The sequence below is a fragment of the Nelumbo lutea genome, chromosome 8 (assembly GCF_056320005.1).
Source record: "Nelumbo lutea isolate HS-2025 chromosome 8, American lotus-T2T, whole genome shotgun sequence".
Taxonomy (NCBI): Eukaryota; Viridiplantae; Streptophyta; class Magnoliopsida; order Proteales; family Nelumbonaceae; genus Nelumbo; species Nelumbo lutea.
This window is the reverse complement of record NC_142691.1, coordinates 57,066,436-57,210,614: the sequence shown is the minus strand read 5'-3', so window position 1 is coordinate 57,210,614 and position 144,179 is coordinate 57,066,436. Positions and strand designations below refer to the sequence as shown.

General features: G+C 36.3%; 3 protein-coding genes and 1 pseudogene across 11 annotated transcripts; 3 read left to right on the top strand and 1 right to left on the bottom strand.

Annotated features, from left to right (window-relative positions):
- Positions 1 to 521: 521 nt before the first annotated feature.
- LOC148844342 (aspartate--tRNA ligase 1, cytoplasmic-like) lies at positions 522 to 20,486 on the top strand. Its single transcript, XM_088956953.1, is given in 11 exon segments — positions 522 to 1,203; positions 1,279 to 1,389; positions 1,673 to 1,786; positions 3,230 to 3,379; positions 3,382 to 3,528; positions 3,750 to 3,860; positions 3,978 to 4,031; positions 6,299 to 6,378; positions 6,486 to 6,601; positions 6,795 to 6,909; positions 20,094 to 20,486. Coding segments are annotated over 11 exon segments (1,659 nt in total). The 5' UTR covers positions 522 to 669; the 3' UTR covers positions 20,221 to 20,486.
- An 11,701-nt stretch (positions 20,487 to 32,187) lies between these two features.
- LOC148844341 (beta-amyrin synthase-like) lies at positions 32,188 to 43,572 on the top strand. Its single transcript, XM_088956515.1, has 18 exons — positions 32,188 to 32,754; positions 36,790 to 36,975; positions 38,000 to 38,089; positions 38,164 to 38,361; positions 38,687 to 38,771; positions 39,228 to 39,394; positions 39,485 to 39,673; positions 39,808 to 39,921; positions 40,391 to 40,513; positions 40,596 to 40,718; positions 40,811 to 40,909; positions 41,214 to 41,270; positions 41,990 to 42,036; positions 42,132 to 42,275; positions 42,413 to 42,590; positions 42,715 to 42,795; positions 42,970 to 43,053; positions 43,156 to 43,572. Exons 1-18 carry the CDS (start codon positions 32,557 to 32,559, stop codon positions 43,282 to 43,284), a joined length of 2,292 nt encoding a protein of 763 aa, XP_088812641.1. The 5' UTR covers positions 32,188 to 32,556; the 3' UTR covers positions 43,285 to 43,572.
- A 22,555-nt stretch (positions 43,573 to 66,127) lies between these two features.
- Positions 66,128 to 67,754, bottom strand: LOC148844340 (beta-amyrin 28-monooxygenase-like; annotated as a pseudogene). Its single transcript, XR_016103710.1, has 3 exons — positions 66,770 to 67,754; positions 66,489 to 66,675; positions 66,128 to 66,321 (listed from the first exon to the last, which is right to left on the bottom strand). The product of XR_016103710.1 is annotated as a beta-amyrin 28-monooxygenase-like (transcript).
- Positions 67,755 to 87,681: 19,927 nt separating this feature from the next.
- On the top strand, positions 87,682 to 142,712 carry LOC148844339 (beta-amyrin synthase-like). Of its 8 annotated transcripts, none has more exons than XM_088959721.1 (19): positions 87,682 to 88,045; positions 88,255 to 88,501; positions 89,136 to 89,321; positions 89,461 to 89,550; positions 89,666 to 89,863; positions 94,030 to 94,114; positions 95,488 to 95,654; positions 95,760 to 95,948; positions 96,073 to 96,186; positions 125,512 to 125,637; positions 125,728 to 125,850; positions 125,945 to 126,043; positions 126,729 to 126,785; positions 136,199 to 136,245; positions 136,350 to 136,493; positions 136,630 to 136,807; positions 141,722 to 141,802; positions 141,974 to 142,057; positions 142,260 to 142,712. In XM_088959721.1, exons 2-19 carry the CDS (start codon positions 88,304 to 88,306, stop codon positions 142,386 to 142,388), a joined length of 2,295 nt encoding a protein of 764 aa, XP_088815847.1. In that variant the 5' UTR covers positions 87,682 to 88,045; positions 88,255 to 88,303; the 3' UTR covers positions 142,389 to 142,712. The 8 variants fall into 8 exon arrangements, with proteins under 8 accessions (XP_088815847.1, XP_088815846.1, XP_088815849.1 ...); XM_088959720.1 differs by having other exon boundaries at positions 87,756 to 88,058; XM_088959723.1 differs by having other exon boundaries at positions 87,791 to 88,058; positions 125,530 to 125,637.
- Positions 142,713 to 144,179: the final 1,467 nt, after the last annotated feature.

Genomic DNA, 144,179 nt, shown 5'->3' with positions numbered 1-144,179 from the left:
AATAAAATATATTTTTTATTTTTATTTACCATCACATGTTTCCATATATCATGATTTGAATTTTGCAATATACATCCGATTACAATAATAAAAAACAAAAAATATATAAAATAAAATATAAAATATATATTTATAAAAAGTGTTAAATTCATTATCATAACTTACACGTGACATGAAAATCTCGACGGAAGCAAGTAAGAAGTACAAAGTGGGTAGGGATATGCGAACAGTTTGTGTGTAGCAGCAGATCCGGAGTGAATAGAACTTGACACGTATTGCGGCATCCCTTCCACGTGGAAGGTGGGTTCGGCCTGAAGTTCAAGCGACCGCGAAAATCAATACCCCCACACTCCTTCCGGAGCGGATTGAACCTGGAAGGCTGGAACAAAACAACTGCAAGCAAGAAGAATCGAATAACAGCAGTTTTATCCTTCCACCTTAATTTCTTCGTGAGTTTTTTGTCTTCTCTTGGTTTCTTCTATTTCTTCATTTGTTATCGTGTCATCATCAGTTTCATTGATTCTTACATTCTTTTGGTTCTTCGAGCACATTTCCATCTCTTCTTTTGTGGAATGTCGAGGTAGTGTACTAGTTTATCTGGGATCTTTTATTCTCGTATTGTTAATTCTTAGTTCACTTTAAAGTTTGCTAGGGCCTCGGCAAGTTTCTATGGCGTCAGAGCCTGAAAACCCTGCCATAGCCATTGCTCCCGCTAACGGTGGCGCGGCTGAAGGAGAGGGAGAGGGGAAGACTCTGAGTAAAAAGGCGGCTAAGAAGGAAGCCATGAAATTGGAAAAATTGAAGCGCCAACAAGAACAGGCGGCGGCGGCGGCTGCAGCTGCAAACTCGACAGAGGTTGATCCTCTCTCTGGTAATTACGGTGAGGTTCCGCTTGAAGAACTACAGTCGAAGGCAGTGAGTGGCCGGAAATGGACTGAAATTGGATCGCTGAATGAGGAATTGAAGGATAAGGAAGTTTTAATTCGTGGGCGGGTGCAAACAATTCGTGCAGTTGGTAAAAATATTGCCTTCTTAGTTTTGAGAGAGAAAGGATGTACCGTTCAGTGTGTCGCAACGGTGGCTCCGGAGCTTGTTAGCAGGCAAATGGTGAAATTTGCGACAGGCTTGAGCAGAGAGTCTCATGTGGATATTGAAGGGATTGTCTTTGTTCCAAGCGTGCCCATTAAAGGAACGTCGCAGCAGGTAGCTTTTCTTCTTGAGGTAGAGGATATAGTTTGGAATTGGATTTCGTAAGGGAACTGACATTCTGTCTTGCAGGTGGAAATTCAAGTGAGAAAACTATTCTGCATTAGCAAAGCAGTTCCTAATTTACCGATTAACATTGAGGATGCTGTACGAAGTGAGAGTGAAATCGAGAAAGCTTTGCAGGCAATTCCTGTTCTGTGTCCGCTTCATTCAGGCAACTAAATTAGTATCTCGACAATTTATGCATGATACAGCGGTTCACTTGTATGGAAGTCAAAATTTTAGTATTTGCATCTTGACAACTAAATTAGCATCTTTTCTTTTTCATCTTTAGGCCTTTAGCCATTAAAAAAAGAATAGAAAAGGAATTTATGTCATTAGTAGTAAGAGGTGCACTCAAAGTATTTTTGTAACTTTTTTGGTTTATTTAATTTCTTTTTATTAATTGCATGTTTTGATGTTTCAGGCTGGAGAACAGCTTGTTCGTGTTAATCAGGACACACGCTTAAACTACAGAGTCCTCGACATGCGCACACCTGCTAACCAAGGAATTTTCCGTATTCAATGCCAAGTTGAAAATGTAAGTGTATATATATATTTTTATCATTGGCAAGTAGGCCCTGTTGCCCCACTCTCCCCTCTCCCCTCTCCCCAACCAAAATTAAGGTCCTTGATGCATATGTTTTTATCAGTAATTATGCAAGCAGATGTTCACTCATCCAAAATAGTAGCTATAGTTATAAGATATTTTGTTTTGCGAATTTACATTTTTATTAATGTTTTTGCATCTAAAAATTTATTATTGTATAATTTTACTAGATTTGTATGCCTAAATGCATTTTTTCCTTTTTATTTGTTGTCTCATAGAATAGGCTATTAGGCTGTTATGTGGTTTGCCTATATTTACAGTTCTTATTTTTGATGGATGTACTATAGTCATAGCTCTGAACCATTAATTCATGTATGGCTTGTAACTTTTGGACCTTCACAATGTCTGATATTTGTGAGAAAATACGGCCCTTATCATTTATCTTAGTTTTCCTACTTTAGACTGTGTCTTGGTTAGTTAGTGTGCTCTAATTGTATAAAACTGAATTTTAATGTATTGTTTAATACATATATTTCTAAAGTCAATAAAAGTTCAATATCTCAGTGATGTTTCCATGGTTCTCATATTTTAAAATGCTTTCATAAACCATCTTTCTAGACATATTGGATATCTTGATCTTTAATGAATTTTGTTCTTGATACAAAAAAATAACTGGTGGATGTTTAAACCGAGATAGACATCTAAAACTGTTAGTTCATACTAGATCTCCTAGCACAGTCGCACTATATAGATTGCTTTGAAATAGATTAGTTAATTTGATTCCATTTGTTAGTCTGCATATGTTTTTTGACCCTTTCTACCCCTTGAGATAGGTTTTGTTTTAGGTGACAGGGAATTTAAATTGATACTTGATGACACCACTGATGGTTCCACAAGAAATTATTTGTTTATCATACCTTAATCATGTTAGTTCTACTAGTTGAGTGGCACATACATATGCATGTGCAAGAGTAGAGAGAGAGAGAGTGGAGAGAGGAAAATAAATGGACTAAAACTTTGGGATGGTCATCTGGACATGAGGCCAAGGCAAGTATTGACATTATATATAAAAAAGATGTTTTATTTGTGTGCTTGGGTGTGGTCCTGTAAGGGTCCCTTTTCAGTGTCGCTTATTTTGAGTCTGATTTATCATCTAGAAGGATGCATATTTGAGTTGTGTCAAAGCTGTTTGCTTGTTGTCTCATGCTTCTTGTGTTTCTTCACCTTCTTGATCTATTTCCTTTTATGGGGTCCTGGTTGTACTGTGATGTCTCTTTTCATCATTAAAGGAAAGTTTTGACTGCTTCCAAAAAGCTTTTCATCATTAGCAGTTTCCAATCTCCTGTGCCTGTAACTTCAACCTATTTTCTTATTTTTCTACAGTATTAGGTTATACTAAAAGTCTTGTCTTGAATCTTATTGTATGTTGTGCAGATATTCAGACAATTCTTGTTATCTGAAGGTTTTGTTGGAATCCATACTCCAAAATTGATAGCAGGATCAAGTGAAGGCGGGTCAGCTGTTTTCAAGCTGGATTACAAAGGGCAGCCTGCATGCCTAGCACAGTCACCTCAGCTTCACAAGTTCACAAGCAAATGGCAATTTGTGGTGATTTTGGGCGTGTTTTTGAGATTAGCCCTGTTTTCCGGGCAGAGGACTCATATACACATAGACATCTGTGTGAGCTTACAGGTCTTGATGTTGAAATGGAGATTAAAGAGCACTATTTTGAGGTAAGTTGTCATGTATTTGGACTTGAGGTACTCAGTATATTGATGCATAGAAATTGGTTTGCAACTTGTTTTCAACTTTTTGTCATGGCTGAATAAGGTGCATTGCTTGTGCAACTAGGTGGTAGGTTATCGATCATTTGAACTAGTTGGAACACCAAAACAAGGAAAATAGTGTTTGAATTTGAAAACAATATTACTGAAGAAATGAGCTTGTTATGCAGGTATTGGACATTGTGGACCACTTATTTGTTACTATGTTTGACAATCTGAATGAGAACTGTCAGAAGGAACTTGAAGCTATCAGAAAGCAATACCCATTTGAACCTCTAAAGGTTGTATCTAGATTCTGCGATCCAAGATATCAATAAAATTATGAATAAAACACTTCATTTTTTCTTGGTTTTTGCATTTTTTGTATTCTTATGGTGACATTTTATGTTGCATAACAGTACTTACGGAAGACTTTGCGTCTGACTTTCCAAGAAGGGGTTCAAATGCTTAAGGTGCAATTTGCTTCCTTCATATTGCTAGCAAACGAATGAATGAATAATTTAGATATAGGTGTTGTATCATGACATGTATGGGAGAAGTTTTATATAATCATGATAAGCTGGTGTAATTTGAAAATGTAACTTAGTTATCAATCTATGTTTGCATCTTTACTCTCTCAAATTGATACTTTCGAGTTTGGACTGCTCATAAAATTGATCCTTTGGACTGATTACTGGCAAGAGGATTGATTCCCTTGGGAAAATTACCATAACTTTTGAGAATGGTAGGCCATATTGAGATGGTTAGTGTTTATGATTAAAAATATGTGATGTAAAAAAAACAATATAAATAAATATAAAGCTTGAGGGGGGGGGCAGATTTGACAGCTGGCCCGCTCCACATAAATTCAAATTTAAGTTGTTGTGGTTATGGGGGGGGGGGGGGGAGGAGTTAAGCAACCACCCCACGTATGAAGAGTGGGGAGGTTGCTCTAACCCTTCTACCCCATAACTGTCTCCCTCTATATAAGGGGGAGAGCAAAAGAAAATTGAGCGGCAGATTGAGAGAAGGGAGAAGAGAAAGAGATAAGAAAGAAAGAGAAAAAAAGAGAAGGGAGAGGAAGAGAAGAAATAGAGGAGGGAATTTGAAGTTCGGCTGATTGAGGTGTAAGGATAGGCTTACACAGGTATAAATCTTATCCTTTCCTTCTATCTCTTTAAAATTTTATCTATTTCAATCCTTATCTTCTCTCTCTCTCTCCCTCTCTCTCTCTAGAGTTCTGTTAGAACTCAAAAGCTTATTTCAAATTATACTTATATGTATATCTAGCGGATCCCATCCACCTCAAAGACAACTAACAAATAATAATAATATTGGGGAGCCTCTAATATGTCGGTGGATTCTATCCACCTCAAAGAATTTCATTTGGCTAACCTAGTGCTATCAATACACCTAAAATGGGACAGGTGTGCTGACTTGTAACAACACTTTGCCACCTGTTGCAACACTATTATCTACCTAAAAATGGGATAGGTGTGGTGGTTTAGCACTTTGCCACTTGTTGCAGACCTGAAAAGGGGGGCACATGTATTACTGGGGCAGCTTATATTGCCACTTGTAAATGGTAGGCTTCTAGGTCCCACTGTCAGTGGATCTTATCCACTTAAAAAGGGGACACCACATGTGTTAATGCTGTAGACCCGAGAAGGAGGATGAATGTACTGGTTTGTTATTTGTTGCAGCCAATATTGCCATTTGTAAATGACAAACCCCGAGGACCCACTGTTTTAGTTTGTTGCCAAGCCTTACAAAGGGACCCATTGTCATATGATGTGGATCTTATCGACTTTAAGAAGATAAATTACATTACCCCGTGAATTAGTTAAGATTCAATCGATGGATCCTATCCATCTCAATTATAAAAAATATATATCTAAACAGATAAATAAAATATAATCTGAATTCCCACTATCAAATCAAACTAGTGGGTCCCACTTGTCAGCGGGGTCCACTATCAAAATATTTAAGTTCAAAACATTAAAGTGGGCCATGCCCACTATCAAATCAAACTAGTGGGATTCACCTGTCAGCAAGGCCTAGAGTCAAAATATTTAAGTTTAAAATCTTAAAGTGGGTCATGCTCATTAACAAATCAACCTAGTGGGTCCCACTATCAAAATATTTAAGTTTAAAATCATAAAGTGGGCCACACCCACTAACAAATCAACCTAGTGGGCCCACCTGTCAGCGGGGCCCACTGTCAAAATACTTTATGCCCATACCACCGAATCAGTATAGTGGGTCCCACTTTTTATCGATTAACGGGATTCGTTGTTAAGATGTATAAGTTTGAATACATAAGTACCCAATGGTGTATGGGTCCCATGACCTATCTACCAAATGTGGGGCCCACTCATGGGTATAACCCGCTAAGAGTCCAAGCTGATGGGACTGCTTATACCTGTTATTGGGTTTAACCCTTGCAAAGTAGCTCTTTCACATAAAATCAAAATAAAAGGGTATTCCCTTTAAGGAATATAATTAAGGGGTTTTAGTAGACATAGTGCATACTTATACACCCTGAATAGGGAAACCCTAATTCTACTAAAGTTCTGTTTTTTTTTTTTTTTTGAAGTATGATAAAAGCAGTTAGGGAAGTCCATCATTCAGGTCTTCCGGATCAAATTGTGCATTTGAAATGTCACTTTACTGTAGTAAACTTAGAAGGCATGATCTTCTTGTCCAATGTGTACTGATGTTGTAATTATGGTTTGTACAGGAAGCTGGAATTGAAGTTGATCCCTTGGGGGATCTAAACACAGAGGCTGAAAGAAAATTGGGCCAATTGGTTCTAGAAAAGTAAATGATTCCTTAAATTTTTCTAGCATTATATATTATTTAATTGTTAATATTTGAAATTGTCATGACCCATGGATAACTCGATGTGGTTTTACTTCTGAATGTAGGTATGACACTGAGTTCTATATACTCCACCGTTATCCTCTGGCTGTCAGACCATTCTACACAATGCCATGTTTTGATGATCCTGCATATAGTAATTCATTTGATGTCTTTATTCGAGGTATTGTGAATATCACTGTAATATTTTATGAACAATTAATGGGATAACTTTGTGTTGTATGTGTTATTTCCCTAGAATTGTTGCTTGCTTGATATCCCATGTGATGTAGTTCTTCTAATTTTATTTCAAAGTTGTGCATCCTTATTTCTTTTCTTTTCACTTTTGGGTATCATGCGCTTTCCTTTATTTGAAGGTGAGGAAATTATATCGGGAGCTCAGCGCATCCATATACCAGAATTTTTGGCTACTCGTGCAGAGGCATGTGGCATTGATGTCAAGACAATATCTACATACATTGATTCATTCCGGTATGCTTCTCATACTATGCGTTTTTTTTTTGTCTTCCTTTTCTTGATTTTCCTTGAATGCCACCCCATTTTCTTGCCAAGTTTTTTTATGGATGGAGAGGATGAACCATGGTAGTTGACTAGTTGTGAGATCAATTTAAGATTAAGAATCTTGCTTCTTGCAATATTGTCTAGGCATCAACTAGTTGTTGACTAGTTGGTGGAGGGCCATATCAACTGCATCACTAACTAGTCCGCCGATGCCATGATGAAAGGTCCTGTGTACATAAAGAAGGACCTCAAAAGAAGGCCATCCTCAAAAAGGTATAACCAGAAATAATATCTCTAAAATCAGTATGTATAGACATCCAACTTTTCAGAAATAATATCTCTAATACCATGACGTGATCACCTAGGAGTACTTAGATACACGGAAATAATTTTTTTTTTTTAGTTTCTTTTTCAAAATTTGGTTTTTGGGGAGTTAATAAAGGGTGTTTCAGGACCCAAAAGATACGATACGATACGATATGCCTGATACGGGGCGTCGTATCGATTTTTTAACCTTGCCTAGGACAACTAAGCATTATTTTTAGAAAAGGTAAAGTATGATTGTATTAATGTAAGGTCTTCTGTACATAAAGAAGGACCTCAAAAGAAAGCCATCCTCAAAAAGGTATAATCAGAAATAATATCTCTAAAATCAGTATGTATAGACATCCAACTTTTCAAAACCTCTATAGCCAAGTTAACCTCGGCTTCAGTAGAAGATTTTTTTTATCAAAAGTCCTATTGTTCCTCTCTGACCACACAGCCCACAAAACTGCCATAGGGATGGAAGTCCAGCATAACTTTACTTCCTTAGACAGCCCCTGAATATGCCATTCCTCTAACAGAGCTCTAACTGAGGCTGGCATGCACCAACTTATATTCAGGGATTTGAAGAAGTGAGACCAAACTGTAGAACTAAACTAGCAATGAAGGAAGAGATGCCTGGAGGATTGTACTTGCACATTGCGAAAACAGCACCTCCAATCTGACAAAATAAGACCTTTTTTCAGCAGCATTTCTTTTGACAAGCACCTCTCCTGAGCTGCCACCCCATACATAAAGCTTGACTTTTGGAGAAGCCAAGTTCCCCCAAATGGCCTGACTAGGAAAAGAGACTTCAGACGTCCCCACTACAAAATTGTAGAAGGATTTGACTGAAAATTCTTCTGATTTTGACCATTTCCAAACTCCTGAGTCTTGCATCTGAACATTTAGTTGTTGGTTTTGTAACAGATTAAGAAACTCTGCCACCTGCTGAATTTCCCAGTCATTAAGATTTCTCCTAAAGGGAGGAACCCAGCAAAGCCTGCCTTCCTGGAACAGCAAAGAATCAGCCACTAAAGCCTCCTTATCTACAACCACATTATACAGGGCCGGGAACAACTTTGAGCATTGTCACCAGCCCACTGGTCTAACCAGAACCTGGTTTTTCTTCCATCTCCCACTTTAAATTTGATAAACCTGCTGAACTGCCTATAAGCCTTACAAATTCCTTTCCACACTCCACAACTGTAAGTACCGGGGGGAATAACAGCATCCCATCCATTGTTTCTTGAGCCATATTTCTCCTCAATCACTGATAGGCCCTCGACTACCCATTTGGGCCCATCACAGGAGACCCAGGCCCACAACATGCAGCAGCCAGGCCAAGCACGAGAGAAGCACTTGATCTCCCATGTTTAACCGCCACTGAGGTTTGTTTACGTGAGGAGGCCACGCCCCTCCAGTTAGTTAGCCGTCTCAGTCAAGCCATGTGCAGGAGAGGCTGAAGAGAGAGTATAAGTATTGTATTACCTCACCGATTCTGGGCATGAAAAATGAAACCCTACTGATCTCCTCCATCTCTCCTCTCTTCTTCCTTTGTCCTCTTCCTCTCCTCTACTCTACTCTGTTTTCAGGAGGGTGAGCTCCCTCGAGCCAGCTCGGGTTTTTCAGAATATCAACGTGATCTTATCAATCACCTTCCTCCAAAGTTTGTTCGGTTCAGTTGAGAGACACCACAGCTAGCTTCCCAATAGGGAAAGGTTGAAAAGCTTTAGGTTTCTTATTCCCAACTCACCCTGTGACTGAGGCTTGCAGATTTGCTTCCAGCTTACCAAATGGTACTTATGGGAGTCTTTCCAGCCTTTCCAAAGAAACTTTATCATCTTTTTTCCCATTTCCTTCATACCTCTGAAGGAATGGGAAAGAGGCTCATAAAGTAAGTTGGGAGGCTAGCTAAGACACTTTTGATGAGTGTGACCTTGCCACCTTTAGAGAGACATCTTGCCTTCCACGAAGCCAATTTTTGGTCCATTCTTTCTAGGAATGGCTTCCAAATTGCTTTAGAGATGCATTTGGCGCCAAGGGGCTGACCCAAATAAATTGAAGGCAGTTTACCCATTTTGCAGCTCAGTAGATCGGCCAATCTATGAATGTGAGGCACCTCTCCCACAGGTAATAGTTAACTTCTTGCTAAATTAACCTTTAGCCCTGAAATTATTTCAAACCGAAAAGCAAATATTTCAGATTAAGGATTTGGTCTTCTAAAGCACTGTAGAAAAGGAGAGTGTCATCTGCATATTGTAGGATGAGGATTTTTTTTTTTCTGTTAGGACCTCAAAACCCTCTAAGAGATTCAGATCTGAGGCCCTGCCCACAAACTTGCTGAGACCTTCCATCACCAATAGAAAGAGAAAAGGTGATAGAGGGTCTCCTTGTCTCAACCTTCTTAAGCTGTTGAAATTTCCTTTTGTTGACCCATTTAGCAAGATTGAGAACCTTGGAGTGGAAATGCAGACTTTTATCCAATTTCTCCATTTTGATCCAAAATGCATTCTTTCCATCATATAGTCTAAAAAGGCCCAATTTACATGATCATAGGTTTTTTTTCGATAAATCATGACCATAGGCTTTTTCTAAGTCTAATTTGCAAACCAGCCCTGATTTTCCACCTTTTCCTTGAGTCATTTAACTCATTGGCTATAAGAACTCCATCATGGATTTGTTTGTTATGGACAAAAGCACCTTGGTAGATAGAAATCAAAGAATCCATCACTCCCTTTAGCCTAGTTGCTAGGATTTTGGGTAAGATTTTGTACTCACTACCAATCAAACCCTTCAGCTCTTCAGCTCCAATTTTGGCTAACATTTTGGTAGATAGAAATCTTTCAACACTTCAGCTCTGATTTTCTTTGGTATTAGAGATAAGAAAGTCACATTTAGACTTCTCTCTAGAGCAGCTGACTCATGAAACTCTTCTATCACCTTTAGCAGATCTGATTTAATTATCTCCCAAAACTTCTTAAAGAACAGGATAGAAAACCCCTCTGGCCCCGGGGCCTTTTCCCCTTCTAAGCTGCCAATGGCCTCGTTTACCTCCTCTTCAGAGAAGGGTTTTTTTTAACTCCAAAGCCTGCTGATCTGAGAGCAAACCAAACTGTAGACCATTCAGCTTTGGTCTCTTCCTACAAGGGTCATGAAGAGATTTTTAAAGTAGCTTTCAAAGGCTTTAGCAATATCCTTCTCTTGAATCACAGTCCTATCTCCCAACTCCATATGATTTATGGAGTTGACTCTTCTTCTAGCATTGGCTAACTTGTGAAAGAAAGCTGTATTACTATCACCATCTTTCAGCCATATTACACTTGCCCTTTGCCTCCATTTGATTTCATTTTGATAGGTTAAGGAGTCAGTCTTTTTTCGCCCCTGCCCTTTTCCTCCTATTAGCTTCGTCGAGTGGACCTGCTTCCTCCTGAGCATCTAGATCTGCAATTAAATCTAGACACTCATTCCTTTTTTCCTCATCTATCTTTGACCTTTCCTTCTTCCAGAGCTTTAATTTAGACTTCAGCCATTGAAATTTCTTGAAGAAACCATGGCTGGCTGTGCCTTCAAAGGAGGCTTCAGCCCACCACTGCTGAATGTTTGATTCCAATTCCTCTGAGTCCAGCCAACAATGTTCAAGTCTGAAAGGAGAAGGGTTTTTCCTTAACCTGTGCCTAACAGAATTGGAATATGATCAGAAACAGCCCTTGGAAGAGCTTCCTGCTTTGAGTTGGGGAAAGCAGCTTCCCATTCCGGACAACTAAGCATTGACTAAGCTGTTAGTCAACCTAGTCAACCACAAGTATTTTAAAGCTTTATTTCTGTGTGTTTATCTATATATGTTTTTTGCTTTGAACGTTTGTAATTTGACATGGCTGGATAATGGCATATAAATAGAAATAAGATATAAAGTGAAAAAGAAGACGGGATTTGATTTTCTGATTTGTCACTGAAAAAGGTACCTCATCAAATAACCAATCATTGCACTCTTTCTTTGAAAAACAAAGATTGTCAATTTTAAGTTATTAGTCTATCCACTATTTTTTTTTTTTTTTTTATGTTGCAATATGAAGATTGTAAATTAAATGTTCTATATCATTCTTTTATATCATATTTGCAGTCAATTCTTACTCATATATGATATTTACATCTTTTTTTGATAGGAAATGGTAACTTTTATTAAGCTTAATAAATGGTACACAGCTTCCAGCCCTAGAGTTAGGGAACCTGAACCCCAGCAAGTTCAGAAATGCAACACTCAGCCCAGAATAAGTCTTCCCGGTTGATAGCTTGTTTGGCTAGTCACTAAAGTCGGCCAATCCATTTGTTGTCCTCCTCACCCACTTAATAAAGACACCAATCTCTCTTGTAAGGCTTCTCACCTCTCTTAAGGTCTGTCTTTGAATCCATATCCCCATGCTGCTTGTTTGCAACCACCTGATCACCAACTTCGAGTCACCCACAACTTCCACATTTGAAGGCCCAACTGTTTTGCCAATTTCTGCCCCTGAAGAAGTGCTAAAATTTCATCCCTTAGAGAGTCACACCCCCTACAGGCCCAGAGAATAATGCCACTACCTTTCTTTATCTCTTATCTCTCCACCAGTCTACCAGTGCCTTAGGGACCTGGATTGCCATGAGAACTTCCATCAAAATTCAGATTGATGTTATGATTTATCGGTGGGGTTTGGGAAGAACCTGCAACTGCCTTCCAATTTCTTGTAATATCATCAAAAGAATAGTTCTTGAACATGTCCAAAGCTTTTTCACCAATTGCAACCTTAGAAGTGATACTCTTTATTAGCTCTTCCTTTAATTTTGCCTTTTCTTGAAATATTTGGTTCTTTCTCTCTTCCTGAAGTGTCCAAACTACTGCTGCTCTTGTAGCTCTCCACATTGTTTTTCCTCTTTTCTTTGGCTGCCTCATGAAATTTGTATCAATAGACTTGCAACCCAAGAATGGGGTTCCACCTACAACCAAAGAGAGAAGAAAGCCACTTCCAAATGCAAGAAGTAAATGATCAGGAGATTAATAAGTGGGAAGCAGTTTTGTGTCACCATAGTCAAAATAGAGGAAGCGGATATTAGGAGAGAGACACCAATTTGGCCTCCTTTTCTGTAGCAAGTCACAAGTGTTCATCTTATTTGAGAGCCACTTCCCAACACAGGCCCTAACTCTTGGAGGTACTTGGCTACACAAAACCATTTTAGTTGGAAAAAACACTACCTCAGTTGAAGAATGGAGAAGGGCTTCAAAGGAGGCACATGGACAACCTAGACGGAGAGACAGACCACACTTGACTATGACTATCAGACAAGGAATCCAAAAAAACATTACTTAAGACAGGAAACGACCCATCAAGAGCCCCAATTTCAGATTCTCTTAATCCCATTCTCAACCCCAAATCCCAAGCATCACCCACCCGATGGACAAAAGGAAATTGGTTTTAGATTATGTAACAAGAGGGAATAGATAGAAGGAAATCTATCCTTAGAGGGGAATTTCCCCAAGCCAGATGTCCTCCCAAAATAGAACATTACTACCAAAGCAAGTGTCGTACCTTACAAAAGGAAGGAAAAACAGAAGAACACAATGAATAGCTTTTTAACAGGAGGAATGAGTTGCTCTCAGATCAAGGCTAGCATCCCAATCGTTCACAGTTTGTCCATGAATGCTTACTATCACTTTATGCCATAAACTATCTTTTCCTCATTTCCTCCACATTTATTTGGCTCTAAGTATCTGATTAATGATTTGCCTACGAGAAATAGAAGCCCCTTGATTTTGATAGATTATGGAGAAAAAGACCTGTTTCAGTCTATAGGATAAGAACTTAGCTATGATTTTGTAGACTCTCAATTAGACTAATGGGCCTGAAACCCTGAAGTCTAGAAGTAGTAGAGGACTTTGGAATTGAAGATACGAAGGTAGCATTTGCTTTTACATGTATGATGCCCCTCTCATGAAATTCCTTGGAAACACCTATTAGGTCACATCTAACAATTTCCCAACATTTTTGGAAGAAACCAACTGTAAATCCATTTGGACCTAGGTCTTTTGAAGTATTACCTTCCAACCCATGAATGCTTGTCCCACAACCTGTCTCTCTTAAAAGGGAATCTCCACAACCACTTGCCTTGTAATGCAGTATTTCTAGAGGCAATATTTCCTAGCCCCAGGCCCCCTTTTTCCTTAGGTTTGCTAACCTGTTCCCATTTTACTAAGTGGTCATTTTCCTCTCCTGGTTTCCAAAGAAGTCCCTCGTATATTTCTCTAGTTGCCCTGCTATCCTAGTTGGAAAGCAGAAGTATATGGAAGATTTGCCAATGTGGCTCTAATTAATGTGATTCTCCCACCCAAAGAGATATAACTCCATTTCCAAAGGGCTAGTTTCCTAGCAAACCTCTCCACTACTAGCTTCCACAACCCAATAGACCTAGGGTTCTCTCCCAAAGGCAAACCCAAGTAACCTGTTAGTCTCTAACCTTACACCCCATTGTTTCAGTCTCCAACCTTAGAAGCTCACCATTTCTAGATTAATACCTTCATAGAAAAAGATTGTATCATCAACAAATTGGATATGGGAAATCACCACTTGATTTCTAGCAATTGTCCACTCCTAAGTAAGCCTTGAAGATCTGCTTTCATCACCATTATACTAAGGACCTTTGCCCCTAAGGTGAAGGGGAAAGGTGATAGGGGGTCTCCTTGCCTAATTCCTCGCTTGGCCGGGAAGAAATCCATTGCCACACCATTGATAAGAATTGAGTAATGAACAAAGCTAAGACACCCTTTAACATGCAATCTTCACTTTTCCTTGAAACCAAGCCTCTCCAGTATTTCTATAAGGACTTGCCAATCCACCAGGTCATAGGCTTTCTCCAATCTACTTTACACACCAAACACCTCTCTCTTCTCCTCTTTTCTACAACATATTCATTAGCCACTAGAATTTGGTCCACAACTTGCTTCCCTTCCACAAAAGCACCTTGAAAGGGTGAGATCACCAAAGGTAAGACTTGTTTAAGAATCTTTGAAATGATTTTATAAAGATTCCCAATTGAAGTTATTGGTTTGAAATCTTTTGGGGTTTTAGCCTCTCTTTTTTGGCACCAATGCAATAAAAGTAGCATTTACCCCTGGAGATTTCCTCTTTAAGAAAGAATTCATCGAAGACATCCAGGAGGTTTAATTTCAAAAAATCCCAACACTCTTGGTGGAAAGCCAAAGAGAAGCCATCTGGTCCAAGGGCTTTGAATCTCTCCATTGTGAAAATAGCTTCCTTTATGTCCATGGAAAAAAATTCTTTCTAATACCAGGGATTATTCCTCTTAGATTCTGTCCCAATCTACAATTGGCAATCCTGATCTCCACTCGGTTGAATTTGAAAAGAAAGCTTTGAAATGATTCACAAAAAAAATCCTTGTAATCTCCTAACCATATCTTATCTCTTGGTCCTCTACCTCAACCATGTGAACTATGTTTTTCCTTATTCTACCATTTTCAAGTGAGTGGAAAAACTTGGTATTGCCATATGGCCATCCCCTTCCATAAGCCATTTACACCTATATTTTTTTGTTTCTATCAATTTTTTTTTTTCATTTCTTAATATGTCTTCCAATTCTTGTGCCTTCATCTTTCTTTTCTTTCTTCTAACAAAATTCTGGGAGCCTCTCTCCTATCCAACTCCTCAGTCCTTGAGATCAATTTCTCCTTGGTTACTTCAACCTGTCTCAATTTCTCTTTATTCCAAACTTTTATTTTTTCCCTTTAGTTTTTTTTTTTTTAAAGCTTTATTGCAAAGGGCACTACCTTCTTACTCCCTAGAGATCTAAGTTCTCCCCACCACACCTTTAACCTTTCCTTGAGAGAAGAATCTCCAAGCCACATATTCTCGAATCTAAAAGGTGAAGGACCTCCATTAGAGACTTCTTTTTCAATGCAAATGGGACAATGATCTGAGGTGACTTTTAGGCAAAGTTCTTGAGATTAGGGTCCGCATTTCTTCTCATTCATGAGAGAAAAGGAATCTATCCAGTTTAGAGCAAATTAGGGGCTTTGGAAATTTAATTGGTAAAGTCCGCTTGTAACAAGGGAAGCTCTTTCAATTCGAGGGAGTCAACTAGTCCGTTAAATTTCCTCATTCTGGTATTGGTTCCTTGATTAAGATTATTGTTTTCCTCGTGAATTTGATAACATTGAAATCACACCCCATACACCATGGACCCTCCCATAGACCCCTAACTACAATTCTCCTCACAGAATAAGGCCCTATCTCTATACTAATTAGGTCCATAAACATTTGTTAAAGCCCATTCTCTACCATTTGAAGCTCTTTTAATTTTTAAGGAAACTGAATATTAACTAAAAAGAAAGAAGAATACCTTAAAGAGAAGTCAGATAATCAGTGAGAGTCACTGAAGATCTTAGAACAAGCAAGCTAAGCCCAAAACTTGAGTTCAGATGACTGGCATTCCAAAAAGAAACTGTAAGTAGCAGCTGCCCAAGGAAGACCAAAACTCCTTCAGATCTTCACCAAAGCAAGAGATGTTTATAGGGAAGAGAGATCAGGTCTAAGTGACACCAGATCTGAAGTCTCCCAAGAGAGATCCAATGAAATCTCTCTTTCTGGTTGTGCAACTCTGTCTGAACAGCAGGTAGGGTTGATCAAAACAGCCCTACACTCTTCCACCGATTGAAGAATGTAGTGAATCTCAGTAGCAGGATGAGATTATTGCATACAGAGAGTATCAAGCAAGCAAGAGATTGATCAAAGAGCAACCTGCTTTGATACCATGTTAGTTCTAGTCGAAGAAGAGAAGAAACAAGAGAGACACAAATTGGTGGGGTGTGTTCTGTGTGTCACATGCCCAGAAAGATGCATATTAATGTGTAAATGGACAATTCTGTCCGTACAAGAATGATAAAGTACAACAGTGTACAAAGGTATTGTATAAAAGAAACAAAAGAAAGGTAAAATTATAATATAAATCCTCATCATCTCTACACAAACACCCTAAGCCTCCATCTCCTTTGGTTGTTTTCCAAAATCTCTTTTGACTACATCTGAGTCCACCTAGAGACAGGTAGCGGGAAAGTCATTACCTCCTCTTGGAATCAAAGAAGTCTTGCTAAGTGAGTCTTCAAATAGGAGTTTCGTACCTAGCATCTTATCATTCCACAAGTTACAAACTTCTGTGTCCGTTGTGTCAACACTTCCTATTACTAGAGGTTTGTTACTCCCCACAGTGCTCTTCTTGTCTCAGATCCTCCCAGTAGCTATCTTTTTCAGAGTCATCACTCTCCTCCCTATAAAACTTTGGGTTGGGTTTGTTCGGGGTCATAGCATTGTTGGATGCCACCAGTTTCCAAATCCAAATGCAATTTGAGGCCTTAGTTACTTTGAACGATTTCCCCAAGGCTTTGGGAGCTTTCTTGGGGGTAGGCATTGCTTCTGCAACGAGGGGCTTTGGGGTTGATTGAGAAGATAATAGACCGAAAGTAGCACCCCTTTTGAATTTCTTGATCTTCGATTGCAACAGAAAGACAGCCCAGATTTTACAACTTCTAAGGCTATCTGACCCTTATCTTTCAAGGGAAGGGACTGTCCAGTTTCCCTCCCAAAATTTGAATCCGACTGTTCAAACTTCTTCCTCAAGCCTTCAACCCCTTTGACTGTACCTGCACCCCCTCCCATAGCTGAGCTTCTACAGACAAAAAACCAGATCATATATATTTGTCCGGTGAACTCCTTTGACTGTACCTGCACTCAGGGTATTGCATTGAGATTTACCCCAATCAGTCTAAAGGAAGCTGCTCCGAAATTAGACATGTCCAGATCCTCCATGGTTCCACTGCAGAGTGCTGCCACCTTTTCAAAGATTTCTGGATTCCACATATGAAAGGGGAGCCCAAACACCTTTACCCAAGAGGGTTCCTTCCTGTTCCACCTTGTTTGCACTCAGGTTCCACTGTCCAATCATCACCAATCTTTCTGATGTCTGGATTGGTAATGCATGAATTTCCTCCTCAACATCTCCCATTTCTAGCAGAGCCTTCTCTTTTTGGGATGGACACAAGTTGAAAGGGCCTTTAGGGCTTAACCTAGTTTTGATCGTCTCAGCAATACCAATCCAGAAACTGTCATTCTTCCTGGCCTGCCTCCTCATTTCCTCCTTCCTCAGCTGTCTTTTGCAATCCTGCAACTTATGGTTTGTCTTAATATCTTTTTCTCTGCAAAGTAACTCCTGCAAGGCTTCCACGAACCTACTCCATCCCTTACTTTGTTTCCCAGGGGAATATAGACCAACTGCTTTCTTCCCTCTCTAAACCATTCTGTTAACATGATAAACAAGCCCTTAGAGTTATATCTCGCCTCAACTATGAATATCTTGCCATTTTTCTTCAGGCTGTTCTTCCAGTACTTAGTTTTGCTTGACACCAACACCACACTATAGTTCTTTTCTCCTCTCTAATCTTCAGATTAACAGAATTCCATGCTCTCACCTCTTTGAACTTAATCTTTTTGCTTCAATCACGACTTCCTTCCTCCAACTTCCTACTGGTTCAAATTCTTCCATTGCTTTCTCTGGTGCCATCACTCCTTAACCCGGTTTGGTCAGTAGGAGATATCCTTGTCCCTGCAAAGATTCCATGTCATTTAACTTTAAATTTTCTCTGGTCTCATTGTTGGTTTGGCAGAGGATAGTAGCTACACAGTGAAACAAAGGCCACTGTAGAACAGTGGCTATGTGTAGGGGATGGAAGCAACTTGGTCACTAACAGTCCTTATTTTTGTTATCTGAAGGTCTATGAACTTCAAGGTTTCCTTGATGACCTTGGCAAAAACTTCCACGTAAATTGTTTATTCTTAATTTCTCATGAATAGGTCTTCCTTAGGTTGAATGGAGGCCTACAATTTTCGCCAGTCACCTCAATGGCTTTTGACTGTTAGCATGATTGTTGCTGGCATCCATTTAGATACTGCAACGAGCTGATCTCCATCACAATAATCATCCACATGTATTTTTTCTCTTGGCATGAAGAACAAAACCATCCATCTTTTATTATCAGTTGTATATATATCTCCATGCTTAATCCTTTCTAAGAACAAAACCACTGTATATGTATTTAAACCCAATGCATGAAATAAAAAGATGTAAACCTGTTGTTGGGCCTTCAAGTGGTGTAGTGAGTTAAAAGGTGTGCCTAGGCACAACACTTTCAAAAGGTGAAGGCCTGGTGCGCCTTGTGTTTCAGCCCAGGCGTGTGCCTTTTTTTTATTATTTTTTTGCACATTTTATTCTTTGTTGAACCTAACAGCTGGGCCCCGAGAATCCCTATTTGCTAATGTTCATTCATTCATCTTGATAAAATATCTTCTTAAAAGGCAATTAAAATTATAAAATCATTTATTTTGTGTAGGGATTAAGAATTTAAGACCCTAAGATGGACTTGTTTGGGCTTGTTACAAACACGCCTCATAGAATTTGGAATGCAAGATGTTTTACATCACATTAGTTATTTGAAGTAATACAATTGAGGAAATAGATTCTAGGTTTTACATGCTTGAAAATGTTTTTTATGTTTGATTTTATTTTTAAATTTTCATTTGTTTACATTTTATATTTATGTATTTTAATTTTAGATAATAGTTTTTTAAAGCATTTATTTTAAAACTTAAGTTTATATTTTTATTAATATTAAGTTTATTATTTTTATTTTTTCCATTTTTAGCATTTTTTAAATTTTGGTATTTTTTGAAAATTTTATACATTTTTTTTTTTTTGTATTTTTGCACCTTTCTTCAAAAGGACACTAACCTTGCCTTCGGCACAAATTGCCCCACTTTTAAATCACCGAGGTGGTGTATTGAATATTTGGATTTATTCTTTAACAGTCTCAAGGCTTACAATGGGCATATCAGGCGAATCGATACTCCTTTTGGTGTTTTTTTTATTTTTTATTTTTTTTCGCCAACTGGTTCAGGTGAACCGGTTTAGGTCTTCGTCACACCATGAACCGGTCAGACCACCGATACACACTGTAGGGGTGTATCGGTGGGTGCCAGAATGATACGTATCGGCTGATACGGGCCATACGTGTCAATACTTTGAACCTCGGTCTCACTTTTGTGCAATTGGACATTAACTTTTACTGATGAGTTGGTTTAGATAGGGCTATAATCAGATCAGATCTGCCTACTCCGCATCCAATCTGATTCGAAATCCAGAATGCAGGACTTGGATGGGATTTGGTTTTACTTCACTTCCATCTTATTGTTTTTAAAACCTAATTATTTTTGTTTTTACTTGTATATATGTGTGTGCGTTTATACATACATAATTATTTTACATATATAAAATAATAAATTTTTATCGGACTAGGATTTTAATCGGATCAAATGGGGTTAAATCCGCATCTGATCCAATTATTAATTGGATGCAAATTTCAACATCCAAATCTGGAACCTGGGATAATCAGATTTGGACTTCAATCAGGTATTGAACTTTCAGAGTCCATTGACAGCCGTAGGGTTGGACTTGGCAGAGAGTCTAATTCTAGGTACGAAAGGGTCAGTACATCGTGTGTTGCAACTGCCACTAGGCCCATTACAAAGACCTTGTTTCTTCATTGGAAACAAGAAGTCTTGGTGTCTAGTTTATCTTTTGTACGAACGTAGTAAGTGAATGCTTTAACAATGAAGAGTGAAGTCTGTCCTTGGTCTAAACCCTGGTCATATCTTTTCAGTTGCATAATGTTGAGAAGTCTCATGGTGTGAAAACAAGCTAAACAGCCTTATTTTATTAGAATGGTGTGAATGTGACTAATGCGTGGTCTGCTACAGGTATGGAGCGCCGCCACATGGTGGATTTGGAGTTGGGTTGGAACGTGTGGTAATGCTCTTCTGTGCCCTCAATAATATCCGCAAAACGTCACTTTTCCCTCGTGACCCACTGAGAATTGCTCCTTGAGATTTTATCACTGTTTGGTTTAGACTGTATGTCCTGAAAGTTCTTAATAAGAAAAAGGTTTAGACTGTAGATTTTCTCATCTTGTAAAGACCTTTTGATGGTGCTAGGGTTGATATTGTATCATTGTCATCAAACGCCACCTCCCTGGTTGAAGAAAACATTTACTTGCCAGGTATGCACGGTTCAAAATAATTTGTATTTCACAGAATCAGCAAGGCAATTTTTGACTGCATTACTTGAGGTTAAAAGTACCGATATGTTTCAAACGGGGCGATACTCTTCCATTTTAGTTTCTTTAAGTTTCAAAGATTGAGATCGGACAAACATCCCCCACCCTCCAAAGTTTGCACTACTACATCCAGCCAGAGGTCTTACTGGCTTAAGCCATTGGTACCCAGAATTAATGCGTTAGAATTTAAATAGGGGTTAGCGATACGGATTTGATGTGGGATTAGATACTGACACTATGCAAACAATGACACTAACCAGGGGTGGTCATGGGTCCAACAAAAAAATGGTCAATGATTTTAAATATATTATATGAATAAAACTATTAAAAGACATCTAGATTTTATTTTTGGCAAATGCTAGTTTATGGAAATCTTATGATAATGAGAATGAACTGTGACCACAAAACCCCTCTCGTAAACATGAGTTCTCCCTTACGAGATACCAGGTCCCATGAAGTTGGAGGCTAAGGTTTTTCACATGTTACATGCAATGATCAAAATTTCGTTATGCATTGGTCTGTATCGGTTGATACATATCATATTGGAGCCTTTTTGATTTGCCCTTGAATTGGCCCTTTTGAACTAATTTTGAAAAAAAAAAAACATAAAAAGCAATACCGATATAGGCCGATACACTCGGGCATATCGGCCTGTATTGATATTTTGAAAATGATGAAAAATTATTTTTTTCAGAAGGTTAGCAGGTGAAAATTCTAGTTTGTGTGAATACACAAACCCCTTGTATTGGCATACATGGCACATGCCACTTTTTGACACTTGGTTCCACTTTTTGACCTAATCTCCCTAAGCGGCTGAGATTTTTTCTAAACCATCGCACAGGGAATTTAAACAAGTGAATGATTAATCATAACCAGGTATAGAACTTATTAAGTTGGGTGTGGTCACTTAGGTTGATTCTTGATTGGTTGTGTTAGTATCAATTTGTTTGATCATTGAAACTTTGACCCAAAATGAAACTAAACTTCAATTTTTTTAATCCTAATTGAGTAGGACTGATAAGGTTAAGAAAACAGAATTAACTTAAAGCATAGTTAATGATTCCACTTAATATATAATGTAAATGTGAATATATAAAAGTATGCAAAAAGTGTAAACATGTACCGTAATTGATGCATCTGTATTTAGTTTGTGACTGTAATTGTATATGCACAAGGAGGTAAATAAATTAACAAAAGGTTAAGAAACTACCACGTGCAGGTAACTCTAATAAGAGCAATCTCTTCACAATAACTTGTATGAACCATGTGAATGTTTAACTTGTATCTGGGAAGAAAATGAAAAACAAGACAATTGTGTGATATGTTTCCTTTAAATTAAAGAAAGCAAAAATAGTAAACAAAAGAAAAAGAAATTTCAATGTATTTTTATGGATCAAACAAAATGTTGAATGGAATTAAAAAGAAACTTCAATGTATTTTTATTGAAAAATTTGTGTTCAATATGCAGAAACCGGATGACCCACTGTCACATGGCGCCAAAAACATGAAAGAGATGAATCCAAAATTTTCAATAGTTAAAGGTTAATATTAACATTGCAAAAAGGGGATGGTTGCTAATGAGTTTCATCATCAGAGTTATAAGTGCCCTCTATAGACTGACATATCTGCTCTGTCTATAGGATTTATTTCTAACCCATGTTTGTATGGGCTTAATCTAATAGGTAATATATCTAAAGGGGAAAAGAAAAGAAATTTAGGAATGGGCAACATTAGATAACATTACCAGGACTCAATTAAATTAAGAAAATCTTAAGATATGGCACAGTTTTGAGCTTAAGTTTAATTCAAACTTCAATTTTTGTGGTCATTTTAGTTCATACTAATTTTTATGGTATTTTAGTTCATACTAATTTTAATTCAAAATATCATGATATTTTATTTCAGCTCCACGGTTCTCTACTTTTTGTGCTTTACTTCTGGCCCCAAAAAATTGGCCAATCTGGACTAATAGCACAAAGAAGTAGCGTATGAATAAATTTCATTAAAAAAAAATTAAAACAATACATTAACTAAACAATCTAGAGTGCAGAGAACTGAAATTCAAACATACTTTAATTCAAAATTCAGTTTTCATGATATTTTAGTTCATACTAATTTTCATGATATTTTTATCGAACAGTATTAAATTGTCATATGATGAGTGCAATTTCAGTTGTTGAGTGATGGAAGGGAGGGCTAGATGTTCAGGTTCTACATTCTGCGGTGATAAATCAGAAATATTTATTGGAAAAAACAAACCAGAAACATAACAAGGTGGGAATATTAGAGGTGATAAAATCATTAACTGGTAAAAAGTGATAAAATCACTAAACACTCTAGTTGTTATAAGTTATTTTGTGTCATTTTTGGTTTCAATTTGTTCATAGATCTATCATCTATTAGTTGAACTGATGTTGTCTTGCTGCTGGGCTGGCTAGGAAGTGATAGCTTAGTGAAATCACAATTCCGAAGCATCACGAGGGAGATAAAGGCTGTAAAGGGATTTGCATTGCAGTTTTAATTGGATAGCAAGAATAGACAATGCAATGACAGATGCATTGGCTAAGCAAAGGGATAAATAAACAATACCTGTTCTGGGTGCAAGTTGGGTATATATAACGTATATCAGCCTTATGTTAGGAAAAGCTGATATATTTACAAAAGCCAGGGAAAGAGTGATTTTTGAATTCAGTCTTTTTATGGAATTGGGTCATAGGGACTGGATTTTGAGTATTGGGTATTGGGTCTGCCCTTCTTTCTCTCCACAGCTTCATCTATTTCTCCAAGTATTGGATTTAATTTCTTGGTTATTTCAAGGTGTGTTGATAATGGTGTAAGCAATCTTTGATTATTTGTTTTTGTAAGGTCTAGAAAGAGTGGTAATCAGCTTGTTTGTGAAAATAAACTGAGATGTTCGTCTTGGTAGTTTATTACTGAAATAATTAGTTTTTAAATTTGTTATTATTAATTTCATGTAAAAAAATGCATAAAAGTTACAAAAATTTGAAATAGATTTGCATATAAAATGCATATGGTGTATACATCAATAATGAGGAAGCATTTACATATTCTCTCTTTTAGAGAATTTTTTTGTTCAAATTTCTTTTTGGGAGAATTTGTTTACATTTAAAAACATTATAATATAATTTTCATTTAAACTAATTATTTAATTAAGATAAAAATTAGGAACATCATATTGAAGAAATGAGGGTGTTCGCCCAAAATCTATAGGTATTTTAACAGGGGATAGGATTGGAAATAAGAAATCAGGGAGGGATAGAATTGAAACTATAAAATCAGGGTATTTGGACGATGGACGATTCGTCCATTTCTCTATTTTATAATGAGTAAGATATGTAAGGATGGGAATTGCGATGGGTTTGGGGATACACACGCGCACACAAGGGTTGTATTTTGAAGCTTTTATTATATCTCCTCTCAATTTATTTTGAGTCATTCACTAAGACAGCCCCTCTACTTTGCAACCACTTCACTCATTGCCGGTTCCCTTAGATAAAAAGTGTAAATTGACATTTTAATCCTAGTGTCTATTTGACCAAAGTAATTATAAGAAAAGGAATAACTGAAATGTTGATTTGAAATAATAAAAAATAAAAAATATAAAAATGAGATACACAATAATAGGAAAATAACAGATAATAATAAATTAAAACAGAACATAAAGGAAGATAACAAAAAATAAAAAATAAAATATTTTTCCTATCATTGTCTAATTTACTTTTATTTTTCTTTTTGTTATCAACCTTTATTTTTTGTTTTATTTTCACAATACGAAGGGAGAATTTTGTTTCTAAAAGGGCCATATGACTTTTTACGGGTATCTTCAAAATAAAAAACCATTCACAAATAGATATACAAATGAATTCCTAACAACAAAAGGTGCATTAAGTAAAGTAAAGCAGTTACAAAGTAGAGGAGTAAGAGGAGGGGATGTAGTCTTTGTATCTACGTGAAACCATAAGGCCGGATGTCTTAGTAAATGATCCTTTTATTTTCTTATAATTCTCTCCAATTCTCAAGTCCTACCAAACCCAATTTGAGTTGAGATCTTCTGCCAATAAAACACGTTTCAACCCTTTACTAACCTTATCTAAAACTGCACATCTCACCTCGAGACTGGAACCCACCATAAGAGTGAGACATGCAATGTATGAGATGTCCGGTGTGAGATCATGTTGGTAGAGGGTTAGGGTGATCTGAGCTTACCCGACTCTGTCCTTTTCAATTTTTATAGGGTGAATTGAAGTGGCCCCACCCTGTCCATTCGATTTAAGTGGCAGAGCTGGTTCTGGTTAGTTTTAGTTGGAACCTTTCATAGGGGTCTAGAGAGAGAGAGAGAGAGAGGCCAAGATAAATGAAAGAAAAAGTATTGAGGCCAGGACAAATCTCTTTCTGTTTCCTCTCATATAGAAAAGCATCTTGAAATCGTGCCCTTGCTTTATTGCTTTGGTCACATTTAGGGCTGCTATCTTTCTCTTTCAGTGCTACATGATATGGAATATATTGAGGCAATATCCCACCTCCCTGTAAGTTTTGTATACGCACGTCATCCTCCTATCTCTTTCCATCCCTTTCTCTACCAAAACTCAGTTAATCGGGTCATTATCTAAAGCAGCCAACAGAAATGACCCATGATTCTTTCCAATTAGCAAGATATGGATTGGTTTCATATACCCATTTGTATTCATTTGGCAAATTTCTTCTCAAAGCCCCAGTTAGCTATGTTTCTAAGACAAGACCTTCTTGAGACTTGAGAGGACATTTATGAATTAAAATATTAGACTTAAAATGTCTTCACTCGGGGTTTTCACATGGTTCAAAGTATCCATACACCCTCTGCGTATTGGCAGAGACCTTCTTGATATGCCTATTCCTTTTATTTGTTTTTCAAATTTTAATTTAAGTATAATTATATATTATTTATTATAAAAAGGATTTTATGAAAACACTTATAAATAGGTGTGTCAAGGCCCAAAGATAGGATACAATATACCCATATTGAATGTATTGTATCCATACTTTAAACCATAGGTTCATGGTGAAATTTTATTTGCTGTGTATTTTGATCACTTTCTTAATTTTCTCTCCCCAAATTTAAGCCCAATTAACATTTTTGAATTCTCTTTCCAGGAATTCTAATGCTAACCTGTTCTACTTCACTATCGCTCTTATAACAAGTATCCATGCACGAAAGTTGGTGTAATTATCAAAACATCTCCACATGCATCCCATAAAAAGATAGAAATACCCTTGACATTAGATACGTGTAGAGGCATAGCTAAGAGTACTCACATCTCTAATTTCTTCCAACAAGGGACAAGAGAGGGCAGTGGCCATTTTAATTCTGTAGAGGCACTAATTGGTTATAGTGGGCTGCGTTTGGAAACAATGCAAATAAGCGTGAATGCAAATATATATAGTGACAAGTTTACTTTCTTACCAAAATTGGGTTAGTTTTACACTGACAAGTTTACTTTCTTACCAAACAAATTTTTAGCTGTAATGGATACAAGCATGAATTTAAATAAAGCATATGTTTTTTTTTTTTTATCAAAAGGCCACTTGAATGCAGATTTACTTATTTTTTATTAATGTACTTTTACATCTTATTATCAATATAAATATGCATTGGTTTGTCATTTATCAATGCATAAATGTAATGTTACCAAACACAAGTAAAAGTGAATTAAACCAGAGTACAAGATTTACACTCCATTTGCATTGTTTCCAAATACAGCCTTTAAGTATTAGTCCATAGTCCATGAGAAGAGGTAGATAAGGAAAAACAAGTGTTATTACCCTGATATAAAATTAAAATTTTGTTGCTAGTTTCCAACTTTTGCGATTCAATTCTTACAAAATTGTTTTTGCACGTGCTCACAACCACTTGCAGTTGTGTATTGAAAATACAAATCTCATCATGAATAAAAACATACAAATGCCGAGATATTTCTAATTAATGCATGGCTGCAAAAGGCCATGAACACAGTGTAAGGAGGGTTTGGTTTTGTAAGTACTGAATCCATATTCCACGCCACCTTTTACCTCAATAAATCTCTCTTTTACCTAGAAGAATCTTTAGTTCAGCTGAGTTGAAAACGTCTTTTTCTGTGTTTGCAGACAAGAAAACCCAATGTTTAAGAATTGATGATTGTTGGCATTTGACATGGCGGGCGTCTTTTTACCAACTTTTCTTCACGTTTTCTAAACACCAACTCTTGAGCAAATCCTGAAGTTATCTCATTGTTTGATCATCACTTTCATCATTCATCTCTCCCGTGAAACCCCATCCAAAAGAAAAAAGAAAATACAAAAAAAAGTTTGTCTGTATTTATATTGTTTTGACAGAGATGGAAGAAGTGAGCCAATTTTGGTTAGATGGAATAGGATTCTCATTCTGTTTGTGTGTGTGGGTGACCAAAATTGGATTCTGACCGTCCAATCAAACGTTTTGGCTATTTCTAATCCAAATTCCAGACCCCTAGTCATGTGAAACAAACAGACTCTAAGATCATATCAATAGATTTCGCTTAGAACCAGTCTCTCTAGCTAAACTCTAAATAATTACTAGTTAGGGGCTGCCAAGGGGACCCAATTTAATTAGATATAGGCATATCCAAATTTGACTTGTTAACATTCAAATTCGAATTGATCATATCAATAGATTCGAATCGAATTCAGATTACAATCAGATATTAAATATATAGTATAAATAAATTAGATTAAAAATGATCAAAATATTATGGAAAAATCTATATGATACTGGAAAGACAGTAATGGATGAGCTTTGGACAATTAAAGTAACCTTGTGAATTTTGATGGGTATCACTTGATTGGTCACCTCTTTTGTGATATTGATTGATTGGTTGTAAGTTTTTCCAATATCATGTCTTTCCAGTATAATAATCAAACCCTAATATTATATATTATTAATAAAATAAGCTAAAATTAAATGACTTTAATATTATATTTTATGAACAAAATGAATTGAAAATTACTTGTATAAAATTTAAACCTACAGACAATTTAGTGAAAATATAACATTGAGACCAACTTCAATGATAAATGCATTTTTAAATATACATGAACATATGTGTTTAGATGGAATCAAGATAGATCCATATTTCGTCCAATTATAAATAGATAAAATGTAGATCATCCTTAATAAGATCAATTCAAATTCAAATGATTTGACGTTCAGACTTTAGGAAGTTAGACGAAACTATGTGGTTTGCAGCATGTAAGGATGTTTGAAACTTTGATAGATTGATTAGTATTTTATATAATCTCTTGTGTTTATACTTAATATATATATTTATTTATTTATAGGTTGATGATAGGAGAAGAAAGAGTCAAGAAATTGATATAATATGGATTGGAAATCTTGAATGTATTAACAAAAAATTAAATTTCATTGGACAAATTTATTTTCGTCTACACTCTACCTTTTTTATTATCCTTATCGATTTGACATTAAGAAAGAACGTTCACACCATCAAAACAAAGCTTTATTATTTATGGTTTAGGTTCTCTTTTGGGAGCAAAAAGATTTGTAGAGGCCACTAAAAGAAATATCAATCAAGTCACGCAAAATATAGAAAAATCAAGGGATCCTTCAGATTTTCCACCAAACATTGTTTTTACTCCACCAAGATGATTCCAATTAAGACTAGACCTGACCCCTCTTACCACTTTTTGTTTTTGTTTTCCCTCTTCTGATAGGACCCACTTACCTGATCTATATTGTCCATCAGTTATAATTTAATCAAAGGAGAGGCACAAAAGAGGAAAAGAATGAATTTGGGAAAGAAGAATAATGAATATGTCCCACAATTGGATTAGAAAACGATTCTCAATTGGTAATCACAGTCATCATCATCATAGCTTTTATCTTAACTATATGGGGTTTTGCTACATGAATCCTGTTTTATTATATTGTCCCCTTATGTTTAATGTCATATCTTTTGTTAATATTATCCTGTTTTTCCATTCCTTTTAATGCCATATCTATTGTTAAATTATTAGTACTTAAATGAATAAAATGAAGTGATTATAAAATCAGATTGAAAAAGAATATTGAAAACCCTGACAGATTAATAGTTAATTATTGACCAAAGACTACAAAACAAAGAGGAAGAAACAAGAGATATAAGACAACTAGAGAAGAGAAGACTTCTTTAGGAGTGCAACTTTTTTTCTTGCTTCAGAGTTAAGTTTGGGATTTTGTCAAAATTTCAATCAACGCAATCGGAAGCCCAAACCTGAAACGGTGTAAACTATTGATTCAGGCCGACCCAACTTGCACCCCTAACTTTCTTGATTAGTCTATTCTGCTCAACATTACAAGTTCAACTTCGATCGCTATTAGTATTTACGTGAAGCCCCTAGAAGAGAGAAAGCTAATCTCAAAAACACCCTTAGATCATAAAAACGGTATGACCCAACCTGAATTAATGCAATTAGACTATCCCTCAAGTTGGAGCTGGAATGTTATCAACGCCCAACTTACTAAGCATAAATATATGGAATTAGATGCCGTCATGATTGCCAAAAAGAACCCCATAAAGCCTTTGCAAGCAACCAGCGCAGGGACAATAGATGCCGTCATGGTTTTTAAAACCATGCCTTACAATACATACCCATATCGACACTTCACAAAACCTCAAACTTCTTTTCAATCCCTGGTCCAACTAACTTGGAATTGCCTTTCCAAAAGTGAGAAAACTTTCCTTCTTTTTCCGAGGAGATTTCTATAAATAGGGGATCTTTGAGGAAGTTCACATCTCCACCCCATAATGTTTCGCCTCACAGCACATCCCCACCGTGTATTGAGAACATCTCCCCATGATGTCGGAGATGTGGTCTCTCTTCGAGGACCCCAGTAGACATCCAGTATCGAGACTCTGTGTAAGCTCCACCTCTCCAAAACTTACCTCCAACTTCTTGCTCCCTTATTCACAGTCTCCTCGAGTCCACCGTTGCCTCCATCTACTATCCTTAGACACCACAAGTGCTCCTCACCTTGGACCTACACTAAGCAAATATCATAAGTACATACAAATCCGTATGTTCAATTTAGTAGTTTAACACATCAAGAGCCTTTAGTGATCGCTAAATTGCTTTATGATAGAAACACAAATATTATTAGTGCATTATTGGTGTACTTCAATTTGTGGATCGAAAATTTCTTGTCTCTCAATTTTTGCCAAAGTAGTAGGACCATATGCAAACATTGCTAAATAGGATTAATTTTACTTATCATGTCTTGATATTATATTATGAGTAGGGCTTACTGTAACTTTGAGCTCATCATTGAACTTATTAAATTAGTCTGGATTTAGTATTTTTTCTTTAGTCCATATAGGAGAGCCTAGCTTTTGCAGGCTTGAATCCATCCCTTGTCAAAAGGAGAGATGCTAAGCAACCAACTAAACTACTAGCTAGATCACTCACACAAATAAGTTTTTTCGGGTAAATCTCTTAAGCATCCCTTGGGTTTCTTTTTTCTTTTTGAAAAGGTCTTAAACCTCCCTTGAACATTGATCTGCCCTTAATCCTCCCGACTTTTGAGGATTAAGGGACTTATAAATCTCTTTCATTACTTTAATTAAGTGGACACTTACATTAAATGCTTGTTATGCCCAAACTAATTATTCCAATTAAATTAGTAGATTTTTCCTAATCCATTACTTTCAATATTTCATTTTTTTTACCACATAAACAAACATGTTTTTGGGTAAAGAAAGGTTTCAGGGATTTTTTGGGTAAATTGCAAAGACCCCCTATGGGGTAGTGACAAATACCCCCTTGAACATTCATTTGTGATAAAAACCCCTAAACTTTCACTTTGTTACAAATACCCCTTGAACTTCCATTTGTGATAAAAACCCCTTGAACTTTCACTTTGTGACAAATACCCGGTCCCTCCCTTAAAGTTCTGTCAATTAACTTCAACAAAGATTCTCAAACTACCCTTTTTCTTATTTATTTAAACATTTTTATGATTCGATTAATTTTCTAAATATAACATTAAAGTCTTCTCGGTTGCTCAAATAGATCTTTGTAAATTTCTGGCTAGATTCAATATTCAAATGAAATGGTAAAGATTTCTTTCTGATATGATTTTGTTTGATTTTTCTTGATTTACTGGAATGATTCTTGTTATTTTAGTTGGTTTCATATGGAGAAAATGGGGGTATTTTTGGTTTGGTCATCCAGGGTTTAAGGGAAAAGGCTGAGGACAAGAAATTAAGGAAAGTTCAGGTAGACGTTTGGTAATTTAATGCATTTTGTCATCTCACTTAGGGGGGTATTTGTTGCAAGGTGAAATTTAGGAGGTCTTTGTCACAAATGAAAGTTCGGGGTTGGGGCTATTTGTCACTGATCCATAGTAAAGGATGTTTTAAGGGATTTTTTTTTTTTTGGATAAAGGTTTAAGGGTATTTCAGTTATCAAATATTTGATGATTTTATGTAAGGAAAAAATTGGCATTATAATAAATTTGAATCCATGATATCAACGGTTGCTGTTAGAGATCTAATGGTGAAGTAGTGGAAGGGGTCTATAAATTCCTTTACCCCAAAGGTCAAAAGTCAGGGAGATATAAGGGCAGGTCAAAGTTGAAGGGAGGTTTAAGGACTTTTCAGAAAATTAAACACTAACCACTTAAGAAAAACAGAAAATTATGAAGGGGAGGGGAGGTTTAAAGAATTTCCTTTTTCTTTTTTCAATTCTTAGGATTAATAATGTCCTCTAACAAACCACATGAAAATTAATGTCCTTTTTCACCACTAAAGTGTTGTATGTGGACCGTGGACGTGACTGGTAGCGCCTCCTCTAACAAACCACTATACTTCAATAAGTGCAAACTTGAATAAATTTGTTTTTGTATCGCAAGGAAAACGTGAAACAATTTGGTAAATGGTTTTCAAAACTGTACCGGGCCGGATGGTTGGACCGGAAAAAATCACGAATTGTTTTGTTTATCCCAAAACCATTGAGTTGGTGAACAAATCGCTGACTAAGTGATTAAACAGTTGGACCGGATCATTGTCCGGTTCGGTTTTAAAAACCTTGAGTTGGTATTTTCTTATGAATACAATATTGGATGTCTATTTTCATTACGATAAAAGTTCGAATCTGAGGGACTTTTATGAGTTTTAAATGTGGCATCTGGGATGTGCACCAGCAGCCACTGACTGTAGTGTTTTAATTATGTTGCTTGATCAAATAATGCTTCAGGTGCAACTACCACCACTGGAATCCCCACATATCCTCAAATTAATTAATCTGATAAATTTGCATTTTTTCCCTATATAAGTGGGTGAGTTCTCTTAGTTCCATGGAGTTAACATGCACACACATTCATACCTCTCAAAGTTGCAGCAGCTGGTTTGGCCGGAGATCTAGCTAAGCCCATCCTCAATACTGATCATGAGCTTTTTTACTTGTCTAGTCTAGCTAGTAGTTCTAATTCTAAAGCTCCCTGAACCGGAGTTTGTCCAAACTTTCAACAAATCGTTTGCCATAATCTCATTCTCTCTATAAAATCTAAATCGGTGTGTACATTTGCTTGTATTATTTTTCTCATCAACCCTTTTCCTTCATTATGATCTCTCTCTCTCTAATGATTCAAGTATTTCACTAGTGTTTCGCTGCTGGGTATCTTCAAGTTCAATATATCTATTAATAATGAGTTGGTTCTGAGAATTCACGTTTATTACACTCCATTATTTGCGCCATTATCACGAATTGTTGGGTCATTCCATATCAGTTGTAACCATTCTCTAACGTGTATCACTAGAACTCTGTCTTGTATACAACAACCTGATTACCATGTAAATATATATATGGGAATAGCAATACAATCAACATGTTAGCTTTGAATTCTCCATCGTCAGTTATCGTGTGTTTAAACCTGCAAATGCAATATAATAAAAAATTTTAATGAAGAAACTGCAGGAATTGATTCAGAGAACGAAGGGGTTGTGTGCTGCGATACTACTGGAATCTGTAAGTAAGTAGAACACAAACAGAAACTGATCGAGTGCAATATTGGTTCAATAGAAGAAGGGAATTAAAGGAGTATGTGGAGGCTTAAGATCGGGCAGGGCGGTGATCCTTATCTGTACAGCACCAACAACTTTGTGGGACGACAGATTTGGGAGTTTGATCCTGACTACGGCACACCTGAACAGCGTGCTCAGGTCGAAACTGCTCGCCAGGAATTCAGGAACAACCGCCGCTCTGTCAAGCCCAGCGGTGATGTTCTTCTGCGCTTCCAGGTACATTTAACTCAGAATTCTCTCTCTCTCTCTCTCTCTCTCTCTCTCTCCTCTCTCCTCTCTCCTCTCTCCTCTCTCCAATATTTGTACCTACTCACCGCAGTTTTGTCCATTACAGGGAAAGGGATAATTTTGGCTGTCTAGATTGTAGATTCCACATCCTGGGCTGCCTCAGGACACGTTATTAGTTCACATAAAGTTGTAGGGGAGGAGAGACTTTGGCTGTTTGGACAGAAACAGCCTGAGAGCTTATTAATTCAATCCCTTACCTTTGTGTTTCTGCTTAAAGTAATATTGAGCATAACTATATTGCTCTTTTACTCTCCAGATCCATTATGGTAACATCTTATGTACAGAAAGCTCCCAAACAGTCCAGGCTTTTATAAAACAGCCAAAGTTCATTTTCTCATGTGTCCTTGTGACAGTATGATTGCAGGATGTATTCCTATTTGAACTAATGTGTGATTCAAGGAGAGCTTTTTGGACAGCCCAGACTCATGAACGTGGAGAGCCAAAGTTTTCTTGTTCATTTGGCTCTTAATGTTTTTGCGTGACTATGTAATCACTGTCCGTTTGGGAGGGCTTTCAGGTAATGGCTTCTACCTTTATGAGGTTGGCCCTACTCAGACAGCCCATAAGTTATATTTGGTGAAAATCTCAGAAAGCCATAAATAGTTGCCTTTTAATTAGTGAGAAATAGGTCTTTCCACTGAAACTTCTTTTCCATTTTCAGGTAATGGCTTCTAGCTTTATGAGGTTGGCCCTACTCAGACAGCCCATAAGTTATGTTTGGTGAATACCTCAGAAAATCATAAGTAGTTGCCTTCTAGTGAGAAATACTTTAATTCTTTCTTCTGAAACTTCTTTTAGTGGCTTCTCCCAAAGCAGCTCAATCAAAGCTGCGCTCCCAGATGAAAAATTAACAAATTCCCAATCCAACCCAATATAAGTGCAACCAACATGTTAATAGCAACTCATGTGTGTATATTTCTGATTGGGATTTGTAATCTGTTGTTATGAATTCTGGTTAATCAGTAGAAGATCTAATTGGTTGTTCACAACAGCCTTGGCTTAGCGGATCTAGAAAATGCGGCCGATACTTGATCTAATGACCTAGTGTGGATTATTTATAATAATCCATATTTACTCTGGCCGATATCTGATCTGTGTAGATCATAAAAATAAAACAAGTCAAAATTAAGACTTCATAGATCTTCATTGTTTCTCATAAAATCTATATTTATTCTCTAATTATAAAACCATTTAAAAATTCTCTCTCTCTCTCTCTCTCTCTCTCATACACATGTTTGTACATCTCCTCTCCCCATTAAATCTCTCTTTTCCTCTTAAATATCTCTCAATCCCTTTTGACTTCCTCTAATGAAGTAGGGGTGTAAATTAAATGGGTTAGGTTAGGCTAACTGCCAACATAACTATAGTTTCCACTCAAATTAATGTCAAAAAACCCAAATTTGCTTGCCGATGAAACAATCTTGTTCATATATAAAAGTCTAAAGAAACCATTGCAGATTTCCATGGATTATCAGGTTTTTCTCTATGTTTTTGTTAATTTAATTTAATGTAGATTTGTTTCATAGATAGTTTTGATTCAATAAAAACTTGCAGTAAAAAAGCACTTTAAGGTGATCAGCATTTAATTATCTTTGTCAATTCAATTTTAAACCATTTTTTTATTTGATTATTGATCTCATGCTAAGTACATTTTCTGATTGGGGTAAATCCAAGTTTCCGCTACAACTAGCTAGAGAAATTATCAACTGAGCAACCTTAGTTGGTTATCATGCTAAGTAGTTGATTTATATACTTCTCATAATATATTAGATATATATAAGGGAATTAGTTTGAATGTTAATAACTAAAATAGAAAAAAAGTTATTTTTTCTACTATTTTATATGTAAAAAACATATATTTAAACAGCACCCCATGTATTGCACAGGATCACCACTAGCATAATTAGGCACGTGCATAAAAATGTATTGCACATTTTTAATTGAAAAGTAATTAATTTTTTCAAAAGCTGAATTGCCAAACTTAGTTCAGAATTGGATATTGGTGAATCCAATCTAAATCCAAACCATTTACAGCCTTACTTTTGACATAGTAAAGGTGAAAGCCAATTTTATGAGGCTTGACCGCTAAGGAGCCCTTGAATCACAAGACATGAAAGATGTAAATCTCTACCCCAGCCTTTTTTTATGTTTTTTTAATCTTAAGCTTTACTCCTGATAGAGGGGGCAACCACCTAAAATTTTATAAAAAAGAATTCATTCACACATAAATTACAGCATCATTTTTAATTGTACCAAAATCCAAATAAAAAAATTGTAAAACTTATAAATTTAGAGGTTGGTTTATAAATCTTTCACAAATATATTAGGACCCATTTGGTTCGTGGGAATAGGGGTCTGGAATCAAAATTGGAATGAGTTATTCTGATTCTAACTGTTTGGTTGGGTGGAATTAGAATCCCATTCCCATTCCTTCTGGAATGGGATTCCCCTATTTGAGGGAATGTCCATTTCCTGCCCCTCCCTTGGGAATAAAATCCCATTCCTTCTGATTTTAGGGCCCGTTTGGTTCATACTCAGAATTGGAATCGGAATTGGAATCGAAATCGAAATTCTCTGGAAACAGAATTGGAGTGGTCCATTCCCATAGTCTGTTTGGTTCAGACAGGAATGAGATTTCATTCCCAAGAAAGGGGCAGGGAATGGCCATTCCCTCAAATGAGGGAATGCCATTCCAGTAGGAATGGGAATGGGATTCCGATTCCGCCCAACCAAACAGTTGGAATCGGAATAAGACCCCTATTCCTATGAAACAAACGGGTCTTAATTTCCATTCCCATTCCTGTCTGAACCAAACAGATTATGGAAATGAACCATTCTGATTTCGATTCCGAAAAATTTCAATTCCAATTCTAATTCGGATTCCAACTGCAAACCAAATGGACCCTTAGTTATTATGATTCTAAACTCTAATAATTATGTTATTTTTTTTTTCTCTCTCGTCAGAATACCATTATTGTTACAACTTTGCTATTCATCAAAATATCTCCTAAGTGAAATTATCAAATATTCCATAATGGACCCGTGAGTGGTGCATGATTTATGTTTCAACACCAAGCAAACAATTGTCCCTAAAAAACATAAAAAAAATATCGATGTTCGTGATACCTGCTTTGAAAAAGTTGCCTTTTTTCTATATGATGGAGACACAAGCACACAACTGTGTAGAGATCAACTGTTTTTTTTTTCCATATATGGCAAAGTAGTTGGGGCTGTTACTTCCTTTAATCTATTAACCTACACAGATATCAAATATGAAAAATAGAGTTGTAAATTTCCAGCTATAATCGTTATGAGACGTTAAGATTCCTGAGCATTGTTGTTTTCATTTTTGGACATAATTTGGTTTCTCAATTATTTTTATTTGATGGACAAACAACTGTGTACACATTTGTGGGACATCCAAAGCTGACGATATAACACGTCAGTCTTAAAGTTGGGCCAATTGTGGGTGGACCGTGGTTGGTTTAAGATTGATGCCACACATGCAACCCCACCTGACCCAAACTTGATGAATCTTTATTAGCAAAAAAATAAAATAAATAATAATAATAATGTATCTTGTACAGGGGAATAGAGAAGATTATTTTTTGATATTGCCAAATAGGGAAGGTTAAAGAGGATGAAGGGTATTCTTTGTAAATATTAGTAGTTTGGGTTAGGAATAGAAATGAGATTTTAACATATTGGGTTGGGCTATGTTTATTTCAACCTGGGCCAACTGGGCCACATATGCATCCCTAGCCTTAAGAGACACAGGGGCAAAATAGATCACAATTTATAGATGGGATCCAGCACTTCAACTTGGATCCTTGGCTTGATCCGAAGGTTGACAAAATTATTGATCATTTTGATATATCAGCAGGTTGATTTCACTATCTTCTTTAGAGTGTGATTCACTAATCAAAGATGTCTTTCTTTTCCTTGATGATCACTAAAATACAGCTCTTGAAGGAGAATAGCTTTGTTCAAACAATACCACCAGTGAAGATAGGAGACAATGAGGAGATAACCTATGAAGCTGCTACTGCTGCACTTAAGAGGGCTGTCCAATTCCACGCTGCCATCCAGGCGAGCGACGGCCATTGGCCAGCTGAAAATGCCGGTCCACTGTTCTTTCTTCCTCCATTGGTAAGTTGGGCTGATCATTACTTGAATAAGATTGAGTAGCTACCCCCTCTGATCAGGCCTATCTGTATGGTTGCAAACATATTTGATCAAATTGTACATAAAGTAGCTCCAAATTAGAATCTCTTATATATAGATTTGAATGAATTCAAATTACAATTGGATATTGAATATATATATATATATATATATATATATATATATATATATATATATAATACACATATAAATTGAATCAAAAGTCAGATCACCCTTAACTGAAACCGGAACTGGAATTTGAATTCAAATAAATAGATACCATTATTACAGCCCTACCTGCCTGGATTAATCTAATCTCCACTTGAAGCAGCCAGAGAATTCCCAATTGAACAACCATCGGTTGATTATTAATTTAATTTTGAATTGATCAAAGGTAAGTGGTTTAGTATTTTCAACTCTTTCTTGACCTGGTTGGTTGGTTGGATGGACCAGTCAGCCAATCACTAACTAGGAATTATGTCTAATGGAGGAGAAAAGTTAATATGCTCTTATGGGCTCAAATGGGTTTTTCAAATAAATTAGAAAAAATGCTCGATCTAATCCTCTTCAACCTCCGAACAATAATAACCTCCATTACTACTCACATCACCACTGAAACTAGTTTTCTTCTATATATTGAACGCTAATTAATAGAAACAGACAAAAGCTTGCCAGCACAAGTGCTGAGTTAAAGGGCAAATTTGGGTCTTCCTCAAAAACAATTTCACCCGGATCTTGACCAATTGCTAATGGAAATTAAGGGAGATTTTTGTCCTGATGATATTTCATGTACAAATGGATGTTAGCATAGTGCCATTGCCAATGGATGGGAGGTCTTTGTCTGATGACATTACTCAATATGGGAGCTAGGTCTTATACCATCTAAATCCAATTTGAAAAGAGGGGACTAGGGGAGGTTTCAGAATTTACAAGAAGCCTCAAGGGGGGCTTTTTAAAACATAGGCTAAAGAATGTTATGATGTTAATTAATGCATGCATGCATGTGCAGGTTATATGTCTATACATCACTGGACATCTTAACACCGTCTTTCAAGCTGAGCATCGCAAAGAGATTCTTCGTTATATATATAATCACCAGGCATGTGCTGCTTCAAATTAAACCCAAAGAGGATCTTTTCTATAGTCTAATGATAACTAGTACATATGTTGTAGAATGAAGATGGAGGTTGGGGGCTACACATAGAGGGCCACAGTATCATGTTCTGTACAGCACTTAACTACATTTCTATGAGGATTCTAGGAGAAGGGTCTGAAGGTGGGCTAGATGGGGCCGTTCCAAGAGCACGCAAATGGATCATTGACCATGGTGGTGCTGCAATGATACCATCTTGGGGAAAGACTTGGCTTTCGGTAGGACTGCTTACATTAATTAAATTTGCTTTAATTACTTAGCTTTTATCAAGCTGATACATCTAGTAATTTTACTATGACTGCTGAAAACTAGTAGTTTTAATTAAATTTGCTTTAAGTACCTTAATTAGGCTCAGTTTGGAAGGAATACAAATATAAATATGTAGTGTAAAAAACCTTATATTTTACATTATTTTGTATGCATTTGTACTCTTTCCAAACTCAGCCTTAATTATTAATTAGAAGGCTTAGTTATATCCCATTAAGTGGTTTCAGATAGATAATTATGTGATCAATGCTCATAGTGTGTGTTGCTTTGATGAAGATACTTGGAGTATATGAATGGGAAGGCAGCAACCCAATGCCTCCAGAATTCTGGATTCTCCCATCCTTTCTCCCCATGCATCCAGGTTTGCATTAATACTTTTGATTAATCAGATCAGAATATATGAATTCAATATATTTTTAACTATATATACAAGAACCAATGACGCTGGTCTAGTATTTACACTTGCACATCCCAAGTCATAGTACAAATTAAGGAATATCTAATTTGTTCTCTACATGGGGAAATACTGTAGATTTAATTCCTTGGTTCAGAAACATTTTTCAAGCACTTCAGGCTGTAAAATGTTGCACTCTGAGTGTTGTCTTTCGTATAAGTAAGATTAACAGCCTGAATAATGTAAATATTATATGCTTTGAGAGGGTGCAACACTAGTAGCTAAAAGGTGCAATATTTACAGCCCAATGATGCAGTATGGATCATAATACCCATGAAACATTCTCTATATCATAAAATTGCTCTTTCTTTTATACACTCTCCTGGCCCTTCTAACATCTTCCTTAATTGTTATGCAATGCAGCTAAGATGTGGTGCTACTGTCGCATGGTTTACATGCCTATGTCATATTTATATGGCAAGAGGTTCGTAGGTCCAATTACACTTCTCGTTCTGCAACTTAGGGAGGAGCTTCACACTCAACCTTACCATGAAATAAAATGGAGCAGAACCCGCCACATATGTGCAAAGGTTGATTTTACTTGATTAATCTTCAACATGTTAATTAATTATGTTACATTAGGAAAGCTTATGCTAATTACTTATAATGTGGTATTACAGGAGGACCTCTACTACCCTCATCCTTTCATCCAAGACTTGCTGTGGGATAGTCTTTATTTTCTTACCGAACCACTGTTGACAAGATGGCCCTTTAACAAGTTGAGAGAAATGGCGCTGAAAACAACCATGAAGCATATCCACTATGAAGATGACAACAGTCGATACATTACAATTGGATGTGTGGAGAAAGTAATACAAATATAATAGTAAAATAATTCAATCTTATATCTGAATTCTTTTCAGTTTGTACATTTTGGTATATTTTTATTACCTCTACAGACTAAGGCTAGCTATTATATACTATTTCCTTGACTTGGTCACAGGTGTTATGCATGCTTGCTTGTTGGGTGGAAGATCCAAATGGGGATGCATTCAAGCACCACCTTGCCAGGATTCAAGATTACATTTGGGTTGCTGAAGACGGAATGAAGATGCAGGTTTGTGATGAACATCAAATGGGGATGCATTCTTTTCATTTTTGTGTGGTGTTGGAAAGAGAAAACAATAATGGAGATAAAACAGAAAAGCTTGAAGTTTACAAGCACAAGTGTCCTAGAATTCCTCTTGTTGAATCTCATCCTAATGGCAAATCTTAGTGCTAGACTACTAGTAGCATTAATTTCACAGAACCTAAGGTTTTCAGTTCAAACATGGTCGAGCTCCATGCTCTTGATCATAGAAGTTGAATTAGCTATAGTCTTCCAATTAGAAAAATATAATCTACACAATTTAACTAAAAGTAACTGAACTGTTCTGTTATCTAACCATAAGAAATTATTATCTGGAATGGTTTCACTAACTTATAGAGAATAGTTGGAACTTCTAAGTTTTCCTATAACATAGAATATTGTTTAAACGTGAGAAACACCAAGTACTAATGAGTTATCTAAGAGAACTCAATTGCAGAGTTTTGGTAGTCAGCAATGGGACACTGGTTTTGCAGTTCAAGCAATAATGGCGAGTAATCTTCCACTCAATGAAATTGGCTCTTGCCTTAAGAAGGGGCATGATTTCATTAAAAAGTCACAGGTTTAACTCCATAGTTTCCAAAATCATTTCATAATTAGAATACTCTACTCCACTTTTATTTATTGTATGCCACTCTTAAAAGGTTCAAGACAACCCATCTGGTGATTTTGGAAGAATGTATCGTCACATTTCAAAAGGATCGTGGACATTTTCAGATCAAGATCATGGGTGGCAAGTATCAGACTGTACTGCAGAATGCCTGAAGGTAACTAGTTCAGATTAAACATTATTCTCAAACAATAAAATATATTTTTTAATCATTTTAGGTTTGTCATAACTATCCTCTCTTTTTTGTAGGCCTGTCTCATGTTTTCACTTTTGCCACAAGAATTTGTTGGTGAAAAAATGGAACCAAATAAACTTTTTGACTCTGTTAACCTCCTTCTTTCTCTACAGGTAAACATCAATTAATTGATTATATAGTTAACATTAAACAGTATTTTTTTATCACTGCATGAACCTATGTTGTACCTCTTGTGTACATTTATTATTATAAAGTAGAATAGGGGGTGTGTACGAAATATGAAAGTAAGTCTTGTTATTACCTGGTTTCTTTAAGGTGTCTCTGTACAAGAGAAATCTTGAAGTTCCTAAGATTTTGAAAACTTAAAATATGAGAGCACTGTTTCTTTCATTATTATTGAAAAGCAATATAGAATTGATATTAATAATTTTTTTTTTTAATTATGTTGGTTTGCAGAGCAAAAATGGTGGTTTAACAGCTTGGGAGCCAGCTAGGGCAGAAAATTGGTTGGAGGTAGCAACTTCATGTAAACGTTAAATTGGGTTATCCATGCTGAGATGGTGTCTGAAACTTAAATGAATTATAAATCTTTCTTTAAAGATGTGGACCCAAGAATCAAGTTCCATCATGAAGGGGTTTATTAATTAGTTCCTCCCCTGAATTTACACACATTTGTTACAGATTGACCTAGTTTAACTTTTTGACTTATTTTGCCAGCAATCAAGAAAGAGCTAAAACAGAAAATTGCAATGATAAAGCTAGCTTCTATAACTAAATTAGGTTTCTCTGTACTTTCTTAATTGGAATACAACATAGAATATAGAGTACTACAAATACCAAAAATACCTCTATATATATGGCCAATGTTTTAGCCAAAAGCATATGATTTGGTTACCCTTTGAAAGAAGAGAAAAATCTAATCAAATAGGGTGTATACTTAGGAATAAATATAGCCAAAATTCTTATAAGTAGAGCTGGAGATCTACTATCACAATTGCTTTTATATATTACCATCTCATGGTTGTTTGTTTCTTTTCACATGGCACTGTTTTGGTAATTAGATCACATCACACTGACACATTTAGATTTTTCTGAGACTCAGATTAGCAATGCTCTAGAAAATACAAACAAATGAAAAACTCCACCTTTGTACTTGTCACTTAATTTTTGGAATGAAAACTTCCCTTGATAAGTACTTGATGAAATTCTTTTTCATTTTCTTTTCTTTTCAGCTGCTCAACCCAACAGAGTTTTTCGCAGACATTGTTATTGAGCATGAGTATGGTTTCTTAGCACTATTTTATCCTCCACTTTTAGTGCCTTTTTCTCTGCACATATTTCCCATAATATATACTAAAAGGAATGTTGTTACAGATATGTTGAATGCACTGCATCAGCAATACAAGCTCTAGCACTGTTCATGAAGTTATATCCAAGCCATAGGGAGAAAGAAATAGAAAATTTCATCTCAAAAGCAGTGCATTTTCTTGAACAGATACAAATGCCTGATGGCTCATGGTATATATGCTTCTCTTTCTAATCATGAAAGAAACAAAAAAATAATACCAATTATAATATAATATTTCCAATACTAAGTTAAAAAAAAAAAAAGATATAATAGTCAACCAATTACATGATAAGAAGATATGGAACAGGTATGGAAATTGGGGAGTTTGTTTTACCTATGGCACATGGTTTGCAATGGGAGGGCTTGTAGCAGCTGGAAAGGCCTATTTTAACTGTAAAGCAGTTCAGAAAGCTGTTCGTTTTCTGCTATCAACACAACAAGAATCTGGTGGCTGGGGAGAGAGTTACCTCTCATGCCCAAATAAGGTTTTATCTCTAGAGAGCTCTGCCTCAAGTTTTAGTGTTTACATTTGAAATTAATAGTTGCACGAGTCAAGTAGTGCATTTAAAATGTTTAAAATTAACATTTAGGTTATTATTTGTGAAACAGAAATACATCCCTCTAGAAGGTGGTAGATCAAACTTAGTGCACACGGCATGGGCAATGATGGGTCTTATCCATTCTGGACAGGTTAGTTTGAAGCTTGAACTATAAAATACTTTGCTTTGAACCATTATGGTTAATTAATTAGGTAAAAAGAAATGGTCTTTTCAAATAGTTAAATACAATAGTTTACCCTTGGAAAATTATTTTCTTAGAACTGAAAATCAGAAATGCTAATATTTACTTTTCTCCTGTGACCAGGCAGAGAGAGATGCAACACCCTTACATCGTGCAGCAAAGCTATTGATTAATTCACAAATGGAAGATGGTGACTTTCCTCAACAGGTAACAAAGTCTTGAGAAACAACCAGCAAAGCTATTGATTATTCCATTAACTTCCTTATTTCCAATGTTTTTCTAATTTGAGCAGTATTTATAATGAATTAGGAAATCACTGGAGTCTTCATGAAGAACTGTATGCTACACTATGCAGCGTATAGAAACATATTTCCATTGTGGGCGCTTGGAGAATACAGGAGGCAGGTTATGAGGCCTTCAAGAAACTTACAATATTAAGCCCTAAATTTTAAAGTTCCCCTTTCTAAGAGAAATGAATGATAAGTTCTTTTATCTGATAATCACTTCTGCATGTATTTTCCATTTTGATGGTAATTAAGATGCTGTAATTACCAAGAAAGAAAGAAAGAAAGTGGTTGTAAATATAGGTATATTTTGTAATTTTCTTATTACATTGTACCAAGAACAAGCTTTATTGATGTAACTTGGAAGCAGGGGGTTGTACAAATAGCAAGGATAAAGCTTTATCTTCATATATTAATTAATAAAATGTTTTCATTCTTCTTATATTGTCTGTAACATTGATTCCTTAAATCCATGTGCACTTTTTCATCTTTATTCATGCAGATGTTTCTATTATCCAAATCAATCCATCTATTAATACTATTCAATTATGGGGTTTGTACATATAAATCTCTGTTGATCCAGAAAATCATGCTTGGACTAAGATCGAAATGGACTATAGTTCTACCTAAGAAAATTAAAGGTGGCTCATGTTGGGGTTATGGTTGAGTTGGTTGCAGGCGCCACGTGGCAGCTTTCATGGCCGCCTTATCCCTTCAGCCATGTTGGCATCATGCAAGACGAATAAGCATGACCAAGGAGAGTCCTGCATGGACATGGGAGACAATTCCGTTGGGGATGTGGATTTATCCCAAAGACCACAGTGGGTAACTTCATCTCGACAACCCTAGAAGCCTCATTCGAGTTAGACACGGATCTTCGATTATAAGTAGGTAACCTCCACTCAAGGTAAGGGATTTTTTGACTCTTCATACTACTACTTTGTTTCTTCTGCTCAGACCAACATTATTCTCAACTGCTCAGCTAGACCACCTACCTTTCACACCACTGACTTGAGCATTGGAGACATTAGGGTGCTGGATTGACCGGATCCAGCGATGCAACAAAAGGTCGACCAGATCCTTGCAATGATGGAGACACTGGGACAATCGGCATAGGCCCCTCATACCATTTCCCCTGCCGCGCAGGCACTTACTACGACCGATCCTTGCTCGAAGGACCCCAAAAAGCATCACCCAAATAGGCATAGGGTTCAGTCTGATCGAGAAAGACAACAGCCAGCATAGGCCCTCCGGACCATTTCCCCTACCATGTAGACACTTACTACGGTTGATCCTCGCTCCAAGGACCCCAAAAAGTGTCACCCAAATAGGCATAGGGTTTAGTCTGATCAAGGAAGACAACAGCCATCAAGAAGACCAGACTCTCCAATCTGGTCTCGCGCACGCGACGACCATAGAAAATCGCACTGTTCTACCCAGGTTTTAGTGAAAGAACGGCTTGGTCAATGTTTACCACAGTAGCTGATCTCGATCGCCGAATCTAGTTCAATCAAAGGCCGACCTATGGTACCGAAGGGAGAAAGGTCCATAGGCGTAGCCCTAACCAACAGAGATGCCAAAATCAAAGAGCTAAAAGAACGCCTGGTCATTCTTTGACCAAAGTTTTTGACAGAAAAAAAGCAATTTGTATTATATTGATCAACCTAAAATGTTTAATTTAGATGAAAAAAAAAATATTTCTTACAAGATTGCTTTGACCAAAGTTTTTAAAACAAAAATGGACATGAAACCGTTCTGGGACCGGTTTCCAGGTCGAATGGTCTAACTATCCAGTTCAAAACCATGGTTTTGACCCACCCATAAAATTTTAGGCAATTAAAAACAGTTAAACAGAAATGGTACCAAATACGATCATAGTCATTCTCTTGGTTTACTTGGAAAATGAACTTTCAGCATTGTCAGTGACTAATGATTGAAGACTTGTTGTTTTTCCATCCATTTGTGAAAATGATTGATAAAATTCACCAATAATGCCCTAAAGAACACTTAATAGTGTAAAACCAAAACTCACAAGAGAGAAACTGAAAAGTCTCTTCCTAGTGCAATACTTTCTCCCCAATATGTTTAAGATAACCCAACTTTGACACCGTTAGATTGTTCTCTATCTCTTTGTGAATGTCGGGCTTGGTCATACCTACAAGGTCAAATGAGTCCATACATTATGTTATAGTTAAATAATAAATATTTTAAATTATAAATAAATACAAAATTATAAAAAAATTTAGACACTTCTTTCATATATTTTATGTTAATCATATTAAAGAAAAATAAATGCCATAAACAGAAGCAGCAATAAAGAAGACAAGCAAATTAGTTAGATAGGAAAATTTGAGGACCATTGAAGATAGGAATGGAATATGAGCCAGTATTGGTGAGCCAATTAATTGGGAGTTTTATTTCCCTTAAAATACTGCACCTGTTTCTTATTAGAATGAATGTAAAGTTACGATTTCTGACATTTACGTATTGAATGTGATCAAACAATGAGCAAAACAGCCACAAAGTAGAGACTGAGTACCAACATGAAACTGAATAATTACAGAGAATATGACACCTAGACACAGAACAAACTGGTGTACAAGACTTGAGAGGCCTCTGCAATCGGCACTAATAGACCGTCAACTTATTGCTCCAACAGAGAATCAACCGTATTAAACCTGGCTCCTGTAATAAATCCAAACTCAAAGACATGCCACCACTGCGTTCTGTGCAAAGATAACTTGCCAAGGGAAAACCCCAATCCTTGGAAAATCAAAAAATCCAACATCAATTCTAAATCTCTAACGGGAAAATCTAAGTTGCAGAAAAAATATGATATGTGAAGAGTTTTGACCAATCAAAATATATCTATGAATTTTGATAAATAACACCTAATTGGCTACCACGCTTATGATTTGATTGGTCAAAAGTTTCTCAGATATCATATTTTTTCCATATCATAGACGAATCCATTTGTAACAGAGGTAAAAGAAGGTAAAAGACCCATCTAATTGACTGGTTACCACATTCATGATGGGCTATCGGTTTTTTAGGTACCATGCATACTTGCCAAGGGAAAACCCCAATCCTTGGAAAATCAAAAAATCCAACATCAATTCTAAATCTCTAATGGGAAAATCTAAGTTGCAGAAAAAATATGATATGTGAAGAGTTTTGACCAATCAAAATATATCTATGAATTTTGATAAATAACACCTAATTGGCTACCACGCTTATGATTTGATTGGTCAAAAGTTTCTCAGATATCATATTTTTTCCATATCATAGACGAATCCATTTGTAACAGGGGTAAAAGAAGGTAAAAGACCCATCTAATTGACTGGTTACCACATTCATGATGGGCTATCGGTTTTTTAGGTACCATGCATACTTTTAGGGTCCGACTATGATGCCGGGAAAGACATGATAGTGAAAAAAAGTTTATAACCAATCAATTGGCATTATAAAAGTAAAAATCAATCATGTGGATTTTCACAAACTAAGTGGTGATTCAATTGGCATGTTAACTGGATAGTCCCAACAGAAATGTCGAATCCCACTATTACCATCTACTTTAAAAAGTTAGTGTGTTAAATATGAAAAACATGTGGGTTTTCACCAAGATTCATGGAGGGAAACAACCAAAACCAATCCTTTATTAACTAATTAAATTAAGGTCGATATATAATTCAGTCAGGCTCAATCGAATCTATTCAACCCATTGTACAGATTTTTTTTTTTTTCTTTTAATAGCTGTCTCTAAATCTTCTGTGGATCAGAAATGTTGACCATTCACATTTTATTTCTTTATATCGTTGCTAAATCAATCAAGACTGAACAATAATGATCATTTCAATTGGACTTTACAGGCCCATATCAGAGTAGTTGTAAGCTATCACTATAATATTGGCTTATTATTTTGACTTAAGAAGCCCAACTCTGTCTAGCTACGTTTGATCCGACATGGGCTATGCTACTTCATTTTGTATCATCTTGTTCTATTTAGTTGGTGGGCATCAAATAATTGTATGAGACATTTTCCCATGCTTCAATTAATTTACATTAATTTAAAATTTTCTTACCAAATAAATCCATGCAGATCTACAAACAACACCAAGTAAAAAAAAAAAAAGTAATAATATATACAAGCAGGTATATCATATAGGCATATCTCGTCACAGTGTTGATAATTAGTCTTAGAAATTGCTTTAAGATAAGGTTATCTTATCTCTCATTCATCTTTACCATTATGCTCCCTTTATCCTTGATGTTGTTGCTTATTCAATCAATCATTGATTTTAATTCTTTTATTTGAAAAAATATGGTAGCGAATAATGCGTTGGTTAGTGTGTTGAGTGGGGTGAGGGTGGACTAATGTATGTATCCGGGTCCAAAAGGCTTTCAGACTAAAAACAAACAAAATCTTGAATAAGTTGCTTGTGAATTGTGATGGCTCGCCAAATGAAAGAGTTTGCTGGTTGGGACCGGCAAAGAAGGTCTCTAAATACAGAGCTGAGGGCAATAACATACTTTTTGGTGTTTTAGAAGTTATCCTAGGGGTGTAAATTCTGATGGTCAAGTTAGCTGAGAGCTATGAGGGGTTAGACTAAGTAAGAGAGAAAACTTAGAGCTTAAGTTTATGTATTTATCTCATTTTGTGAGCCCCTTTTATAGCTGGAGTTGCTTTAGAAGGAGGGCAATTGGGAGTAGGTGGGGGTGGTTGGCAGTGGTTGATGATGGATGACCATGATGCATCCTACTGACACCACATGTCAAGATCTGCGGGTCGGCCAAATATCCCTACATCACTTGCCCCCCACTCGAGGCCGTAGCGGCCGAGATTGGTAGGTGGGTTGCATTGAGGCCTCAGCTTCGGCTGAAGAGAGTATGATTAAGGCCTTGGCTATAGAGCTCTTCTCAGTGGTTGTGTGGCGATTGCTCCCCCATCCACCCTTCATGTCAGTAAAGGATCATTCCAGGCTGAGAGTGTGTGACCGTAGTCTGTACGGGCATACCATGTGCATTACCCGTGCCCCCTATGGGTGCTAATGTCATTCGTTGTAGGTCCGTACATAGGATGAGTGTCGGGGTCAACTGATTGGAGCCATGCACGAAACAGAATGGGGGGTCCGGATCGACATGTCCTTGAGCTGGAATCAACAAGCGAACCAGCCCCGCCTCTTGGCATCATTTCGTCTCCCTAGGTCAATGCCATGTGGAGCCTATCAATTTTGGTTGTTAGGTCTGTCAACCCGTGATCATTGGATCAATTGAATCTAGGCCATACATTTTCCTTTAAATAGGGGGGTTGGTTGAGTGAGACTTCACCATTTGCTCAAAACCTTTAGTCTTGGATCTACCAGCTCCACATGGCCGAAGCCCGATACCACTAGAAATTTTCTTACGCTTCTTGAAGTGGTAGACATGGAAGAGGCCAGGACCCATGGTTGAGGGTTAGGACAAGGCTGAGCACTGAGGCATGACGTTGGGGCATTATCCCCACTTTGACCTAGATAGCATTCTTGGAAAGGAGCAAGTTAGGGCTTTAGCCGAGAAGTGCTACATTCTGAGAGACTATAGGATTAGAGTACCCTACGTTGGTGCCAGTCGTGACTTGCTTCCAAAGGGGAGGTATGCATCCGTAAGCATTACATCCACTTTGGGTTGCGTTTTCCCCTACACCCCCTAATCCCCAAGATTTTGAACCACTACAACCTCACCCTTAGCCAACTCGCTCTCAATGTCGTTAGGATGATAGTGGCCATTTTGGTGATGGCCCATCATCGATGTGTGGTTGTGACTTTGAACATATTTCAGAGTTTGTTCGCGTCAAAGAAGAATCCTAACGGAGAAGGCTTGTAGTATTTCCAAGGCCGACAAGGAAAGGTGGTGGGCAACCCGTCGTCCATCCATAATTGGAAGAAGAAATTCTTCTTTGTTGATTACCCCCATGGTTGGTCCTGAAAGAATGGTAGGATCCATCTAATGGACGCCATAAAGGTTGCGGAATGGGTGGGCGAATTTCAAAAATTTCTTACCTTCTCCCAACTGGGAATCATATTCCCTAAGTTTAGAATACAATATTCAAGGATCCTACTTGAGCTATAATCAAACCAGATCTGTACCAAAAGATAAATGGGAGGAATATACCTGATCCAGAGAAGCAGTATCTCTCAAAGTTGGTGTTCACGCCCAAAGAATGCTCCAAGATCCGTTCCTGCTGAAGATGACACAGCTGTGGCAGAACCAGCAGGGTGCGTCCTACACACTGGATCCTTCACAAGAATCCTCTAGAAACACTAAACACTGAATCCTTTTAGTCTTTGTTGCAAGACTAATGTCAAGAACATATTTCTTGACTTTCTGTTTTTACAAAGATCTAATCTTGCAAAAAAAAGATGGCGGCGGCAGGAGGAGAACTCTAAAGGCGAAAAGGCTGAACTGCCTTTTTCTTTTTCTGGAGTATGAAAAAAGATCCTATCTCAATTCGCAAGAGATATCCTATATCTCTTCAAGGTGGTTCGAAATCTGATATTTCTCTTTCTTGGTTAGGGTTTCTCCTCCTTTCTTCTTGATTAAGAATCCTCCTAATTAGGAGTTATCCCAATCCAAATCAGTATTTGGATAAGGGATAATCTTAATCCTATCTGCAGATAAAGTTAGCTTATTCCTGATCTTATCAGGAGGTTACCAGATTCAAATCTAATTTGAATTTGGTCTCCAAGAGTGGATAAGGCTAAATGCCCAATCCTTTTACTAACATTAATCTCAGATTCGCCCCAAGGATGGGTGATCATATCAGCCCACCTCGAAATGGGCTTCTGGCCCATTAAGTGTTCAGTGTCTAATTACTTTCCAATCTGCTGCCCAGTTGGGCTTTTTTGTATGGTGTGGGACCCAAGCATTGATCTACACACCAGCCACATGGGTTCGGCTCAGCCGAATTCACTGAAAAATTCAATGAATCCCTTGAGTCCATCATATGGACCCTATGGGCTCAACACTTACATTAAGTGGTCCCTGGGCCAAGCCATCTTATAAAAACCCAGGGACTGTGGGCAGGTGCAAGATTAGCCCATCAGGTATTATCCTCAATGGTCTTACACTTAACCTCTCAGCCCTTAATGATCAAGCACTGCCCGACAAGAGAGGACCTCTCCCTCGACTGCAAGGAACAGTGCCGCACTCTCCTCTCACATGGATCCCGGGAATTAAAACCATTTGCAAACAATTTGAAACCGTACATATATATATATAAATATATTAATTTTGCAAAACAAAATTCCAACGATTGAAATCAACTGCCGGCAGTTTGGTTTCCATCAGAGAGAGTGCAGTCCAGATCATTACCCTTTGTCCGACAAAGTGGCTGATTCTGTCACTATGATCACCCACTCAGATGAATTCTCAAACTGCCCCAACATACCCAGGTTTTGATCCCCGCTAAGGATCTCACTGATTGGCATATCAAAGGCAGCCTGATCCAACACCTAGTGAAGTGTCATAATCGAGTCTAGGGGTTAGGTGTAACTTTCCAGTTTTGCCCATCTATCTCCAAGGTCCAGGGCAATACTGGAAATCTGGTCCGGTTCAAGGATTCAAGTAATCCCACACTACATGTGCCTCGGGTCTTACCCTGGTGGCTGAGACAGGCCATCCCAACACTTGGTGGCACACCAGTATCAGCCTTGGCAGGATAAATCTCCCCAGACTTATCCAACGGCTGTGAACATTTAAAACTAACACGAGTCTCTATAAATGTCCAGTTTTAGGGTTTTACACAGAATTAAACCAAACAACATGAATCAAACATGCACTTTATTTATTTCCACTAAATAACAAAAGCACATCAAATCAGATTGAAGCTAAGGGCATACAAAAACTGTCTAACAGGTCCTTTCGGTTTGGTTGGGAGAACCTAGATACACTGGTCGAGAGGATCGCGCCACGCAGCAACAATGTGGAGAAAGACGTGATGAGTTGGCTTTAGCTGGGTGGGATGATTCATGTTAGACCCTTGGTGAAGGAGGAGGCCTTGGTGATGGTTGGCCTTGGTATGGACACTCCCGCTGTGTGCTAGTTGCAACATTACTTCAATTTTCACATGCTTTTTTGACTTGATTGTTTTCTCTTACTAGCAAAAATGGATGCATGGCAACAGAAAGGTGAAGTTGCTGGAGGCCGCGACATCTAAGAGAGCCATTGAGAAGGGAGTTGTCAGGAGTGCACCTTGGTGTCCATAAGAGGAGGCGGCCACCAGATAATGGGTCGAGGACGAAACGGCCTGTAAGAAGGCGATGGCGCAAAAGCACCCTGTAGAAGCAACCCAAGACCCTCAGGCAAAGAAATTTCAGTTGCGCAAGCAACTTTTGACAGATTTTTTTTTTGCCATATCGACCGAAACCAAACCGAAAAATCGGTTAACCGAACTAGTTGGTTTGGTTTTAGTTTGGTATTTTTAAAAACCAAAGGTACTGGTTCGGTTTCGGTTAACCAAAATAAAAACCGACAGTTAACCGAATCGACCAGTATACATATATTTCTATATATTTTATAAATATTTATGTATTATATATATATATTTTATATTTTATAAATTAATAAATATTTATTATATATATAAATATATATATATATATTTATAACATATTATATATTATTTATTAATTAAAATATAATATTTTATATATATTCATAATTTTTTGTTATATATTTATATGAAATTTTATAATAAATACTGTAAAAATGAAAAAATCAAAAGACCAATGAACCGAACCGGTCAACCGATTAACCGACTGACTTTAGTTCAGTTTCAGTTACCGATTTTTCAAAAACTGGTAATATCGATTAACCGACTGACTTCAGTTTCAGTTAATCTTCCGGCCACAGTGGAGCGAGCATATGAGAGGAAGACTCCCTGTCGATGGCTAGCGTCGATTGACAACTAGCGGTCAGCATGGTTCTTTCCATTAACCACTAGTCCTAGAGACAACACAGTGTGGATTCGATCCACGACACGCTTTTGGCTGACGCTGAGGTATGCGTATACTTTCTTAATCTGTTATTTGACCGAGGTCTTATTGGCAAAATCCCTTTTTATTAAAGTAAGAAGAAAGCTATACAAAAGAGGGAGATACCCAACCTAAAAAAGGTCACACCCTATCCAAAGGCAATCATAGAGAAAAATAAGAGATCAGCCCAACAAACCAACAAAAAAAAAAAAAAAGGTCACACAGTTTGATCAAAAGGCAATACCAAACGTAGTTCAACCCACCCACCCAACCAGCCCAAACAAGGAAAAATAAAAAAATATACCAGACCAAACCAAGAGCTCGAAGAAGTAGGCCTTCAAATACAAAAAGGAAAAGTGGATCGTCAAACCATCAGAAGTCAGAACCAAGGTCAATACCAATGGGTCCAAAGAAAAGGCTTAAGTCGAGGTTCTACTCTGCCCCTACCTCTAAGGCTTAGTCGTGGAAAGAGAGAAGCTCTCTTTCAGTTTCAGTACTGTTGATGATAGTCACCATCAGAATTAAAAGGATAGTTTAATTGTCAATACCCGGTGCTGTCTACAAATCATGAGCCATATCAAGCTGCTTTCATCCACATCCAAAAGAGCATGGAAAAGTCAATTTTTTTTTTGGAAAGAAGAGTTAAGTCAAACTTAAAGAGGCTCTGGTTCGACCCCTCTGGTTGAACGGCCAAAAACCGTTCTGATAAAAAATTAAAAAATGATAAAAAATTATTGAATCGGTCAAATGGATAGATGGTTGGACCGCCTAAATCAACAGCCTATTGACTGATTTAATGAGTTTTGACTTTTTGGCAAAGGAATGGATTTGGGGTAAAACCGAACTGACTGCGTGGATGGTTCCCAGACTAATTTCAGTCATGATCTCCCCAGAAATTTATTGATGCCCCCCTATCCAGCTTTTCATTAAAATCAATGTGGATAGAGCTCATAACCACTCGCTTTAGAGTGGGGATTATTCTGAGGGACCACAAAGGTGAATTCTTATTTGGTAGAGCGGTTAACGATCTTTAGAGTGGGGATTATTCTGAGCCATAGCCCAGGTTGAGTTCGTCTATAACAATGCAGTGCATAGTTCTACAGGTGGATCCCCATTCGACATTGTGTACATGAAGGTCCCTAACTATGCGTTGGATCTAGTGAAACTACCGAAGGTACCCAACGCCAATGTCTCAGCAAAGCAGATGGCAGAACAAATCCAGTCCATCCAAAACGCCGTGAAGCAGAAGCTAGACCAATCCAACGCCAAGTACAAGATGGCCGCAGACAAACACCGTCGACCTCAAGCGTTTGATGTAGGTGATGAGGTTATGGTCTTCTTAAGGAAGGAAAGAATTCCTGTAGGTACTTACAACAAGTTGAAGCTTCGGAAGTATGGTCCATACAAGATCGTGAAGAAGATTAATGACAATGCCTATATAGTGGACCTACCAGATCATATGGATATATCCAAGACCTTCAACGTTGCTGACCTTCACCGGTACCTGCCAGAGATAACACTTGTCTATCTTCGTCACGACTCGGGGTCGAGTTCTCTCCAAGTGGGGGAGAATGATGGAGACCTATCCCAAGGCCCATCTCACCCCTAGGGGCGGCAGCTCCTAGGATAAGGTCAAGAGTCTAAGATAAGTCAAGAAATGATAATTCAAGATCCATCAAGACTTAATCCAAGACTCCAAGACTTATCAAGAATCCAAGATTCCCATATTCATGCATAAGGAGAGCCAGGGAGATCGAACGGTGGAAGATCAAGCCTAAGAAATCCAAGAGGGTTCGACCTTATCAAGACAGCCCAAGAGGATCAAGATCAAGATTCATGTTATTTCCTAGTACTTTTACAATTTCCAAATGTATTATAAATACTGTTATTTTCCCAAAGTTATTCATCAATTCATACTTCAGATTTTCAGAATTTCTTCAAGTTCTCTTCTTCCTATTTTCGCTACTTTTCTCTCTCCTAGAGAAATCGGTGTTTTTCGCTAGGTGCTAGCGAACGCCCGGTGCTTGCATCGCCAGCTCCGGTTCTCATTGCTTCCACGCTGCGTCACATATTCATAGAATCATTTTCACACACATATACACTTAGTCATACCCATGCCCATTCATTCAGAACTGCCTCTATATAAGTGGGTGAATCTCTTCTTTCTCCCTACTACTCTGCTTGGTTCTAAGTTTTTCTCAGTTCCGAACAGACTGTTGAACCCAAGAAATTGAAGGGCTTTCCAAATTCTGATCTCTCTGGTAAGTTGTTTCGTTAATCTATATATTGTCTAACCTTAATTTTCTTTTGTGCTAGTTCATTTTCCTTCTATATATTTCAATCATCTATATAACTTTTGGCCCACCGCTAAGATGGTTAACGGCCGGCTGATGAGGTTAAAAGTAACAGAAATGAATGTGGGTAGAGAGGTGGATAAGAATCGAGTTTTCATGAGTTTTTTCGAATTCAGCCCATCAAAAGTTCCGTTTGATTCGGTTTAAATCGAGTTTCGAGTCAACATCAAGCGCAATATATATACTTGTTTGTTAGTTGAGACAAATTAAGTATATATCTCGTGAGGTTTGTGAGACTTAAGGAGCTTATATTATATATAATATTTTTAATTTTTATATAAAATAAAAAATAATATTTTATATGTATAATTTTTAATTTTGTATATGAAGCTTAATTGAGCTTGAATCGAGTTAAACTCGAACATACGAAATGTTGAGTTGAGTAGAATTCGAGCTCATATCTCTAATTCAAATTAAGCTCGTTCCAAACTCAAGCCTCAAGTTATTCTGCCAAGCCGAGCCAAATATCTGTTTGAATAGCCAAATATTGCTAGAATCCACCTCTAAATGTGGGATCCACTAGTTTATCTAACGCCAAGAACCTGTTCCTTTTCTGCAAATGCTAACTTCCACTTTTGAGGGGTACGGGGCAATTATTTTAAATCATTTATATTAAAAGTTTAGGTTAGGTTTTTCATTTATTGTTTTGGTAGATTTTTATTTTATTTAAGAGACTTATCGTATTTTATCTAGTATATATGTGATATGGTGCAGTCACACATATATATCATTTTAGTTTTTACTCTTTTTTTTTTGTTTTTTATAGCAATATTATTTTATTTGAGTTTTTTTTTTAGAAGATTTTATTTGAGTTTCACTATTTGTCTAATAGTTATATTTATATTTGAAATTCAAGTAAAACTAACTATTGAAATTGGGAACTATAGACTGAAGTGGTTGTGGATAACAACTTCTACATTTCTTGTACTTTTTTAGGAATGGATGAAAATGGGAGGTTCCCACTTCTCATGTATTTCTAAAGAACTATTATTGAATGTATGTCACTAGCTTTAAAGTGCTACATCTTTGAGTTAAACAAGTTTAAATGTATTTAAAAGTAATTTATGTATATGAGGAGTGTGTTGTCTTTTTGAAAATGTGAACAACCAACTTCTAAGATGCTTTTCCGAGAAAATTAAGGTTGCCACATGTCTGAATGATGGGGGATTATAGCCTAAAGAGTTTCATTTAATATATATATATATATATATATATATATATATATATATATATATATCGGATTCCCTTAATTTCAAACAGACAAACACAGAGAAACATTTCCCATTTTTCTTCTCTTGTGGAGGTCATGTAGTAAATCTTTGCCAGGGTCATGGCTGCATGCCAAGTACCACTGTTTGGATGGACCCACTGAGATCACCTTCTCATTTTTGTATGATAGAATACTATGATATCAGACTAAAGTAATATTTGCTAGTTTCCTAGTTGAAATTCGAGTCTATGAAGGGTTATCTGAGCCCTTATGCTGAGTTTATGAATAGATCTTTTGTGATTAAAATTTTAGAGTTGATTTGATGAACAATAATTATGCTTTTTTTATTGTTTTTTTTTTTTTTTTTTTTTTTATAATTAGAGTTGATGAATCCCAGAGGAGTCATGTGCAGGAAGCTCTCAAATAACTTGGGCTGTTTCTTTTTTTTTTTTTACTTTTTTTTTTCTAATCTGATGGGTAATTTGCATAAATTAAGCTTGTTCCTGTTCTCTAACTTGCTTTTCACTCGGCCATTCATGCGTTTGAGGTGGATCTATTTTTTTTCCCTTTTTTAAGTGAAGTTTTGGCTCTAGAGGGAAAGATTTTTTGTCCTAAACCTAGTTTTTTATTTCTTTTTGCTGCAAATTCTCCTAGACTTGGTGAATGGATTGGCCAATTGAGGTAATTGAACAGTAGCTCTGATGATATAAACATGACTTCATTTGTAATTTTGAGGACCACTTAACAAAAGTATTTGTGAATTAGGCTGTGGACTGCTTAGCAAATTTAGACAATGTTGCTCGAACAACCTCTGAGATGAAATGTTTCTTTCAACTAGTCAGATATCAGAAGTTGAATGCTGCTTGCTGACAAAGGCAGAAGTTAACAATAATGCTACACTTTTCCGTTGTGATTGACCCAGAAATAACAACCATGAGATAAAGAATTGTTAAAGATACTCTTAGAGAATTACAATATATATATATTCAGGAGCCTCATCTAACATCTGTGTGTGATGATACAATTATAGTGGCTGTTTGTTCTGAATGACTACTTGATTCATGATATCTTGGATCAACAGTGTCATGTTGGTATGAGAAAATCCCCACTCTTCGATTGCTATCTTTGCCATCTCCATGAGCTCTGTCGCTCTCTGTCTTCTTTCTTCTGTCTCATCTCCCCCATCCATCAACTGGACTATGTCCTTTTCCACTTGTTCTCTCTTCACCAGACCCCAACCTTCTCTTCCTCTCCCCACTTACATTGGACATCAACGCCAATCCTGACTCCAATCATGAGAATCTGTACAATCAGCTACTCATTACAGAACTGCTCTGCAAACATAGGTCATGCCAAGTACCAGTGTTGAATTGCACCCGCAATGTGTCAAGAAGCCACCTATGGCCGAGTGAGATAGGATTAAAACCTGAGGCGCCCAGCCCTGAATCAAGAGACCTCTCCCTTTGGTCCTCTCCTCAAAACCTTCCTTCAACAACCATTCCTCAAAGGATTCATTGTTGTTTCTGACTACCCAAATGAATGGGTGGTTTGATGATTCTATCCCCAACCCAATCTTTATCAACTGTGGAGGAATCAGTCTACAGATGCTCCCTAGACAAACATAGACAACAGACTTTGGAGCTCTAGAATCCAACCACTCCAAGTCTTATGTGCTGATGGAGCAGAAAGTCCCTTGTTTCGAGAGTGGCATGGTTTTGGCCACAGCTGCTGATCAGTTTGAGTTAAACCATTCCTTTCTCCAAACAAGAGATTTAATGGGTTTGACAATTGGTAAACCTTTCCTTTATTAAAGAGAGGTTGGGCATGGGTTGACCCTAACCACTATTACAGCTAACCTCAGCCCCAGCCATAGGTCAACAGCTGAGAAGATGATGACAGAACCATGTATTTTGGTGTTTGACCTGTTCCCTAACCACTTGGACAGTGGTCTAGGTCGAAGGTCACTCGATTAATGTGGCAGCCTACTGCCATTAATTGTTGGGGACTTGGTGCAGGTTTTCAAACATACCACAAATCTTAAGACTTTATGAGGAATTGAAAAAACAAAGTGATCAAATCTGTTTAATTAGCGTCAAACATGAAGACCTTTCTAGAAACAGAAAACTATGTATCCCCTTAATTAGCTTTTGTAAGAAAAGGAATATCTGAATTTCTGATTTTAAGATGACACCTATGGCGTTTATAAGCTTCATGTAGTCAAATTTCCGACCCCATATATTAAAAGTCAGATTTAATTTTCTCACCAATCGCATTAAATAACACAAACGGGCTTGTGTTGTCTTATGTACTGATTGGAAACTGTGGTTCTGCCCCTTCTGATTTTGATTGAATATTGAGGGCCACACCATAGATGAGCTTTTTTTGTTGCATCATCTGATTTTGATTCCCTTGGATTTTTTTTCTAGGGCATCAAAAAGAAAATGATCTCAAACAAATCGAGTGCAGCAAGTACCAAATTCTCAATAAAATAGGGAGGTTGAAGAACAAGAGACTGAAACACAACAACCACAGCAATCTCATTTGCAACACCCTCAAGTTTCTCAACCCCAAGTAGACCATTTGCCCTCTCATCATTCTCAGGAGGAAACTGAAGACCAATTACCCCCACAAATAGAGTCTTCATAGCACAAGAAAACAAGAGGCCCCACTTTTTGTAAAGATGTGTATAAAATGAATGATAATGAGCACATTTCTGTATCTTTTAATAAGTATGGTCAACCAGAAGATAGAAAATTGTCTCATTTTATTGGCACAATAGCATGTAATGGAAATATTGTAACTGTCGATGTGGATAGTTGGAAGAAAGTATTGAATACAACTAAAGATCGTGCTTGGGGTTTTATCAAGGTATTCTTTTCAATTTATTCACTATTTGTATTTTGGATTTGAACATTTTTCAAATAATCAAATATGTGTGATGAATTATGATATATAAAATCTCATTCTTACATATGCAATGCAGGATAAGTTTGATGTTTCAGATGATCGTAAAGAATGGTGTTTAAAGGTCCTAAATGCAAAATGGAAGCGATGGAAATGCATTCTATATCAGGATTTTTATAAGCCTGAAGTTCCAATAGCAGAACAACTTACTCCAACGGATCGTGTTGTTAAAGAACAATGGGTAAATTTGCTTCAAATGTGGCAATCGGAAAAATTTAAGGTATGCAAATTAAATTCATTAAAAGTGATTTCTTATTTAAACATATACTAATATATTGTCTTCTTTACTTTTCTTTATTAGACATTTAGCAAAGTAAATAGAAGCAATCGTGCTTTGAAGAAAATAAACCACTGTGCAGGAACAAAGGGAAGGTTATGATCAATTCTAATTGTTTAATTTATATATCTAATTATTGACATCAAATCTTATGTATTCATTTTTGTTGAACATGACAGACCAAAGTTTATGATCCAAAACGAAGGTCGTGAATATGAATATAATCAACTATTCAGATGCAATGAGAATAATTTTGTTAATTCTCTTTTCTTTTTTTGGTGATGAAAAAAATTTAATAAAAGTGTGTTGAACAAAGACTACTATGAATGTTTTGTATAGGTTTTATTATATAAGAATAGGTGAAATTAATTTTTTTTTGTAATGGCATTCGTGTAATTTCAGTTGAGAAACAATCCTTTAGCAACGGTTTGTGACGACCGTTGCTAAAGGTTGATAGATGCGGTTATATTTTGTGACGACTAATCTATAGCATTGGTTTTTTACCCTAACCATTTCTACCAACTATTAATGTAAATAACCGTAGCAATACATAAGAATTATTAATACTTTTAGCGATGGTTTTACCTAAAACTGTTGCTATTTCTATTTATTCAACAATAGCTCATATTTTATAGCCATTGATAAAATCGTTGCTATAGAAATTTTTAGCAACGGTACCAAATAAATCCGTTGCAATACTTTTTTTATTAGCAACGGTTTAAATTATTGCTATAGGTATATTTGTAACAATACTGTACAAAATCCGTGGCTATAGGCTTTAGCCACGCCAATATCCGCCATCGACAAAAAAAAAAAGCGTTGCCAAATTGTTGCTATATTCTTTAGCAACAGTTTTTGTATCTTTTTGCAACGGTTTTATCCGTTGCTAAAGTCGATTTTTCCTATAGTGTTTGTTTCATAATATGGGTTGTGATCGCTGAGGTTGGAGGTGCGATCAAAGTTATGGCCACTAAGGTTGGAGTTCGGGACCGTGAATCTTTCTTCCAAAGTTGCCTAGTCCTAAGGTTTCCAAGTGTTTATCCCTTAAAGGAAGATATTGAATGGTGGATTTCTCTTCGGTGGAGGAACAGTATAATCTGGCTATGCGAAGGCTTGAGAGGAGTAAAAGGCTTCTAATTTTTGTCTCCCAAGAAGAAGCTTGTGGTGCTTTCCACTCCCGAGCTCAAACCTTCAACGAGATGTGGTTCACCCTATCTTGTTGGACTCAGGAAGGGTGCTTGGAAAGGTAGAGAGGAGATTACGGTAAGTGGTGGGTCAGGGTATTTGGCATTCCCCTCTCTGTCTGGTGTTCGACGGCCTTCAAGAAGATAGGCGACGCAATGGGCGACTTCAATGCTACTGATCCGGATAATCAAGCCTGGAAAAACCTTGAGGCCCTCCATCTTCTCGTTTGGAGCAGGGCGGTCTGCGACATTCCCAAGTGTGTTGAGCTAGAAGTGGAAGGTACCAGGTATCTATTGAGGGTTGCCATTGAAGACTAGGAGCCCTCGGTGTTTAGTCGAACCTTGGTTTTCAAAGAATGGGAGTCGAACTTGAGGTCGACTACTCTGCCTTGGTTCAATAAACCGAGCCTTCTGAAACCGGATTGCAAGCAGAGAGATGGGGTGGGTTTCCACCGGGATGTGATTCTATGAGTTGTCCCGTGAGAGCGCACCGCAAACGAAGGAAAAGAAGGAAGCCTCGTCAACCTCCGATGATAGGTGAAAGAGAAGAGTTAGTGGAAGTGTTGCAGGAGTTGTCGGCGCCAGAGGACGATGTTGTAGGGGTCAATCATCAGGGTCCATTCGTTGTGAAAGGAAGGAAGGATGTTGTGATGCAGACTTCGATAGGCACGATGATGGAGATGGTTTCAATGGTGGACCAGTCGCTGAGGAAACCAGGGATGTCATTCTTCGTAGCACAGCGTTTGGCGGGCGTTTCAAATTTTAAGAGATTCCTGCTCTTTGTAGGAGGGCAGGTGGGAGCGAATGTTTTTTTTTTGAGTTGGGGCACGGGTAGATGTCTATGGGTCAACCTGATTACATCCTTTAACCCGACTGAAAGCCAAGTTAATGTTGGGGTGGACTTGGCCGCTTTAATTGTAAAGCCCATGGTGCCTTACTCCCCGTGTGCACAGTCGTCCCTCTCAAATCAATTTGGCAAAGGTTGGAGGGAACTAAGAAACCTTTTCAAACAACAAATGACTTCTTTACTCACCAAGATTCTTCACCTAGGCTTGAGTTTAGCAGAGATGGGTGAAGGAAGGGGAAATCCATCATATGGATGGCCGAACCATGCTAGATGGTTGGACAAAATTTTAAAAATTTTCTTTTACCCTTCCGAGAATCGTATTCCTAGTTTTAGAAAAGTTGCATTTTTAAAGGATCGTTCTTGCATCGAACCGGACCAAAACTAAAACCAAAGAAAAGGGAGAAGTATACCTGATACGGAATCCATAAGTGTAGCTCCCAAAGTAATAGTTCACGCCTAAAGAGTGTACCAAAACCAACTTCCACTGAAGATGGTGCAGCTTGAATTGAAGTCGGTTCAGCAATGCAATTTTTCAGCAAAATCTGTAATCCAATAGCTTAGATCAAGCAAGGGTGGTGAGCACGAATTGAATATGATATTTTCTTGCAAAAATCAGAAATTAGAACTGATCTTTATCAGTTTAAGAACTTGAGGTCGAACTAGGGTTTATGGGTGGCAAGAGCAGAAGGAGAGAACTGATAGCAGATGTGATAACTGGAGCAGTTCACCCTCCTCCTTTTATAAGCCATAAGGAACAACACTCCTAATTGAATTAAGAGGATCGTAATTCAAATCTTTATTTGGATTTGGACTCTTTAAGTGGATAAGACTTATCCTCTTATCCTAATTGCTGATCCATACCCATATTCGTCCTTGCCACATGACTGCTTAACTTGTTGTGTGACCATTTGATTAGTCTAATTAATCATGTGCTTTAGGCCCATTAAGTAAGTGGCTCATGACCCTAGATAGTTGTTGGCCAATATCGTTCTCTTTGTGTGGCTTGGGACCCCAACAATGGCCTTAAATAAGCCCATATGGGTTAGGCCCAACTTTTGTGAAAAAGCCTAGCTGAATTCACTATCAAGTATAATGAACCCTTGAATCCATCAGTATGGGCTCTTAATGGGCCCAACGTTTACATTAAATGGTCATTGAGTCCAGCCATCCTATGAAAGGCTAAGGACAATGGACTTAAGTTAGATATAGCCCATCAGGTAAAACAACCCTAAATGGTCTCTTACACTTAACTTGTCAGCCCTTAATGATCAAACACTACCCGACAGGGAAAGACCTCTCCCCTGGCTATAAGGTATAGTATTCCACTTTTTGCTCAGATGGGTCATGAGAATTAAAACCTTTTGCAAACATTTTTCTTAAATCATAATGTAAAGGATGGGTCCCGACAGGGAAGGACCTCTCCTTCTCTATAGAGCAAGAGCCTTAGTTGTGAGATTGGATCAACTCCTCTTTCGTCCATAATGTAAAGGATCATAACCCTCAGTTTGCAAGGAACTCGGAACCGGAATCAGATTTGGAGACAAAAATTCCTAGTTAGACATGTCTTCTACACCGTTGGTTCTGCCAATCGGAAATAGAAAATCTAAACTATTGAGGGAATGCTATGATCTACCAGTTGTTACCCCTCCTCCTCGAGGAGCCCGTTGCATCAGGGGAAGGGGTAGAAGAAGAAATAGCTTAGGCTATTAATTGAGGGTCTGTTTGCTCTTTCTTCTTTTGAAGGTCTCTTAGGCCTTGAGCTTTTAGGCTAGGCTGAGAAGTTTGGTTTTAGATCTCCTTGTTGGTGCATATTGTGTTGTTTTGTGGCCCTTGAGTTTTGGGCTCAGGTTGTAAGTGGTTTGTTTTGGGCTTCTATGGGGTTTCAATTTTTGTATACCTCTTGCATGCTTTTCTTCCCTTTTTAATAAATTTTATCTTATCATTTTCCAAAAAATAATATGGGTTGTGATCACTGATCAGGATAGAGAAAGTGAGCTACTATGTAGAGGCTTAAGATTGCCCAAGGAGGTGGCCCCTACCAACACCAACAATTACGTTGTACAATAGACTTGGGAGTTCGACCCCGACTACGGTACATTAGAGGAGTAGGTCGAGGTTGAAAAAGGCTCGTGATGAATTCACTAAGAACCGTCATTGTGTCAAGCCTAATGGTAATGTTCTTTTGGGTTTGTAGGTAGTCTCCCTCTCTCTCTCTCTATCTATCTATATCTATCTATCTATATAGATCACTCGATCAAAGTCCACATATCGATTATATTCTCTCTTTGGTTGTCCACACCTCTACTCTTTGCAAGCAATTCTGAGCAAGGTTTGCATCAATGATCAGACGTGATCGATTCTTAGATGGTCCAAAATAAATTAAAACAATGACTCATTAGCAATGCAAGGAAAAATATCAATCACCCAGTAAATGGATCAGTCAATTCTGTCTTAAATGAAGTTCCTTGTAGGTCATGGATTATTTATCAAGTTATTATTATCAAGTGGGATTCATTAATTAAGAGTTTATATTTATTAAGCTAGACGATGGGATTTGAGTAGGGCTGGTAATATTATTTGATATGATACCTGAACATTATTTGAACATGATGTAAAGTTAGTGAATTTGGGTTTACCTTAATCATATATTTGTCTACCTATTTAATATGATTAATAAATATGCCAATTTTAGATTGACCCACTTGATTCAAAGATGACCCATCCTTTATGATCCAAAGTTTCAAGTTTTAAATCATGTATGTGTTAGACGGTCTATGCCCTTAGCTCCAATAAGATTGATGTATCTTTTGACATTTATTGCAAATGAATAAAGTACATATTTGATTCATGTTATATTAGTGTGTTTCTGTGTAATACCCTAAATTGGACACTTAAGAGACTCATGTTAGTTTAGAATCTTCATAGCCGTTGGATAGATATAGGGAGATTTATCCTGCCAAAGCTGACATTGATGTGTTGCCAAATGGGTTGGGGTGGCTTGTTTTATCTGCTAGGGTGAGACCTGAGGTACATGTAGTGTGGGTTTTCTTGAAACCCTAAATCAGACCAAATTCTAGTATTGCCCTAGACCTTGGAGATAGATGGACAAAACTGGAATGTTACACCTGACCCCTTGACTAGATTATGGTACTGCATTAGGTGTGAATTGAGTTATCTTTGATATGCCAATTAGTGAGATCCTTAGAGGGGGTCAAAACCTGAGTATGTTGGGGCAATAAGAGAATTCACCTGAGTGGGTGATCATAGTGATAGGATTAACCCCTTTGTCGGACAAAGTGAATGATCGGGAAATGCACTCTCTGATGGAAATCTAAACTACCGGCAGTTGATTTCAAATTATTGAGATTTGTTTTGCAAATATATTTATATAGAAATATACATATACATTATGGTTTCACAAGATGTTTGCAAAAATGTTTTAATTCCCCGGATCTATGTGGGTAGAGAGTGCAACACTATACCTTGCAGCCGAGGGAGAGGTCCTCTCTTGTCGGGTAGTGTTTGATCATTATGGGTTAAGAGATTAAGTGTAAGACCATTTAGGGATAATAAACCTGATGGGCTAATCTCACATTTGCCCACAGTCCTTGGGCCTTCATAAGATGGCTGGACCCAATGACCATTTAGTGTAAATGTTGGGCCGTTAAGAGCCCATACTGATGGACTCAATGGTTCACTGTATTCAATAGTGAATTCGGTCAGGCCTTGTAAAAGAGGCTAGACGGAACCTATGTGGCTTATGTGGAGATCAATGATAGGGTCCCATGCCATACAAAGATAGCCAAGCTAGCCCGCATTTAAAGGGAAAGTGAGCTATGTGACTAAATGGTCCTAAAGCCCATTTCGAACTGAGCTTAAGTGAGTTAATTAAAAAGGGGCGAATTCTAGTTTATAATCTGATTAGGATTAGCTAAAGGATAAGATAAGTCTTATCCATTTAAGAGTCTAGACCCAAATATCAGATTTGGATGAATAAACTCTTTCGTAATTGGATTAGAAAGCTAATCCAAAGAAGGTTATAATCCTCCTTTTGGTTTCAGATCAAGTCCAGTTTTGTTTCAACAACGAACATCGAAAAAGCAGATTTTCTAAATTAAGGGAGTACGATTCCCAGATGGGAGAAAGAATTTTTTTTAAATTTTGCCTAACCACCAGGCATGGTTCAGCCATCCATATGATGGATCTCCCATCCCTTCAGCATGTATATTAATATTTGGATGAATATTATGGTAGGAATGATATTGAATGGTGATGATATGTGGTATGGTTGCTTCATCGTGTCTTGGTGGCTTGGGTTGAATAAGGTTTCAATCTAGCAGCGCTGAGCTGCACGGCCGGACTAATGTTTATGGTCTGAGTTGAAGAAAGTTGCAGAGAAGGAAGGGTGACAGTGCCCAGGTAGATTTTACCCGGGGAGAACACTCCGATGCTTAACTCAGTATGGGAATCTCATGAGAATGTGTAAGAGAGCTTAAGTATGGCATCTCTCATTTTAGGATTTCATTCACATTCTTTCAATTGCCCAATAACTCCCATAGGGGTGTCAATTGGACTGGATTTGGTCAAATCCAATCCAGTCCAATGTGAGTCCATCATAAATGGACCAGGTCCATCCCAATCCAATGAATGTTTTGGATCAATTTGGACCGATCCATTCAATGTCTAGACCGTCCAATCTGTTTAAATTCATTTTGATTTAGATTGGTTTCAACCCAACCCAATCCATTAACATATATATTCTTATCTTATATCAATGAACCATATCTTGGCTTAATCCAACCCAATCCAATATAAATTTGTTACAGATGGACCAGGGCTAATCCAATCTAATAAAAATTTTGGACCAAATTGGTCCAATCCAATATATCTTGTTGGTTCATCCAATCCGTCCAAATTGATTTTGAACTGGACTGGGTCCAATCCAAAACCAGTCCATTGACACCCTTGCTCCTGAAGTCTGTCTTTGTAAAGGGTCCCATATACACAATATAATGTGGTAGATATATGTAGGATAGCTAAGAAATAAAATTGTCTCAGTAAAAGGGTATGATATACATTACACACATATATATATATATATATATATATATATATATATATATAAATTGACTATTTATAACCAAGATCAGTTTGATGTTGATTATAAGAATATAAGAATTTCTAACCGAGCATACTCTTTCCCTGGGCACATTCGAGACCCACCTCCGAACGGAACATATGTGTAAGGAGCTGGACCAGTTCCATCGAACCTTGATGGGTCGAATTTTTCAGGCTCTGGGAAGTATTCAGGATTCCTATGTGTCGAATTTGCAGCCCAGTATAACTGCAATCACAGAGGAATAATGAAGATCAGTAATAATTTATGTTGGAGACTGGTACAGATTAAAAAGTTGTTATTAATGGTTGTTAGAATAACAGACTGCATTTACTAATTAACAAATTAAAATCATACTTTGGGAGTGGGCAGTTGGGTCTTGATTAATTTTATACCTTCCATCCTTTTGGAATGCAGGACCAGCAAATGTGAAATCCATTAGAGCTTCCCTGAAAGCTCCCTGAAGAGGTGGTGCAAGTCTCATCACTTCACTTGCTACGTTTCATGAGTACCTCATCTTCTGCATGTCATCCCAGTTTAGCCTCTCTCCTGGGGCTTTGCACTTGGCGATCTCCATTTGCTCTGTAACCCAGTTAGACACAAAGCAGAAATTATCTAATTAATAGATTAATCCAGAAATGAGAAATCAATCATCTTTAATTTGGTGTTTAATTACCCTGTAAGACTTGATTGTAGATATCGGGAAACTCTGCGAGATACTTCATGACGAATGTAATGGCAGCGCTGGCCGTGTCGTGGCCGCCGATGAGTAAACCAAGGATCTTATCGGCGATATCCCTCTCGTTCATGAAGTGGCCGTCCTCGTCGGTGTAGAGGAGCATGTGGGACAATATGTCTTGCGTGGGTGATGCCCCATTCTCAGCAAGATCGATCTTTCGTTGCTTGATGATAGCCAGAAGCTCCTTCCTGATCTCGTCGGATGCCTTAATTCCTTTGTTGAATGATGTTCCCGGAAGATCTATCGGTATCGAAAAGATTCCAGAAGCCAAGGCGTTGAATGGGTCGGCAAACTTGGCGACGTGGTCGGGATCTTCGATGCTCAAGAACAACCGGCAAGCCAACCAGAAGGTGTACCGCTTGGCCAGAGGGAACACAGTCACCTCATCTCTATCATCCCAACCCGCCTTGAAGTGTCTCTGAGCGATGGAGTCCATGATTCCGATGTACCTCTGCAGTGCTTCAGGCTTGAGGAACTGGGGAAGCAATTTACGCAACTTCTTGGCCTCCTCCTTTGACGAGGTCTGCGTGGAAGAAGGGAAGATCTTTTCGACAGAGCGCGGCCACCAAGCAGTTACAAGCTTGTTCTCGTTAGAGAACAAGAACTTGTTTCCACTGGGGCCGCAGAACACTGCGGTGTTCTCTCCAAACAACGAAGTCCTGAAGACTTCCTTGGAGAACTTCGCCATTCTGTCGTACATGAATTTCTCAGGAGTGCCTTACGTCTAAGAGACAAGAACTGGATACTTTCCCCGACGAACGGCAGACCCATCTTTCCCGGCGGGAGTTTTCCGCCGGAGGGATTGGATTTGTGTTTGTAGAGAGAAAGAGAAACGATGAGAGGCACCAAGAGAAGCAAGGAGAGGAGGAAGAGCTCCATATCGTTGCGGCTGATGTGATGGATGCTCGGATGAGAGCAACGATTCGATTGAGTCAAGCTGGAGAGGCTGTTCCAGTTTCAAGCGATATTTATAAGCGATATTTCCAACGATTCATTGGCATGGGATTCACAATCAATTTGTGGGTTTAATGATAGGATGCACATAAAGCCAATTAGTACATGGAACATAGAGCAATAGGGATTCACGTAAACTTCATATATAGCACATGGAACTCATGACTATTCAATTGATTCAATTGGAGAGCTCTACCTACCTACATGGGGTAATTACTAATTAATCCATGTGGATTTCATGTGATATAATGTGGCTTTTTTTTTTTTTTTTTTTTAACTGTAGGTATATTTGCATCTTTTAATATTATATTATTTTTTGCCTATTTTTCCTATTGGAAATTGGATTTTATAATACTATTTACATTAAAAACAAATCAGGAGGAGCCTGATTAGGAAGTAGAATCCGGATTATATGGATCCCATGTAAGGCCCACATACATGCAGTGTGGATGTTGAGAGTAGAGTAGGAAACCTTAACTCTCTCATTAGGAAGAATGGATATGGACTTTTAAGGGTGCATTTGGGAGGGATTTAGCCTTTTACCAAGCTGTATGTTTTGATGAAGCCACATAAAAGAAATTTTTATGGCAAAGCTTTTTCGTTCTGAAATACAACTAATTAATTCGGGTTTTCCAGGTTTTTAACCAAATAATGCATATAAGATGTTTGGGTGGGGGCACTTAAAGCATGGTGACTTAGGCTATGTTTGGTTTGAAGGAAAAAGTAGGGAAAGGAAAGGAAAGGTTAGGAAACCTATACAAACCTTGTATAGGTTTTTATATATTTTGTGAGTTCAGATCTGCGCCCCACAGCATCCTACAACGCATCCTCGCCTTGTACTGGGAACATCTCCCAATGATGACATCATCGGGTCTAGTGTTATCACCGAAAGATGTTCTCAATACATGGCGGGGATGCATTGTGGGACATTGTGGGGTGCCCCCTTGTGGGGCACAGATGTGAACTCATCTTTTCCTTCCTTTTCCTACCTTTTCCTTCAAACCAAACATTGCCTTAGTGTCATCGAGTTAGGGGTGTAACTTGAGCCATCTCGAATTGGCCTTTGGTCAAAATTTGAATGGACCTGTCCTTAAGGTTTGAAGCTGAAGCAGTGTAAAATGCTAACATGGGCCAACCTGAATTGAACCCCTACATCAAGTACAAAGTAAGTTGTTTGATTTGAAATTTTTAATTATCACAAGCATTATGTATGACTTACTGTTTTTTTTTTTTTTTTTTTTTTTTTTTTTTTTTTTTTTAACAAAGCTACTTTCTCACCAACATTTCATAATAAATTCCTATGTGGTAATAAGATAGCCAATTTTCAAATAACCAGCAGTGGAACCATACAAATGAAGGGATGAGAGATCCATCGTATGGACGCCCAAATCTTGCAGAATAAGGTGGGCGAATTTCAAAAATTTTTCTCCCTTCAACTGGGAATTGCATTCCCTATTTAGAAAATCATATTTTCAAAGATCAATCTTGAACCATAAACTGAACCAGATCTGAACCAAAAGGAGTAGGAGAGAGGTATACCTGATACAGAGAAATATTATCTCTCAATAGAGGTGTTCACGCCCAAGGAAGGATCCAAAGATTGCTCCCACTGAAGATGACGCAGTGTAAAATGGAGCAGAATCAGCAGCGTTCTCAAAGAACCTGATCCTTCGTAAGAATAGCTGGATGGCATGTGAGCACTGCTTCCAAATCAGTCCTTTCACAAAGGGCTGATATCAAGATCAAATCTTGCTATATTCTTTCTTCTATGATTTCAGCACTAAAGAGGATGTGAATATGTGGATCAGACATCCCTTTAGGTGATAAGGATAAACCCTTATCTTATCTACAGATTAAGACCCTATCCTATCTGCTAATCCATCTCAGAATTCACCCCCATAATTAACTCATTTAAACTGATCGAATCAGTCCAGTTCGAAATGGGCTTTAGGCCTATTAAGGTTGTGTGCTCACTTAGCCTTCCAAACTGCTACCCAGTTGGGCTTCCTTGTATGGCGTGGGACCCAAACATTGATATACACATCAGCCACATGGGTTCGGCTCAGCCTTTGTTACAACGCCTGGCCGAATACACTGATATGGACAGTGCACCCTCTGAAACCCATCACATGGGCTCTATGGGCCCAACACTTACCATAAGTGGTCCCTGGGCCAAGCCACCTTGTAATACCCAGGGACTATGGGCAGATGCAATATTAGCTCATCAGGTATTACCCTCAATGGTCTTACACTTAACCTCTCAGCCCATAAAGATTAAACACTACCCGACAAGAGAGGACCTTTCCCTTGGCTGCAAGGAACAGTGTTGCACCCTCTACTCATATGGATCCCGGGAATTAAAACATTTTGCAAACATTTTAGAAACCATAATATATATACTTTTATATCTCATATAAAATATATTTTGCAAAACAAATCTCAATGATTGAAATTGGTTGCCGATAGTCTTGGTTTCCATCAAAGAGAGTGCATCCCCGATCATTACCTTTGTCCGACAAAGGGCTGATCCTGTCACTATGATCACCCACTCAGATGAATTCTTAGACTGTCCCAACATACCCAGGTTTTGATCCCCGCTAAGGATCTCACTGATTGATACATCAAAGACATCCCAATCTGACACCTAGTGTAGTATCATAATCGAGTCTAGGGGTCGGGTGTAACTTTCCAGTTTTGCCCATCAATCTCCAAGGTCCAGGGCAATACTGGAAATCTAGTCTAGTTCAAAGATTCAATTAATCCTACACTACATGCACCTAGGGTCTTACCCTGGCAGTCGAGGCAAGCCACCCCAACCGACTTGGTGGCACATCAGTGTCAGCCTTATCAGGATAGGTCTCCCTAGACCGACCCACCAGCTATGAACATTCTAAACTAACACGAGTCTCATTAAGTGTCCAGTTTAAGAGTATTACACAACACTTACCCTAAGTGGTCCCTGGGCCAAGCCACTTTGTAACACCCAGGGACTATGGGCAGATGCAAGATTAGCTCATCAGGTATTACCCTCAATGGTCTTACACTTAACCTCTCAGCCCATAAAGATCAAACACTGCCTGACAAGAGAGGACCTCTCACTCGGCTGCAAGGAACAGTGTCGCACCCTCTACTTATATGGATCCTGGGAATTAAAACCTTTTGCAAACATTTTAGAAACCATAATATATATATATATATATATATATACTTTTATATCACATATAAAATATATTTTGCAAAACAAATCCCAACGATTGAAATTGGCTTCCGGTAGTCTTGGTTTCCATCAGAGAGAGTGCATCCCCAATCATTACCTTTGTCCGACAAAGGGGCTGATCCTATCACTATGATCACCCACTCAGATGAATTCTCAAACTGTCCCAACATACCCAGGTTTTGACCCCCGCTAAGGATCTCATTGATTGGTAAATCAAAGACACCCCAATCTGACACCTAGTGCAGTATCATAATCGAGTCTAGGGGTCGGGTGTAACTTTCCAGCTTTACCCATTAATCTCCAAGGTCCAGGAAAATACTGGAAATCTGGTCCCGAGCTCCCTTGTCCTCAGCACGTCATCAAATTGGAGGGGGACACGGTGCCTCAGGGTCCCGAGATAGCGGCAGAGTCCACCATAGAGCCTGCCGAGAACGCCGCCGGGGGTGATACAGGAGGTACCCTTGGGGCATGCCCTACAGAGGGTACAGCCAGGGCCTGCCCAGCCGATACTGCTACTGAGGCTTCAGAGGAGTCCGCCCATGCGGTGGAGGTGACCGTATCGAGCTCGGATAGCCAGGGTGGGCTATCCGTCACAAGGTTCTCGCCCGAACTGCCTAAGCCTTAGGCATTGCAAGTACTTAGCCTATGCCGCTGAGGCAACTAGGCCTTGTATGGTGCCGAGATCTTTCATTAGCTTGGCGTTTTAGCCCTTAGGCTGGAGGAGCAGATTATAATCCGTTCTCCTAGGGTCCTTCTTTACTGAAGAGGCAACAAGGTTTTATAGTGCTGAGGCCATGTTAGCTCAGCATTTTGGCCCTTAGGCTCGGTGAGTAGCTCATAGCCTACTAAGTTGTTACAGATAGTATTATCTTAAGTTGACAATATTCCATGCCCAATGTACTTGTTTCCCTTCGAGACTCTTGAGCTCATACGTTCCTTCCCCCGAGCACTCGTTTCACTCGATAAGGTTCTTCCCAGTTGGGCCCGAGCTTGCCAGCGTCAGGCTCAAGTACCATAACTTTACGAAGGACCAGGTCGCCAACGCGGAGGTTCCGCTTCTTGACCCCGACGTTATAGTACCGAGCTAATCTCTGTTGGTAGGCTGCGGTCTTGATGTACGCGAGGTCCCTTACTTTGTTGAGTATATCGAGGTTGATACGCAGCTCATCTTCGTTCGTCTGGTCACTGTATGCTTCTAGTCGTAGCATAGGTACTTCGATCTCTGCGGGGATAACTGCTTCTATGCCGTAGGTGAGGTTGAAGGGAGTTTCTCCCATGGCAGTCTTTTTCGTGGTTCAGTAAGCCCATAGAACACTGGGTAGATCATCTGCCCACAACCCTTTAGCTCGGTCTAATCGTGACTTTAGTCCACGGAGGATGGCTCTGTTTGTGACGTATACCTGACCGTTTGCTTGAGAGTGTGCGACTAAAGAAAAGGTTTGTCGGCTTTGCTTGAACGACGGGAGCGACCTCCTCTGCCCCCCCCTTCCCCCCCTCCCCCCCCCCCCCCGAGAATGCTAGGCCAAGGCAGGTCCTCTATGTACACGGTTCTCATGGTGATGTCGCTGGTGCTGGCTAACCTGGACAGGGCATCGGCCTCAGCATTCTCTGACCTAGGGATTTGTCTGATGAAGTGTGACTGGAAGTTGAGCAGGGCTCTCTGACTTTGGCTAAGTAGGCGACCATTGTTGGCTCGCGAGCTTTGTACTTGCCAGTGACCTAGTTGACCACGAGCTGGGAGTCACTACAGATAACGATGTGCTTGGCTTTTACTTCTCTGGCTAAGGCTAGTCCAGCTATCAACGCCTCATACTCCACTTCATTGTTAGATGTCGTGAACTCGAAGCATAGTGTGCACTCCAGTTTCATGCCACTTGGGCTGTGTAGAACTATTCCAGCTCCGCTGCCCTGTTGGTTCGAGGAGCCATCTATGTGAAGGATCCAGAGATCCTCATCCCAAATCGCGCCTGGCCTAACTAGGAGAGATGCCACACTGGCAGCTACCTCACGGGGCTCAGACTCAACTGACCTGGGAGCTCCGGGCTCACTCGAACTGGGGGCCTCGTGCTCAACCACCCTGGGGACTTCGGAGCTGAAAGTGCACTCGACAATGAAATCTGTTAAGGCTTAGGCCTTAATAGCAGTTCACGGCTTATACTAGAGGTCGTGCTTACTGAGCTCAACGGCCCACTTTGTCAACCGACCAGAGACCTCAGGCTTAAGTAAGAATTGCGTCAGAGGATTGTCGGTGAGGATGATAACAGTGTGAGCCTGGAAGTACGGGCAGAGCTTCTGAGTTGCAATTACCAATGCGTATGCTAGCTTTTCTATCTTCGAAAATCTCATCTCTGCTCCCTACAATACTTTACTAACATAATAGATGGGTCGTTGAACCCGATCTACTTCCTTTATTAGTACCGAACTGACCACTTCGTCGCTCGCCGAGAGGTACAGTTCTAAAACATCGCCCTCCTCGGGCTGGGTTAAGATTAGCACACTAGTGAGGTATTTCTTGAGCTCATCAACCTTTTGCCCCTTCTATAGTGACTAACATCCCACCTTTCAATCTTAAGCGAAGTGCACTACCACTACTTTTCTAGGGACTGGTTCTTATAGAAAACATTTGGCATAAGTGCATGTTTATCTAGGGACCTATCCTTCACCAAAAAACCATTTTTTGGGGCTCGAATCAAAATTATTAGTATTCTTTTATAAATAAAAATTAAAAATATAAGCTAAAATACATGTTTATACATACCTACACACATATACGTGTGTATGTATATATGTATGTATGTATGTATGTATGTTGATGTAATTTGACACGTTCAACACAAATAGTAAAAAACAATGACCCACGAACTAAAGGCAAAAATAGTTCAATTTCCATGTCAATTTTTAAAACAATGATTTTAGATGAAAAGTTTTAACATAATTTCAAAAAATTACTATTCAAGTGCTCTTTGTTGGAAGGGTTATGATCCATCATATGGATGGCTGGACAAAATTTCAAAAATTTCCTAATCCCTTTAGGAATCAATTTTCCTATATTTTGAAAAACTACATTTTTTCAAGACCGGTCATGCACTAAACCAGACCAGATTTGAAACAAAAAAAAATGGAGATTTATACCTGATACGGATACCACAAATGCAGGTCCCAAGGTGGAAGTTTACACTGAAACCAAACATAAAACCATCATCCACTAAAGATGGTGTAGTGCATATGTGAAGTTGATTTAGTAATACAATTTTTAGCAAAACTGCAACCTAACTGCTTAGATCGAAGTAGGCAAGTTGAGTTTGATATCCCTTGAATTTTTCTTACAAAAATTAGTAGAAAATCTAATCTACCCCCTCCTCTTTTATATATATACCTTACCTTCTTATATACCTCCACTACGGAAAAACTATGAAACAGAAGGGTGCTGAGAAAACTAGAAATTGCAAAAATATGAAGCTATCTTGGACTGGTCTGCCCCTCCTCTTTTATAATCTCTTGTGGAGCTATCTCCTAATCTAATTAGGAGATAATCCAAATCTAAATCAGATCTAGACTCTAATTAGAGATATACCTTATCTTCTTATATGATTAGGTGCTCCATACCCAGATTCGCCCCATGTCACATGACAACTTAAGTTATCATGTGACAACTTAATTAATCATATTAATTATGGGCCTTAGGCCCATCAACTATAAGGCTCACGACCCAAGGATGTTGCATGGCCAACGTAGACCTGATTTGTATGACCTGGGACCCCACAATGACCTCACATAAGTCCACATGGGTTTGGCCCAACCTATGTGAAAAGGCTTGGCCAAATTCATTACTAAACGCAGTGAACCCTTGAGCACATGGAATCAACACTATTATGAGTTTAGACAAGAAGTTAAGAAAGAGTTGGGGAGACAAATCAAAATCCTTCAATCATATCGAGGAGATGAGTATCTCTTGTATGATTTCAGGGACTACTCAAAGGACAACGGGATTATATCACAATTATCTCCTCCTTCTATACCACAATTAAATGGTGTATCCGAGAGAAAAAATTACTTTATTAGATATGGCCCGACCACTCCAAGTCCATTTAGTTACCCATATCATTTTGGGGGTATGTATTGGACACTACAATTTACCTGCTAAACCAGGTTCTAACCAAGTCAATTCTTAAGACTACTTATTAGCTATAGACCAACAAGAAACTAAATGTAAGACACTTAAAAATATGGGATTGTCCAACACATGCCAAAAAGACAAGTGTGGACAAATTAGAATCCAAAACCAGTTGCTGCCTATTTGTAGGTTACCCCAAGGAACCAACACTATTATCGAGAGATATTCATATCCTCGACTTGATGTGCTCAAGGGTTTACTGCGTTTAGTAGTGAATTCAGCTAAGCCTTTTCATAAAGGTTGGGCCGAACCCATGTGGTCTTATATGAAGTTATTGTAGGGTCCCACGCTATACAAATCAGGCCTAAGTTGGCCATGAAACAACCTTGGGCCGTGATCCTTATAGATGATGGGCCTAAGGCCCATAATTAATATGATTAATTAATCTATCACATGACAACAATGTCATGCCCCATGAAGCACATGGGAAAAATCTGGGTTTGGATCAGGGTATGGAGCACTTAATCTTATAAGAAGACAAAGTATATCTCTAATTAGAGTCCAAATCTGATTTATATTTGGATTAGCTCCTAATTAGATTAAGAGATAGCTCCATAAGAGATTTTAAAAGAGGAGAGGGCAGACCAGTCCAAGAAAGCTTCATACTTTTGTAGTTTCTAGTTCTCTCTTTTGTCTCCTACTTTTTCTCCAGTTTGACCTCAGCTATATAGGACTAATATAGATCAATTTTTCCTTTAAATATTGTATGAAAAATTCAGGGGATATCAAGCTCAAGTTCCCTAGTTTGATCCAAGCAGTTGGGTTGTAGTTTTGTTGAAAACTGTGTTGTTGAAATAGCTTCACCTATACACTGCACCATCTTCAGTAAAGGCTAGTTTTAGGAGTGATTTGGGCATTAATTTTCACCATGGGATCTACATTTGTGATAACCATAGTAGGTATAAATTTCTCTTTTTGTTTGGTTTCAAATTTGGTCTAATTCAATGCAAGACTGATCTTGAAAAATGCAATTTTTCAAAACATAGGGAATTCGATTCTCAAATGGATTAGGAAGTTTTTGAAAATTTGCCCAGCCATCCAATATGGTATGGCCATCCATATGATGGATCCTAACATTTCCATCAATGGTATCAAAGCACTAGTTTCAGCCCTTGGACTAGACCAAATTGGATTTGAACTAAAACTCAAATCAACAAGAACTAGTCTAGCTGATTTGGGCTGAAAGTGTGATGGTGATTGAATTCTTTATGGCGGCAAGATTTGTGCACACTGAATTTATTAATTTGATTATTTGGTCTGTTATTAATTTTTTCTTTTCTAGAAAGAACGTATTAGGTTTTTCTGATGTAAAAAACAGAAAATAGGGTTTTTCTATTTCTTTTTTACATCGAAGAAATTACTGGAGCTTGTAGAGAAGACAGAGATTGTAAATGGAGATTGGTTTGAAGATTGTAGTTTCATAGGGATGCAATTTTTGTTCAGATTGGATTTAAACCATTACACTATCATCCCTAGCCATTTATTTTTTATTATCTACTATTTATTTGTTGATATGATTGTGAATCATAAATGAGAATTTTAGATCATTATCTATGTGAATTGATGCATGTTTTGGGCACCAAACCCTAGGCCAATTTGACTTTGTTTTGGTCCAATCTTGTTAGGCCGAACCTATGGTTCTTTGGGGTCTGATCATAGCCCATTGGATCACTGTATAAGTGATGAGACCAAAACGAACCCTAATTTTATCCCCTAATATTCACTCTTTTACATTTATTTAGCACTTAAATGGACTCATTACTCTTGTATTTCGATTCAGGGCAATAAAGAAGGCAATTGGAAGAAAACAGGGCAAATCGGGTGATTTTCCATAGTTTCGGCGACAGTCAATAATCTGGGCCTAACTCTCAATTCTGGACACCGAATTGGACAATTCAAGAAGCATTAGAAAGATGAAAGGAAGACCCACAACTTTTATGTTTTGGGTTTTGACAGATTCGGCTCGCATCGAGTACGAAAACGAGCCCAAAGTCGGAGCAAGTTCATAGCCAGGCCCATTTCACAACTTAAGCCCAACTCGCAGAAGTACCTTGAAGCAGCCCAACTCGAATTCAAGAGTTAAGAGTCCGAATTTCGAATGTAATCTCCAAGGAGAGAGTTTTATCAGATCTAAAGTCTTGAATGTAATCTTAGAGAGATAAGAAGATTGAGATTAGAGCATTAGATAAGAGATAGGATAGGATTAGTTCAAGATAAGATCAAAACTCCCTAAGGATAAGATGATCTCCTAGAAGGAGTTGGAAAACAGCCCTCTCCTTTGGCTATATAAAGAGGGGGGTGAACCAGCTCTAGAAATCACTCATTCCAAGATCCAAGAGATCATCAAGAAGACCAAGAAGCAAGAAGGCAGTTTGACTATGGAGAAGAAGAGCATGGAGATTGCACAGATCATGAGTAGCTAAGCTTCTTTTTCTGGTTCAAGGGGGGAGGTTCGATTGTGTCATTGTGAGGTTCTGTAGTTACTTTATTTTCTTTCTTTTTAATTCAAGTATTCATTGGTTCTTGTGCACATTTATTTTGGATGTTAATGTTAATTAGTCTGACAAATTGAATTAATGTTGATTTTCCTACTATTATCCATGATTTCGGTGATCCGTAATTGTCACGAATAATGGTACAAGTAGCAATTAGGTTGATATCTTTTTTGGGTCAATTGTTTGTGACAGCCTTTGACCAATGTTTTAACATGGTTCAACATAAAAGAATCGATGGAACAAAATTCAGTAATTGCAGCTATCTCAATTATTGTTATTTTGGTTTAACTGTTTTCACAAATCTTAATGCTATCATTGTTTAACATGGAACGCTATCGTACCCAGTTGAGTGGTGATAAGTGTTGATCGAATGCTGGGTTTGGTCAACTGAATTAGGAAAACACAAGGTTTATTATGGCTATCCTAATAAATCTAAGGTTAAATGCTTGAATTGCAAGAATGCTGAATTGTACATAGGATCGATGGCCAATTGATTCAACCCGAACCCTTGAACCAGAATTCGGTAAGACTGATTTTCTCTTGTTTGTTTAGTTTGTTATTCTTATAATTTTAGTTATTTAATTTTCCCACACAATTACTTTACCCATTCGGCTAAGAGATTACTGATTTTCTCACTGTGGGATTTGACCTAGAACCACTTTTACTGCAAATATTTTATTGTGGGACTAGTAATAATTTTGAGGGCTTCAACAAACCCGTCAATAAGTGACCAAAAATTGATTTTAGGCCTGGGGTTTGATGGCCCATTGCATGGACCAATTTGGTCCATACTTGAAATACCCTTTTATGTTAGATTATAGTAAGATTAGCCCATTTCAGCATGGACTACTATATGGGATGAATTTCTCTTTGTAGTTTAGCCCATATACCAAGATAAAATTATTAGATAATTTGGTCCATTGGTGGGCTGATCATATGATAATCTAAACAGATATGGGTTTTACAAGTTTTAAATTAATATGGATCAAGTATTTATGTGTATGTGATGTGCTGAATGGATGCAATTCATTCATGGGCCATAAGTACTTGAACCATGTATTGACTTCTGTGGCTCTCCACAATCAACATAGTTGAATGCACATCATTGCCCATAGTATCCATGGATCATTACATGATCTCCTTTTCTAATGGTCCTCCTCAATAGCTTTCTCCCCAAGAGGAACCTTGTGAAAAGTCTAGCCATTAAGGGCCCATTTGAATTTAACTTTATGATATTCAGTGAGAGCCATTATGGCATGACATAAATCTGACCTAGGGAGTGATATACACATTCCCTCATGATTAATATAAGTGAAATGAGATAGGGAATATCATTAGATGATTTCTCTAAAGGCCTTCCGTCATTAACATGAAAACAGACTGAATTGGTAAGTGAAGATGCACCATAAAATTGGGCTATCCATTTCACTAAGATAGCCAGTGGGATTGCTTGATGAGATGATAGGGCATAATGGACTAGTGGAAGGGGCCTCTCCTAAACCAGAAGACTCTTCCACGGTACCTTGGGGCTCTTGATATGCTAGGTCTGCACTTACCAGTTAGAAATGTTTAACCTAAAATGGCAAGTGGCGAGGTTATGTGATCCTTCATAGAAAGGGTGGGGTGATATGTGATTCTTCATAGAAAATGGTGAGGTTATGCAACTAAAATAGTTAGCTCTATGCACCTATGTGATTTTTTGCATTTTTAGGGACATGAATTATGTCATTGTCACTAAAATAAGAGGGAAATCTTAAAGATGAATAAATGGAGATGGAACATAGATAAAAGTCTATTGTATGAAAGATAAAATGAAACAATACTAAGGTCATGGACTAATTAATCGTGCCTTTTATAAAAAATGGCATACATAAAGTTTGTTAAATTGTTAGACAACGACAAATTGGAAGGACCCAACTATGCATATTGGCTTTGTAACCTAAACCTAGTGATCACGTTAGAGAAATTGGACAAGGATGCCAATAACCCAACACCAGAACATCCAGGTGATATGGCTTCTGAGGCAAAAAGGAGGGAATATTAGGAATGAGAAGAGAAAAATTCTTTTACTCGGTATTATGCCATAGCCTTCTTAGATAATTCTATCTAGAGACAATTTGACAAAATTGATATCTACAATGATATATTGGATAGTCTAAAAACTATGTACGAGGAGCAAAATCGTTGTACAAGACAAGAGGTCCTTAAACTGTTGATGACCATGAGGACGATCGGAGTCCAATCAGTTCATGACCATGTCATGTAGATGATAGGTTATATAAATGAATTGGAGGTTGTTGGCCCCCAACTTGACAATGACACCAAGACTGATGCCATCCTAAATTCTCTACCCTCATATTTCAATCAATTTGTCATGAACTACAACATGGACAGGTGAAAAATTAGTTTGCATGAGCTCAGGAATATGTTGCAAAAAGTTGAAGAATTGATTAAAAAGGATAATCCGGTAGCAATGCATGTTAAAAGCGACAAATCTAGCATGAAGAAAAAGAAGGGTAAGAAAAGGCCTCAGAAAAAGGAAGCCAAACCAAAGAAATAGAAGAGACACAAGTCATCTAAAGAATGTTGCTTTTGCAAGCAAACTAGGTACTGAAAGAGGAATTGTCCTCAATATCTAGAATCCCGCAAGAATAAAGAAGGTAATTTTAAATCTCTTGTTATAGAAACCAATATGTTGATCACTTCTAGTTCTTGGTGTATTGACTATGGGGCTTTCAATCATGCATGTAATACATTGTAGGGGTTTAAGGAAAGTAGAAGGTTGAATGATGATGATATTGTGCTTTACTTGGGGACGACAGCGATTGTTGCAGCTACTCGTATAGGAACAGTAGATTTAATTTTTTGAGAATGAATTGTTACATTAAAAGATTGTCTTTATGTACCTTTACTTAGAATAAATCTAATTTTAGTTTCTAAGTTGTGTAAAGACGATTATTCTATTTTTTTAGTAATAAGATTACGAATAAATTGAAATAGGAATTCTTTACTCACAGAGAACTTAAGAATGGTCTTTACATTCTCCATCATTTTCTAGAAACAAATGTGAAAAAAACTATATAAAAACACATCCCCAAGAAAAAAATACGTGATACAGTTAATTCCATGTGCTTGTGGCATTACTGACTTAGCCATATTAATATAAAACGTATTACAAGATTGTGGTGTAACTCATAGTAGTGTTGGTCAAATTCGTTGCTAAACGTAGTGAACCCCTAAGCACATCACTATGGGCTCAATATGGGCCCGACATTTACATTTAAATGATCTTTAAATTTAGCCATTTTATGAAGACTCAAGGATAATAGACTTAAGTAAGATAAAGTCCATTAGGTAATTAGCCCTATAATGGTCTTTTACACTTAACCTCTTGGCCCATAATGATCACAATACTACCCGACAAGGAAGGACATATCCCTTGGCTACAAGGTACAATGTCACTCTCTGCTTGGATAGATCCCAATAATTAAAACTTTTTGCAAACATTTTTCATAAAACATAATATATATATATTTCTCAAAACCAAATCTTAAACAGAGCTAAAATCCACTACCAATAATTTAGGTTTCCACAATAGAGAGTGTAAACTCTATCATTCACTTTGTCTAACAAATGGGGCAATCCTATCACTATGATCACCCACTTAGGTAAATTCTCAAACTGCCTCAATATACCAAGGTTTTGACCCTTAATGTATCTAGGGATGGCAATTTTCCCCATTTTCTAGATCCCTATGTGGATCCACCTTGAATGGGGTGGGGATGGGGATGATTTGCCCCCTCTAGGGATGAGGATGGGGAAATTTTCATCATCGTTAGCGGGGACGGGGAGAGCACTCCCTGTCTAGTGGGATCCTCACTAATATATATGTATATATGTATTCATATATTATATATGTGTATATGTACACATACATCTATATGTTAATATTTTTAAAAATATGGTTGAATATGTTTGAATATTTTCTAATAGAATTGTAAATTTTAATTATTTTATTCTTGTTTTTTAAAATAAAATAAAAACAAAAACAAAATGGTTAACATTATACAAAATCACGAGGAATAGGGATCTCCGCGGGGATGAGGATTCCTGTGGGGATGGGGATGATAATAACTTTGTCCTCGTTAACGGGGATGGGGACGAAGATGGCCATTTTTGTAGAGACGGGGATGGGGAGAGGCTCCTTGTCCTTTCCCCACCCCATTGCCATTTCTAAATGGAACTCACTGATTAGTATATCAAAGACAATCCAATCCAACACCTAATACAATACCATAATCAAGTGTAAGGGTTATATGTAACTATCCAGTTTTGCCCATCAATCTCTATGGTTTAGGGCATAACTAGAAAATGGTCCGAGTTTAGTGTTTCATCTAAATACACACTACATGTGCCTTAGGTCTAACCCTAGCAATTTAGACAAATTGCCCCAACTTCTTTGATAGCACATCAGTGCCTGCCATAGAAAGATAAATTCCCCAAGTTTATCCAATGGTTGAAAACATTCTAAAGTAACACGAGTCTCATAAGTGTCCAGTTTAAGGGGTAATTTTACAGAAGCATACCAATATCAATATGAAACAATAATGTGCTATTACTAATTTACAAAAAATGTATTTGTACATTAATTTGTTTGGAGCTAAGGGCATAAACTGTCTAACATCTTGTCTTCTTCCCCCATGGTTTAAGGGCACCAAGTCAGGGGATTTTTTAAGGTTCCCCTAAACAGAAAATATGGTTTTATTTTCACGTTTATGCAAGGTTCAAAGTATTGATATGCCCTTATGTATCGGTAGAGGCGTATTTGTATTTAAAGCCATACACATTTGCGTTTTTTATTTTTTTCAAAAATTGGTTTTTACGAACATTTTAAGTATATTTTTAATAAAATATAATTATTAATATCATATTCCCAATGATACGATACGATACATACTATATGCGGCATAACGTATCAAAATTTTGAACCTTGCTTTTATGGATGGAAGATTCAGAAGATGTTTGATCAACAACTATACTAGATACTTGGATTGTTGAGGTTTATCATTTGCATTTAACTATGCCATACGAAAACATCTATGTATAGTTAGATTTTGCATATGATATAAATATTTATCAAAAGAAAATGTTTAGTTTTTCTTGAATATGAAAACAAATGATAATTGATGCAAGGAATATTAATAAATGAAGACCGGTGGTATCATGAATTGTGATGATGATGGAGGGCCTCCTTTTGTAATGATGCCTCTTCTTCCTTTATTCAATGACAAGTAAGTGTGCTAAAATGATGACAATGGTAGTAATAATGTATCATTTGCATGTGGAAATTTTAGATGATTACATAAACACTTCATCCAAATATGTGATAATTAAATTGAATTATGAAGTTTCACAAATCATTGATAAGTCTACATATTTGAGTAAACTCTTCTTTTTGTAATGTTTTATCTTTTTGGTTTATATTTTTTCTTGTTCATTTATCAAAAAAATATGTTAGATTTAAATAGAGGAAATTAAATGAGGTGAAAAATAGTAGTTCAATTTACAATTTAAATATCACAATTAAATATGGACTAAATTCAAAAGTTCTACAATCTTATTCATAGTTCTAATAGTAGTGTAAATATAGAATTATACATGTATTCAATTTTTTATATAATTTTTGTATTTTTATGTGTAAATATAATTTTGATATGTCACACTTACCTTTTATTTAATATGATAAATATATAATATTATACATGTGCCCCGAATGTTTTCTTTGCAAAATTTATGTATTCTTATATTTTATTTAGTTTTATTATTTATTTATGATATTAATGGCTAACACATTTTGATACAAAAGTTGAATTGTTGGTTTTTGTCAAATAGTAAAATAATTTCATTTTTGTCAATTATAAATTATGTATTTCATTTTCATTATCAATAAAAATAATTCTTGTTTATTAAACTTATTATTTTAATTTGATTAATAAAAATATTATAAGTCTATCTAATTTATTCTGTATTTTTGTAATTTATATATTTATTTCTATTTTCAAAATTTTATTACTAGACTCTGACTTCATATATTGTTCAATTTGATTTGGATGGTTAAATTGCTTATCCACCACTTGAATAAAGAATGATTTTATTTTTGAGTCTGTTCTAAAATATATGTGTTTATATTGATAAAAACATTGATATAAATCTAAGTAGTAGCATTTATTAGTGAAAAATAACTTAAGTATAAGATTTTATAAGAGAAAATGGGAGTTAATACTTTAAGTATAAGACTTAATGAGAGGGGATTAAATGAGATAGAAAGTAATAGTTGAAGTTAAATTTTCAACCCTTACAATTAGACATGGGTTAAATACACAAATATGGGCATTTTAATAGCCACTAAAACTAGCATTAAAACTATAATAAAAATGATTTTTATACCATTTCTCAAACAAAGAAATAGAGTAATTCTAGTTCAAAAAACCTTCCACTCCACATCAACACTTTTATATATAAAATAAATGAGTAATAGGTTTTGAAGACATTATGATAAGACATCATGAAAGAAGTGAATAATATTGATGGCATCTGTAGGCAAAGTTTTCACCTCCCAAAACCACATAAATTTCTTTCTATTGATTTTTTTCTGTGATGCAGATTGTTTATTAGAACTAGCCGAGATATTTTGATTGATCAAAGCTCTTTCGGTATCATCCCTTTCCAGCATTGAAATGTCATTTACTCCTACTTACAGAAAGTACATGTCCTTTTTTTGGTTTTATTCTTTTTGGTAAAAAAAAGTTCTTATAGTATATATACATGATTAATGATGCTGGGAACAAATTATATGAAACCCAATTTTTGTGGACCATTTACAGATTCACGTATTTACTATATATATCTTCATTAATGTTAAGAAGTCCACATACTATGTATTATTTTGTATGGTTTTGTACATGTACTCCTTCCAAACTGAGTGTAAGATACAAATTATATAGGGTAAATTTAAATAAATACATTATAAGGGGTGTCTTTGTAAATTACCCTTTTTATTTAACTAATTTTTAATATATCTGAATTTGATTGAAGTCTAATTATCTCCCCAAACAAAGCCAAAGAGTTAAAAAAAAAATCAAACGCAAAAGAAAGTAAACATTTTAGGGTTATAGACTTATATATACCTTGTTTTTTCATAAATTGATATAAACATACTTCGAGTTTTGCAATTATACATTAATATATTTTCCGTTGTTATCTTTAACAATTTTAATGGGACAATTTTACCTTTCATCTCTCTTTGAGTTTTCTGCATTCTTTCTTTATGTGACTAGGTTTATCACAATGATAACACTTCACTTCTTTCTTAGACTTTGATCTTCCTTTAGACTTGTCTCTGTTCCTATAATCAGATTTACCGATTCTACTCCTACTCACTTTCAACTACAAGAGATTTACAATGGGTGATGTCATTCTCTTTCATTCTTGTCCATTTACTAAACATGTTTTTTACCATTTTCATGGTCAATACACCATTGGGAGCAGAGCTGATAAGAGAGACAACCAAGGTTTCATGGTTGTCAGGTAGAGAACTCAATAGTTTTTCCCTTCAACCATTGGGAACAGAGCAGCTTAATTACATGTTCATAGTTGTCCAACTGCTTTCTATTCAATAGCTCCTAGTCATTGTCAATTTTGGTTTAGTGTTTAATAGCTTTCAACTTAATGAGTTGGAGTTTCCTAAACATCATGCAAAATCTCTCTTCCATCTCATTAAGATTGATAAAAAAATCACACAACAATAGCTAACCAATGCTCTGATATCAGTTTGTTGAGTTTGAGGTGTGTGATTTTAAGGAAAACAAATAGACTAAGATGGAAAAACAAAAGAAAAGATCAAATACAAAAAAAAAAAAAAAAAAAAAAACACATACAAGATTTTTAATGTAAAAAACCCTTCTAAATGCTTGAAAGGAAAAACCATGGGACAGTAGTCTAGAAAACTTCCACTATTTTTTCAATGGTGGGGTTACAATGGCTATCACGTTTTTTATTCCAGTTTAGTAGTCGGTTGTTTTTTGGATATCATATCCTTTCTATATGATAGTCGAATCCAAGGGAAAAATATATGATGCAAAAAAGATATGGCATGTCAAGAGTTTTGACCATTCAAAACTCACCCATGAATTTTGATAACACCTTATTGGTTATCACGTTTTTTATTCCAGTTTATTTGTTGATTGTTTTTCAGATATCATATTATCCACTTTTAATAGTAACCTTACAACTTATCAACGGTTACAAATAACTGTTGCCAAACGTAAATCATTAATCTTTCAACTTTATATTCAAATATTAATTACACGCTCATTTTAATTAAAATTATTTTGAATATAAAATAGAATTTAAGTTTATGCATTTTATAATGAAATATAATTAAAATATTTATACATTAATAGTAGGTAACTCAACCACAATAACAACTATTAATTAATCAATAATGATTTCTATTATACTGAAAATTTTATTTTATTGCTATTTATCAATTAACTAAGCAGTTTGTTCATTAGGTGTGATCATTCCATTTGTTCAATTAAAAAAATGAACCAAATAAACTGAAATTTAAATATTTGAACCTATTAATGTGAAAACCAAATAAAATGTTTAATGATAGAATGATTGGAGGTAGGGGTGCCAATGGTATTTGAAAATCCGATTTCGAGTTTGATATTCAATATAATCGAATCAAATTCGGATAATTCAAATATCTAATCACTCAAATTCGGATATCCTATTCATACCAAATGGTTAACTGGATTCGAATTTGGATATAACTTAATTCGATTCAATAAAGATCAGAATTAGACTAATTATTTAATCCTTATATATAATATATAAAATATTTTATATAATTTATTTATAATAATTAAGTTATATAAATAATTTATATATTTATATACTTTGTATCAATAAAATATTTATTTTATGTATTTATTAATTATATAAAATAATCAATTAATCAAATTCAAATCGAATAAAAAATTTAAATATTTAATTGGATTTGAATTCGGATATTAATTTTCAATATTTGTCGGATATCAGATTTTCTAATCAGATTCAAATTCGGATGTTGCCTGATCCAATTCGAATTTGATCCGTTTACACCACTAATTGGATGTATGGCCTTGCTGATGGCTGATTGATAGAGGTGAGGCATGAAATGTTTAGTGATGTAGATAAGCCAAGCATCATGTTGAAAAGATATGATATTGGAAGAGTTTTGACGAATAAAAAATTCATCCATAAATTTTGATAAACTTCACCTATTTGATAAACAGATTTATTATATCAGTTAATTGGTCATAATTTTTTATATTATATCTTTCCGACATCATAATTGAACCCAAATTTTTATTTTCTTTTTATTAATTTAACGGAACAAAAATGGATAAAGTGGTTGTAAACGAAAACCAGGGGTGTCTTAACAACAGTCAAGCTATGATGAATACGTGAATCTTAAATGGCATAATTTGTTCCGAGCATCATCAATTAGTTATCAATGAAGATGTTTCCAATGTCTTTGTCATCTACAGTTTTTCTCATAATTTCGACGACCTACTCTTTCCAAATACTTGAAAACTGAACCAAAATGGTGAGTTAGGTGGTGATATTTTTCAACAGTGAGATACTTGATATACCAACGGAAGGCTCCCAACACTGTCCCAAGGGGCCATTGCAGTGGTACATTGGAAACACCTTCCTTATTCATGCGAGATATTATTCCCAATGTGACTCTTAGACAATTCTGGGACCACTTAAGACTTACTATTCTGGGGTTGTGGCAGCATATTTTGGGATTTGTGGGAGGGCAGAGACTTATGTATTTGTAAAGATTAGAGTTTTTTATTTCAAAAATATTCTTAACAACTCTCATTTTAGTCATTTCAACTACCAAGGAGTGGAAAGGGGAGGGAATTAATATTTGTAAAGAGAATTGAAAGTTCAGGGTATTTGTCTGTCACTGTACCCAAATTACAGGATACCTATTTATAATTTATCCTGTTTTTTTTTCCTTTTTTTATAGTTAAAAATCAGAGGAGCTATATAAGGCGCGAGGGAAGGGTGATAACTCGACCTCACGAGTCACTTTTAGGGATATTCCAACTCAGAATGGACGTTGAAGGGTGAGAGAGGGTTTAAGAGTGTTGGAGGTAGAGGAAAGAAGAGTAGTACAAAAGGTAGCCTAAGCCTAAGGGGTGATGCTTTTTGGTTCTTGTGTCGAGTTTCTATATGGGTGGCTTTGTAGATCTTGCCCGACTCTCTCTCTCTCTCTCTGTTTGGACATAAACACCTTTGGCAAGCTTGTCGAGGTAGTGGTGAATGGTGAGAGTAGAATTCAAATTCTACTTGCAAGATAGTATGATAAATTAATTAGCATATATATCTCTCTCTTCCATCACTGTTTTCTTTAATTTATTTCATTTAAAGAATGAGTAGCTCTGAGCTCTGAAATAGCTAGATAAAATGTGGATTTAATTTTTTAATTCTTCTGTTCAATTTATTTCATTTATGGGTGTAGTACTGATCATCACGAGGGGAAAAAGTAAGCTGCTTGTTATACCATCAGAATGTGGAAGCTTAAAATTGGCCAAGGAGGTGGCCCTTACATTTACAGCACCAACAATTACATAGGACGACAGATTTGGGAGTTCGACCCCAATTATGGCACACCAGAAGAAATTGCCCAGGTTGAACAGGCTCGCCAGGAGTACTGGAATAATCGCTTCAAAGTCAAGCCCGGTGGTGATGTTCTATTGCACTTGCAGGTGAAGTAGCTAGTAACACACTAGAAGAGCCTTCTTGGTGGCTATTTTCATTTGGCCAAAACCAATGTTTTAAAAATCAATCCGGAAGTCAGAACTGTTTTTGCCTCCGGTCGTCGGTCACCGGTTCCACTGGTCAGACTGTGTCACACCAGCGTTTTATATATTTAAGTATATTTATAGTATACTTAGTCTTATACCCATATTTTATCAATAAATGATATATTATTATAATTTACATGAAATATATGCGTTATTTTTGTTTAATTTATATTTTTAATTTAATTGTTAATTTTTTTATAAAAATTATTTGAAATTGTAATTTGAGGTAAAAAAAAGTTTTTTTTTTTTTTTTGAAAATAGCAAGGTTGTAATGCATAGATTTTGAAAAATTACCCAAAATCAAAGAAACTATCACCTTAATTGGACATCCGAGCACAAGGTCAAGGCCTCTAGAAGTTTGCATACATAATGTTTAATATACAACCCGTGACTCAGTCACGGAGTCAAACAGGTCAATGGTCCAATCAGACGGGTGGAATGGTTTTTGACAAAATTCCGGATTGCACTAAAACTAGACCCAGAATCATTGCCAGATGACGGTTGAGATGATGAATATTTTCTTTTTCTTCTACAGCTCTTGAAAGAAAATAACTTCGTTCAAACCATACCACCAGTTCGGATCGGAGAGGATGAGGAGGTAAGTTATGAAGCTGCTTCTGCTGCACTGAGGAGGGCCGTCCGGTTCCATGCAGCACTCCAGGCGAGCGATGGCCATTGGCCGGCTGAAAATTCGGGGAGTAACTTCTTTGTTCCTCCATTGGTAAGTTGGGGGATATTCCATTCGGCACTCCTGCGCTTCCTGAACCAGATCAATTGATGATCAGTTTTTTAATTTGAACTATATATATATATATATATATATTAACGACCGATGATACATAATCAATATATGTATGCAGATCATATGTTTATACATCACCGGAGATCTTAACAAAATCATCTCAGAGGAACACTGCAAAGAGATTCTTCGTTATATATACAATCATCAGGTATATATAAACCAGAATTGAAGCTTGGAATATATGATACTTGATGACTTTCATATATATATATATATATATATATATAAAAGTTGATAACTGAAGGCTCCTGCTAATATTGCAGAATGAAGATGGAGGATGGGGACTACACATAGAGGGCCAGAGCATCATGTTCTCTACAGTCTTGAACTACATTTCAATGAGGATTCTGGGAGAAGGGCCTGAAGGAGGTCGAGGCGGGGCTGTTCCCAGAGCACGGAAATGGATTCACGACCATGGTGGTGCAACTTCAATTCCCTCTTGGGGAAAAACTTGGCTCTCGGTAGCTAGCTTGGACCATATATACCATCTCTATATATAATATACTAGCGAGCATCCATGCTCGTTATAATAATTGTTTTTTATTTTAATTTTTTAAATAATTAATAATTATTTATATTTTATATACAGATTTTAATAATTTTTTTATAATACAAAAATAACAATAATTAATTTTAGTTATGATTGTTTATCAAACCGATGAAATTAAATCCAATCCAACTTAACCCGAGTTGGTTGGTTTTTCTAATATTTCCAATAGCTTTGATTCAACAATTTCCCAACCCAACCTGGTTGGGTCCGTTATGATTTGGCTATTTGTAAACCAACCAAAACCAAACCGACCCGACCATATATATTATATATTGTATTTTAAATTTTTTTAATACAAAAAAAGTGGAAAAATTCCTATATTTCTTAATCTAAAATAGTTTATATTCATAAATTTAATTTTTAATAATATAAAATGTAATTTTTAAATTTATATTTCATTTTTTTTTATGTTTAAATCTTTTGAACCAACTCACCAAATTGAAAATTGACCCAAACCTGTACAATCCGAGTTGTCCAGTTTTCAATAATGGTCAGCCGGTTTTGGGCGACTAACTCTTTAACCTAATCAGGTCGATTTGGTTGGTGAAACATCCTATAACCAAATTGACCCGACCCATGAACACTCCTAATTTTAGCTAAATTAATAGTCTAATCTCTAATAAATAATGATAATTTAATCTTCAATAATTATTGAAAATTTATAGTAACAATATACAATTGTTGAAAGTAAATTTATAATTAAAATACTATAAATAAGTAATAAAAATACAATAATACAACAATTACAAACATACCATAAATACTAAAAAATATATAAAATTAATAAATAAATAGTATAACCTCAAATAAATATTTATCAATAAATTATAAAAAATACATAATTACAAAAAATATATTTATAACAAAAATACAAATAATACAAAAAGTAAAATAAATTAAATTTAAAATGTTACATAATTAATAGTTTAATCTCCAATAATTATTGAAATATTTCTATTAAAGAACAAAAAAAAAATATTTATATGTAATTATTGAAAATGTATTTAAATAATGCAATAAATAGTTACTGAATATATAATTAATAATAATTTTATTATATAATAAATATAGATTATGATTGTAAAGTTATTAATAGTAAATATTGATTTTTTGAGAGCTATTTTCTATAATTATTAATTGATATAAGTGAAATATGTTATTTACAATATCACTTAGTTATTTAAATATTATCATTATTTAAAATTTTAAAATATTAATTATTTATTAAACTTAATAATCGTTTAATTATAATTGAGACTATTATTACATAATTTTGTTATTAATTCTGTAAAATATTGAATAATTATTTATTTGAATATTATGAAATCTAGTATAATTATTGTTCTACTTTTAATATATTTTTATAAATTTCTTAAATAATTTCGTTATTTTAACTATTTAAAATTTAGTTACATTAAATATTTCGTTATTTAAAATACTTAGTTGTCTAAATATTTAAGTAATATTTGAAATATTTATTTTTAATTTAATAGATAATATTAAATATTTTGTTATATAATTACTTAGTTTTTTTAATGTTTTTTATTTAAGATATTTTTTATTGAAATATTTAAATAATATTTTTTAATGTTAAAATTTTATTATTTTAATAATATTTAAATTGAGTAATCCATAAAATTCTAATTTATATTGTTAGTACATAATTTTTGGATGAACCTTCTAAAAGTATAGATTTGTTAATAATATGAATAATATTAAATCTATTGTAATTATTTTTTTTGCTTTTAATATTTATTCTAAAGTTAATATATATTTTTATTATGATATATAAATAATTCTTAAATTTTTTAATTCAAACTATCTTTAGATAGATATAGATAAAAAGTGGTGGAGAGGATAAATAGGAATTAGAGATAAACTTTTAAACTAACTAATTTTTTAATTCAAACCGACTGGTGGAGAGGATAAATAGGAATTCAAATTATCTTTAAAGTTTTAATCTTTTCAACCGACTGATTAAACCAAAAAATTGACCCAAATCGATACAACTTGAGTGGGTCGGTTTTCACAAAAGGTAAGTCGGTTTGAGCTAACCAACTCCCCAACCTAACTAGGTTAATTTGGTTGGAAAAATAGCCTGCGATCGAACCAAACCAACTCATGAATACTCATAATTTCAGCTAAAATAATGGTCCCATATCTGATAAATAACAATAGTTTAATCTTCAATAATTATTGAAATTTATAGCAAAAATACACAATTATTGAAAATATATTGATAATTATAAAAATACAATAAGTACGAAAATATATATTGACTTAGTCAATAAATAGTATAATCTCAAATAATAGTTTAATCTCTAATAAATACTAATCAATAAGTTATAACAAAAATAAAATAAATATTAATAAATAATCATTGAAAATAAATTTATATAAATTTCTATTACATAACAAAACAAAATAAATTTATACATAATCATTGAAAATACATTTATCTCAAAAACAATAAATAATTACTGAAATACAATACAGATATATAATAAATATAGATTAAGAGTTTCAAATTATTATTAATAAATATTAATTTTTGAAATTTATTTACTTGAATTATTAATTGATATATGTGAAATTAGTTATTCACAATATTATGTCAAAATATTAAATTATTATTAATTTCAATATTATGTTTTAATTATTTTTCTACTATTTAGAATATTTTTAAATTTATTACATAATTTCTTTATTTTAAATACTTAAAATCTAGTTATGTTAAATACTTTGTTATTTAAAATGCCCAATTTTTTAAATACTTAAAATAATATGTAAAATATTTAAATTTATAATATTAGTTATTTATGGAATTTAACTATCCATATAATCATAATTTATACTATTATTACATAATTTCAGTATTAATTTTGTAATAAATTAAATTATTATTAATTTAAATATTATGTTATAATTATTATTTTTCTTTAAAGATTTTTTTTAATTTATTACATAATTTTGTTATTTTAACTATTTAAAATCTAGTTATTTAAATATTTAAATAATTTATAAAATATTTAAGATTTTTTGTTATTTGAATTTTATTTATTTAAATCTATTAATATTTACATATTATTAAATATTTGAAAAACAATTAAATTTATGATCCAAAAAAACATAATTTAAATTGTTAGTTCATAATTTTGTGATATATTTTGTAAAAATATAAAACTACTTATTAGATAATTTCGTTATTTTAACTATTTAAAATATAGTTTTGATAAATATTTAGTTATTAAAATATTTTAATAATGTATTAAATATTTAAATTTTTTGTTATTTGAATTTTCTTATTTAAAGCTATTACATATTATTAAATATTTTAAAAGCATTTAATTTGATAATCCGGAAAACATGTCTTAAATGTTAGTACATAATTTTGTGATATATTTTATTAAAATATAAAATTATTTTTTGTGTTTTTAATAAATATTTCAAAGTTATTATATAATTTTGTTAGAATATTTGAATAATTCTTAATTTTTTTAATCTAAACTTTCTTTAGATAGATATAGATAAAAAGTAGGGGAGAGGATAAATAGGAATTAGAGATAATTATGTAAAAAGTGTGGGAGTCAGTTTTGGATAAATTTTAGGAGAAGAGATTGTTTAGGTTATTGGAAAAGTGCATTTTCATTGGTGATTTCAAAAATAACATGGAATAAGAAACAAAAATGAGAAAAAATGAGAAAATTTCTTAACCACTTTGTTTTAATATACATACATACATACATACATACATACATACATAATATATACATAATATATATATATATATATATATAATAGATTTGGCTCCTACCAAATTCTTCACCAAAAAAGGAAAGCACCTTGGCCTATTCACCTATATAATTAATGTGATTGTTCATTAATTTGGGTTCAAATATATTTCAGTCAAACCAAATTTTGTTGGTAGTGTTGGTTAAGGTTCATACTAGTGAAAGGCTCTGTTTAGACGGAATACAAATACAAATATGTAGAATACAAAGTCTTGTTTTGTGTTTTATTTTATATCTATTTGTATTTGTACTATTTCCAAACCGAACCAAAATTTCTTGGATGCAGGTAATTGGATTATATGAATGGGAAGGCAACAACCCAATGGCTCCAGAGTTTTGGCTTCTTCCATCATTTTTCCCTTTAAGCCCAGGTTTGCATCAATTTCTCACTCATTCAGTGCCTAAATTATAAATTAAGTTCATAATCTTATATATAACCATGAGTATAGAGGTCTCTATTTGCTAGGGGTGTTCAAATTCGGTTGATAAACCGAAAACTGATTTGGACCAATTCGAATAAGTTAATTCGGTTCGTTTAATTTGGTTATCGGTTCGGTTCGGTTTTAGTTAAGTATATTAAACATTAATGTTTTATTTAATACTTCATGCTAATTAGTTATTATATTTTCCAATGAACAATTCATAATAGTTTATTAAAACCTAGACTCATTATTTAATGCTTATTAGTCATTAATTGATCATTAATCATTAATTACTTTTGAAAATGGCCAATTCGTCAATTCCTTATTGGCATAGGGCTTTGGGCATATTTTTTCTTTTAATTAATAATAGCTAATTAATTAAAACCATTGGGCTTTGGGGTCGTTCTAACTTTTAATTAATAATAGTTAATAATTAATTAATTAATTAAAACCATTGGGTTTCGGAGCCATTTTAACTTTTCATTAATAACACTTATTAAATGCTTGTCATTTATGTGGAACTAGACCTGTTCATGGGCCAGGCCGGGCCGGGCTCGGGCCGGACTTTTATTCATCATTAATGGAAATATGCTAGGCCCAAGCCCGACCTGACCAACGGGCCTATAACTTGGGCCTGAGCCCGGCCCTGATAAAAAGCCCAAAGCCCAACCTAATAAAAACAATTACAATTTTCCCTATTCAAATTAGAATTAAAAATTCAGATGTTTTTTTTTTTCTTATTTAAATGAACAATAGGCCTACAAGATGGTTTTTTTTTCCTTTTTTTTTACGTTTTAAAACACAGTTTTACATTCTTAAATCAAAAAATTTATTCAAATGGACATAATCACATAACCCATTTTAAGTCTATTTTTAGGTCGGGCCGGGCCAAGTTCAGGCCAGGCTATTTTGATAAAACCCGAGCCCGACTCGAATTTATTGTGGGCCGGGCTTTTTGGCCCGAGTTTAAGTCCGCGGGCCTATAAACATGTTCAAGCCCACCCGGGAGAACCAGGGTCCAACCAAACCAAACCGAATTCAGTTAAGATCGGTTCAGTTAGAGGATATGATAAAACCGAATAATCGGTTAAGTTCTCGATTTGAACCTAACTGAAACGAACCGACCGATTGTACACCCCTACCATCTATTGCTAAAATTTTAATCAAGTATAGGAATGACTGCTCCTGTGTTCCAAACATCCTTAATGAGTTGCGGAAGCTTAATTTAGTTTGTTGTTTATGAATGAGGAGTCCTGAGCATTCAATATCTAGCTCTCACCTCAATATTTATCTTCTTTCTTTTGGTATTATTTACAATACAGAAAACTTGTGGTGCTATGCTCGGCTGATGTACTTGCCCATGTCCTATTTATATGCAAGGAGGTTTGTTGGCCCAATTACACCTCTCGTTCTTCAACTGAGGGAAGAGATTCACAGTGAACCTTACCATAAAATAAGATGGAGTAAAACACGGCATATGTGTGCAAAGGTTGTTGTGCTCAGGTTTAAATCAATGTTGTTTCTCTTATTAATTAATTGATGCTTAATTAAAGTCACGTCATAATTAAGCAATTGTGAGAAATTGTTATTACAGGAAGATTTGCACTATCCTCATCCCTTCATACAAGATTTTCTGTGGGATACTCTCTACATTCTTACTGAGCCTCTTCTAATGCATTGGCCCTTCAACAAACTAAGGGAGAGGGCCCTAAAACAAACAATGAAGCACATCCACTATGAAGACCAAAACAGTCGATACATTACCAGTACATGTGTAATGAAGGTAATATAGACAACAAATAATAGAAAATGTTGCAATCTCAATGTTATACATATCTTGACTTTGTTCCGTCGTTTATATGGAATTACTTACCCATTATATGGATACATTGTGTAATTTGGCACAGTCAATTTTTATGCTTGCATGTTGGGTGGAAGATCCAAATGGGGTTGCATACAAACATCATCTTGCCAGGATTCCGGATTATATGTGGGTTGCTGAAGATGGAATGACGTTGCAGGTTTGTGAACAATGTCTGTCCCCGCTAGTTTTGCTAAGAGCATCTTTTACAATTTTTTTATGGAGTTCAATTGAAGATGAACAACATAAAGGACGACAATGTTTAAGTTTAAATGTTTTTACGTATAATATTTTAAATTATGTTGATATTACAAAAGTAATTTTGTGCTTTTCTTAAGTTTTCAAGCTATTTCAACATATATTTCTTTTAAAACTATTGACTCTCTTTGAGAGGACTCCTTTTGTTTTTTGTCGTTTTCTTCCAATGAGTCCCTTGTTTTATATTATTAACTAGAGAATGCAATTTTATCTATATTCCATTTTCATCTATTCATTTGTGAAACTTCCCTCCATCTCAAGGATAGATGCATTGTTCGTATCTCTAGAAATGAAAGGAATTACATAGGTGCATGGAGCCAACTGTTTCAGTTGCATAACTCCATCACTTTTTATAAAGGATTATTAATCCATTCAGGTATCATGATCTTCCCCTTTTTGGCCTTCATCATTCAAGGTTCATAGCCATTTTAGTTAAATCTTTCTATTTAGTAAGTTTTGACTCGCTATATTAGGAGTCCTAAGGTATTGTTAGAAGGTCTTCTATTTTAGGAAATGCCCTTCTCATTAGTTTGTGATGCCCTAATCATCGTATTAAACAATCTAATTAACTATCACAATGAAACAGATAACCCAATTTTATGGTGCATCTCTATTCACTGATTCAGTTTGTTTTTAGTTCAATGATGGAAAGCCTTTATCGATGCCATATTATGTTAATTTCTATCAATAAGAAATTATATTCTTCATGGGGGAACCATATTAATAGTCCTTATATCATCGACTTTCATACAGTTAGTGTGGTGAGAATGGGCTTTAGTTATGAGCTTTTTTGTTTTTTTCTTTTAATTATTTATTTAGTGTTGGCCACCCCATTAAGGGCATCCAAGTAATTGTACTTAATTTTAGAATTAAGTTAATAAAAGAGATCAAGGGGGCTAGAGAGAGAGAGGTTCAAACTCTTCTTTTCTCTTCTTCTTCCACAACTTACTGCTAAAATCTCTTTCTTCTCCTTTCTTTTCCTTCCTTTCTTTTCTTCCTATATTTTTTGAATTACTGCAAGTGTATTTTTCAACTGTTAGATTTGTATAGGCCGCCGTGGGCTAGGGTTTTCATAGGGTTCCCCTTTTTGGAGAGAAAGCTAGTAGAGGGCCAATAGGTAAGGAGATCATTCAATGGTCTATAAGACATCATGGCAATGATATGCATTCAACCATGATGGGCATAGAAAGCCACCATAGTCTCAACACAGGCCAAGCACTTAGGGCCCATGTGTAAATCTCATTCACATAGAACAAAAGATCATATATAATAAAATAAATCTAATTTAAATCTTGTAAAAACTAAGACCATTTAGATCAGCACACTATCATTCCATTAATGAATCCATTTGTTAAGTAAAATTTAACTTGATATATGGGACCAACTGAAAAAAAAAAAGAAAAAAGAAAAAGAGTCTAGCCCATATCATATACTAGTCTAAACCAAATGGATATGTCTTGCTTTAATGTTACTTAATTTGAGTTTTGAAAGCATGTGCCAAAGTGGTTCATGTGTTGTCCTATTATACCCTTGATCCAAGTCTAAATTCGATCGTTAATGTGATTTTAGGGGCTGTTAATAGTCCCCAAAAAACCATGGGTTCGACCTAATAACTTTGGACTAAACCTTGGTCAATTCAGCCTAGGGTTTGGTGTTCCAAAACATATACTGACTTCAAAGTTTGTGTTATGGAGATTAACAATATAGAATCATAATCAAAACACTAGAAATAGAGCAAACAATCATATGCAAATAAAATAAATTGGCTGGGAGTTTGGTGATCTGAATCCAATTTGGAAAACTGCAACTTGCCATCAAACTACACTGTGCACCCAACTTGTACTCCTTTGAGAAATACGAAAAACCCTAATTTTCTAGTTCTTACATCAGAAAAATCCAAGGACAATTTGTCAAAGAATAAAGAAAACAATTAATTACAAATTGCATATAAAAGTTGAAATCACATGATGTAATTAATTCTTGCAAATAATAAAGATTTTGAACTCCACCACACTCGAACCCAAAAATTCAAGATTCTACTACAAAATTGTTCTAAATAATGTGAGAAAATAAAATAGATTAAATATTCAAATCATTGGCCCAGTCTGAGAACAGAATTCTCAATGTAGATGATATCCAAGTCAAATTGGCTTATACTAGTTATGGCGGATTAGATGCATAGTTCAAATCTGCTCAAGCTTGGTATAAATACTGAACCTAATGCTTCAATACCACTACTGGAAGTCTGAAACTCAGTAGTTTCATGACTGAACTTGTTAGGGTTGATGGCCAAATTACAAAAAAAGAAATCAGAATAAGCTGAAACCGATTTCTTAGTATTTAAAAATCTGATTTTTTTTGTTATTGAACTTGAATTAAATTGGACCAGATTTGAAATACAAATTAAACAGAGAATACCTGATATAGAGTCCACAAGTTAAAGCTCTCAAAGTGGTAGTTAATAGCCAAAATTCAAACCTAGATCGTCCTCCCAGCTGAAGACGGCATAGTTGGAACTTGAGGCCAATCCTGCAACAATACTTTAGTTGATTTTGATCTCCAGCAGATTGAAATTCATGTAGCTATATGAACCACTTAATCTCTTATGTCTTTTTTTTCAAAAGCATAGTGGAAAGCAGTGAAGAAACAATTCCCTCCTTGGCTGGTCTGAACTAGGGTTTATGTGAAGCAAAAGAGAATAGAAAAGTAAAAAAGTGTCTAGGATAGTATAGGTCAATCTCTTCCTCTTATCCCTCCTTGGCTATGTTGTGGGAACAGGGGAACTAGAGCTTAAATGAATACGCAGCGGTCTATTCATCTGGGAGGTCAAGTTAACTCCAGTGCTGGCCAAGGTGCTTCCATCGAAGGTTAAGATCTATTCTCTATTTTCTGCCAAGGCAACCATGGCTATGTCTCTAGGGACTTCCTCTGATATAGGGAAGTCAAAAGTTGATGGAAAGGTAGCTAGTAGGTTAGCAGTTGATTGACACTTGATGGCTTTAGGTTGTGTATTCTCTATCTCATATTTGTTGAGCTGCATCATCCATTTTATGAGTCTGCCGGAAGAAGGAGGTCTGTCCATGAAGAATTTCATCAAGTCACTTTGTGCGATGAGCTGCAACTTTTGCCACAAGATATAGGGTCTAAATTTCTGTGTAGAAGACCAAGGCCAGACATTGTTGCTTCATGTGAGAATAGTTCTTTTCCACCACCTTGAGAGTTCTACTAGCATAGTAAATGGGGCTTTCTATCTTACTCTCATCTTCCTACGCCATCAGGCACCCTATGGCTTCCGTCCCTGTTGCGATGTACATCCAGAATTCTCGCCCATCTTTGGGTGGTGACATCACAAGTGCCTTAGCCAATGCTTGCTTTAGCCGCTCGAAAGTGTCCTGATGCTCCTGGGTCCATTTGAACTCGATAGCTTTCTTGACTAATTTCATCAATGGCAAGGCTGTGTATGTGAGGCCGGGAACAAACCTTCTCAGATAAAAAACTTTTCCGAGTAATGTATTTAACTAGGACTGGTTTACTGGTGATGGCAGATCTAAGATGGCTTTGACCTTGCTTTCATTTGGATGAATCCCAATCTGATCTACTCTATAGCCTAAGAATTTGCCTGATTGTACTCCAAATGCACATTTTAGTGGATTCAGCCTCAATTTGAATTCTCTACATCGGGTAAAATCTTCCTTTAGACTTCGGGGTGCTCCTCTTTCTTCTTGGCTTTGATGACTATGTCATCTACATAGCACTCCATTTCTTTGTGGATCATGTCATGAAAAAACTAGTCATGCCTCTTTGATATGTGGCTCCAGCATTCTTCAATCCAAAGGGCATCACTTTATAATAGAAGTTTCTTATGGGCATTCTGAAGGCCGTATGGGGTGCATCTGTGGGGTCCATGAAGATTTGGTTGTATCCACTAAACGCATACAGGAAAGAGAAAAGTTCATGTCCCACCGTCAAATCTATCAACACCTCCATATTAGGAAGGGGAAGTTCATCCTTTGGACAAGCCTTATTCAGGTCCCTAAAGTTAATGCAACATCTGCGATAAGGTGAGGTTAGTACCTAGGTGTTGTGTTATTGCTATAGACTTGGGTGGGAAACACTAACCTTAGCTGTCCATTCTTCTTCTTCACTAGAACAACATTGGCTAACCAAGGGGGTGTGCTATGGATCTGCTCTACTTCCTCCTTAATCTTTAGCATTATCTCTGGCTTGAAGATCCTCTGCGGCTACTTTACTAGCTGAAATTTTGGATCTATACAGAGAGAATGGCAGACAAGTTCTAGATCGAGTCCTGGCATCTGGTCGTATGGCCAGGTGAATACATCCTAAAATTTTGTGGGGAGAGCACGAGTTAGGCTGGCTCTAGGCTCTAAGATTTTTGCGATAAGGTGTGCCTTTACCTTTTAGAAGTACGATGAACTTTTCCTTATTCTTGGTTGCTAACTTGGCAGATATATACAAGGGTCTTTTGTCAGATCCGTCAACTGCTATGTTGATTTCTTCCATTGGTTCTTCAACAGTGTCGATGGTGTCCATCATGCATTTTGGGGGTGTCCTAACTTCACCATAGTATTTTTGTACACCTTCTTTCGATTTCTGATGTTGTTCAATTGTCATTTGTCTCGAATTTTAGATATTTTATGCTTTCGTAGGTATATGGTTTGAATGTTGTACCTCTATGCTCTATTCAATGGTTGAGCCGTCGTTTAATGGCATGATCGTAGCAATATCGATTTGTGATGTGGTGAAATAATGCTGGTTGAAACATTACTTAGAGTCTTTGGATAGAAAATGTAATGATTTCTCTAACAAATATGTATGCCTTTTTTGGAAGTAATAGAAATCGAAAAAAAAACTTTTTGAGAAATAGATTTCACTCTAGGTACATGCTGCAATCAAGTTACGTTAAGCAATTTATAAAGATCATACATCGGGGATGGCCTTTTTGGTTGCAGGAGGTCCGTCACTCTCGTGGACCTCAATGATGGTGTAATACTCTTTCCCATCGTCCCCTATCACCCATACACATTTGCTCGTCTTCCGTCATTCTGACGTTCTTGCGAGCTTGTTTTTGGGTGGATGTGAAAACTTTGTCCCCTCTACTTTAGTTATCTTCATCTCACCATCCTCTGCCAAAATAGACGACATCTTGGAAGTGTCTCGGATTTGTTAAACGGGGTCCAAGTGGCCAGGGTCCTTATTGACCTCCCTCGGTATCTGACCTTGATGCATTGGTGATATGTTGAAGGGACAAGGGCTAGATCATTTATCAGTAGCCACCCAGAAGCACGTGGTAGGAAGTCTTCCCTCGAACTACCTGAAACTCTTGCATTGTACTGAATGGCCTGATCATGACCTGTAGCTCTATAGACCCTTTGGGGGTTGATGGACTACCATTGAATACCGTTATTTCCAACAGCAGTCCTTTGATGTCCTCTTTTCGGATACCCATCAGCTCTAGTGTGTGGATCGGGATGAGGTTTGTAGAACTTTTGGGGTCAACCATTTATCTACGCAGGTCATACCCTCCTATCTTTGCCATGATGTTCAAGGGCTATTGTGAAGGGGATCGGCGGCTAGCATATCGCCTGCTGTGAACTCCACGTTGCTACAGTCGCAGCTATACAGCTGTAGGGGGTATCAAAACACTTTTGCCAACTTCCTGATAGCCCAATTTTTGTGTTGTTGTGTTGGCTCCCTATTTAGTGAAAAATTGGTGCAATTCTTTGCTCTGCTCTAGCCTTTCTATCAAGGTGTTGGCTTGGTATTGTCTAGTTTCCCTGCCTATGTTGACACTACCTCTCCGAGTGTGTACTGGCAGGGTATCAGTTTCTACACAAGTTGGTCCCTTTATCACGAACTGATCTAGCTTCACTTTCTATACAAATATTCTTCTGAGGGTGAAGCAATCCATCAACTCATGATGTGGTGTCTGGTGATAGTTACACCACCTACCGCCACTCTTGTCCTTCTCTGGGTCTACTTCCGAAGGTGGCAGCGGCAAATTAATAACTTTGAATTCAACCAACTTGATCATAATCTCTGGGTCTATTGGTGCATCTCTTCTTCCTTGGGTGTTGCCACTCTGGTATGGCCATTGTCTTGTTCCCCCATTATTTCTCGGCCTCTTGTCGATCGCATACGCCTCTTCCTTGTTGTACGGGGGTGTGCTCTTAACAGTTCACATTGTCCTCTGCACATTTCCAGAGCTGGCTAAAGGTTTCTACTTTGACATTTTTTATGCCGATCTGGTACGTAGGGTGCATACCCTGATCGCACTATTCAACAAAACTCTTTTCAGTAGCATGCTCATCGAAGAAGGAATGAGTAAGCTTCTAGAATCTCATGACATAAGCAAGAAGGTCTTCCCCTAGCCCCTGTTCTACATTCTGCAAGTTGGCCATCATCAACTTCCTTTCTAGAGTGAACCACTTCGATAGGAACCTCTTGGCCAACTCACCCCATGAGTCGATACTCCCGAGGGTGAGACTCACAAACCATGTGTATGCTGGGCTGGTCAACGATTTCGAGAACTCTCATACTTTAAGGTCCCCCTTGAGAGTGAAAGGACTGAGGAAATCTTCAAATTTGTTGATATGTTCCTGTGGGCTACCCCTCTACCCATCATATTACGGCCATTGTTGGGGAGAAGTATACTTGGTAGGGTAAGGTTTGTACAAGATACAGTCAAAATAGGGCTTCTACAAGATTGTCGTGTCCTAGGCCCGACTATGGCTTTCAACCACCATCCGGTGGACATACTCCTTCAATTCATCTTTACTGAAGGTAACTTTTGATATGGGGTCAACACTGGGGAAAGCACAAAACTGGTGGGCGGGTACAGAGCCCACCTAAGATGGGGCCGGGTTGGTCCTATGATGTTGCTCTGGGACACCAAGGAAGGTGGGTATGGTACCAGAAGTATGGCGGTTGGGATTGGAATTCGAGACACCAAGGATGGTGGCAATAGGTGTTTGTTTAGATTGGGCTGAACGATTAAGCAAGATCTGGAGGATGATCCTTATTTCCTCCATGCCCTATTCGATTTTCTTGAAATGCTCTTCAAAAAGCGGAAGGGAAGCCTCAAACCTGTAGACCTTGTTTGACAAGATTTCAATATTAACATGGATGGGTGTTTCTATCTCAAGCTGATTTTCGACTCCTGGGTTGGTGCTTTCTTGAACATTGCTCCATTCCTCGAGGATGGTAGTGAGGTTGATCCTTCTTGAGGCCATCCTTCGTGATCAAAGACGGAAGCAGAGATTTCACTGTAGGACTAAGGTGTAAGGCTATGTTGAGGATTGTGGAAACTTAGGAGTATCGGTGGCAAAATGCTCAAGATTCAATGATGACTAACGTGAGGAGGACCCTCTATTTATGAAGAAGATCCTGTGATCCTAAAATGTAGGAGATGAGGATCTTCACCCCATATCAGGAAAGGAATATGTTGTTCGCTGGCAATTATTAGGTATGCTATTGGGATATCACCACATGTCTCATGAAGATATTCTCAAGGATTAGCTTTCCTTATCCTTGAGATCCCTCAGTACTCACATGTGCTACTACCCATTTGCACTCCATGACTAATCCTACGTGGTGACGATGATGTCACTATCTGAAGGTTGGTATTTTGTAAATGCCTCATGGTGGTTCACAAAGTGCTTTGTTGTAATGGGTTTGCATGTGTTTGGGCATGCCCGGTCCTTACCATGGTCTTGGCCCATTGTCCTCCCCGACCTGCTACTAGGAACGGGTTCGTAGGTGGTGAGTTTCCCGCAAATCACCACGAGTGTTACTTCATCGCACACTCAAATGTACTTGGGTCTTTTAGGCGAGTCTTTCTGAGACTTGTTTAGGTTTGGGCATTGACTGGACTTGGTGGGCCGCAGGTTTAACGCAGTTCTGCTTAACATGTTATGGGTTTATCGTGACAGTGATGATAGACCATAAGTTCATCACAGCGTGGAGCTTCACTGTAGGCTGCTTGTAAGTGTTTCTGTGGTGTTATTCTTGGTGTTTGAGTGCTCTTTGAGGGTCTGAGTGAGTTGTACACACCTACACTTTGAATTTATCCTTACCTAAGAAAAAGTAGGATTGCCTCCACCTCTTGAAACACCATTGACTGGTAGCAAATGATTTGTGCTTCTATGGGACCCATGGCCCTGCTATCCTCAACGTCTTCGCCTAGACCTTAGCAACCAAACACTCACCTTGATCTTATGCTTTGTGAAGCAATATTGAGCTGGCCTTGAATTGGCTCTTGCTAATACCACCATGGAATCAACAACCACCATCTTGATAGATCGAACATTGGGTACCCCAAAGACTCTAGCCCTTCCACCACAACTCTCACTATAAAACACCATCCCTAGAACCTCTACCTCCATCTTCACCATGTTAGGTAGATCAGCCTAAGCCAGGGCCTAAACCACTACAAAAGCGCCACATCTAAGGCTCTCCATTTGAGGTTATCCAAAGCTACATCTACAAAATCCCAATGCATTGACTATTTTCTTAATCGTTTTCCAACTCTAGGCACAAAGGAGCACACCAAAGCATCACACCCTTCATCTCTAGTAGCCGTTAAAGACCCCACTCCTTTCAGGTTAGGGTTCCAATACTTGAAAACAACTTTGTGCCCATTGCACCAAAATAGTCTCGAATCTAACAATCTTAAAGCCTCTTCCTCTGATTCCAACATGAACAAGAACCTACCCCCAAATGGGGTTCTAAATTCCCTTCTCCCCTACCCACTACATGAGAACTCCAAGCACTTTTGGAGACCCAAACTACTCAAAACATCTCCTTCTACCTCACCAATCAAGTAGCAACACAATTCTACCTATCTTTCATGAACTCCCTTATGCCTGCCTTCAACATTCTAACTTTTGCATCTCCCTCCTCTAAAAAACCAAGCTCCATTCTAATCTCTACATCCCATCAATGCCATTGTTTTCTCATGAGATAAATATACATTATTCTATCTAGAGAAATCATTTTTTAGTATTTGTGTCCTACTGTAGTCAAAATAATAAAATAAACCAATAACTCCCTCTCTAGTGAAATGTTCCATTTTATCTCTAGAAATGTGACCTAATCTTTTATACTACAAAATGGACAAGTTCTTATTCACTTAGCTCCTTTTATTCCCAACCATATTTTTTTCATGCATACTCTATAGGTTACAAGCTAAATCAGAATGCAATTTAATCTTATAATGATTACTGCCTAACACCACATCCAAATATAATGGAATTATGGAATAGAGTAAAACCTTTGTTCTTAAACTCAAATTCAAAATCAAAGAAATCAAATTTCAAAACTGAAATCAAACTTTGTAGATAAATAAGTACTATCTACTAGAACTCAATAAGCACAAAAATCTAAAATGGGATGATAAGTCTCTACAACTTCAAAATTCATTTCTATTTTGTTACCAATTTTTATGTTGTGTTCTCCCTTATGCACCAACCGAACTTGATAGAAACTACGATATGTGTTGTACAAGCTGTATCCACCAAAATATATTCAATTGGTGCACCAACTAGATTGGAGTTAGAAATCAGAAAGGAAAAGTCATTACCATTCTTGTTGAGACACATTGCATGTTTGGAGCACTCCTTCACATGTTCCTTCTTATTATAGAATAAGCAAACGAGTTCCCCACCATCTATAACTACTACCTTTTCCTTGCCCACTCTTAAACTTTTCTTTACAAAGTATTTCTAACGTGGTCTAGTGGAAATGTGAGAAATTTTGTTTAATTGAACACACATGAAAATTCGCTCACTCATCTTTCACTTGTCTCTACTTATTATAGTAGACCATAAATGAAACAAATTGTGCAACGAAGAGTTTGTGGAAACTTTTGGATATTTTAATTTTCCATTTTAATAGTCACTCAATGGATTTTAGTAAAGAGGTGATCTTTATGATAATTATACTCATGTCATTTCAGTGCTCCCACATTTCATACAAGCCTTATTCCTTTTGTTCACAACTACTATTATTAGTGGGCTCAATGGACCTCTCAATCCTAATTGTACAATCCACATCCATACACCCAATAATAACCATAATCTAGTCCTTCCATTTAAAACATTTCACAATTAGCATATCAATACCTGGCAAATAATCAACAGTCAAAGCAAAATTGACAAGTGCAATTTTATAACAAGTACATAAACAATGAAATTACCGTATATGTCATACCACATATTAAGCATACACACACATCAATATTCTTAATTAAACTAGGGTAACAAAGAATTAGATCTCATCAAGATCATTATATAAAATATTCTTTATTTGGTATTGACCTAAGATCGATATAACACATTGTCCTTCTATCTTCCAAACAACAATTTACAAATGATATCTGTGGTTTGGACTAACTAAGTGGTCTTACTATCTAGGTTGTCCATCATTGTTGGGTTAAGGACTTTCCAACAAAAATCTCTTAATTAGTCCTTTTGTCCCACTCCAATAATTCAAAGTAGCATCCTTCCATTGGACCAACCGACCATCCATCATTGTTAATTACAAAATGTGACTTTTTATGGAGTAAAACCTTACAGTTATAACATAAAAGATAATAATACAAAGTCAAACATATAATATACATGCAAAAGAATGATAGTTACATGGCGTTATGAAAACCCAATGAACAACAAATATCATAAAATTCAAAGCGTTTAAACAAAATTGCTAAAGTGAGATAGTCATTCCTGGACTTGGAAGGTAAATATGGAACTAAGTGGTGATTTGGTTCAACTTTCGAGGTGGATGGTGGGTAGAGGGACAATCAAGTTTTATTTAGGCAAGTGGACTATGGATGGCCCTTTGATTGATAAAGTTATCTAGCAGGAAGGGATGAATTCGCAGTTGTGGGTTTGTGATGTCCTAGATGAAGAAGGGGTTTGGCAGCTGGATCAGGTTTGTGGCTTTCTAGAGGATGATGTTCGAAATAGTATTCAGGGGTCTAGTGTGAGGCTCTCCAACTACCAAGACAAAATTGTTTGGCTAGCTGAGGTGAAGGGGGAATTTTCTTTACATTCGGCTTGGTCCTTTTACAGGACTGCTCATATTTCAGTGAGCTGGTCCAAGGTGGTGTGGAATGCTCTTATGCCAACCAAGATAAGTTTCTTTGTCTGGAAAATTATGGTTGGAAAGGTGGGTGTGGAGGTTAATATCAAAGAGCTGGAAATTCCTTTGGCTTCCAGATGTGTGTGTTGTTGTCATCCTTCAGAAGAGGACATCAATCATGTGTTGGCGCATGGCTGTTTAGCTCGGAAAATGTGGATCTTCTTCAGTAGAGTTTTAGGGTTGCCTTTTAGGGGGGAATGAGGGTATTAAGGAACTTCTTTTTGCTGGTTTTTAGCAGCATCAACTAGGAACCAATGGGGTGTGGTGGGGTGGATAGCATGCTTTTCTGTTTGGGAGATTTGGAAGGAGAGAAATAGGTGCAACATGTAAATAAATTCAAATGCTAAGAAATGGTGATTTGGGTGGTAATGAGATGGTTACACAAGGTGTCTTCCTCACTGAATTTGACCCATAAGGTGAACTACAATTAGTAGATCTCCTTGCAAGGACTAGGGTTACGGATCCAACCTATCAGAGAAAGGCATGTCTAAGTTGTTCATTTAATGGCTGCACTGGAGTGCTTTATGAAACTTAATGTCGATGGAGCTTCCAGAGCTAATCCCGGCCCTTGTGGAGGTGGTGGAATTATTAGAAATGGAAGGAATGGATTTGTTTGTGCTTTCTCTAACACCTATGGCATTGAAACTAATTTTGTTGCAGAAGCTCTGACTCTACTAGATGGACTGCACTTTGTAGTTGTCTCAGGAGTAAATAGAATTATGGTTGAATCGGACTCCAAAATTCTGATTGATATTCTCCATGGAGGTTGTACAACACCCTGGAAGCTTTGGTTTTGGTTTTTACAAGTATAGGAGCTTAGGAGTAGTTTGGAATTCTTTTGTGTACATATCTATAGAGAGGCTAATCAACCAGCAGATGCTCTTGCAAAGCCTGGTTGTTTAGCTCCATAGAAAATTGTTTATGATTGCATAGAAAATCTTCCTTCCCATGTCCAGAATTTGGTTACTACAGATGGTCTTGGACTTCCTTTTCTAAAAATTCGTTGATATTAGGTTTCCCGAACACTTGATGTTTATATGAGCTAGGTTTCTTTTGTATAGATTTTGAGGGGTAAGGCCTTACATCCCCCCCCCACCCTGAGGTTTTTTCTTGAATATTAATAAATTTGCAGTGGCCACCCCTCCATTGGGAGTAAATTTTGTGGTTAAAAAAGTAAGATAATCATTGAACCAGATCAAAATATCCACATCTAGGAAATATTTGAACATGAAATTTTTATACACGGATGCAGAATGGGAATGTCTATAAGCCCTCCAAGTTTCATCAGAATATGAGTTTGGAAACCCCATGAATTAACCTATCAAATTTCATAGACTTTGAAACAACTCTCTTAAACCTCCTTTTCTTTCTAAAATCTATAAAATAGTTGGAGGAAGTTATTCTCTCTATTCATAGCTACCTTCATTGATGGATGATATTGTGTACATAGCTCTTAAGTGTTTATTGTAGTTTCAAATAAATATGGGTGCATCCAAAGTGGGAAAATATTCTACAGATAGGATTTACATGAAATAGATTGAAGTAAGATGACTTCTTACGTATTATAGAGCAAGATGACTTCTTGAGGAAGCCAAATAGAATCTTTTTCTACACTCTTCTTACAACTAACTCAAGTTAACAAAAAGTGAAAAAGACCCAACTAAAATACTTTTTTTGCATGTTATAGACGAAGACAAAATAAACATAAAATCGTTTAACTTTCTAGCACATTAACCATAACATTCTCCCCCTTAATGTGTTGTTGTACTCTTAATGCTTCTCTTAATTCTTCAAACTTTTCTCTTGTAATGGTTTGGTGGAAATATCAGCTAATTTCTCTTGGGTTTTACAATACATTAATTCCACTTCTTAGTCTTGAAGGACATCTTGGATGAAGTGATGTTTGAGAGCAATGTGCTTTGTTCTACTGTGAAAATATAATATTTTTGACATTGCAATGGCAGATTTGTTTTCATAGTGGATCATTATAGCATCCTCTTGATTATCATTGATTTCTTCAATAATTCTTCTAAGCCAAATTGTTTAAGATATTGTCATTGAGGTTAAAACATACTATACTTCTACTAAAGATTGAGCTAATGATTTTTGCTTTAAGCATCAAGAAAATACACCAACACCAAGGGAAAAATAATAACCAAAGGTGCTCTTCATGTTATCAGCACATCCTCCCCAATCACTATCACAAAAAAAACCTAATCTCACTTCACTTCCTCAATCATATTTAATTCGATGACCCATTGTTCCTTGTACATATCTTAGCACTACTTTTATAGATCCAAAACGAATGTGACTGGGTTGTTCATAAATTTTGATAGTAAACTTACAATAAACATAATTTCTGGCATTATAGCAATGAGATAGAACATGTTTCCAACCTAGCTTCAATACAAAGTTTCGTCCACTTTCTTACCACCATCTTCATTAATTTTTCATTGACAACTAGTGGAGTAACTATAGGTTTAAATCCAAACATTTTAAATTTTTTGAGAACTTTTTCAGCATACTTACTTTAACAAATAATTATACCATCAACACCTTGATAAATTTCAATACCAAGAAAGTGATGCAACAATCCCATATCACTCATTTTGTATGTTCTCACCATTTCATTTTTAAAATCTTCAATCATTTTTATAGTATTTATAGTAAAAATCAAGTCATCAATATAAAGAGCAATTATGAGAATATTATCCATACCTTGATTCTTTCTCAAAGTAGGTTCACTTTTGCTTTTTGATAGAGGCCCATCTCAAGGCCCATCTCATCATCTAGGCGGCAACTAATGGGATATGAGTCACATGCAGGATAAGGATAACTTCCAAGATCCAAGATCCAAAATTCAAGATAATTCAAGATAATTCAAGATAATTCCAAGAAGATAGGATAACCCATGCATGGATAGATCCAGGGAGATCGGACGGTGGAGACCGAGGCAACCTCCTAGAAAACTTCGATCCTAGTTTTTCTACAACTTTCCAGATGTATTATAAATACAATTATTTCCAAGCTAATAGATATTCAAGTTTTTCTCCCCAACTTTTCTCTCTCCTCTAGAGATTCGCGTATAGTTCTCTTCGGCTTCACTACGAAGCCTTGCGTTCACCCAGTGCTTGCATAGCCAGCCCAGTTTATTGCTTCTATGCTACGTCAGGTAGTATCAAAGCAGGGAGTTCACCCAGTTAGATGGCCAACCAAGACGGTAGCAGTCGCAACCCACCCCGTGATGGAGATCAGTGGTTACAAGCTGTTTGGAGAGCAATCGAAGAGCAGCGCACAACCACATGTAACATCGAGCAGCAGTTGGCAGAGATCGTTGGACAACTGTGGACCTTGTTACGGGAGGATGTTCCACGGAACTGGTAGAATCCATATCCAATCGAAGAAGACAACCATGGTAGACCCCTCGTCAATCCTGCACCCCGACATCCTATTCTTGACGATGATAGTGACGATGAGCTAGAACTCAGTGTTACTCCAGTCAATCCCGGCGACGGCAAGAATGTAGAAATTGGCGCAACCCAGGTAATTTCAACCTCCATCAGAATAATGATAAATTTAAACTCAAGGTAGATATTCCTACTTTTAGTGGAGATTTGGATATAGAGGGCCTTCTAGATTGGATCACAGAGGTTGACCATTTCTTTGAATACATGGAGATCCCGGAAGAATGAAGAGTGAAATTGGTAGCCTTTCGCCTGAAGGGGGGTGCATCTGTCTGGTGGGAACGGATGAGAGAGACCCAAATCAGAGAAGGAAGAGGTCCTGTTGGAACCTGGAGGCGCATGAAACAACTAATAAGGGGTAGATTTTTACTCTCAGATTATGAGCAATATATGTTTGAATTATATCAACGATGTGCATAGGGTTCCAAAAGTGTCAATGAATATACATCTGAATTTCTAAGATTGGCTTAACAAAATCAGCTATCTGAAAGTGATAACTAGCAGGCAGCTCGTTATCTAAGCGGTTTGAGACCGGCCATCAGAGACAAAATTGGTGTCTAGATGGTTCTTAGTGTACAGGAAGAAAGGAACCTAACCTTGAAGGCTGAATTAATGTTCCAAGAGAAGACCCGAGGTGAGAATTACCACCGGTACAGTGGGAGCAACAACAGACCGACAACAGTCAACAGGAACAAATCAGTCCCAAGAGTACAGCCTTCTCACCAGGTGAGTACAACTAACGCCAATAAGGCCATCACGAGGGGAAATACTTGAGGTAACCCTTCTAACCCTCCTAAACCCAGCAATCCCTATGCAAAACCTACTCCTTTTAAATGCTTTAAGTGCAATGAAGTTGGGCATAGGTCCAGTGACTATCCCAGACAGAAGGTAGTTAATATGGTAGAAAGAGAGGAGGAAGAAGATGTTGAAGAGGAAGTATATTATGGACCTGATGGAGAAGACGAAGAAGGTCCCTATGAGCATGAAGAATACACATGTGTTGTGAGGAAATTAATGTTGTCCCAAAAAAGTAGTGATACCACTCAACGACACCGACTGTTTCACTAGATGTACTGTACAGGGTAAATTATTTGATTTAATTATTGACAGTGACAGTCAGGAATATATTATTTGTAGGGATATCATACAAAAAATGCAACTACTTCCTGAAAAGCATCCAAACCCATACACAGTTGGGTGGATCAAGGAAGTCGGCGGCGTACGAGTGGAGGAACACTACAAGGTCCCATTCTCCATTGGTAAGTACTCTGATGAGGTATATTGTGATATTGTAGATATGGATGCTTGCCATATTTTGTTAGGGAGACCTTGGCAATTTAATACAGATGCAAAACACCTGGGTAGGAAGAATACCTACCAACTCGAGAAAGAGGGTGTAAGTTACACCTTATTACCTATGGCAGAAAGGAATACCCAAAGGCCCCAAAAATAGATGAGAAAAATTTTCTTACTATTACACATCATCATGCTGAATTTATAAAAGAATGTAAGGATACCCATGTGGTCCACTTGTTGGTAGTGAAGGGAGAAAGTGAGAATGAGACACTGGAAGGAAATAAAATTCCAGTGGAAGTGTAGGGACTACTTGATGAGTTCCATGATGTAGTTCCAGAGGAGTTACCTAAAGGACTCCCACCCATGGGCGATATACAACATTATATTGATTTTGTTCCTAGTGCTAGCCTACCTAATCTACCACATTACAGGATGAGTCATAAAGAAAATGAAATCTTACGGGGAAAGGTAGAAGAATTATTGAAAAAGGGGCATATTCAAATCAGCATGAGTCCTTACATAGTACCAGCATTGTTAACACCAAAAAAGGATGGAAGTTGGGGGATGTGTGTTGACAGCAGGGCTATTAATGAAATCACTATTGGCTACAAATTCCCCATTCCCAGGCTAGATGACATGCTAGATCAACTTGATGGAGCTGTAGTATTTTCAAAAATTGATCTCAGGAGTGGGTTCCATCAGATTAGGATCCGTCCCAGAGACGAATGGAAGACAACCTTCAAAACTAGAGATGGACTATTCAAATGGTTAGTCTTGCCCTTTGGACTAACCAATGCCCCCAGCACCTTCATGAGGCTAATGAATCAGGTATCCTTTTACTAGGAAATTTGTTGTGGTATATTTTGATGACATTTTGATTTACAGCAAATCTATCACTGAACACATGTGGCATATCAAGGAGGTATTAAAAGCACTAAGAGAAAACAAATTATATGCTAATTTAAAGAAGTTCACTTTCATGAGTGATAATTTGTTGTTCCTGGGATTCATTATAAGCAAGGATGGAATTAAGGTGGATAAAAGAAAAGGTGAAAGCCATTAGGGAGTGGCCGACTCCATCAAACGTCACGGATGCAAGATGTTTCCATGGGTTAGCAACTTTCTACAGGCGATTAGCAAACACTTTGGTAGTATTGTAGCTCCCATCACTGAGTGTTTGAAAAAGGGGAAGTTTCAGTGGAGAGAAGAATAAGAGTAGAGTTTTGCCCTCATAAAAGAAAAATTGTGTACTCTTCCTGTCCTTGCCTTGCCAAGTTTTGATAAACTATTTGAAGTAGAATGTGATGCCAGTGGAGTTGGCATAGGGGCTGTATTGTCACAAGAGAAGAGACCCATTGCCTTCTTTAGTGAATATTTATGTGAAGCCAGGAAGAAGTGGTCCACCTATGACAAGGAATTCTATGTTGTGGTTAAAGCCTTGAAAACATGGGAACATTATTTAATTGCAAAAGAATTTGTTCTTTACACCGACCACCAAGCTCTTAAGTATCTCAGTAAGCAGAAATAGTTGAGGAGAGATCTACATGCTAGATGGTCTGCCTTCCTTGATAAAGTCCCATACAAAATTATGTATAAGGCAGGGTAGCAGAATACAGTGACATTATAAGTATCTCCGTAGATGTGTCACCCTCATCAAGACTCTCAATGTTAAAATTGTGGGCTTTAAGTGCTTGAAAGACCTATACGCCCAAGATGAGGACTTCCAATAGGTGTGTGAAAAATGTATAAATTGACAACCAGCAGGAGATTTTTACCTTCATGATGGGTTTCTTATGAAAGGGGAACAACTGTGCACTCCTTGTACCTCCCTCTGTGAAAAATTCATTAGAGATCTGCATGGGGGAGGATTGGTAGGCCACCTTAGAAGAGACAAAACAAATGAAGCAGTCAAGGGGCGTTACTATTGGCTAAAATTAAGGAGGGATGTGACTACTATTGTGAATAGATGCTATATCTGTCAGACAGCCAAGGGACAGACCCAGAATATTGGCCTCTACATGCCTTTACCTGTTCCTACTACGATTTGGGAAGACTTGTCCATGGATTTCGTGTTATGTTTGCCCAAAACTCCTAGAAATATGGACTCCATCTTCGTAGTGGTTGACTGGTTCTCAAAGATGGCTCATTTCCTTCTATACAAGAAGACAACAGATGCAACAACGACAACCAAGTTATTTTTCAGAGAAATTGTCCATTTATATGGGGTACCCAAGACCATCGCATCAGATCGAGATACAAGGTTCCTAAGTCATTTTTGGATGACCTTGTGGAGGCTATTTGACTCATCATTGAATTTCAATAGTACAGCCTATCCACAGATGGACGAACAGACAGAAGTGGTGAATTGGACCCTTGGTAATTTGATTCACAGTATCTACACGGAGAGACTGAAGCAGTGAGTTTTCACCATAGCATAGGCCGAGTTCGCCTACAATAATGCAGTCCACAGCTCTACGGGTAGATCTCCATTTTCCATTGTCTATATGAAGGTTCCTAATCATGCATTGGACTTAGTGAAACTACCCAGAGTCCCCAGTGCCTCGGCAGAACAGCTGGTAGAGTAGATCCAGTCCATCCAAGACACCGTAAGGCAGAAACTGGAGCAAACCAACACAAAATACAAGATGGCGAAAGACAAGCATCGCCGACACCAAGTATTTGATGTCAGTGATGAAGTTATGGTGTTCTTGAGAAAAGAACAGATTCCCGTGGGAAAGTATAACAAGTTGCAGCCTCAGAAGCATGGTCCATACAAGATCACAAAGAAAATAAATGACAATGCTTATGTTGTGGACTTGCCAGATCACATGGGTATCTCTAAGACATTTAATGTTGCTGACCTTCATCGATACTTGCCCGAGATGACACTTGCATATCCCAGTCATGACTCGGGGTTGAGTTCTTTCCAAGTGGGGGAGAATGATGGAAGCCCATCTCAAGGCCCATCTCATCATCTAGGTGGCAACTCATGGGATAAGAGTCACATGCAGGATAAGGATAACTTCCAAGATCCAAGATCCAAAATTCAAGATAATTCAAGATAATTCCAAGAAGACAGGATAACCCATGCATGGATAGATCCAGGGAGATTGGACGGTGGAGATCGAGGCAACCTTCAAGAAAAATTCGATCCTAGCTAGAAGATTAGTTGTTTAGATCATCTACAATTTTCTTTCCTAGTTTCTCTACAACTTTCTTGATGTATTATAAATACAGTTATTTCCAAGCTAATAGACATTCAAGTTTTTCTCGCCAATTTTTCTCTCTCCTCTAGAGATTCATGTATAGTTCTCTTCGACTTCACTATGAAGCCTTGCGTTCGCCTAGTGCTTGCATAGCCAGCCTGGTTTATTGCTTCTACGCCGCATCACTTTTCAAGAAAACTTTCTCAACAAAGTTGACATTAATTTGGATATACCATGTTCTTGGTGCTTGTTTTAACCCATATAGGGTCTTGTTTAACTTGTTTCATTGCCTTCTTCCAAATTTCTTCCTTTATAGCTTCTTCAAATCATTTAGGTTATGCAATACAGATATTGCACCTTGCATAAACATCACTCTAACTCCTCATTTTCTTGGAGTTGAGCTAGATGAAGATGAGCTTGAACTTCGAGATGACTAAGAAGTTCCTTCATTATTTTGAGTTGTATTCTCTTTCAAACTATACATGGAAACATGTTTTTCTTCAAAATTTTCTTGCTTCCAATTCTAGATAGTTTTCTCATCAAACAATACATCTCTACTAATAATCATCTTGCTTCTTTTCAAACTATACAACCCATAACCCATTGACATAAAGCTATAGCCAACAAAAATACACTTATCACTTGTTTCATTAAGTTTTGATCTCTTCTCTTTTGAATTTGGACATAGAACAAACTACTAAACACTTTCAAATGCCAAACTGATGGTTTACTTCCATTCCAAACTTCTAATGGAGTCATTCCTTTATTAACAATAGTGGGGCACTGATTCATCAAATACACAATTGTGTTAACAACTTCAACGCAAAAACTTTTGGGAAGTTTCTTCTCATGTAGCATGGATTTATCCATCTCCATTATAGATTGATTCCTCCTTTCGGATACTCCACTTTGTTGAGGAGTATAATATATTGTAAGTTTCCTTTCCATGCCTTCATGTTCACAAAATTTATCAAATTCATTTGAAGTATAATCCTTTCCACAACCACTTCTCGATTTCTTAATGTAACACCACTTTGCTTCTCAACAAGACATTTAAATTTTATGAAAATAATAAGCACATTAGATTTTTCCCTCATAAAATAAACCCAACTCATGTGAGTATAACCATTAATAAAATGAATGAAGTATCTGTTTTAGGAGTGAGAGGGAATCTTCATGGGTCCACAAACATCGGTATGAATTAATTCAAACACTTTATTGTATCTTACAACTCCTTTTGGAAGTGGTTACCGATGATGCTTTCCAAGTGCACAACCTTCACAAACTTCATGCTTCTCTTCAATGTTTAGGAGCCCTTGAACCATCTCCTTTGGTGAAAGCAACTTTAATCCTTTGAAATTTAGGTGGCTAAATCTCCTTGGCATTCATATAAACATTTATAGTATAACTAAAAATTAGAGGAAAACTTTTATATGTCTTCATTTTTACATTTTTCACTACATGTTTCTCAAGCCACCAAATAACCAAACCCACCTCTCCTATACTAACACCAACACAAAACACAACAAAAATCTAGGACAAAGACTACTAACCTTTAGCTAATCTACTTCAACCCTATATGCCAATGGAGCTTCTTTCGACAGACCTGACACATACATCAACAAAAAAAATCCCTAAATTTTTTTGAATCTCCTTTAGAAAAAGAAAATATTTTATTGAAATAGAAAAACTAGGATTTTTTTGAATCTCCTTTAGAAAAAGAAAATATTTTATTGAAACAGAAAAACTAGGAAGGAGGGCGACACTGCCCATCAATAAAAGTAATACAAGAGAGCCAAGCTCAATAACAAAACTAAAGAAAACATAAATCAAGTCGAATATGTTGGAAGCATTAGGATCCATCATAAGGATGGCCAAACCATGCTAGATGGGTAGGCGAAATTTCAAAAATTTCCTAATCCTTCTAGGAGTCAAATTCCCTATATTTTTAAAAACTACATTTTTCAAGATCATTCTTGTACTGAACTGGATCGGATTTAAAACCAATCAAAGAGGGAGATGTATAACTGATATGGATACTACAAATGCAGATCCTAAGGTGGAATTTCATGCCCAAATCATTCCTAAAACAAGCCTCCATTGAAGATGGTGTAGTGTATTCTTGAAGCTATTTCAGCAACATAGTTTTCTACAAAACTAAGATCTAACTACTTGGATTGAACTGAGGATGATGAGCCTGATATCCCTGGAATTTTTCTTTAAAAAATCAGAGGATAACTTATCTAAATCAATCCCAAATAGCTGATGACGATTTGGGAAAAAATTGGAAGACAAAAGGGTGCAGAGAGAACAAAAAACTGCAAAAATATAAAGTTGTCTTGGACTGGTCCGCCCCCTCCTCTTTTATAACCTCTTGTGGAGCTATCCCATAATCTAATTAAGAGATAATCCAGATCTAAATCAGATCTAGACTTTAATTAGAGACATCACTTATCTTCTTATAACATTAGGTGCTCCATACCAAGACCCAAACCCAGATTCTCCCATGAGAGCTTAATTAATCATATTAATTATGGGCCTTAGGCCCATCAGCTATAAGGCTCATCACCTAAGGGTGTTGCATGGCCAACATAAACCTGATTTGTATGGCGTGCAACCCTACAATGACCTCACATAAGTCCACATAGGTTCAATACAGGCTTTGCAAAAAGGTTTGGCTGAATTCACTACTAAATGTAGTGAACCCTAAGCGCATCACTATGGGCTCAATATGGGCCCAACATTTATACTTAAATGATCATTGAATTTAGTCATCCTATGAAGACACAAGGATAATGGACACCAGTAAGATAATAGGTAATTAGCCTTTAATGTTCTCTTACACTTAACCTCTTGACCCATAATAATCAAATACTACCCGACAAAGAAGGACGTCTCCCCTGGCTACAAGGTACAATGCCACACATTCTACTCGGATGGATCCTGAGAATTAAAACCCTTTTGCAAACATTTTTCATAAAACATTAATATATATCATATAAATATATTTTGCAAAACCAAATCTCAAACATAGTTGAAATCCATTATTGATAGTTTAGGTTTCCATCAGAGAGATTGTAAGCTCTATCATTCACTTTATTCGAAATAGGGGTCGATCCTATCACTATGATCACCCACTCAAATGAACTCTCAAATTGTCCCAACATACCTAGGTTTTGACCCTCAATGGATGTCATTGATGGGCATATCAAAGACTTTCCAATCTAATACCAAGTGTAGTATAATAATCAAGTCTAAGGGTAATGTGCAACTTTTTAATTTTTCCCATCAATTTCTAAGGTCGAGGGGCATAATTGGAAAATGGTTCGAGTTCAGTGTTTCATCCAAACACACACTACATGTGCTTTGGGTCTAACCCTAGTAGCTGAGATAAGTTATCGCATCTTCTTTGGCAGTACATCAATGTCAGCCTTAGTAGGATAGACTCCCCAAGTCTATCCAATGGCTGAGAACATTATGAACTAACACAAGTCTCATAAGTGTCTAGTTTAAAGGGTAATTTCATAAAAAACATATGAATATCAATATGAAACAATAATGTACTTTTATTCATTTACAATAAATGTATTTGTACATTAATTTGATTAGAGCTAAGGGCATACACTGTCTAACAACTCCCACTTGCACTTAGGTCCAATTGGGTGCAATCCTTGGTCCCATAATATCCACATGTTTCTCAAACAATTTTTGTTTTAGTGGCTTAGTCAATGGGATTACTACATTCTTTGCTAATGCTGCTTTTTGAATCTGGATATCCCTTCTACCAACAATCTCTTGTAGATCCAGTATTGTTACACAATAGTAGAATGAGGAATATAGTAAGACTCCAAATTTTAGGATGGATTTCTTCATCCATCCTACTTATTAGGCTGCCCCATTTACGACAATGTGCTTGGCCTCAGTCATGAACTATTTTTCTTATACATAGTGTCCCAAAGTATGCAGATATAGACTTTCTATTATTTGGGTTAGGCTAGAATTTGACATCAATATACCCAACCATCTATAGTGAACTACCATCAAAGACAAGACAATAGTCTTTAGTCCTCCATAGGTACTTTAGAATGTTTTTCACAATAGTCCAATGCTCTTGTCCTAGGTTAGATTGGTATGTACTTATCACATTAACAGCCTGAGCAATGTTTGTCCTAGTGCACATAGGGAACCTCTCTCATGCCCTCTATCTCCTTAGGGGTCTTAGGTGACATTCCTTTGAAAAGAGTGACTCTATGCCTGAAAGGAATAAATCCCTTCTTGGAGTTTTGCATGTTATATCTATTGACGATCTTGTCAATGTAAGTAGATTGGGATAATCCAATTATCACCTTTGATCTATCTCTATAAAGTCGAAGTCCCAATATATAAGAGGCTTCTCCAAGATCCTTAATGGAGAATTGCTGCAAAAACCATATCTTCACCATAGTCAAAATTCCTACATTATTCCCAAAGTGTAGAATGTCGTCTACATACAAAATCATAAATGTAACATTATCTCCCACTATCTTTCTATAAACATAAGGTTCATCCAAATTCAGCTCCAGCTTCTGAAAGCATGGCTATAGTGAGAAGGTTTCCTTATAATAGACTCCTTCTTTCTAAGTGTACCCTTTTTGCTATAAGCTAAGCTTTATAGGTCTCAACCTTTCCATCAAGGCCCCTCTTCCTCTTATAGATTTGTAACTGATTGCTTTCACTCCAAGGTGGGTCTACAATAGTCTAGACTCCATTGGTTTTTACCGAGTCCTTCTTGACTTTTATGGCATCTACCCACTTTAGTGATTTTATATCGAACATAGCTTTTGTATAAGTCAAGGGATCTTCTTCACTGTCCGTAGATTCCATCAAGTAACTTTCTTGGTCATAGCTATAATGTACTGGAGGTCTAGAAACTTAGGTAGATCTTCTAAGCTGCATATAGACCTGTTCATGGGCTGGGTGGCCCGATGGGCCGGCTCGTCCCGACCCGACCCCCGGATGGGCTTGAACAGGCTTTTTGGCCTACGGGCTTAACCTTGGGCCAAAAAGCCCAGCCCGCATAAAATTCGAGCCGGGCTCGGGCTTTGCCAAAATAGCCCGGCCCGGCCCGACCTATAGTTAAACCTAAGTAAACCCGACCCGACCTATAAATAAACCTAAGTAAAAACCCTATGTGATGTCGATTTGAATAAATTTTTTGATTTGAGAAGGTTGTTGATTCACTTGTAGGCCCATTGTTCGTTCAAATAGGGGAAAAAACATCTGAATTAAAATAGATAATGCCTATTTGAATAGGGAAAATTTTGATTTTCTTTTATTAGGTAGGGCTTCGGGCTCGGGCTCGGGCTTCGAGCTTTTTATCAGGGCTGGGCTCGGGCCCAAGTTCTAGGCCCGTTGGTCGGGCCGAGCTCGGGCTCGGGCCTATTATTTTTCGGTTAATGAACACTAAAAGCCCGACCCGAGCTCGGCCCGGCCCGACCCATGAACAGGTCTAGCTGCATATTATTATCTGGAATCTATAGGTTATTTCCCAATACTCCTAAGATCTCTTCATCAAGAACAATTTCTTAATGATGATTGTTCAAGATGTAGTCATACTCCAAGAAGTAAGCATTTCAACTAAAAAATAGTTTTTGTTATCATGGGAAATAGAAAAGATACCCTATAAAGTCCTTGGGGTAGCCTAATAACAGGTAGCGACCGGTTTTGGATTCCAATTTGTCCACACCTGTCTTTTGTGATGTGTGTTGGACATCTCCATAATTTTAAGTGTCTTATAGTTGTCCGAAATTTACACTTAAATGATCATTGAATTCACCCATCCTATGAAGACCCAAGGATAATAGAGTTAAGTAAGATAAAGCCCATCAGGTAATAGTCCCTTAATGTCCTCTTACACTTAAACTCTCAGTCCATCATGATCAAACACTACCCAATAGGGTAGGACTTCTCCCTTAGCTATAAGGTACAATGTCATACTCTTTGCTCGGATGGATCCTAGGAATTAGAGAGAGTGTAAGCCCTATCTCACACACTATTGAGATCCACTACTAGAAGTTTAGGTTTCCATTAGAGAGAGTGTAAGCCATATCATTCACTTTGTCCAACAAATGGGCCAATCCTACCACCATTATCACCCACTCAAGTGAATTCTCAAACTGCCCCAACATACCTAGGTTTTGACCCTCAATGAATCTCACTGATTGGCATATCAAAGACTATCCAATCCAATATGTAGTGTAGTACCATAATCAACTCTAGGGGTTATGTATAATTTTCTAGTTTTTCACATCAATATTCAAGGTCTATGGCATAATTAGAAAATGGTCCATGTTTAGTGTTTCCTCTAAACACAGTGCATGTGCTTTGGGTCTAACCATAGCAGTTGAGAGAAGCTGCTCCAACTTCTTTGGTAGCACATCGGTGTCAGCCTTGGTAGGATAAACTCTCCAAGTCTATCCAACAGCTGAGAACATTCTGAATTAACCTGAATCTCATAAGTGTCCAATTTAATGGGTAATTTCACAAAAACATACCAATATCAATATGAAACAATAATGTACTTTTATTCATTTACAATAAATGTATATGTACCTGAATCTGATTGGAACTAAGGGCATACACTGTCTAATAGAATATAAGGGCCAATACCCTTTATTCAACCTTAATGACTTATGAACTAGGTCAGGTTGATAATAGGTTCTTGTTCAATTTTATTTTTGCATCCCTTTCTTCCTCCTCCCCATTATAAAGCCTTGATCCACTAGAGCCACCTCTCTTCACTATTTTTTGGACCCTCAAAACAATTTGGATCCATGTCAACTACCTGAGTTTCCTTATCTTGCAAATGAGCACTGGTTTGAACAATAGTATCTCTTACTTTGTAACTTAGAGGATTTGAGGGAATGCCTAGCCTATGTTTAAGATATTGTTGTCACTAAACTCTTTCAATTCCATAATATCCAAATTTTCATTTACCTTGTATTTCACATCATCTAATTCACCCTTAGTTTCTAATATTGAAGATATGTCCTTCCCACCAAATTGGTTTGAGTTTGAGTTTGAGTTATTGGTAACCCCATCATCATCAATGTTCACAAAACAATTATCATGATATTTTCCCCAATGTGAGTAACCTTGTCATCACCACTATTGTTCTCTTCACCAATATCCTTACCTTTAAGTTGAATCTGTTTAGTTTGATACACTCCACCATCATTATTAATACTATTGTTATCAGTGTGCTGAATGTGGTTTCCATTTTCTCTAGCATCATTTGGAACATAAGGACATTATCCTCAACAAATTCAGCTTGAATTGCAGTAATAGTGGTATTATTATCACCCACTTGTTGTGCCTCTAGTGAATTAATCAATATATTTCTAGCCTCTTGGCACACCAGATTGCAAGAATCCAGAACCATTGAAGAACATTCAATCCTAGTATCAATATTAACTAAATTTGACTCAAGAGTCAGAGCACTTACCAAGTTTGTGTTTTCCATAACCGACTCAATCAAAAGTGTATCTTCAGTTACTAGCTAGATTTGGATCAATTGTAGACGTACTTACTGATTTTATGTGTTCCATTACTAACTCAATCAAAGGACACTTTCCTTTCCCAACAGAGGATGCACTTGCCTTCCTCATATGAGTATCAAAAGGTTGTCAAATTTGAACTTGCATGTTGGAGGTCACCAGAGTAACTTCCCTCGCTGTCATCACTGAAGTACTAATTGACATTTGGTCTGTGGTTATAGGAGCATTTGACTCTAACTAGGGGTGAGCATTGTTTGGTTAAATTCAAAAAACAAACCAAAATTTTTGGTTTTGGTTTATTTGATTCAGTTTTTTTTGGTTTTTGGTTTTAAAAAAATTTGATTTTAGTTTTGATTTTCAGGATTGGAAATTTGGTTAACTAAGAAAACTGAATTAACCAAAATTTATTATATACATAATATAATATATATTATATGTAATATTAAAATATATAAAATACGTTAACATATACATATATTATAATATACATAAATATGTTAATATATAATATATAATATGTATTAGTATAATATTAATAAAATTCAGTTTTAACCGGCAATCGAACCAAAAAATTCAGTTTCGATTTGGTTTTATATTTTATAAGTTCACTTTTTAAAATTTAGGTTCACTTTATTGTGCTTGCATTCACATTCATGGTGACCAACCTTGAAACATCGAGAGCAGTATGCAAACAATTGCTCATATTCTACATATTGCCAAAAACCACCATGGCTGAAACCAATCTAGAGTCAAGAATGGTTTTACTTGGTGAGGTTGATTTCAACACATACTGAAGCATAGAACTGTCAATGATACCTGTAAATCCGTGGCCCGATCCGATATCTGATAAAAATTCAAGTCCTATATATATATATTAATATAAATATACTTTATATATTTATATATTTATATATTATATATTTTTTATACGTTAATGCAATAAATAAAATCTTTTATGCTATGTTTGGTTGCAACACAAATAAATTTGCATTGATGCAAAATAATGGAAGTGCAAATAATTTGAATGTAAATTTTGACCTATTTTTGTTTCAAATTTTAGCTTATTTTGTTTGATTGCAATATAAATGAATTAAATAAGACATGATGCAAAGTAAATTAAAACCCAAAACCGAATTATTTTTTTCATTTGCACTCCCATGCATTTGTACTAGTGCAAATAAAATTGCACTGCAACCAAACACAGCCTTAGGGGTAAATGAGGAAATCTATTCCTCACCAGCCTTAAACCCTAAGGCTGTGTTTGGTTGCAGTGCAATTTTATTTGAGGATGATACCTAGTTGATCAATTGAGGATGATAAAATGAAAAAAAAAAGTAAAATAAAAAGAGACCGTACCTTAGTACCTTACCTGGTTGATTGTTTTGACATGGAGAAGAAACTATCTTGGTTTAAAGAACAAAATGAAGCATGAAAAAAAAACCAAAAAACACTTTACTAGGTTGATCCATTTGAGGATGAATAAAAAAATAGAGGATAGCTTACGTAGTTAATCAGATGGCTTGCAGTTCTGTTGTTGGATGTAAAAGATGATGGAGATGAAAGTGACGAAGAGCCAAACCCTGTGTTTTTGGTCAATCAAAGGGCATAAGTGGCATTTTAAATAAATGCATATTGTATAGGCACTTTCCCAAAGACCAATAAGTGTTTATTGGTGTGATCCTGATCCAAAATAATTGTTTATTTGAATAAACACTTATTTTTAAGCACTTCCACCCAAAATAATCTTAAAACCCTCATTCAACTAGATTTTAAGGTAATACCCTTCATCCCCAAGCTAAACATAACATGTTAGAATTTAATGAGGCCACCCAGATCTCATTCTTAAGGCTGAATGATCTAACCATAGTGTTTGATTGCTGGAAGAGAAGGATGACCATACATACAGTTCTTGATCTAAGAGAACTTTAAAATTTCACAAGACCGTTGTAGGACATCTTTCGGAAAGAAGATTATTGGCTTCCCCTAATGGAGCAAAGCTGGAGGGATGGCACATCAAGAGAGGAAGTGAAGTAGAAATAAGAGAGAGCTTAGAGATGCATGACAGATGCAAAAGGTTTCCACTTTCCTTGCTTGAGGAAGAGAAGACGCCATAGGAGTTAGTCATGCCATTCTACTTGTTATGATTATTCAGATAATCTATTTACCATCATAAAACTAGTGGACGGAAATATTTAGCTGGTTGACTTCTTGGTACTTTGATCCTTCTGAATAGAAATTACCACAAAGCATGTATATGCTGATTGCTGAAGCAGTGAGGAAACAAAACTCACTACAACTTACATCAACCATAATATGTATAGCCTTGCTCTAGCTCCTGCCGTGAAAGTTCAATCCATCTCTATCTCTTCAAATGTGTTATATATATATATATATATATATATTAATGTAGTATCAGAGATGTTTCAATAGTTCTCTAGGGAAAAACACGATTGTTTTTTGTAAGTGTCACAAGTAGACAAAGAATGGCCATAATTTCTGAATTCTCAAAACTTAACATGTCTTAGAAGAACAACTAAGTTTTATTTCCAAGATAATTCTATTGCAGTGTTGTTCTGGCAGTCAGTCATGGGATGCTAGTTTTGTGGCACAAGCTATAATGGCAAGTAATCTTTCTTTTGATGAAATTGGGCTTTGTCTTAAGAAAGGGCATGACTTCATTAAAAATTCACAGGTTTAACTCTACTCTCCAAATTTATTTCCTAATTACAAGTATTTCTCTACATTCCTTCAGTCTAATTTTTTTATATCACTTTTAATTAAGGTTCGAGACAACCCATCTGGCGACTTTAAAAGAATGTATCGTCACATCTCAAAAGGATCATGGGCGTTAGCAAATCAAGATGATGGGTGGCAGGTCTCAGATTGCACAGCAGAAGGCCTAAAGGTAGTTGGATGAAGACCATCATTATGTTCCAAATGTAAACAAACAATTTAGTTACTATAATGGTTTGTAATAATTATCCTCTCTTGTTTTATAGGCTTGCCTCATGCTTTCACTAATGCCACCAGAAATTGTTGGTGAGAAATTGGAAGAAGAGAGAATTTTTGATGCTGTGAATATTCTTCTTTCCCTACAAGTAAGGAGATGTTCTTTTTTTTGGATTTTGAGAGGTGGGAAAGTTGGTTAATGGGATTTTGATTCCCACTGACCAAAAGTTTCATGTTCATTTTTCAGATTTATGTGGGGACTATGAAAAGTTTATTTTCTTAGGTATCACTTACTCGGATAAGTGATACCCATCTCCTAGGTGGGTAAATAACTTTTCCACCTAGGGGGAAAGTTGCTAACACTTGAATGGGACAAAAATACCCTGTTAATAATGAATTTTTAAAGCTAAAATTGTCATTACCTTATTTATCTAGGACATAAAAGAACATGCGTAAATGAACTTACCTGGGTAAGTGTTTTCTAAGAAAAACTTATCCAGATAATTGCATTTACCCGGGTAAATAACTTACGGAAAAGCAAATGGAGCCTAAGAACCAAGTTATCATAATCTAATTTAGTTTATAGTAGTTAACCTATATAAACCATTGGATGAAGTTAATTTGCACCAATGCCTTCTTTTACATGCATTTTAAAAGAAAAATTGATAGGTGCTACAAAACGAAACATCTTTTTACAATTATTTTGAAGTAATCCCTTTTACAATAAATATCTTGAAATTTTCAAGAATGAAATAAATTATAACAAGTAAATTCCCATATTTTCGTTGCTAGAATGGAATGTAGCACTAATTTTGAAAAACATTTTGATTGCAGAGTGAAAATGGTGGTTTACCATGTTGGGAACCAGTGAAATTAAAAAAATGGTGGGAGGTAAGCTTCTTTGGGTATTAACTACTGTTATATAAGATAATTGAAAGAACATAGTTCCATAAGATGACAACTAAATTTCTCTTTTTCGTTATTATAGATTATTTGATTGTTATAAATTATAATAATTATACAAATAAAAATTATAGAATAAATAATTATAATAGTTTCATTAATCTTTCCCCCAAGTAGCAAACCTAATTGAGCCTTATGAAATGTTGCATGATTAACTTCCCCTTAATGTATTAGAAAATCCAAAAGATTACATGAATTTGATTCTCTAATTTGTCATCTAGAGGCCTTCCACAAATGTACGTATCTATTTCTATTACATGGATGGATCTATAGCCAATATCGACTATCTATCGAAGAGGAGATCAACCATCAATGTACTAGAAAATCAATATATTAGATAGGTTATACAAATTTCTCCAAAGACATTATATTCAGATATAGTTAGTCATGACCAAAAGACTCCCTAATTTGTCAACTAGGGAGCTTTCACAAATGAATGTGTCTATTTCTTTTACAAGGATGAATCTATGGCCAATATAGACTATCTATCAAAGAGGGAATCAACCACGAACATTCGATTGGCTACATGTTTAATCCCTAAATCCATTTCTCTACCTTGGAGGTTTTGACAAATAGCATTAATGGTTCATAGCAATAATTGTAGATTACTGGATAATATATTATAATAATTATACAAAGAAAAACTATATTGTAAATAATTATAATTTGGACAAATTTTTTAAAGTATCCCTATGGTTAAGAAAATTAACTAACTCCACTCTTACTCCTTTGTCTTAAAGTACATTAAAGTTTTCTAATAATTGAGATCACCATTAAGTACTAATGGACAAAACAAAATGTCATATTTTCCCTCTATTATTCCTCAAATTTTGAAAATAAAACCCAGCTGATGAAAAATTTCAAGAGCTAGAATAAACCTATTAAGTGGTTGTCATCAGCCCTTTGACAATTTTTCTTAGAACCCATTATTTCATCTCCCCTTTGTTATCTCTCAGCTATTTTTTGCTGTATTTTTTTGGGAAAATTTCTTAAACTATCCTTATGGCTTAGTTAATTGACTAACTCTTCCCTTACTATTTAATTATTGTCTTAAAGTGCCCCTACTATTTTTGACAATTCACATTGCCCTTAAGTACTAACGAATCAGATTGATGCTTGGTCTTTGTCTCCATCTTCGTTTCCATTTCCGTCTTTGTCTCTACCTCAATTTCCGTCTCCATTTTCAGTCTTTGTCTCCATCCCCATTTCCGTCTTTGCTTCCATCTCTGATTTCTGTCTCCACCTCCATCTCGAATTTTCATCTCCGCCTCACCTCTATCTTTGTTTTCCATCTTTGCCTCTCTTTTTGTTTTCCATTTCCATCTCCATTTTTCATCTTTGTCTCCATCTCCACCTCCATTTTTGTTTTCTTTCTCTGTCTCTCTCTCTTGAGTTTGAACTAGTATGAATTAATTCTTTTTCTGTTGTTTTAGGTAAGGCAAGAGGGTGTGGAGAAAGGATACAAATGATAGGAGAGATACTAGAGATATTGAAATTGAATATAGGTTGCACACTGATAGCTTTCAATCGTTAATTAGAGATGGAAAAAAGAAATGAAGAAGAAGAGCTTGACTTGCTTTACTTCATCAATCTAGCCCACTCAATTTCAATCATCCAGAGATCCAAGAGAAAATCCTCTCTACTAAGATGAATTTTCTCATTAAATCCAAATTGCTCAGGTACAGTTTTTAGGACTCTATGACATCTCTCTATTTTGAAAATATCCTCTATTTTCCCATATTGTGAGTACCGATTGACACCCAAACATCCTTATTGTTTCAAGATTAAACCTAATAAAGGCAGAAATCTCTGCTAAACCCATTTACCCTAGTTAAGGTCCTTTGCTTCCACCTACATATATCATCACTATATCTGAACCATGAAGCCAAGCTCTGGTATATATGATACATACAATAGAGAAACAGAGGCCAAGGTTGTAGTCGACATACGATAGAATGGCTAGATTTTTGTCATGTGAAATGTTGGAAGCTTGAGAAGCTTTGACAACTATTTTCTTTTTCGGTTTAGCTATTTCTTCTTTTCAGGCGATGCTTTCTATAGCTGAGTCATGATTCTGATAGCTTTGTTGGATCAGAGAGTATTGCTACCAGAGATAATTGGTTCTTTAGTTTTGGGTGTTGGTTGTTTAGGAATTTAAGTTTGATTTAGCTGTTGCTTTGTCTTTCTGATGTTTCCAGATCAAGTGTGATTTGAATAGTCTTTGGAACTATTGTTTATTTGTTATTAGTTGTTGGCTTGCCCAAACTGAAAATAAAGTTTTCGACCATAAAATGGTAAATTAAAATTTTTTGAAAAATTTATAGTCACATGATGTCACATGTGAATAGTTTATAACAGAGTGTTAACCGTAAAGGAGGTTTTAGGAAATTGTTAGAAACAACAAGGATGGTGCGAGACAATATTTAAACCGTAAGGGTAGAGTTAGTCAATTAGCTAAACTATAAAAGTAATTTAAGAAATTTTCCCTACTTTTATATATATACTAGACTACATTATTTTAATCGGTCTCTATAAATTTGTTTTTGTAAATTTCTATTTACCATCTCTCTTCTCCACATCGACCAAAACCCTAAATTATAGAAATAGGATCCTTTCTATAAACTACATAGGAAAAGATGAAAAAAAAACAAAAAGATCTCTCTTCTTTTAGAACCTCAATCTATCTCAAACCCTAACATTCACCCAGACCCTATTGAATGCCAAAGGTACAATCTTCTTCACCCGTGTTGGAAAATCTGGCTTCATCGCCCAAAAGATCTATCAGACCCTGGTTTCTCTTAGCATCAAATTGGGTTTGAAGTTCATCTTGATTAGGCTTACAACACCAAATTGGGTTTGCAATGTAATCTTCTTCTGAACTTGTAAAATAGGGGATCAACCCTATTTTATACAAAAAAGATTAATTCCGGTGGGTGCTAGGGGAAACTTTCTTAGACTATATTTTAGGCACAGAATAAGCTAGAGTTGACGTCGGCATAAAAATTGGAGAAACAACTATAAATTGTAGTGGGTGGTGTGCTGGTGGGAGAAAGAACTGAAATAGGGGCTTCTAGCTCAAACTCCAGCAAACACACCCCAAATCCCTAATCTATCGAGTAATGATGACATGGAGCTCAAATTGGATGCGCTATCGGCTTCTTTCACGCTCTCTTAATCCAACATTTCTTAGTCGGTCACGGGGATGGATGGAAAGAATGAAGAGATTGTTGAATCTCAAAAGAGTGTGGTCACTTGGTCATTACTGTTCAATTTCTCTAAGAATTCAGAACTATCTAATGACTCAAAATGGAAATGAAAAGGAAAGTGGGGAGCAGAAGAGGCAAGCAACAAACAGGAGATGAGGTTGATGATTCAAACCTAATTTTTATAAATTGGGATCTTGTTTCTGTTCTCAGTCCTTCTTTCTATTCTTTGGTCTAATTGGCTTCCTTCTATTGAAAACCCAAAATGATATCCCATTCTTTTATCCCTTTTCAAATTCTTCACTCTTCCTTCACAATGGGGTTACCATTGAAACAATTTGGGTCGCCAAAGACTATGTATTTAGCCAACTGGTGTATTGGGTGAAGCTGTCCGGTTTAACAGAGATGGAGGGCTTGATGACGGGGCCTCCATTGGAGCAAATTGGGTCACTGAAGACCGTGTATTTACCTTATTGGTGTATTGGGTTAAGTTGACCAATTTAACTAGAATGGATGGTAATATTGGGTTTTAAAAAAGTTTTATACATTACATGGTGTTACATGTTTATGGATTGTGATAGAACATTAACAAACGCTAATGGTTGGGTAGAGCGACTCAATTGTTAGAACACTTAAGGGTACTTTAGGACAATATGTAAATAATAAGGGTATAGCTAGTCAATTTCCTAAACTTTAGAGGTACTTTAAGAAATTTTCCCTTATAATAATTTGATTAATCTTTTAACCTAATTAAGCTTTATCAAATGTTGCATGAGTGGCTTGCCCTCAATGTAATAGATAATCAATAGATAGGTTATATCAATTTCCTCAAAAAGGATATATTTGGAGAGAGCCATAACCAAAAGATTCCTTAAATTTTCAATTGGGGAGCTTCCACAAATTAATGTGTCTATTTCTATTACAGAGATGGATATATGGTCTCTATATACTGTTTATCAAAGACAGAATCAACCATACACATTGGATTGACTACACGTTCAATCCCCAATTCCGTTTGTCCACCTTGGAGGTTTTCACAAATAACATTATGGATTATAATATATTATATAAAAATGGCCTTATTCTGTCCACTATAAAGACATTTTGGTCTAACTATCATCAACATGTGAGAAAGATTCCATTGATGAATAAAATCTATGGTGTTGAACAGAATTTGTTTCCTATAGAAACAAGGAAATGAAAAGTAAAAAAATAAGTTTTACAAATTAGGAAAATATAGAAATGAATGTATAGGAGAGATAATATGAGGGAGATCACCCAATATTGGTGTTCACAAGTGATTTTCCAATTCAAGATAAGAAGGGCAATGGAGTAGACCTCATCTTGGACTACAAGATATAAAACCAATCTCTAGATAATTGGTTTTGTGAAAATGTTGCCCACTTTTTCTTGTTAATAAACAAATCTATAGTAAACAAGGTTTACCAAGACCAAGTTTTGTCATGCAAAATGATAGCCAAGTTCTATATATGTTTTATGTGATCATGAAAAAACTAGATTTATGGTCACAAATATAACGATGGCAGTTTCCCAACCCCATTGGATACCTGACCTCCCTAACCCCATTAGGTTGGGGATGGAGATTGACTTAGTGGGAAGGGGATGAGAACGAGGATGGGGAATGAAATCCCTGCCCCTCTAACCATGATTATGTATATTATTTACATTAAATTTATAATATACTATAGGATATGGGTCTCCATAAGGATCCTATCTCCATTGGGGATCATAGATGGAGGGTAATTTTTATCCTCGGTAAGGATCAAGGTCAAGGATGAGGAATGTGGTCCCTACCATGAACCTATCCTTTGTCATTCCTACACATATAAGGCATTGAGATTGTCATAGATGGGAGTAGACAACTTGTCTAATGATACCTCATGTCACAAAGCAAGAAGGATACATATGTCAATTCAATGTTAATAAAAACCATTTCTCTATATTTAGCCTCAACACTAGAGCATGCTACTATAGGCTCCTTTGTGACTACCATGAAACATTATTAGAACTATGAAATATACAACCACCAATGGTGGACTTATGAATATGTTGGCAACCTATCCAATGATTATTAGATAAATCATATTGGTCAATAACACTATTGGATATGAGATGAATCCGATAATCTATAGTTTCTTTAATATAGTCTAGAATATGCCTAACAATATTAAGAGTGATGGATTGTAGGATCATTCATATATTGTAATATTCTAGATTAATAGAAGAAGGAAAATCAAGATGTGTCATGGCTAAGTCAACTACAACACTCCTGATTTCCAATGGATCAAAAAAGGGAGTCAATTGATCTGACATTGTAAAGATTACTTTGCATTTAAGCTCTATTAAGAAGACTTATATCATATTTGGCTTGAGATAAGAACATGCCATCATCGGACTTTTCCATTTCAATTCCAAGGAAGTGGTGAAGAGGTTCCAAGTCTTCCAATGCAAATTCAGCACTTATAGTGTCAATGATGTTATGCAAGAATGTAGAATTGTTGTTGGTAAGGATTATGTCATCGTTAGAGTAAAAGTATGATTGTACTTCTATGGTGATGAAGAATAAAAAGAGGTGAGTCATGAATACTAATCAAACAAAGCCTATTACACTTACTTCAAACCATTGGCCCATTGTATTTTACAAACATAATCAGGATTAGAGGATTCATGAAATTGAAGTGGCTACCCCATGAACACAACTTCTCTGAAATATCCATACAAAAAGAAATTTTTGATTTCCCATTGAAACATCAAGGCATTGGACAACACTAATTGAATAGTCCATTGTTTTACCATTGCAGTGGTGGTTTCTTCAAAGTAGACATGTTCATGGGTCCTGCTTCATGATCAGCCCATAAATATTTTATAACAGTTAAGGCTCATTCTTTAGAATGGACCTATTCAAATTTTGGAGAAAGATAAACTTGAGACTATCCCATGAATAGGTCTACATCATAGTTCAATCCTTGAATTTGTTTAACCCCTTTGGTAACCAATCCTAGCCTTTAGATGCTCAAGGGTTCTATCAATGATCTTAGTCTTGTAAGGTCATTTACAAATAGTAAAATTCAAATTAAAAGTTCTTAGAACTAGAGTCCAAGCCTTGTTGGTTGTTAGTGTCTCTAGTTCTTCTAGCATGGTTAGAAACCATCCAAGGTGTTTCGAAGTAAATTTAAACATTTTGGGATAGGTACATTCATTGTATCAACAATAAGATCCAAAAGTTCTTATTGTCTAAGTTAATGGAATATGTAGTTTCACATGAATAAAGGGAGATATATACATGTGGGATCTAGGATCAATTGAGTAGGATCATGAGAATCACCAACTAATTGTTTACATAAAATTAGGCAAAATATGGAAAGTAGGGTAGAGATAATTTAGAAAAGGGTTTTACTTAAAAACAAGTATATTAGGCCCAAAACCATCTATTAATTGACTCCATATCTAGTCTTTAACTAAACTAGGTAATGGATTAAGGTACAAGTGTGTAAATGGTTGGGCACCACACTCACATGAAATCATAACTCAAGTTTTTACTTGATCCCTTCATTCCCTAGAGTATGAAAGATAATTACTTTTTGCCTATTTTATCATAGAACTAAGGGATTTTTAAATTTTGTCATCCCAATCCATCCTTTAAAGAGGATTTAAGGGGAAGAATGTTTTTCTCATAGGTTCCCATGCACTAATTTACCTAATTATATAAATGTCTAAATGCAAGTCTACATGATAGTTAAAGTATGGCACAATAAAGATAATCCCAATTTTATTTTTGAACATTCCAACAAATGGATAATGTTTGAGCATATTAGAATAACCATCAAAATAGAGGAATAATATGATGTATGAACATGTGAAATAATTTAAGTAATGTAACTAGCAAAGCATTCATTATATCACATCTAAAACTATGCAATTTTAGTATAACAAAGTGCCTAAGATATGGCTTATTAATTTCACAAAAAAATGGCTTATTCAAGATGAGAAATCATGAGATATTATGCAAAAATATGCAAAGAAATTGTATTAAAAGTTATTATAACTACCTCAAGATTGGAACTAAAGTGTCTATTGAAGAGAGAAAACCCAACTATAAGTTGATAACATCAACAATCTATTGCAACAAAACTAGCAAAAAGGCACATATTAAGTTGATTCCATGACCTCTATATTCCTCCTCTAGATGTGAAATTTGGATAGGACAAACTTCATATTCCAATATTTATGTAAGAAAAAGAATCAACCAAAATGAACATGGAGGCAGATATTTGGTTTGCAATTTGGATACTCAAGTTGTTTTGCTACTAACAAAATGATGAAGTGGCCAATTTCTTGTTGATTTCATATTCTCTACATACCTCCCTAATCTAGTCTTTATTTAGGAACAAGAATCAACCAAAAGTGTCATTAATGGGGGGGAATTAGAAGTTAGAACTTAGTTACTTAAATTTTTTGTTATTGTAAAATTGGTGATGTAGCCTACTTTTGTATGAAAATTGGATGGATGATTCTTCATACTCCTAAGTCATTAATGAAAGTGGTATCACCCCCATTGGACTTCCCAATTCAAAATAATTGCTCAGCCAACCTCAAATTCACAAGTAGTTATCCCATTGCTCTAAGGATACTTTATGTGTCTCAAAAGCCTTCAGCCACTTCTACACTAGATACCTAAGAAATGTGAACTTGATTTGGTCAATATTCATAGAGAATTTTAAACAAAAGAGGCATCTCAAGCAAGATTTCTATGTTTTAGCCTTTTAGATTTAAATTAAATCTTGTTTAATTCAATTTGGGAGGTTTTAGATATCTCTTATTTTGGGAGTTGGCTACAACATCTAAAACAAATTTTCCATGAAAAGGAATAAAGGTGGATTAATTTGAAATTATTACACATACATAAATTAAGATGCAACTTTTAGGTTGGAGCTACTACATTGAGGAATTATTGTGTGGCACATTAAAATAAAGAAAATTCAAAGATGTTGGGAGGTTTGTGAAATTGATCTATAAAACTAAAAGCAATAATTCTTAAGCCAATCATCTTGATATATTATATGTCGAAAAAGGACACCCATATAAAACATTATGGCCATTTGAATTGTTAGCACTCGTTCAATTATACATGTAAACTACATGTAAAATGTATAAGTCATGCTAAATCATGTGAATTGTGTATCAAATATAAAAATTACATGTAATGTGCAATGTACATAAAAATTATGCAAGGAATGTGTAAATCATGTCCCAATTATACAAACAACATGAAAAATGTGCAGACTATGAAAATGCTTTCTCTAATAGTGAAATGATTGAAATACCCCTAAGAGGCAATGCTTACAAAGATCAAAAGTAGGATAAAAAAGGGGTGTTTAAAGTCTTTTACTTTTTTAGCAATGGAGTTGACATCATGGGTTGTTTGAGAGGTTTCAAATGCATGATCCAGTAGCACCAACTTCTTCATTTAATTCTGAGGGTGTAAAGTTCAAAGATAGTAACTTGTGCTCTCCTTAACCATAAACATAATCTAGAATTGGTAACAATTATTGTTAAACAATTGATTACTTTTATGGCTGCAACCAATAAGTCTAATGAAAAGGGATTTATTTAGAAGTATAAGTCAAATCTTCACCATGAAACACATACAACTCATGATTGACCTAATTACATGTCATGAGATATAGGCACAACTTAGGGTATACCAATGTGAATCAAGAATAGTCATCTAGAAAACTAACATAGTATGCACTTATATCCTTGAGAAAAGCTCACTAGGTCTAGGCTCCACAAATCACAATGGATTTTTGGGAATAAACTAGTAGTTCAAGTACTACTATTAATAAAAGATAATCGGCAACTTTTACCCAATTGACAACTTTGACAAACTAAAAATTTTTTATTCCAACTAGTAATAGAAATAAGATCATTTGAAGTTAAATATTTGACTATTCTGTCATTGAAAACCTTTTTTAGCAATAAATTAATCTCTTATGTATGAGATTTCTTGCTCATTTGAGGAAACTTATAAAATCACACATGGTTAACATATACTTTAGAGAGAACATTTTTGTTCTTAATATGCACTGCTTGAAATTCTTTTTTTTTTCATTACAGCTATTCAATCCTACAGAGATTTTCTCAAATGTTATCACCGAGAACGAGTATGTTTTTCCTCTTAATCTTTTTATCTCTCGTATCTAGTATCCTTTCTCTTCTAAGCTATATATATACAATTTCCTTAAGACTAACAAATTTGTTGTTCTAGGTATGTTGAGTGCACAGCAACAACAATTGAAACACTAGTATTATTCATGAAATTATATCCTGACCATAGAAAAGAAGAAATAGAAAGTTTCATCTCAAAAGCAACACATTATATTGAACAAAAGCAAATGCCTAATGGTTCATGGTATACCAACTCTTTTTCTATGAACAATAGAACTAAAAAAATGTATATGATTATTAGAAATGATTAAATGAGATACATTATAAAAAGATCAAGATATTATTTTAGATTGATCACCTAACAAGAAGATACATAACAGGTATGGAAATTGGGGAATTTGTTTTATCTATGGTACATGGTTTGCTCTTAGAGGACTAGCAGCAGTAGGGAAGAGATATGATGATTGTGTAGCTGTTCGTAAAGGTGTTGATTTTTTATTATCAATACAAAAAGAAACTGGTGGCTGGGGAGAGAGTTATCTTTCATGCCCAAATGAGGTATTTTCATAAAACTATCTTAATGTTTTTATTTTTGTTTTAAGCTTATGCATTTCAAGATTGCCTCTTTTTTTGTGAGATAATAGTTGCAAAGAAATAAAAAGAATAAACACTTATATAACTTGTCTATTGCACCAAAGCGCAATTATATGGATTTGCTGAAATGATACAAGATAGTGAGGAACAATGTAAGAAAATTAAATACATACAATATATTGTTAATGTTTTTCGATAAATTGTTTGCAATTATAGGCAAAGGTGAACACAAAATCCACTATTAATATTAAGAAATAGTGTAAATTTCTTAAACTATCCTTATGGTTTAACTAATTAATTAAGTAAACCCTTACTGTTTGAAAATTGACTAATGCTATCCTTATTGTTTCTGACAATTTTCTAATTATACCTTTACGGTTAATATCTGTTAATATTCCGTCAAAACCTGCATACACTTAAGACCATGTGACTTTTAAAATTCTTTTAAAACCCAATATGACCCCTCCCTTGGACTAGCAACCTCTTCCTCCTCAGAACTCCGGTCTCTTCTCTCTTACCTTTGCAACTACAAGTACTGTAGGGGAGGTGGCTTTGGCTCTGCAAGTGTTGTAGGGGGAGCGTCTCTAGCTCCATCAACTGCAAGTGCTCCAATTTCCACTACCCACTTGAAGCTGAAGGAGTGTATAAATAAATACCCAACCCCCATTGTTAAGACAATGTTGTGTCTAGCTCCTTCCGTCCTTTTTTCTACCTCTACTGGTTGCCATGGAAGTAGAATGTAAAAAACATTTTCGCTCTGATTACAAATTTTTGCAACGTTCATGATCAGTTGAGAGAGAAAAAAATTGGCTAAATTTGTTGGCTCTAACTATTCAATTCCTCTTCTTCAATGCTTCTGGGGCCTTCTTCCAAGCACCACGAACAAGCAAAATCATCGAAAGAGATTGGAAGCTCCGCCAATTTTTCAATGGCATCCAGACCCGGCAACACAACTTTCTTCGGTCTAGTTTTCGTAGGAGATTCTGAAACTCTATAAATCAACCGATGGGAGTCATTAGCGGATAGCTTCCCACCTATTTTTCCAAGTCGTCGATGCTTCTCTACCACCACAAAGATGCAAATTATCTATAGGTTTCAAGTTATCTAATTGATTAGAGCCATTCTTCCCTCTAAGGGAGGTCCTTTTCCTCTAAGGTTCAACTGATCTATGGGTTTGAAGGTTCAGCTATATCTGAGCAACATTTGAGTGTTGCAGCACATGAAGATGTCGAGTAATGATTAAAGGTGCATTGCATTAACGATATAGTAGGTGGATCCACCAACAGAGCTTCTACTAAGTCCTTAATAAAGTACTAGCTGGAGCAATGAGCGTGGTTACTGAGCAAGCGAGGAAACACCTCCATCTTAATATGATTCCTGTTCAACTCTCAACAGGCATCCTGGCAATGGCAGTGGCTTCTGATGGGTTCTGGCGACCATTGATAGAGATAGGGTGATGATTGGCAAGCTTTTGTTGGGTTCTGGCAGCCAAATGGACAATTCTGGCTCCTCGAATTCCTCTGTTGTCAATGCTGATGCTTTGAGCAAAAGAGGAGATGATGATTCCTGTTCAACTCATGACAGGCGTCCTGACTGCGGCAATCTCTTCGCCTTCAGCTTTGACATTCTGAAAAAAGAGGCTATTGCCGATGAGAACGACGATGATAAAGGTGAATGAGAGAATGATAACTCTTAGCAGTAATGACACTATCTCTCTCCTTCAACCTCAACTCCCCTGTTTTTCCTCTCCTACCATCACTACTGCAACTCTTAGCAGCGGCGATTTGGATACCCTCCCTCACCAGAGATTGTTTCTAATATGGGTTTCAGTTCAGAAACAACCTATCCGAGAATTGCCAAATGGATTCTGAGAATTTTTATCTAGAAAATTGCTAGAAGTGTACGGTATAGTTATCTGATTCTTGTTTTTCAAAAACAAAATCATGTTTGGTAATAAGGTTATTGTTTGATGGTCAAATCTTGAGATGATAAGAGTGAAAAAACAGGTCCAAGTTATATAGCATACACTCTACTCCAAAACATCAAAGGTTAGGTTCATATCCAACCCCACCCATCCCATTATTGTGGATGGCCAGTAAAAGAATTGGGTATGACCTTTTCGTGGGCTTCGACTGGGATAAGCCAATGAAAAACATTTATACATAATCAAGATGTCAGACATGATGCACTGTTGCAATACATGAATGAAAGAATCGTGGTGGATGCATTGACACACCGTTGAAATATTTGTTTGTCAGCCCATTTTATAAAACGTTTTGCAAACCAAAGTATCCACTTCATGGTTGTTTTCAGCTCCCTCTTAGTTCCTTGTTAGAAATTGTGGAAAGTCAGGATATTAGCACCACCGTTTTAAGAATCAATTTGTCCAAGTAACAACCAACATGTTACATAGAATCTGTAGAAGTACATCACATTCTAGAGTCTTAATTAATGTACAAAGGCCACTTTAGCATTCTATAGTCTAAACCAACATGTTAAACCTCCTTTGAGATTAAAGGCTAGTCTTCTAGAATGTTTTGATAGCAAGCAGTGTAGTTTGCTTTCAACTTGCTACGAGGAGAAAAACAAATCAATACAATATATATTAACAAAAGAAACAATATTTTACTTGGATGTCTTAAGGTAGGTTTTGAGTAAATAACCAGAACAATAAATTTTGTAGATGCTTAAAAAAAATTGAGAACAAACACAGAGAAAAAGAGAATAAAATGTGAAGGAAATGGTAAGTTTTTTGGGGTTGCATTTGATTCAAAGGGAAAAAAAGAAGGGATGAGATTTTTATCTATGATCTTATGAGTTGCAATGAGCCATTGGTGAGCAGTGAACCATTGGAGGCAGGGGAAGAAGGTGACTGAGAGTTAGGGATTTTGGCGAGCATTTATTTTGTCTTGCAAAATTACTAAACTTCCCATGTTCGCACGTGCAACATGAGCAATCGTGTTCACTTTTTAATAAAAGACATAGTGAGAAGTGAAAAGATGAAAATCGTTCATCTTTATAAACAAAAAATGGGATTTGGAAAATCAGCCTTTTGGATGAGAGTTTTGATCTAGAATTGGAGCCATTCTAAAGAGCTAACAACCCGAAATGCCATTCCATTCGAAAGAAATGCGAGAATTGCCAGAAGTGATTCTCCAAAGTGATGTCAAACAGAGCCTTAATTGCCTATAGGTACGACCATTGCATGTTGGTGTGTCCAGAAGCGCGTCGTTAAACACTCTGGAATACTAGTTTTAATATTTATAATTTTATTATGATTCTCGAACAATTACTAACGTAGTAAGTGGGTGAGAATGGGTCGTATCCACAGGGAAGCAAGGGAAATATAATCATGTACTTAGATCCGGGAGAGGAGAACACAAGTGGAAGTTGTAGAAATAAAAAATTAAGTAATTAAAAAATTGGAATTCATTAAAACCAAATTCAAACAATACTGAGAATAACAAGTGCATAAAAATAAATAAATAACATAAACAACTAAATAAAAGAAACAAAATAAAAATGTATGAGAATCCAATCGGATATAGCAGTTTTCGGATCTCTCCTTCCACTCTCAAACCTCTCGAGCTAGGCCTTCCATCTTACCTAGCCAAATTTTAGATCTGCAGAAAAGAAATAAAGCACAACTTAAATTTAATAAAAATAAATTTTTAGGAAGGAAAAATTAAACTAGAAATTAAAGAACAGAAAGTAATTCTAAAATTGGAGAAAACATGGTTGGGATTCAAATCTAGAAGTGGCAGTAGTGGTGTTGACGAACCATAAGTAGGAAACCCTCATCTTGTTTGGGCATCCTCCTCTTCTTCTACCCTTAAACTTCTCAAGATCAACCCTTCTTCTTACTTGGGTGAATTGACCAACTCCTTGTATAGGGCCCGTAGGACCCTTTTTATAGAGAATGGTGAACACAACTGGGAATAGGAAGAAAAATAGGGGTGACAGATGGGTTTTAACAAAGTTAGAGATGCCCTAGGGTTTCTAATGGATGGTTATGATGGTTTTGAGGTGATCCTATGGCTGAAAATAAAAGGAAAAGGTGCCCAATATTATGTAGGGCTGAGATTTGGGTGCTCAGAAATGGAGGGTATAGATTAGAACATCTAGGATTGAAGGGTTAAGATTAAAATAATAGGTGGTGCCCTATATTGAATGGTTGGGAGATAAGATGAAGGGAGTGGCTGAGATTTGGAGGTGAGGGGCTGAATGGTGAGGATTAGCAAAATAGGTGGCACCTTAGGGTTTAAAAGCTATAAATGAGAGCCTTAAAATGAATGGTTGAGATTAAAAGAGGTGGAGGGTGGAGATTAGTACCCACAATATTAGAAAGCAGGATTGCATAACTGTACTAATTTAGTACCCACAATATTCCAACAATTTTGATAAATTGCATGCTAGATCCCATCTAGGCCTTGAGTTTAGTGCGTCCAATACTAAATAAGGTACTTCTCACTTCTTCTTCATTTGGAGGTTGGCATAAAAGTTGATTGTCACTATTAGCAATACAAGAAATCGAAGCATCACAAGATGTCAAATTGGGTATTGGTATAGTGAGTAGTTCAAAATAGTCAGTGAATGATATTTGCTTTGTTTGAAGACATAACATGAAAATTTTTAGTGGTATGGTCACTGTCCTTTTTCCAAGCAACACATGCTTTCTTTCGCCAGTAAATCTTTACTTTATCTAACAATTCTTCTCGGTCAGAGTATAGTTTGTGCTACAATAAGACATTAGCACTCAAGGGTGGTTCATGTAGGGCTACTGCTAGTTCCTTTTCAAGATCTAAAAGTTGTTTATTCAGAGAACCCGTGATGCTTTTCCTTATCTATTTGCTTCTTTTATTGTGTTGGGTCAAACAGGAATACACTCCTCTAAAAGGTGGTAAAACAAATTTAGTTCAAACAGCATGGGCATTGATGGGTCTCATTCATGGTGGACAGGTTAGTTTGAAGTTATAAAGTCAAATACTTGGATTATACTGATTGTATACAGGAAAATCTAAAAGAGTAAATGAAGTTTTAGAATTAAGTTTGAGTTCGTTGGCAAATTCTTTCAATAAAATGAGTTTCTTTTATCCAGATACTAAATAATTAGTTTTCAAATATAACCAGGCTGAGAGAGATACAACCCCATTGCATCGTGCAGCAAAGCTATTAATTAATTCACAAATGGAAAATGGGGACTTTCCTCAAGAGGTAAGATATAGCCAATTCTTATATGATATGTGGTTTGGAGCTAAAAATTACTGAGCAGATCATGTAAAATATGACACAAATTGAAACTATCTTCCTTTGTTATTGCATTTCTCACCAATTTTATGATGAAACAAGCAATCATAATTGTCTCTATTAATTCTTTATTTTCCACGTTCTCTAATATTTTTAATCATTACTACAGGAAATTACAGGAGCCTCTTTAAAGACTTGTATGATGCACTATGCAACATATCGAAATATATTTCCACTATGGGCACTTGGAGAGTACCGAACACGAGTTTTTAAACCTTCCAAAATCCTCCAAAATTAAGTCACTAATTCTACAATTCTCTTTATTTAGGGGAAAATCTATGATACTGAAAAGACATGGTACTAGAACAATTTTGACCAATCAAAGTGCCTCCCTCAATTTCGATGAATACCATCTGATTGATCATCTCTTTTATGAACAACTGTAGGTCTTTTCTGGTATAATAGTCAAATAAATAAAGTGATGATAATCTTCCCATTTTGCTTTCTATAGTCTTTCTCCAAATTATTGTACTCTATAATGGGAGATTTACATTTAATAAATCCATGAGCCTTGTATTCTTGTTTTTCTGCTAATGCAAATATTTCTATGATCCAAATGTTATTTTTGAAGAGTAAGCCAATGTATGTTGATATGTTTGTTCCACTAGGATCTGAATAATCCAAGAACTACATGAATTGACGACAGAGTTTAGTGCATCAATGCAAAACATATATATTTTGATTTGATTACTTAATACTATATCGAGATTTGCATAGCATATGGATCAAGCTATACCTTTTTTTTCAAAATTTTTTTAACACTTATTACAGGGGAGAACATATCCTGCCTTGCTCCAAATCCATTGAACAAAGAGCTTTCCCTGAAAAGCTCCATCCCAATCCCATAAAAAGAATAAAACAAAAGAATTAGATAAGTTTGATACGAAAACAAAAATTTCCAACTTTATCCTCCCTTAAACTTTTCTTAACTGATGATGGAAAATTATCACTACGCCAAGACATTTAGTTTTGTCTTGTATCACAAGTATAGTTAGCCAAAGTACCTACTATCCCTATTGCATTCTCTGTAAGCATGACAAATTTTTATTGACATCCACCTTCTAATATATCCTCCGAAAGGGAAGGCAGGTACTCAAGGGATCAAAACTTTACCATTCACCAGGTTGTCAAGCAATTTTGAACCCAATTCTACCCAAATTCTAGTTAGACTTTCTACTTAAGAGCTTTTGCTTCTGCTTTAGTATTCGTTATTTCCCCATAGTAGTTAGCAAAAGCCATTAATAAGTCTCCAATTATAGGCATCGATGATGATTTCTCCTTGCCAATTATCTAGAAATCACCCTGTAATCAGTGGTTTTTTGAAAAATCATCAAAATTTGTGGTTTGGTATCATTTATGTCTTTTGTAAGCTGATTTTTGAGAACTTAGCTTTGAGTCTGTTTGACACTGATTTTCAAGGGCCAATTATTTTTGCATTAGAGTTATTATTCAATGCTATGTTGGATGTCATGTCATCCTCAAAAAATCGGAATCAATTAAAAATCAAGGAATCACCAGAAAAAGTGATCGCTGAAAAGGGCTGATTTCAATAATCAATTTTGGTTGATTTCCCAGAAATCGCCATAATCAGCCAATCAAACATTAAAAATGTCACTGATTCTTCAAATTCTGATATGGATCTCATGTGGTACTGATTTCTAGGAAATCTAACATCAATGCCAAACATCACCAGCATCTCTAATGACACCTCCTCCACTATCCACTCCTGATCCACTATGACATGCACCATACATATCAATGTTTATAATTTAAACCCTTGAATTGAAGGCTTCAGTCATTAATGACTATCTCACTCACTTCTTGTGACTCGACCGGAGCTTCTTGAAGGCCCAAACAATCAAAAATCACTTTATGCCTAACTGTGTTTGGGCTGTCGTCGGGTCTTGACCAAGTACATAGAGTCTCTCAAATGGTCAGTTACTCTTCTCACTACTTCACCACTTGAAAAGAAAAAAAAAAAGCCTACCCTTGTATTGCCTAGTACATATTTCTTTCCAAAATTGATAGG

Bases quoted from the DNA above. Each gene is read 5' to 3' on its own strand.
- LOC148844339 (XM_088959721.1), top strand. From the start codon at position 88,304: ATGTGGAAGCTTAAAATTGGCCAAGGAGGTGGCCCTTACATTTACAGC. The intron at 89,864-94,029 runs GTAGCTAGCTTG...TCTTGGATGCAG, and splicing joins GGGGAAAAACTTGGCTCTCG to GTAATTGGATTATATGAATG. The intron at 126,044-126,728 runs GTAAGGAGATGT...TTTTGATTGCAG, and splicing joins ATATTCTTCTTTCCCTACAA to AGTGAAAATGGTGGTTTACC.
- LOC148844341 (XM_088956515.1), top strand. From the start codon at position 32,557: ATGTGGAGGCTTAAGATCGGGCAGGGCGGTGATCCTTATCTGTACAGC. The intron at 36,976-37,999 runs GTAAGTTGGGCT...ATGCATGTGCAG, and splicing joins TGTTCTTTCTTCCTCCATTG to GTTATATGTCTATACATCAC. The intron at 40,910-41,213 runs GTAAACATCAAT...GTTGGTTTGCAG, and splicing joins ACCTCCTTCTTTCTCTACAG to AGCAAAAATGGTGGTTTAAC.